This window comes from Pleurodeles waltl, chromosome 6 (genome assembly GCF_031143425.1).
Source record: "Pleurodeles waltl isolate 20211129_DDA chromosome 6, aPleWal1.hap1.20221129, whole genome shotgun sequence".
Lineage (NCBI taxonomy): Eukaryota > Metazoa > Chordata > Amphibia > Caudata > Salamandridae > Pleurodeles > Pleurodeles waltl.
The window spans coordinates 1,432,842,702-1,432,986,880 of NC_090445.1; positions in this window are offsets into that span (position 1 = coordinate 1,432,842,702).

Below are 144,179 nucleotides of genomic sequence, written 5' to 3' on the forward strand. Positions count from 1 at the left end.
TCAAATAAGGAAGACCTCAGATGCGTTAAGCAGGTCTTGTCTTACCTGCCAGGCGAGTGGCAAGACGGGGGTTGGGGAAAATGTAAGGCCCGCCTACAACCCTATCCTGTTGTGAGCATCCCTTTTGAGCGGGTGGACATTAATATTGTGGGGCTTCTGGATCTAAGGACAGCCTTGGCAATAGGTTTGTCCTGGTCTTGGTGGACCATGCCACCTGGAACCTGGAGGCTATCTCTCTGAGAATAGTCACTGCGCCCTCTGTGGCCAGGGCACTGATGTCGATCTTTACATGAGTGGGTTTCCCTAAGTAGGTGTTTTCCGACCGCAGTACCAACTTCATGCTCTTGTACATCAAGGCCATGTGGAATACCTGTGTTAACTTACAAGTTCTCCATGCCTTACCACCCTTGAACCAATTGGCTGGTTGAGAGTTTCAACCATATCCTGAAAGGCATGATGATAAGTCTACCCAAACCCATGAGGCGTAAGTGGGACATCCTTCTAGCATGTCTACTATTTGTCAACCTGCCTGGTCGGAGAACTTCAGTGCCACCTACCTTGACGACACTGCAGTCCTTTTGGGAGGGCCATGTGTACCACTTCCAGGGAGTGTTGAGGTCCTTGCAGAGTGCAGGCTGCACTATCAAGGCCAGTAAGTGCCAGATAGGGCAGGGCTCTGTGGTCTACTTGGGACATAAAGTAGGAGGTGGCAAGGTGCAGCCTTTGCAGCCCAAGATTGACACCATTCTGACTTGGGAACCCCCATAGCGTAGACTGAAGTGAGAGCCTTTTTGGACCTCAATCGCTATTACAGAAGATTTGTCAAGGGATATGCCACCACTGTTGCCCACTTGTCAGAGCTGAATTCCAAGCAGCAGCTGCTGTGACCTGGACAGAGGCATGCCAGACCACATTTGACACCCTGAAGGCCATGTGCATTGCACCCGTGCTGAAGGCCCCTGGCATCTCTCAAGAATTTGTGGTGCAGACTGATGCCTCAGAGCATGTTGGGCAGCCGTGCTTTCACAGTTAAACAAAGAGGATCTGGATCACCCTTTAGCCTTCATTAGAAGGAGGTTCCTTCACAGGGAACAGAGGTGGAGTGTAACAGAAAGGGAGGTTTTTGCTGTTGTCTGGGTGCTGAAGAAGCTAAGACCGTACTTGTTTGGGACTCACTTCTGGGTTCAGAAAAACCACAGCCCCCTTAGACGGCTGATGCAAATGAGGGTTGAGAATCCTAAACTGTTGAGGTGGCCCATCTCCCTACAAGGAATGGGCTTTATGGAGGAACGCCATCCTGGAACAGAACATTCCCTACATCAAAGGCCATTTTAGGTATAAGTACTGGGCCTCTCATACCATATGTCCAGTACACTTCTGGACTAAGGACATTCTACTAGCTATGGGTGGAACGCACAGAGTTTTACTCCTCAGAATTCCATGGAGTTAGATAAAAACCCTGTGTGATTCCACAGATGTTTGCCCATCCATTTTAGATGAGGAAACTTGGTAGCTTGGCACAAGCATGCCATGGCTGCAGCAGCCAAGGAGTTGTGGTTGGGCTGTAGAAGCTGAGCGCAGGACTTGCTGCATTATACTGTGAAATTTGTATGACCAGACCGCCGCAGTGGGCACCGTTACTCATGGCACATGTACTCCAAGAGAGAAAGAGGGATGTTTGTTGCACTGTGCTGTGATAGTGGGATGAGCAGAGCTTATTACCTCAATTCTTAGTGTGCTGCTCTTGTGTTTGCTGGTATGGGCTTCATCTTAATTATCAGCGCATGCATGAAAAAGTGAGATAATCATGCTTTCAGCACACAGCTCGCTGCTTAGTAATATTTTATTGCAGTTAAAAGGGGTGCCAGGCCCATGCGCTCGCAGAAGATTATCGATTACTTTCCACCCAGAGGCATGGTGCTTTTGTCTCAGAATAGCTGATCTTTATTGAGGCAATACTTTACCAAACTGCCAATGCAAGAGTAGCTCTGAACACTGTGAGGTACATGCAAAATGCTCATATGTGCTGACATTGGAACATTTTCCTGTCTATACCAGTCCAGTATCAAGTGACTGACAACAATAACTGCACGACAATAAGCTAATGATTTTGAAATGCTTAGTTGTGGCACATGCCTGTTTTCCATATGGTATTCTACTTTTCTCCCATTGAGGACAGTTTCATAGGCTGCTCAAGTACAGTTAAACAGCCCCATGTGTATAAGACACACAAAAATCTAGCTCACAGTTCCATTCCATGCTTAGACTCATTTTCTGTGCTCAATGTTTGCATGGCTTCACTATCATATTTGTCATTCTTCTGACTATATTCTCACCGCTAGGCCCCAGGCAATCGCAGCTATGGCAGGGAAAGCTATGCCTGAGTCCACAAAAGCATTGTCCCACATGATACAGCCTTGCTAGTTAAACTGAACCCACTGATCTCGTAGCGGGCGCTGGGAGGACTGTGAGGTGCTGATCTGTCAGTCAAAATCCTGTGCACACAGGCAGAGTAGTGCCACAATACCTTGTAAGGAACGGTGTCAGAAAGCAACGTAATGTTGGTGGAAGAACGATTGCTGATAGCAAAAGAGGGCACCACAGAAACTGTTGTGTGGCTGGCCAAAAACCCAGGCTAGAAAGGGTAAATTGCCAAGTTCTGGTGCCGACTCATTGACGGGGATACCACAGAGCCAATGAACTTTTGGCAAATGTTTTCTGAGCCAATCACAATCCATGGCACAGTCTGAGGGGCTCAACAGCGAATGAATACAAGAATTGACTGAGCAAGTTTTGTTGTAAACAATTGGCAAAACCATGTAAAGTGAGTGAGCGCTGGTAAACTCCACTACTCGGCAGCCGGAACAGCTTTTTGCTGAACTCAGAGTGGCAAAGCTCCACAAACTCCCCTGGTATAGACGAGTTTATCACCCACCACTACATTCTACCAGGAAGAAGGAGCACTCTGCTGTCAGTAGGGACTGCTGTGTTGGCCTGCTGCCTTACAACTTCTTGCCTGGGAATAAGACGACTGGGTCTAACTCTACAGCCTGCAATCTAAAGTTTCTCGAAGGACCTGACTGAACTTGCCGCCTGTTTCTGAAGTCCCAGGGATATCAAAGACTTCACCTGTATCTTTTTACCAGCACCTGGCCTCCTCTGCTGTGAGTCCTGCTCTACCAAGAGGTGCCAAATCCAGTCCTGGGCCCTTGGAGGTGAGTGTGATGCTGCAACACAAGAACTGGTGAACGACACCAGCGAGTCACTTGGAACCGACACATTCCTCTACAGAAATGCTGCTTTGTTGCTGCCTGCAATAAATCTGTGACAACCATTCACCGACTGTGCAACACAATGAACCTGACTTACAACACAGCTCCTGCTTGGCCTATGAAGCACCGATACATCTGAACCAGTACGCATCGCATCTGGACATCAAAGCATCAATGATGTTGCTCCATCAGCAAACAAGGCATCACCTACAACCACAACGCATCCCCTCCTCTGGATCAACGCACCATCACCGATCATCGACACAACAAAGGTACTGTCAGTAGGTCTGCGAAACCCCTGTACCTGGCCGGCGCTCCACCACGGTCAGACTGCACTTTTGAATTATGTTGGTCCTGCGCAACCAGATAGCTGCAGTTGGACCTCTTGTCTTCTGAGCACTGCATTTTGATTTAACCTTTCAAAATTCATAACTTGACTCGTATATGTTGGATCATTGTCATTTTGGTCTTGTTTGACTCAGATAAATATTGTCAGTTTTTCTAAACTTGTATTGAGTCCCTTTGTGGTGTTTTCACTCTGTTACTGTATATGTGCACAAATACTTTAGGTTAGCCTGCCTGCTTTGTGCCAGGCTATTGGACGGTGAGCACAGATAGATTTTAGGGTGCATCTTACTTGCCCTGACTAGGGTTGTGGTCCTTACAGAGTGCAAACCTCTGCCAACTAGAAACCCAATTTCTAACACTAGTGAAGGAAATGGTGTGTAAATTATGGAAGGATAGAAAAATGTATCTTCCTTATGTGTGTCCATGTGGTTATACTAGTCATTACATTGAGTTGATGGGATAGTTTTGTGCTGAGTTGGATTTTACTAGTAGACATATGCAATGAACTGTCTATGTTGCTGAAAAAGGACAGTGTTTGATGAGTTGGCCCCCTCAGGAGGGGGCGGGAATTAAATTGGATCCCCCGGGCTAGTCCTCCACCTGTCGCAATAAATAGTCAGGAGTCAGGTGACTTATGTGGCCTGGAGGGAGATGTGGCACAGTGTGAACGTATGGTTTAACAGAAGCTGCAGTCTAAGTATAGTGAGGTCTTCAGTAAGTAGTTGAATAAAGTGATTTAAAAAATATATAAATTTGAAGGTACCTGTACACCACAGAGTTAGAAATGTAGCCCTCTCATATGGAGGAATACTCAGGGAAAAGTTTAAAGTTCTGAGTGAAAAAAAAACATAATTGATCTTGTTGAATCATCAATTTTGGTCTCTCCAGCAGGTTTTTCAGTTAAGGCATCAGGAAACATGAACATTTTCATTGATCTAGGCAGTCTTAATGAAGCCATATATGGGTGGCAGTTATCCGTTGAAAAATCGACATGAAATGGTTTTTACTTTAGCAGGAGTGTCAGTATTTTCCATACTGTACCTAGCACGTGCTTATGACCAAGTCAATCTGGAAGATGATTGAAAAATTCTAACGAAGTTCATGACATCTGAGGGAATATTTAGTTATTGTAGAATACCATGTGGTTTTGCCAGTTCAGTGTTTGTTTTTCAAAGACTGATGAAAAAACACCTGGAATATATTTCAGGTGCAGTGGTATTTCAAGTTGAGATTCCAATGTTTGAAAAGAACACAGAAGAATATGGTAAGAATTTGAATAAAGTGTTGGAGGTATTATCTAAGAAAGGTTTAGCCTGAAAGTTGTCTAAAGGCAAGTTTCGCAAATTGGAGGTGGAATATTTGGTGTATTTAATCAGTGGTTCGGTTACTAGGCCAAAACGCAGTCATGTTAAAACTATTTTAGATGTGCCTATCCCACTGTCTAAGGAGTAAATTGTTGCTTTTCTTCTCTTTGCAGAGCTCTATACTAAATTTGTTCAGAATTCATTTTGCAACTAAGAGTAAACCTTTTAGGAGGACATTAAAAGAATTCTAAATTTGAGTGCAGTAAAAACCAAATGGGAACATTTGATGAACGTCAAAAAGAAATATTTGATACACCTTATTTAAAAATTAGAGAAATTGTGGTTTGAGTGCAATTTTGCTGTAGCAAAATATGGATGAAAAATGAATTATGTTATATGCCTCAAGAAAAATGTTAGAGGTTGAGGGGAATTACTCAGTGATCGAAAGGAAACTCAGCCTTTGCATGAGGGTCAAGTAATTTCAGAATGTTTTTGGGGAAACTAGATGTACACTAAAAACTGATCACAAGCAATCCTGTAAATTTGTTATTTCCAGGAAGGGGCATATTATGTTGGCTAAACTAGGATGGCTTGCTCCTAAATTGCTAGAGGTCCAGTATAAAATCAAAAATGTTCCTGGTGAAGTGAATGTGCACACATGTTGGATGTCAAGGTTACCAATTTCTGGTTATAAAAGTGTATTATCGATAATTAATTTCAGGATTCTGGGGTACCTTTTTCCTATGCTGATGTTATTTGGATGAATGAGAAGTGTAGAGTATTTGAGAATGTTTGCGTTGAGGAAGTGGGAAAAGAAAAGCTTTATTATGAGCAAGATAACAAAGTGCATCAGTGATAGGAGGGGCCTGAAGACCAGTAGGTACCAAGGAACTGAAAGGTCATTTCCTAATACAGGAGGAGCTTGCTATTGAAAATGACACTGTAGTCAGAGGTGATAAAAGTTTTCCTCACTATGGGTTGAGGAATAAAACAATAGGTATTTCTGTGTCAATGAACACTCATGGTGATCTGGAATGGATGTGATGGTTGATAAACAGATGAGATCGTGCAGGAATTGTGCTTCTAGTTATAAGTCTGCCAAATCAATTATTGTAAAGTCATGCCCAATTGAATTACTTAAGGGACCATGGAGGAAGCTGGGGTCATTTTGCTGTGGCTGTGGACTGTTTTCTAAATGGGCTGAAGTAAGAATCATTTTGAGGGTCACATCAGAGGTTATTGTGGAGTTTTTGGATGAGCAGTTTTTTAGACAAGGAATTCCGAAGTAAATTGTTTATGATATTGATCAGCAATCAATAAATGTCTGAGTTAGAGAGAGTTTGTCAGTAGGGTTGACTCCATCACAAACATGACGTATATCCCCTCCACCGTATTACAATTCCATTATATCCTATAGAACTTGTAATATGGAGAATGAAACATTCGTCACGTTTGTGAAGGAGTAACTCATCCATCAAACTTTAAATCAAGCCCTGTGTTCTATTATTGTGAATTTTTTAAGTCTGGTATTAAACAGAAGAATTTTGGTTGTCCATCCAGAGTCAAATGATCTGGAGAGTTACTGGAGTGGTGGGAAGGAGCCGGTTCAATTAGCATTCAAGGGAGGAATTAACTACAGAAAGGTGCTCCAGTCAATATAATTTACACACAGAACTGTGAATAAAGCAGTGACCCTTCTGTCTCTCTTTGAGTTTCTGAGAGGCATCAAGCCCATTACAAAACCTTTACCTTGTTGTTTGAAGAACAAATGTAAAGGGAATTTTGGAATTTACTTCACTGTATTAGAAGTGCAGTGGGAAAATACAAGCAGAAAATGAAGATGAATTTAAAGAAAGTAGTGTGTTGACAACCAGTTGTAAAAGTGGGAGTTTGGTATAAGTAATGTCATGTAGACACTGCGAAGGAGACAGCCTATTGTGCTCATCCTATGCCTGTCACAGAAGTGCTCAAGAATGTGGTGAGAGTAAATGGGGGAGCAGTGTGGAATTTTAACAGAGTTTCTCTGTTTAAAAATTATGTGGATGTGAGTAGGGAAAATTAATATTCGGATGATAATGTGTTTCTTGATTTGCCTGAAACAATGAGGGATGGAGGTGGGGAAACAATGGGGGTAACTTAGCTGTTGAGGGTAATTTAGTGACGGATGGAGTATCAGGTGTGGATCTCGTAAGATTCCTGTTAAACATAATCATCATATTTTGCACAGATGTTGCTGCACTGTTTGTATATAACGAAGTTCAGTTGTGGATCCTGTAGATTTACAGTTTGACTCAAAAACTGTATTTTATACATATGTTTTCTGTTCTTTTATTAGACGAATGTCAGTGTTTTTGTGTGCATTGTATGATTTCTTGTGGTTTGTTGAAAAGGAAAGATGCATAAGTGATAGATTGATCTCAGGCATTGCTCTTTCTTGGAGTGGAATTGTGAACTTTGGGACCCGGGGAGAAGAAAAAAAATGGGAACGGTTGAGAATGTTGGGGGTAGTTAACAATTGTAGGAATAAGACAACACTGATGTGTGTTTTCCTTGAGTATTCGTGGGTAAGTAAAATATGCATTTCATAAACTTGTTTAAGCAGGTCTCTATACTTTCAAAACAAGGACTTCCTGTCATACTCCCCCAGACATGTGATGATTTCTGTATCTTCAGCGGAGTTGTTCTGCTGTCGCTTTGCTGAAGGCACTGAAGCTTTCCATGCACTTTGCTTAATGATCACATTTGTCTTGTTTTTTTTTTCAATAGCAAAGCTTCAAATTAAGAGTTTGTAATTGAAAAACAAAAATATACTGGGCCTCAGTCACTCTGGGTTTTCTCGCAGTGCATGACAGTAATACTCTTGGGCCCATATTTATACTTTTTTAGCACTGCATTTGCTACATTTTTTACGCAAAAGCGGCGCAAACTTACAAAATACAATTGTATTTTGTAAGTTTGCACCAATTTTTGCATCAAAAAGCAGCGTAAATGCGGCACTAAAAAAGTATAAATATGGGCCTTGGTTCCTGTACAGAACTGCCAGGCTTTCCCTGATGTCCCAAGTAACATTGACCAATGACCCTTAGGTGAACAGGCTTTCAGTGAAAGATTTCGGCTGGTGGAACATATGAATCTCTGTCTTCAAGAACATATCGCAAGTTCCTAATAGGCTGGGGGAAATGCCACTTTTGGATAGATGCTCCGATTTTGCCATAGTCTAAAATAGGGGTGGAAGATAAATACTGCTCCGTTGTCAGAGTTTTGGCCACACCGCATTACAAGCATAATGCGTAGTTCCTGCCAAATTTTACCAACCGTCATGTAGTGGAGTTTCTTCTTGCATGCAGCTCGTCAATGCTAAGTTGGGGAGTACAAGTGAGATTTAGAATCCCCAAGCTTGATTTTCAGTCGCTAGGAGGGCTGGCAAGATTTCCCCATGCGGGCGGTCACAACCATTCACAGTCAGAAAACTGCTGCTCAAGTAGAACATCTACTCGAACTGCAGCAAAATCAGCTCAAGAAGTAGTGCCCTCTTGCCTGCTTTGTAGTGTCCATTCGTGCTGATTTTTTAGGTCCTGAACGAGCTCCCAGCAATAAAAATCAGTGTGAGAAACACAACATGCCTAATTCAGCCCATTAGCGGACCTCTGCAGAATCTCAGGGAGTTTTTATATAAATGTGGGGAATTCCAGGGAATAAAACTCTGCGAGTTCCGCCTACAACTACTCGAAATGAGGCCCTTAAGTGTGATCCCTGATGACCCCTAAATGACATCTATATACTTTCGGCTAGATCTACAAGAAAGTGATGCATCAATCCTGATGCACCACTTTTCTTACACCGCCCCTGCCCCACCTGCCACTTTGTAGACATGATGCATGGAAATTACCTCCTGAACACCACATTAACGTAAAACCAAATGATGCTAGGGTGACACAAGGAGGTGCAACGGCCTTGTAAATCTGGCACTTTGTTTTATATACTTTGCACTAAGACTGAAGAGTGACTACTGCTACCCTAGCATTAACAAAGCATGGAGACAAAGCAAACACAGCTTTCTTTCCAGTAAGTTGCACAAGCTCCAGTGGCAACTACATCCAACTAATAGCCAGTCACCAACTTCTATCAAAGCTTCAGAAAGACGTTTAATCATTGCTTTTGCTGTTTTTTCCATATTTACGTATTTGTTCATTTTTAAGATCACATCTTAACCTCCTAGCTGCTGGGCCTTCCCCCCCTACCCCCCACCCCCCGTTGCTGAACCCTTTTTTGGCTATTTGGGGTAGTTCACGCTTAGGCCTTCAGAACTTTTTATCCACATAAGCTATCCACACCAAGTTTGCGTCCTTTTTTTCCAACATCCTAGGGATTCTAAATCCAGAGTTTGTGGGTTCCCCTTGAGGAGACCAAGAAATTAGCCAAACTACAGATAAAATTTCGGATCTTTCAAAAAAATCGGAAGAAAGGGCTGCCGAAGAAGGCTTGTGGTTTTTCCACCGAAAATGGCATCAACAAAGGATTTGCGGTGCTAAAATCACCATCTTCCCAGATTTCAGGAACAGGCAGACTTCAATCAGAAAACCACATTTTTCAACACAATTTTGGCATTTAACAGGGACATACCCCATTTTTACTATTTTTTGTGCTTTCAGCCTCATTCAAGTTAGTAACAGGAATGGGCGTGAAACCAAAGATGGATCCCGGAAAGCTGAACATTTCTAAAAAGTAGACAAAATACTGAATTCAGCAAGGGGTCATTTGCATAGATCCTACAAGGTTTTCCTACAGAAAATAACAGCGAAAAAAAAAAAAAAGGAAATTCAGCTGAAAAAACCCAGACATTTTCCCCCACGTTTTACTCTGTACCCTTTTCCTGCAATGTCAAATTTTTGAACGACAAATATTGTTACATCTGCTGGACTCTTCTGGTTGCAGAGATATATAGGGCTTGTAGGTTTATCAAGATCTGTAGGTGCCCAGAGCCAATAAATGAGCTGCACCTTGCAATGGGTTTACATTCTATACCAGGTATACAGCAATTCATTTACTGAAATATAAAGAGTAAAAATAGGTATCAAGAAAACCTTTGTATTACCAAAATGGGCATAAGATAAGGTGTTGGGAAGCAGTGGTTATTTGCACATGCAAAAAGTGTAGATAAAGGCAACGGGCAATAAAACTTGTTTTGCTATTCTGTGTTCCCCCAACTCTCCCGATAAAAATGGTACCTCACTTGCGTGGGTAGGCCTAATGCTCGTGACAGGAAACGCAACATGGACACATCACATTTTTACATTAAAGTGTGACGTGTTTTTTGCAAAGTGCCTAGCTGTAGATTTTGGCCTCTAGCTCAGCCGGCACCTAGGGAAACCTCCAAAACCTGCACATTTTTTAAAACTAGACACGTAGGGAAATCCAAGATGGAGTGACGTGTGGGGTTCTCACCAGGTTCTGTTACCCAGAATCCTTTGCAAATCTAAAAATTTGGCAAAAAAAACACTTTTTCCTCACATTTCGGTGATAGAAAGTTCTGGAATCAAAGTGAAGCAACAAATTCCCTTCCACCCAGCATTCCCCCAAGTCTCCCAATAAAAATGGTACCTCATTTGTGTGGGTAAGCCTAGTGCCCAGGATAGAAATAGATCACACAACGGTCAATGTTGGTCTTTACATGAGGCAACTGTTGACCCTGGGGTGATCCATTCATGACGCAGGCACTAGGTACAGGCACTCAAATAGGGTAGTGTTTTTATCAGGACAGGTGAGGAATCACTGGGTGGTAGGAAGTGTGTGGATCCCAGCATATTCCTTTAGTTTGTGTGACAGAAATGCAAGAAAAAATAGAGTTTTTATTCAACATTTCAGCTTTGCAGGGTATTCTGGGTAAGAAAACTTTGGGGAATCCACACAAGTCACACCTCTGTGGACTCCCCCTGATGTCTAGTTTCCAGAATTGTCTGGGTTTAATATGTTTCCCAATATGGACGCCAAGCCCAGGATCAAAAACCCAGGTGCCTGCCTTACAAAACCAGTTTGTTTTGTGATATATAATTTTGATGTCTCCACAATATGATTTGGGTGGTGGAATTTGGGGATGAACTAAATTGGGGAGCTCCCAAAAGAGCACCCTCTCTCTGTGCTTGCCGCTGCATTCACCTGCTCTCTGGGTTGGGCTAACCCACTATAATCCCATTGCACAGACTGTGCTTGCGAAGGGACAGCAGGACTGTGCTCATCACCTCCCTCATAATTACTGGAAGAGGAGTTATTGAATGGGACTCCTCCGACTCAAAAATCACTCCCACAGTCTGCGCCATTGTCCTATCCCTCAAATGCTGTCTCAGTATCTGCTGTCTCAGTCTCTGATCCTATGTCAGAGCTGTCCTCTATAACCCGAGTGAGGGTGTGAGCAGCAGTCATCCAACGAAATGCCATCTCTGCTACTGGTTAAACTGTTGCTCTAAAACACTAGCCTACATAGACAGTCACGGAATTGCTGGTGTGTGTGTGATACATGCAACATTAGAGGTCACCTTACCTTCACTTCTTCCCTCAATCAGCACGTTCTTTCAAGACACTCAAAAAACACCTTGTCACAGTCTTTAGGACCTCTAGCGCCCACTCCAACAATCATTTTTGGTGCACCCGCTCCCATGACCTCCTCCTCGGATTCCCTCACTACGACCCGGCAAAAGTGCCCTACATCTCTCCATAGCCACCCCCCACACATACATTTAATTTGTATTATAGCGCAGGTAATAGCTGACTTTACTAATGTACTCAGCTATTTACATAAAATACAGATTTGCCCTTTGCAGTAGGCATATAAACCTGACACCAAAACTGCCACTAGACAAAAGTCTGAATCACAAGACTTACTTGACTTTTTTATTGCTGCCTAAAATCTACAGTTGAAACTCGTCAGTTGAAGTATGTGCATTGCTTTGAAGATGCAAGCTGCAACTGCAAGACAACCTATATATATATATAGATAGATAGATAGATAGATAGATAGATAGATAGATGGATAGATAGATAGATAGATAGATAGATAGATAGATAGATAGATAGATAGATAGATAGATAGATAGATAGATAGATAGATAGATAGATAGATCTCTTTTATATATGGGTTTGGTTTTCCTGGGGGCTGATCACAGCCCCCAGGGAAACCACACATGCATTGACAAAAGTGATCTATATATATATATATATATATATATATATATATATATATATATATATATATATATATATATATAGATAGATAGATATAGCTCTCTATGTAGATAGATATATCTATCTACATAGATAGATATATCTATATATATAGATCTATATATTTTGTGTAGTTGTATGGTTTCCTTGGGGGACATAATGGCCCCCAGGGAAACCCTACAACTACTAAAAAAATTATTGCCCCAACAGGGGGTCACCCTGCCCACAGGCGACCCCTTGTAAATTTCTTTATTTTTTTAAAATGAGCACCTGGGGGGGTGCCTACCTTTATTTTAAAAAATATGCTCCCGGGGGAGGGAGGCAGAGGCTTGATTTCCAAGGGGGCCGACCCCCCAAGTGAAATCCCTGGTGTCTACTGGGGTTTCCTGCTCTGCGATTGAGGACCAGGAAACACGTTCAGGAAAGCCTTGTCTGAAAGGGGAGAGTCTCCCCTTTCAAACAAGGCCTTCCTGAATGTCGGGAAGGCCGTTTGGGCCCTTTTCCCCATTGGCGCAGGAAGCAGCCTTGCGGCGACCTGACCTCACAATGGGGCGGGTTGAGGGGCGTGGGCAGACAGGGAAGATATTCCATGTCTCCCAGGGTTTTTAAACAAAATAAAAAATCCTCGAGGATTTTTTAACCCTCTGCCTGGTGTTGGTCACTGGTCGTGACCCACACCAGGGAGGTAGTGTGGGCGTCAGCCAGTGGCCGACTCCCGCACTGAACGGGTTAAGGAAATTATTTACTGGCAATTCTAATTTAATCTCTATAACTAACTTTTGTAATTCATAACTTGGCCAAGAGAACGGTTGGTTCACCATTCCAAAACTGTCTTCATAAAAAGGCTAAAATGCCCACAACCAATGTTTAGTTTGTGTCTCTGATTGCAGGTTGTGGGCACTGGCCAAGGGCTGCTCCTCTGCTCTGGCGGAGGAGCGTTGCCCCACTTCTGAAAGGCAGAAAAATTAAATGATAATAAAAGTACTTTATGATCATTTTATTTTTCTGCTTACGGAGGGCGGGGTGGGGCCAGCAACCCTCTTGTCACCATGGAGGAGGAGTAGTGGTGGTGCGCTCTGAGGGGCATATTTATACTCTGTTTGTGCCAGATTTTCATCATTTTTTTAATGCAAATCCGATGTAAACTTAACTCCATATTTATATTTTTTGGTGCTAGACATGTCTGGAGTTAAAGTCATTTTTTGCCTGCGGAAAACTACCTTGCGTCAATGCGATGTAAGGTAGGCGTTCCCAGGCAAAAAGTGACTCAAAGGCCCTAGCACCTTATTTATTCTCCCGTGCAAAACTCACGCACGGGAGGAGGAGGGCCTTAAATAATGGCGCTAAGCCTGCTTAGCACCATTATTTAACGTCTGAGTCAGGGCAGGTGTTAGGGGACCTGTGGGCATTTTTCCATGGTCAGAGACTATTTAAACAGCCCATAGGTGCCCTTTCCTGCCCCCCCAGGGACATCCCCACTCACCCGCACCCACACCCGGAGGACACCTAAAGATGGGGGGACCCATCCAAGGTAAATCCAGGTAAGTATTTTTATTGTTTGTGCAAAGTGCCATAGGTGGGCCTAACTTGGGCCCTCCTACATGGCACTGTGCCCAATGGCCATGTCCAGGGGATAGGAGTCCCCTGGGCATGCCCATTGGGCTGGGGGGCATGACTTCTGTCTTTACTTAGACAGGAGTCATGTCCATCGGGGTTGTGCGTGTAAATAATGACTCTAATCAGATTAGAGTCATTTTTTTAAAACTCTAACCTGACTAGCGCCATTCTTTCATGCACAAGCTCAAGTTTCCCCTAGGCCTCTCCCACCGGGTTAGCGTCAGTAATTTTGACATTAACTGGGTCTTACTGATGGCTAGCATCATAGCTTGAATATGACGCCCAGCTGGCATCCAGGAATGGCGCAAGCCGGCGGTGTACTTTCACTGCAAGAATGAGAAAGGCAAGAAGCTGAGAATGAAGAGAATGAGAGGAAAACAGTGACAAACTAAGAAACAAGAGATACAAAAGAACCCACAAGAGTGAGACAGTCACAGGAAGTCTGAGGTGGTGGAAGAAAGAAGTAAGTTCATAAGCTCTTTCCCCAAAACTCAACAAGCTTTTCAGTGTTGAGTAGTTTTAAAAAGTAAACAAAGCAAAGTTATTGAAGGTGGTATTTGCATAAGAAAATTCCTACAAAAATGTAACTTTTACTGACCGAATCAACTGTAAAAACATTTTTACTGTAAAATACTTCCCAAAAAAATTAAATATGTTTGAATACGAGCAAACGTCTGTGACGTTTACCAAACTTTGCAACCCTTGTGAAGTTTGGAATCTGGAAAACATTGCAGGTGAGTTGTGCATTGCACCCATATTATTATAATTATCCTTACTATTGAATTTGACCTTGATTTGAACATCGTTGATGCGGTTTTAATACAATCTGCAGTACGTTTCAGCCTAGGGTTTTTAATATAGAGTGCTCTGCATCTGGTACTGTTTCATATTCATGAATGAAAATTTCAGCACCTACTGTATTCGTGACTGTACTATCCACAAAAACTCATCGAGGCGAGTTGTGAAATATCCTGTCGAAAGCCTTTTATCAGTGCTTCTGTGAAATGTTTGCGCTTCCTCTGATGCTCGAATTGGGCTTTTGCACAATCGTTCTGTACTATTCGCATATGGACGATTGGGAGTCCCTCAGTATCTCTTTATCTTGGCAAGAAGCTGATTGGTTGTGGTTTCTTTCCTTTCAACATTGAGGATAGCAGCCAGTTTCTCTAAAAACCCCGGGGCAGCATTCCTATGATCTTTCTCGCGCAGACAGTTTAGAATTTTCTACTAAGCTTCAAACATCCCCTCCCTCGCTGCTTCTGCAACGAGAAAATCCTTGAGATTTCAGCATGCTCGTGAATGAATGAGTAGCCCCCGCTCTTCACACGATATATGCAATGGCATTCCAAAGCTCCCTAGGGCACTGAAGTGTGGTTGTGTAGCCACAAGGGCGGGTGGGTACTTAAACGAATTAGGGGCTAAAAGAGCTTGGATATTGTGTGCAGTGTCCGTCAGGAACACATTATTTAGCAAAAAATATAAAATATGCAAGCAGGTCCACGGAAACAATTACAGGCACTAAACACAGAAGATATTAAAGGGGTCATTTACTAAATGACGAGAGGGCGCTTATGTAGAGCTGCTAATATTGTCTGGCTTTTATAATGGGAAGTAAGTTGATGTATTACTTTGTGTCGTACTGTGTCGCCTTTTTCACTGAGAGGGCTCGAGAAAATCCTTAGCAAATAATTCTGACTGCCACAGAAGAACATCTACAATGACTTGCCAGGCTTTTTGTAAAATGTCACAAATATAGTTTTGTTTCAGTTACCTTCACGTGATTTTTAGAACTATTGTGGGCCTACCAAACATTTACAGTGGGCTTAAAGCTCATCAATTGCTTACAGCTAGTTGGCTTAATTGAAAGTATAATTTCCTTGCTCTTATTAGATGGTTTGCTTTCCTCTTCTGATGTTTGCCCCTCACATGGACCATGGTCTCTTGGTTGATTTTTATCCTTCCACTACTCACTTTTTTGGAACTACTTTCTTCTTTTTTGTTCCACATTCTATGAGAAAGCATATGTTTTCCAGCTCTCACCCACATGCACTTCTCCCCCAGGGACAAAATTCAGGCCCACTGCCTTTGGAGTGCCACCAGACTTCTTAATCATAAAGAGCCCCCTCACACACATATCCAATGACAGTGCAATCTGGGCAAACAAAATAGTTCAATGTGATACTAAGTCCACACTTTGGCCCATATTTATACTTTTTGACGCAAAACTGCACTAACGCAGTTTTGCGTCAACAAAATTAGCGCCGACTAACGCCATTCTGAAGCGCCATGCGGGCGCCGTATTTATTGAATGACGTTAGCCGGCGTTAGCCGCCGGCGCCGTCTGGTGTGCGTTAAAAAAAACGACGTACACCAGGCAGCGCCGGCGTAGGGGGATATGGGGCTTGGGCGTCAAGAAATGGGGCAAGTCAGGTTGAGGCAATTTTTTCACCTCAACACGATTTGCACCATTTTGTTTCACTCCCAACCCCCATAGAAATGACTCCTGTCTTAGCAAAGACAGGAGTCATGCCCCCTTGCCCAATGGCCATGCCCAGGGGACTTATGTCCCCTGGGCATGGTCATTGGGCATAGTGGCATGTAGGGGGGCACAAATCAGGCCCCCCTATGCCACAAAAAAAAAAAAAAAACACTTACCTGAACTTACCTTAATGTCCCTGGGATGGGTCCCTCCAGCCTTGGGTGTCCTCCTGGGGTGGGCAAGTTTGACAGGGGGGGTCCCTGGGGGCATGGGAGGGCACCTCTGGGCTCCTTCAGAGCCCACAGGTCCCTTAACGCCTGCCTTTTGCAGGCGCTAAAAAACAGAGCAAAAGCGGCCGTACGTCATTTTTTTTGACCCGCCCACTCCCGGGAGTATAAATCCGACGCACATGCCTCGGAGTCGATTTTTTAGACGGGAACGCCTACCTTGCATATAATTAACGCAAAGTAGGTGTCCACGCTAAAAAATGACGCTAACTCCATGGACTTTGGCACTAGACGCGTCTAACGCCAAAGTATAAATATGGAGTTAGTTTTGCGTCGGAATTGCGTAAAAAAAAACGACGCAATTCCGTCTCCACTGTATGAGGTACAGAGGTTCCAGTCTTTTGAACTGTAAAGGGTGTATTTTCCTTTTATTCCTCCAGTGTGTGTCCCACCCAGCTCACGGGAATGCAGCAACACACAAATCTGACTGGGGAGATTCCTTGTCCTCCTCACATCTTCACCAGGCAGACAGGAACCCAGGGTCCACCATGTAATGTTTTATTTCAGACACACTTACTCAGTGTACATTCACAGCATACTTAGGGGCCAATTACAAGTTTGGCAGACGGGAAGACCCGTCCGCCAAACGTCTGACAGGGAAGTTGCTGAATTACTGGTGACCTCCCCTCTGGCCCCATTGTGACTTTCCTGCTTGGCTGACGGTCAGAAACCAAGTTTTCTTGCCGTCAGCCCAGCGGGAAAATGGTGGCAGCATTGTCGCTGGCTAGTAATTGAGCTGGCAGCAATACTGCAGCCCGCAGGGGACACCAGCACCCTCGTAATGCGCACTGTCTGCAGAGCAGGCAGTGCACATTACAATGGTGCTAGGAAGGGGGTCCCCTGAACTGCCCATACCCAAGATTGGGCAGTGCAGGGCCCCCCGTGTCCCCTGCACCTGTTCTCCACCAGCCTTTTAATGGAGGCTTCAACAGGAAAATGGCGCCAGCATTGTCGCCGGCCCGTAATCGAGCTGGCAGCAATGCTGCTGCCCACAGGGGACACCAGCACCCTGTGGCCCTTGCACCTCTTCTCTACCAGCCTTTTCATGATGGTGAAACCTACATGAAAAGGCTGGCAGACAACCAAGTTGTAATCAACAGAGAGGTGCTGAGTTCAGCATCGCCCTGGCTGATTCCGTCCTGCACCTCCGTCAATCCATCAGTAACATTGTTCTCAGTGAAGACGGCAGTCGTTCAGCGGTTCCACCAGCAGAGGCACCCCCATGCAATCCTGGTGCTGCTCTCATACTATCTGTAGTATGAGAGCAGTGTCAGGATTGGTCTGAGCAGCTTGGACTGTCACTCAGACAGCGCATTGGAGTCTCTGCTCCTTTTCCAACCCTGTTGTGCAACACAGCTGGGTTTGAGAAACCTAAGTGTGCATGTCTGTTTGGCAGGCCTAAGATGGCTAGCCAAATTGACAAGCACACTTAAGCGCACTCCACTCCAGTCCCCCCCGCCCCTCCATCCCATGGCCCAGCCCCGCCCCTCCCTGCACATGCTCGCTCAGCCAGCAGCTGAAAAATAAAACAATTATAAAATCTTGTTTTATTTTTCAGTTGCTGGATCTTAGCCAGTGGGGTGACACTCCTCCGCCACTGTGGAGGAGTCACCGCTATTTAGCACTAATACCTCCATCTATTGTACCCTTACATGTACACATGCATTCTGCACACACACCGATTTTGTGTGCACTGTCCATTACTGAAGTGTTTCTATTACCTAAGATGTGCCATTTACTACAACATATTCTACCACACACACTTTCGATGTGAGTGAGGCAAAACACTTCATCCTTCTTGTATTGTACTTCACACAAGCACCTATACTCCCAGCAAATACTCTCATTCCGTATGCTCTGTACAGAACTATGGCCCTCATTACGATCCTGGCGGTCTGTGACCGCCAGGCTCGCGGTTGGCGGGAGCACCGCCGACAGCCCGGCGGTGCCCCGCAGGGCATTCTGACCGCGGCGCTTTGGCCGCGGTCAGTGCAGGAAAACCGGCGGTCTCCCGCCGGTTTTCCGCTGCCCGTTGGAATCCTCCAAGGCGGCGCAGCTTGCTGCGCCGCCTTTGGGATTCTGACACCCCCTACCGCCATCCTGTTCCTGGCGGTTCGCCCGCCAGGAACAGGATGGCGGTAGGGGGTGTCGCGGGGCCCCTGGGGGCCCCTGCAGTGCCCATGCCAATGGCATGGGCACTGCAGGGGCCCCCCTAAGAGGGCCCCGCTAGTATTTCACTGTCTGCATAGCAGACAGTGAAATACACGACGGGTGCAGTAGCACCCGTCGCACCTTCCCACTCCGCCGGCTCGATTACGAGCCGGCTTCATGGTGGGAAGGTCGTTTTCCCCTGGGCTGGCGGGCGGCCTTTCGGCGGCCGCCCGCCAGCCCAGGGGAAAAGTCAAAATACCCGCCGCGGTCTTGCGACCGCGGTACGGTATTTTGATGGCGGGACTTTGGCGGGCGGCCTCCGCCGCCCGCCAAGGTCCGAATGAGGGCCTATGTCTCTCATGTAATGTATTCATCACAGGCATAAATACACCCACTACATTTACTAAGCATATATACACTGCATGGTACTGCTCTATTCATGTGCTGTACCCTTCCCAGGAACACATACAATTGCTCTATGCAGCAGTCCATACCTACCTGATGTAGACCAAAGGTAAATTAAAAACACAGCAGCTGAACTTTTTTTTAAAAAGTGAGCCTGTAGGCCTTACTCCAGTGACACAGGGTAAAAAAGTCCTGTTCACTACTACTGATCACTACACAATATGCTTCAACCACTACGCTCATGCTTCTTAACTCCTGGTGAATGTTTTACCTTCCACCACCATGAAGGTAGCACTTCGAGGAACCCCTCCCAATCCAACTAGACCACAGTCCTTGAGACAGGCACACATGCATGATCTATGTTCATCCAAAACAGAAAATCAACATTAGGGATCGAGAGAACACTACAGTTGGGCACTCTGGGCAATGGTACATGTTTTCAACAATGCGCAGGGCATATCTGTCAAATGGGTATCATATTTTCCAGGGTGAGGTATAATTCTTCTAAGATGTATAAATTGAGAAATAGGTAAATGTTCTTTAAGAGGTGGTAGATGAAACCTTTGAAAATGGAGACTAGTGTTTTTATCTGTTGGTTTCCTAAAGTTAACAGAGCATCAAGGAATGAGATTTCAGTTTTATCAATCTGATGAATTAACTGAACATTTCGATTCCTTATATTCAGCATTATAATATTACTTTCTAACTCCACCTCTGTGCCTCTACAAATATTGAAGATATAATCAATATGATGAAAATATTCTAATAAGTGTTCATTTTGAGAATCATGTAAAAAAATTAACTATGTCTCGAACTTAGCCATAAAAATATTGGCTAGCTTTGTGCTGCTGAGAAGGCCATACAAGTTCAATTCTTCTGTAAAAATAATTTTTCTTTCCATTGGAAGTAACCATGACGTAAGGAATAGTGAAGTACAGCCAACGATAATACTTTATTGGCACCAATTTCACCTTTTTGTTGTAGAGCCCAGCTAACAGATTCCATCTCCACTGTATGAGGTACAGAGGTACATAGGAAGTTAACATCATTCAAACAGAGCCACAATTCTTGTATGCAGTAAAATAATTAGTGTAAGGGCCCTTGTAAGAAGGCCCCTGCAGCTTGCACCACCAATTGCCTCCACTTGCATTGTCAATGACACTAGCATCACAACCAATCTTCACACTCATACAACTGTAACAAGTCAAGCTTCAAATATAAATAAAAATGACTAATGCATGCCGCCTAAGCTGTTTGCATACCTTCAGGAGGCAGGTATTAGTGATTTTAATGCATAATTAATTATTAAACAACTGTTGACGTGCTCCCCTCAAACTTAGACAAACAGTATCACCATGTGCCAGGCGTTGACAATAAACTTTGGGTGCTGAGCATTGGAAACCACTGACTCAAATTAAGCACTGCTTGTGTGGTATCCAAAGGTATGTTTGATAACTTATTCAAAAATGAAGTGGTCTCTTGAAAGTAAGAATTAATTTCCTGTATTATAGGTTGTAAGAAGATAGCTATATAATGGTCCACCGGTTAATTTAGGGACTAATGAGCTGAAACTATTGGTCTGAACGGGGTCAATAAAATTCTTGTGTACTTTAGGGAACATATACATTTTTGGTCTCCAAGGAAATTCATTTCTCAAAAACGATCTGTTTCTTTTTCATTGATATAATCCTTCTAAAAAAATGCGTTTAGAATCGTATCCAGAATCCTTTGGAAAACACGTGTTTGATCAGAATCTAGTGGCATATACACATCTGAATTCTACACATAAGCGTCAATTTAATAATTGTTATAGAAGACTGAGGCCATCACAACCAGGCCACCTCAATTTCTGCCTTCTGGAAGATTATTTCCTCCTTACTGGCCAAAGTCACTGGGAAGAGAAGCAGGACAGGAAAATACAGACACAATAATGCCATGTTTGTAAGAGAAATTTAAGTGAGAGAGCAAGTGGGAGATTCAAGAGCAAAGCGACAGAGGGAGGCAGGAGAAGAGAGAGAGGTTAGAAAGCTATAGGTGGGAAAAAGGCAGAGCGAGAGGAGAAAAATGAAAGACCAGAAGTGAAAGTGGAAGAGACAACCAGTGAAGGATAAAAGATAAGAGGAGAATAAGTGCACATCACGGACAGACCAGTGTGTGAAAGAGAGAAAAGTTAAAAACTGGCATCTGTGTAAGTGAAAGAGAGTGACATACACAATGAGAAATACAGCAGAGGTGATGGTGTGACAGACAAGTGAGAGGGGAACGTCAACCAGTGCAAAAGAGAAAGAGAATATTAAAGGCTGGTGACTGAGAGGTGATAAAAGGAGAGATTGGAAGGAGAATGAGACAGCTGAGAAAGCGAAAGATAGGGAGACAAGGTATATAGAAAAGGAGGGGAAGGAAGACAAACGGAGACAAGAGTCAGAGGGGAGAGAAGAGAAAATTAGGCCTGATTGAAATTTTCGTTACGGCGGCATATATAATGCAATTTTGGTAATTTTGCATTATGCATGTTATTTGTAATTCCCCTAATTACACTCTTATGCCACGATGCATATACATGCTGTTCATGACACAAACTTAGCATGGGGGCACAGCAACAATGTGAACAACCAGAATGTATGTTGTTGCTGTTTGTGGCACTTGTATTTTACGCTATTTTTAACTAAATAAAAAATGCCACAGCACTATTAACTTAATTGTGAATTAAATATTTAATTAGGATGAATATAATACATTAAATTAGAAATATGTTCGTGAAGTTTAAAGTACAATGTAGATTGCTATGTAAAGTACAACTATTTAGTTTCATTACTGTGCATTAACAGTTTTAAAAGTGATGCATAGAATTTATTAAAAGTAGTTTAATTATTGTAATAAGATTTACAGTTCCGTTATCCTTTAAGTGCACAAAAAGGTTATTTAAATATTTTGCAATTTACCTGAAATATGCACTAATTTTATAAATCAAGTTAAACATTTAGTTATATTGGTTTGTATTTGTAAATATTTTCAATAATTTAATTGAACATTATTTTATTTGGGATATTTTTTATGTCCCTAACTCTGTTGTTTATTTGTGAGGGCAATGAAAAATTATTTGTGATTTGCCACTTGTGCTGCCTGACTTACTACAGCTGTGAACTAAGAGTAATTATAGATGTACAGTTTGTGAATAGCCATTGGCTTACTCTTTTGTGGGTGGACTGACACCCCTCTGTAACCCCCTCCCTGATTCTTCCTAACCCACCTAGCCACTCTTACCCCACCCTTAACTCCTCCCCTTTATTCTAAAGTGTTCCCCATTTTACAGCCACTACCCGTGTTCCCTCCCACATTTACTACTAAAATGTATATATTTGTAAGTGTGGAAACTGCGTTTGGGGCGGAGAGCTCCACACATATAGGTATGGGAGCGGTGGAGGCGTAAACTCCGCAGCTAGATTTGTGAATAGCATTTTGTAGCTTTTTTGTAGTACCACAAACTATACTACAAAATGCAGTTCTTGAATAGGCCACATTTAGGGCCTGAATACGACCTTGACAGAGGGGATAACTCCATCACAAACGTGACAGATATCCCGTCCACCGTGTTAGAAGTTCCATAGGATATAATGGAACATGCAATATGGCGAGCGGGATATCCATCATGTTTGTGATGGATTAATCCCCTCCACCAAGGTCGTAACCAGGCCCATAGCCTTGTGTCTTGTGCATGCCCATTCATAGTGTAAGGAGTTTGGAGCTCACTGACTAACTAGTAATCCTGTAATTCTTGCAGGTCTGAGTGTTGCCCAAAAGGCACCATACTCACATAATCAGCAGGTGGTTTGGTGGTTTTAGTCTACCAAGTCGTCTGTCGCCAGTTGGTAAGTTAGCATTTGGCTGAACCTTAGCCAAATGGTTTATGGGTTCAAAGCTGTAAACAAAAATTCCATAAAAAATAAAAAGAATGACTTGAATGATAAATTGGTGCTTATATAGTACGTCATACATATACACTTCCATTGTTTCTGAACATTGCAAATAGGTGTTATAATTGCTCAGTTTAATGATGCTCAATTTAATGATACTCAATTTTCTGACAGTGTGAGTATCCATGGCATGCTAGTGCCTAGCACTGATGGTATGATGGCCTTAACTTAAAGGTGGTAAATCTTGGCATATTCCTATAATCCGTGTCATAATAATGTCCAAACCTGGTGCTTATCATGGTATAATGGTGGCTTTTCTTGGACTATTGTGGCCATCCACAGCATGATGGGTGCCCACCTTTGGAATTATGCTGGGCATAATTGGGCATCCATGCATGATGTTGCTCATTCTTGATTCAGTACTGACCCTGCATAATGGCATGTTGTCATAGCTACAAGATGGTTAATGCTGACCCTGAGATAAAAATGGTACTTCGTGGGATATTGTGTTCACCCGTTGCACTTGATGCCCATCTCTTGTATTGTGCTGATCCCAGCAGAATAGTGTTAATTTCTGTCATATTTTGAGCATCCATGAAATGATGCCAGCTCCTGGAATAATACTTGCTCTGACACAACTGGGGCAATTCATGGCACATTGTGGGAATTCATGACTTGTTTTTGCCCATCCTGAGATACAGTTGGCCATGGCATAATAGTGGTATTTTTGGCATAACATTTGCCCCACTGATGTGATGGTATCATTTCTGGCCTGGCACAATGGTTATAATTTGTGGCATTCTCTGGCATCTATGGCATGTATATGCTCATCTATGAAACTGTGCGGCCATGTCATAATGCTGGCTATGTGTGGCATATTATTTGCATTTATGGCACGAGATGGTGATACATGTGCATGCAAGACAGAATGTATCTCTGTTAGCTGTAGTACATATGGATTCTTGATGAACATGACAAATTGCTTTCTGAGCATCAAGCATGCATGTACTAAACATTGAAAAGGTTTTTTTTCCAGACAAATTATCATCTTTGTTACAAGGAATGTATTTCTGACAACTGAAAATTATGTTGGGGTCAAAAATATTGATTTTACAAATATACAACTTTATAAAGCTGGCACTGGAGTGATAATCACTGTTACTTCATAAGACTCAGACTTTTTATAATCGGTGCAAGCTGTCTACGGCTATAACCTGTAAGTCTCGGTAACCTCAGCATCTACAAAAGTGTTAAATCTGTAGCTCTGGTCTATAGGCCCTAAGACTGTGAAATCTGTGTAATTTATGTTTTCGCCACACCCCTCACAAGTAGCTCCAGAACATATGACTGAAAACTCTGTGATGTGGCAAGACTGAATAAGATAAGTGTAGGTGAATTGGGAGTGAACATAAAAAAAATAAGCAGTTTGAGATTACATTTCCTGAAGTGTCTCATCACCTATAGCTTTTAGACACTTTTAGGAAATCTGTGGTGGTGAACAGTAAAACCTTTTCGGGATGCTCAGTATTGCTTAATAATAGTGCTTTTGTGTGTTCCTTTGTGTGAAATAGTGTTGTTAAATGCCCTAGATGCCCTATTTTGTCTACATTTTCCAGAAGAAAAAGCCTTCCAAATACTGACGGAGGAGGTCAGGCTTGCAGGCTCTGTTTAGTCGTTCATTGAAATTCGGGACCAGTATTGAAACTGTCAGTGAAAGAGAGAGAGGATTATAAAGAGTAAGGAACGTTGGCAGGGTCCCTATTGACAATAATTGGCACATCCTAAGGTGATATGATGTGCCCATATTCTCTGACACCAGTAATCAATCTATCTATCTATCTATCTATCTATCTATCTATCTATCTATCTATCTATCTATCTATCTATCTACCTACACAGGTATATCCATATCTTTACCTATATCTACATCTAGATATAGATATGTACATATGTGTATGTGTGTATATATATATATATATATATATATATATATATATATATATATATATAGGTGACTGCCAGTATATACATATATACTGGCAGTCACCAGTAGATAGTTATAGTTAGGACCCAGTTTCCATTGGAAGAGTGTTTGTTGTTTTGCCAATAACTTTAGTGCCGCTTGACAAATCTTCATGACATTTTCAAAAACTTGTACCTTGGTCAGTTCAGCTGCTGTCTTCAAAGTTTCGGGTGATGCGTCAAGCGGGAGCCAAGGAAAAAGGGGGATTCCAAAACAATTTTTTCCCATTAATTTTTCTATGGGGATTCTGAACAGCGATAATGGCCAAATCACAGGACGGAATTACACTAAATTTGGCAGAAAGCTAGGTCTTGTCCAGAAAGCTGCTTTTTTGTGATTTGGTGTGAATCCGTTCAGTACTTTTTGAGAAATTAAAGAAAGTCCAAACTTGTACATTAAGGGACACAAAGATTCTGTAAACCCTTCCGACCTTGTGCTTAGATCTGATTGGCTGCCAGCACTTCAACAAGGAAGTGTTAGTAGTGATGTTGGGACTTGGCTTCAGCTGAGTCCCAGGAAAAAAGATGCAAAAAAACCAAAAGGGTTCAAGGTAAGGACACCCTGACACGTGTTGCAGCAGATGTGACGAAAAAGTTTTAAAAAACCAAGCACAGGCTGCTGCGTCTACTTTAGTTGCAGCCACGAGGTGAGCCAGGTCCCAGGAACATTTATGTTTTGTGGGATCTTTTCAGCCTCTGTGGAGCTTCAACTAAATGTAATGCCTGACCCTCCCCCCCCCCCCCGCAGCCCCGAGGACCCACACATCCCTGGGGCTTCAACTAAATGTAAAATGTAATTATAACTTATAACTTGCACCCTTGCCATGCACAGTTTTCTAATCAATAACGTGATTGCAAACATTGCAATGATATCAAAGATGTTATACAAGATCTCATCAATTACATATTATGTGGAGTAATTAGCTGTGCATGTAAAAGTGCAAGTTCTAGTTACCTTAGGGCACGAATTATAGTTACTTTAAAGAACTCTAAATATAACGGCTGAATTTCTATGGTTTTGTACTAGTAAATTCAGATCCTAACTATAACGTCCCTGCAACCTATGTTTTTTTTCAGTGAATATATACATATAGATAGATAGATAGATAGATAGATAGATAGATAGATAGATAGATAGATAGATAGATAGATAGATAGATAGATACACACAAAATTATCTGCCCTTAAATATCTCCTAAACCACTCAATGGATTTACACCAAATAAAAAAAAGTACAATCTGCATACCGGAAGCTAGCTTTCTGCCAAATTTGGTGTAATGGCGTCTAGTGGTTCGATCTGTAGACATTTTGACAGGTCCGATGGGAATTAACATGGGAAACGCCATGCTTTGAGCCCCCTTTTTCTCGCCCCCCCCAATTGATGGATCACCCAGTGTGCAACAAGAATCATGGCCACTTTTTTTGGACAATCTCGTGAATATTTGTCAAGCGGTGCCAAAGATATAGGCAAGTCAAAAAACGCTTTTTCTATGGAAACATGTCAATGTCAATAAAAATTTCAATGGAACATTATCAGTCCAATTATTGAAGATAAAACTGTGCATGTTGGGGGGGGTGTGAGTTAATTCAGAACCTAACTACAATGTCCCTGTAACCTTTATATATATATATATATATATATATATATATATATATATATATATTCTGCAGTAATAATTAAAATATAACTCAAGTAACTATAAATTGCGCCCTAAGGTAACTATAACTTGCGCCCTCGCCAAGCGCAGCTAATTACCCTACATATTACATCTTTGATGACACCTTCTATGGCATCATTGATATTATCACTGCAAAATTTGCACAAAAAAAATATTGAGAAAATTGTGCATGGCGGGGGCCCAAGTTATACTTACCTTGGGGCGTCAGTTATAGTTACTTGAAATATCTAACTAAAACTGCTGATTTTCTCTGGCTTTGTGCGTGTAAATTCAGAACCTAGCTATGACGTCCCTGTAACATTTGGTTGGCACTCGAACAAAGTTTGAGTGAGAGTGGTCCCAGTGACCAGTAACAGGCAGGTAGCAGCTGCTCATTGGCGTTGTACAGTTTCAGTAGTTAGTATTCCAATATCTGATACAACTGCTACAAGACATGTACACCTTATAAAATAAGGAAACATTTTTAATTCCTCCCGCAAGCACCAGTCTAGGAATATATGTGCAACTCCAGATCAGAATAACAGTGCTCAAATACAGGATGACACAAAAATACACAAAGCAGTCAGCCAAAGTTGTGAAATAGGCTTGTCTTTACAACGACATTCATCTTACATTTAATAAATAAGCCTTGCATACATCAACGTTTTCACTACAAAAATAACGTTTCTTAAATGATCTGTTTGTAACAACGCCACATGTTGCACCAGCGTTGGGAATTCATTTTCATTGAAGTGCATGCCTTTGGCCCCATAATACAAGAGAGCAGAGGCCCTTAAATGCTACAAGAACCTTGCCAACATCCCTATTTTTCAGGTGTGAGGGTATGTCCGCCCCACATATTATAGACTCATCCTAGAATAAATTATTCAATTATTGAAGTATTCAAATTTATTGAGCATGTATCCTCTTTAGAACCCCACTCAATGGTATCAGATAAAGATTCAGAGGATAGTGACAAGTCGTGCTTCTTACTGCAAGCAGTTTATACATATTACACCTAAAAGTGTAATTTTTAATTTTGCCACTAATGCAACTGAAAGCAGACTCGAGTCAGTCATTCCGTATCTACAACTTTAAAACATTTGTGTTGTTTATAAACACACAACACTAGCTTGTCAACAAAATTCTTTATGAACTAATTATTTAAATAAAAAAAAAGATTTCTGTTTAGAGACTGAATTGATTCATGACATTTTAAATAATTCCACTTGTGCATGATGAGCAAGCAGCATAGCAGTTGTCCGTAGCATACACACAGGGTTTGTTCCGTAGCTGTTTCCTTATCATGTCAGATCCTTACCTTAACCAGAGATAAGGAATGTGCATATGATAGCAGGGATATAAGGCACTGCTGTGCTGTAACACTATTGAGACGACAGAGCTCACAAGAGGCCTCAGAAGAGCCGCAGAGGAGGAAACATGGCTCACATTGATGGGCGGTGTATCTACAGACACTGGGCCCTTGGCATTGTTGAGCTCTCGCGCCACCTGAGCTGCCCTGGATTCCATTGGATAGTTTGACCACTGAGGTGGAGGTGAAGTCACAAACGCTATGCTGGCCAAAGGATGTCTACCTTGTGAGTCTCCTTCTCCTTCACCTACCTGGTGAATGCCAGGGACTCCAGAAAGAGGGTATGGATAAGCTCTGTATACCCCAGGTCAAACTAAGAGTGATGCTTAGCCCACGGAATGTTAACAGAGGTTCCCAATCCAAGATGAGGCAGAGTCCCTGCTATGATATTTGTTCCTGTCATGCCAAAATCATATATAAGGAGCCATTTCCGAGTGCTGGATGTGTCGAAACCATGCAAGCCCTACTTTTCACTGTGCCCTTCACCACCTGATTACATTCTTGTCCCAGATTGTTGCTACTAGCTTTTTTCCCAATGAGAATCTTGTTAACCGTACCTTAGAAACAACTACAACACAAAAAATACAGGGCATCCCCACACTAAAAAAGAATAATACATAACTGACACCATGCCCAAAACGACAAATCACTCTAAAACCACAAGCACCAAAGTGAGCACGCATATGAGAGAAACGATAAGCAAAACAACAAATGCACAACGAGAAACCTTAGTTTTGATTTAAAAATTCAAACCCACTTAGAGGAGAAACATTCCTAATACTCTGTAATAACAGTCTACAACCATCAAAGGCTAGTGCTACTGTTAATAATACAGGAGCAAAAAAAATAGTAACTCATTACAAGAATGAATGCAAGCCACAGGCTATCCAAATAACATGCTTGAGACACTGGAAACATATAGGAAATGGCAAGCAAATGTTAACTTATAACTTTGCAAGAACAATAGGGTTACTTTGAAAGCCCCATTACACGTAGACGGAGGCGATATTTTAAACACCCATTGGCAAAGGCAATTGGTCTCGTTTTGCCAATGTTGTGTGAGTAAAACTGGTGGCATTGGCAATGCCGGATGCTTTTAAAATGTGTAGGCTTTAACAAAGCCAATAGCAGAATCTAGCCACTTTGAAAGTCCAATTTTTTTTATTAATGTATTTTTTTAAACTTTTTTCATCATTTTCAGTGGCACATCTAACATATTTCTGTAGTGTCATATCTTCCAAAACTAAGAAAATTTTACTTTAAAAACATCCAGTCACTCCTTCTGTATCACCCGGATCCCTCCCTCAGATTTTTACAGTTCAATTACGTCTCCAAACCTGTTTCCTCTTTGTGACTTTTCACAGTTCACTTGTCATCTGGCTTTATATAATGTGTTTGTGTACGGGGTAATTTAATCTGCCTCCGTACATGTTTCCATATCCCATCCTCCCCATATTTGTATTTTTTTCATACATTCCCTGCCTTTGTACACTTCTTTTTCAATAATCCTACAGTATTCCCTTCACATTTCCCAACACTGGTGCGTATGGAGCAAACCAGAACACCATCTCTGGGCAATGTCTCTTTTTGCCACCATGCATCCCAGATTGATAACTGTTTTTTGATTGTGTGGTCTGTGTTCTCTCATATGCCCAGTAATGCTAACCTTGGTGTCAGATTTAAGGGTATACCTGTTGCTCTAGTTAATGATTTCTCTACTCTTCCCCAGAGCTTTTGAATATGGGAACAGCTCCCTAATATGTGTATAAAGAAGCCATCTAGCCTGCAGCGTCTCCTACATCCAGCCTCTTTTATCCAGCCTAAATTATATAATAGGGTGCATGCATAGTGTATCCTACATAATATTTTGAGCTGGATCAATCGAAAGCTAGCTTTTATAGCCACTCTCGTGGGGAATTCTAACGCTTCTCTCCAGTCGTCTTCACCCAAGTTTCCTTATCTAATGTCCATCTGTCTTGTAATTTTGGCGATGGGCTTTGTGTATTTCTCATCACAGTGTCATACATCTGGGACACCAGTTTTGTCTCAACTCTCCAGTCAAGGAGTCTGATTTCTAGAGGAGAGTCTTCTTGTGCCTCCTTGTCTGATTAAATACTATTTTTAAGTGTGTGGGAAAGTTGTCCATATTTGAGCCATTGTGTGTTGATATTTGGTATTCTTTCTGTAAGTATGAGAAGGGGACCACCCCATTAGTGTTCCACACATCTGCCAGTATAGATAGACCTATGGCATCCCAATCTTTGAACCCCTGCAATGAGAAGATCTCTTTTAGTCTGGCACCCTCCAACAGTGGGGTTCTGGGAGTCAGTCTGCTGTGCCAGTCCATTTATTTTGTGAGCTTCCACCAGCTTTCCACTACCCTGTGTGCCGCAGGGTATGTGTGAGGAGGGAGATTGCCATTGAACAATGCATGGAGGTAGCTGTGTGTCCCCATCCCTGTTCTGTCCCTCCAGAACGTGGGATTATTGCTCTCTGTGCATGCCCGATCATTTACTATGCTCACTTGTGCCGCGTCATAGTACTTCCTCACATTAGGCAATGCAATGCCCCCATCAAATTTAGACCTTTGTAATGTTTTCAAGGAAATTCTGGGCTGTCATCCTGCCCACAACATGGTACACATCTGGTTATCTACCTTAGTGAAAAAAATATCTGGTCTCCAGTGCAGTGTGTTCTGTAGTATATATAACGGTCTGGGGAACACTGTCATTTTGAACATCGCTGTTTTCCCTAGTAAGGAGAGTATAATGCTAATGCCCCACATCTTTTTCAAGGCGATGCAGAAGAGGTGCCAGATTAGCCTTGTGGTATTAGTCTGGGAAGTGGGTTATCCATATCGCTAAGTATTTAAAGTTGGTATGTTTTATCTGGAGTGGTAGAATGAATTAATTACCTAGTTGTCCATCTTCCAGTGGAAATAATAACGGCTTGTCCTATTTTATAGCAAAGCCTAAATGTGCTCTAAATATGTAAAATATCTGTCAGAGTCTATCTAGTGTTTGTGCCGTTTTGGTTAGGTACAGCAGAATATCATCGGTGTATAGTGAAATGCAGTCCCCATCCCTCTCCCAGCCCTGCAAGTATCATACTTGTGTGTTGACTCTTATCCATACTGCCAGCGCTTTAATTGCCAACGTAAACAGCATCAGAGAAAGTGTGCAGCCCTGTCTGGGGCTTCACTGGATAAGAAAATTTCATGAGGCATGTCCATTTACCCTTTCACTGGGTGTGGGGCATTCGTATAGGAGTCTGGCCCATTGTATATATTTGGGGCGGAAGCCATCCCTTCCAATATGCCAAAGAGTTAGGCCCACTCTACTGAATTGAATGCTTTGTTTGCCTCCAGGTAGACAATTACTTTATGTATTGGTGAGTCAGGGACTAAGGCCAAATTATTATAAAGGCGCCAAGGATTCAGCCTGGTTGAGTGACTCTGCAAGAATCTGTTTTGGTCCTGATGCACTAGATGTGTTCTTACTATTTTTAATCTATTCACCAGTAGCTTTACTAGTATTTTAATTTCAGCGTTTATCAGTGATATGGGCCTATAAGAATCACAGTGGTCCGATCGTTTCCACGCTTTTGGGATCAATATCACCGTTGTGGTTTGCATGTCATCCAACAGTGTGCCTGCCTGGCGTGCTTCCATCATGGCCGCGTGTAGTGGGGTGATTGTGTGATTACATAGCCTTTTGAATAGTTCGATTGGGAATCCATTTGGTTGTGGGCTTTCTCTGATTTCATTTGTCCCAAGGCAGTCGCGACCTCCCCTACAGTGTTGTCTGCATCTAGGGATGTTCTTTGATCCCCACTAAGTCTACCTATTCAACAGTCTTTAATAAAGGCTTGTGTGTGTCTAATTTGGGGGTAGCTATGTGGAGTCATAAAAGTTTTCCAAGTGTGTGGCGAATGTCTCTGCTATGTCCCCGCTTATTCAAGTTGTGCAACCTGAAGGCCACCTGATCTCCAGATCGTCATTGTGTCTATCTCTTTGCTTCCCAACCATGCAACAGTTTACCTGTTTTGTTTCCTCCTTCATATATTCTTTTCTAAGTATTTTTATTCTATTTCCTAACTATATTGTCCCTGGAACCGTTGCTTTTTTCAGTGAAATTCTATGGTTTTTAATCATAAAGTAATTTTCATTACTATACGTTAATCCAACCACTGTCGCACACGTCCTTTGCCCGTGCGTAGCCTGTGGCCAGTCCCTGTGGCCAACCATCCTCACCAAACAACCCCGGGCTGCACACGGCCTGTGGCAGTGGCAGTTGGCCGCAGGGCCTGTCTCTAGGAGGGGTGAGAATAAGTGTGAGAGGGCATCTGTGGGTGTGAGAGTGTCTGGGTGTGAGATTGGGTGTGAGAGCGTCTATATGGATGTGAAAGTGGGTGTGAGAGTAGGTGTAAGAAGGTGTCTCTGGATGAAGAGTGGGTGTGAGAGTGTCTCTGTGAGTCGATGTGTGAGTATCTTTGTGGGTTTGTGAGTGTATGTGTGAGAGTCTGAGTGGGTCTGTGAATGGGCGCGTGAATGTCTGAGTGGGTCTCTGAGAGAATACATGAGTGTATAAGTTATGTGAGTGTGTATTTGAATCTGAATGGGTCTGTGAGTGGGTGCAAGAGTCACTGAGTGGGTCTGTGAGTGGGTGTGTGAGTGGGTGGGTGTGTGAGTCTCTGAGTGGGTCTGTGAGTGGGTGCATGTGTGTGTGAGTGGGTCTGTCAGTGGGAGCGTGAGTCTTTGAATGGGTGTGTGAGTGTCTGAGTGAGTCTGTTAGTGAGTACAAGAGTGTCTGAGTTAGTGTCTGAGAGCGTCTGTGAGTGAGTGAGTGTGTTTCTGTGTGGGTGAGTCAGTAGTTGTGTGAGTGACTGTACCACAAAGGAACCTCACCTGCCCATTTATCCAACAAGAGTCTACAGCTTTGCATGAAATATCTACCCAAAGTAGTGTTCTTCATGCCTCCTTGGGTAGATGTCTAGTAATTATTCTACAGTACAGCTGGGAATTGAGCTCAAGGAAATGTCACCAGTGACCTTATGTGCTTTTGGCAATGTGATTGTTCTTCGTGCATCATTCACCAGAATCCTGTGATATCATGAATCCTCCTATATAGAGGCCAACAAGACTACAAAGACGTAAATCTCCACCAAACCAGGGTCCTTCCTCTTACCTAGATGAAGTAAGTGCTTCTATGTTTTGTGGAGATGTCCTCATATTTTTTGGCATCAAGAATGCGCCATCAAAATCAGTGGGAAATGCACTGGGGCCCCTTTGGGAAGCTGTCCATCATCCTAGTATAAGGGGGAAAGACATATGCATACTACTAAGGTAGATGGTGTGAGGCCAAGCGGGTGCAGCTTCCAGGTGATTTCCACATTTTCATACTCTGAGCAATTTAAAGAAAGAACCATAGGGTGGGGGGCCATGTGGCCCCCTCCCTATATGATTTAGTCCCTGGGGACCCCATCCCCCAAGGCCCACTCCATGCAATGGGGGAATGGGGCCACGTGGCCCCCTCTCCCTGCCTATTTCAGCCCCAGGGTCCTCATCCACCAGGGGCCTAACACTATTAATTGAAGGAGGGAGCCACATGGCCCCCCCGATCCCGTCCCCCAGGGCCTGGCCTTTATCGAATGGAGGAGGAGGGCCGCGCAGCCCCCCTCCCTGAGCTAGTTTTGGGCCCGGGGACCCCATTCTCTAGGACCCGGCCATCTATCCTGGATGCTGCAGGGCATGGAGTGTGCAATGGGACCACAAGGGGAGCTTGAAGGCCCCCGCTGTCCCAGCCAGATCCCTGCTTCCTGCATTAGCCGGCATTGCTGTTGCACACAGGGAGCTGCTAAACACGCAGCTCCCTGACTGCAGAAGCAATTGTTTCCTCTGTTTCCCTGCCTGCATGTCTGTGGGCAGGGAAACAGAGGAAACCTCTGCTACCAGCGAATGAGAGCACTTTGACAGGTTTTGACCACTGGAAGCAGAGTGGTTGCTCTGACTTGGCGGGGGTTATCAAAACTCCCATCAAGTCAGAGCCAACATCTATGTCTCGGGGAAGGCAAAGCAGCAGACGGCCCCGGGGAGTGGAGGTTTCCAGGGCCGTTATTGGATCCATGATGTTAAATAGCCCCAGGGAGGTGATGGTACCCAGGGCTGTGCAGCCCCTCCTTCATTAGTGCAACTTGCCCCGGGGAGGTGGCGGTACCCAGGTCCAGCGCAGCACCCCCTGAATTCACATTGCATGTTGACCCCGGGAGGTGGCAGTCACTGGGGCTCAGGGGGAGGCCATACATGCCTCCCCACTATCAGATTATTGCTATGCGCTGTGGAGGTGGACGTCCCCGGAGGCAGGGGGCCACAGGGTCCCCCGCATAGTTGTCTGTGATTGCACCAGGGAGGTGGCGGTCCTCCGGCTAATACAAGCCTTGGAGGGGGGGCCTTGCACCCCACTGTTTTGAAGCTCCCAATGCCCCCAGGACCTGGCCCATCTGGGGCCAGAAAATAAAAGATAGATTTGTTTTTAAAAACATGCGTTTAAGCCCCATCCCGGTCCGTTTGGTACCCGTAGACCAAGTCTAGAGACTCAGGATGACCCTACCCTGGCCCTTTTTCTTCTTTTTTATCTTTTTTGTGGGACGCAGCTGAAGCCAAGTCCCAAGATGGCTTCCAACACTTCCTTGTTGAAGTGTTAGCAGCCAATTAGATATCAGCACGGGACAGTTGGATCCATGGATTATCTGCGTGCCTAGATATCTATTTTTTTAAAACTTTAATATGGCAAAAACTGCTCAACAGATTTACACCAAATAACAAAAAGCACTCTTTCAGGACCAAGAGTTAGCTTTCTGCCAAATTTGGTGTAATTCCGTCCAGTGGTTCAGTCTGTAGTCATGTTCAAAATCCCTAGGGGAAATTGCATGGGGAAAACTTGTTTTGGGACACCCCATTTTTTCATGGCCCTCTCTTGTTGGATCCCACCAAAACTTTCAAAACAACAGCTAAACCAACTAAAGTTTAAGTTTTGAAAATTTCGTGAAGATTCGTCAAGCAGCGCCAAAGGTATTGGCAAAACAAAAAATGCTCTTCTTATGGAAACTAGGTCCTACCTATAACTACATGCTTGCGACCACCAGTGGATAAAATTACTGGTTGATTTTCTATGATATTAGGAATGACAAATTCTTTTCAATTTTCACAGCTATCTCTGGGTCTTAAGGTTCACTTTAAATTTTTTTTAAAGTGTAGTATAAAAAACAGTTCAGTTTTGTTGGAGGCATTTGGGAATGCATAAGGGAATGCAGTAATCTCAGAAGAGGTAATTGTCATCTAAAAAAACACTGGAAGAGTGAAATGAAAACTTTGGTGTGAACAAATGTATCAGTGGAAATAAGAGTGAAAATAAACATAAGACAGATATAGACATGAGAAAAACACTATCTGCAGATCAGGGCAATACACCTCGCAACAAAAAATGTGGTTATTTACACAATGTACTTCTACAATTGTATTTTGTCAAAACGCCCTTATAAATCCAGGCATCTTTGATGGTAAATAGAATCGAGTAACCTAAAAGAATTCTGAAATGTATGAAAAATTGTTGCAATCATCACATGAAGAGAGCTACCGTCCTGGTTGGTGATTAGCCTGTTGCGGGACCAGCATGGACCAAGTCTCCCTCACACCCACGCTGTCGCCACCAGAAATTCATCACAGTGGGATCAGTGGGATCTCAAAGGGAAGAGGTCTGGAACAAATAATAAACTAAAACAACAAATTAAAACAAGCAACCAAAACAATGACGCTGTCATTGTGCTAAGCTGATTCAGAAACCCTGTTGGATTGCAAGCCAATTCAACTCATTAACAATGCTTATGTAAAATGTGTTCCAAGTAACAATCAGTCTCATGAGACATGACAGCAACATTTAGGGGAATGCCAAATCCTCTTTCAGAAAAGAATGACACGCTCAAGGATCATTAAACAAAAGGCACATTACAAATATTTATTTTGAAACGAAAACCCTACGCTAGTGCACGCAATGTGAGCTGTAACCACAATGGAGACAAACATTAAGGTAGCAAGGATGTGTAGGAGTAATATAAGCAGTAAAAATATTCAAGCATTATAGCTATGTATTTTACTACTGCTATGTGCTATACTAGATCTAGCACATTAGCAAGTAAAGTCTATTCTGAGTTTCAAAGAAGGTTTGCACCACTATGCCTGATTTCAGATCATAAAGGCAGCTCAGTGTGTGTGAGTGCATGTGTTTGTGTGTGTGTGTGTTTGGCGCCAGTGATATGCACAGTCAGCAGTGCAGCTGCTCTAAGCTTCAGTTAAAGTAGATGCACAATTATGTCTGACCTCCTTCTCTTGGAATGACAATCCTCTCTAACCCTTACCTTTCTGTGCACAGTTTTAAAAAAAATGTTCATAAATTCTTTGAAAACTTTCAGAATAAACATTCAACAATTAACAGTCATGCCTTTTCAGCCATTTTCACTCGATGAGGTAGCATTTTTTTTAAAAGACAACAAAATGTAACACATAAAAATCAACCTTCTAGAGACTATATAATTTTTTATAATTATTACAAATAACATTATAAACTGCAGTGATTAAATACAATAAATATATTCATGCAAGCTTGAGTATCAGATTTTTGCAGGAGTTCAACAATATCTAAATAATATGCATTTGATTTACCAACACATATTCACTTTTGATTGATTAGCTAGCAAGTCCTTCGCAGAAGGGCAATTCAGCCCCTAAAAAGGAAAAGAAAAAATGATACTTACAACATGCTCAGAATGAGAAGAAAGATGTACAATGGGTATATGTGTAAATATGATATAAGATGATAAGAGTCATACAAAAAAGCAAAAAAATAGATAATGTCGTTCTCTAATTATTGTGGCTGGGTACAAAATATATGTTGTTAAAACAAAAACAAAAGGTACAACTGCCCCCTTTAAAAAAAAAAAAAAAAGCTTTTTCTTTACAGGATTTCCAAAAAAGCAAGAACAGTTCTTTGTATGCTTAAGACCAAAAACAAAGGTAGTGGTGGTGAATTTAACTTGCCCTTGCATGAATCAATATAATTACCATTGAGGTGACTACCCTACCAGGGTCTGACTACCTAACAACCCTAATTATCATATGTAGAAAACAAAAAAATGTGGAGGAACCACACTAATATGTATAAATGATAGTACATCTCTTGTTATGTGCATACTACAGTATCATTGGTTAAACATATTTTTAAGGCTGAAGAAACACACTACATTGTCTTCTGTCGGTTAAAATTCTTTATTTAAAAAAACAACATATTAAAAACATCGTCAGGTCAACGAAGACATATCCAATCTTTCATGGAACTTCCTCAGGGCTGCAATTTATAAATATAATACATCAGACGCAATCATAATACAAACAATTGCAATAAAATATAGTCCAACTACAATGTATGCATAAAAGTACCAAATTGTTGCAATCATAGTTTCGTTTTTTCATAGTGGAGGTACAAAAAAATATTTAAATAATTATTTTCATGTATGTTTGAAACACATACTCAAATTCCATTTTCAAAGTCGGTAACTTTCCGACAAAGGACACGTTGTTTCCAAGAAGCATGCCACTATTATTCCACTTTTAAAATATTTGTTCATAAATTATAGTTAAACTATTTATTTGAATTTCGAATAATTATCTTCTATTTCTTAGTTAGGTTAGATAACCCATGAATTTAGTCCTTCTTTAATTTACATTTTAAACTACAAGGTTTCCAAGAATGTGTGAAGGAAAATATTGCTCACGAACATTTTTATTGTCAAGAGGGTAGCCAAAAGTATAGGATTAAATTTGTCATTCACTATCCATTAAGAGTTTTGTATTTTCAATACAGTCCATGTATTGGCAACTCATAGCTTCACAAACTCCCTATTTATAAATTTACGAATAGCAGAAATAGAAATGTGGTACAAAAGTGCCCTATTCTCCTTAGTAATAGTTCACCACTATGCCAAATATATACACATATATACAAGATAATGTTCTCTTACAGATGAGAGTTTTTGCAATAAATCCTAAGAAACTTTAATTAAAGAGAATAGATAAACATAGGATAGTATTTATACAAAGGGCATTATAAAGGGCTATGTCTAGGTATCCAAAAGTCTATATGGTTAGTGCTCCGTCTGATGAAAGATATTAAGGAACTAATTGAGAGAAAGTCTGTTTTTGAATTTAAAAAATCAAATGTTTTCATTTGTTTGCAATCCAAGTGTCAAAACAAAGTATCCATCCTTACGCACCTTGAAATAATCAATTCAGTCAGTCAGTCAGTCAGTTTTATTGTACTGTTATTTAAAACCTTTACAAAAGCAACAGAGCTTGGAATGTACAACATACAAGATTATAAAACACCACATTTTTAAAAATGTCAATTCTAAATTCAGGCAGGAAATGATTCAAGTAAGCCATTTATAAAAGATAAAAGGAACATAGTGCATTTTTTGGTCAAGACACCTAAAACAAAACAGACCTTTGTCTCAAATGAATAGCGCAATGTGCAAAACAAACAGGCCAGACCCCATTATGGGGCAGGCAGATCCGCAGTTGGCAGATAAAAATACATATTATATTATTGTCTTGCTCCCGAACTAACCCACTGCAGGACAAGTCAGTGCAATTAAAAAGTGACAGTGCAAAAAGTAATTTTAAAGAGAAACATGTTGTAGAAACACTAAGCAGCACCTGGAGGCAAATATGGAACAGAGGAATTCGATCATTAAAAATAGAGTGCAATATGCAATTATGACCACATGGAACTGAACGATAGGCTACATTTTTAGTCACTAAGGGCCAGATGTAGCAAAAATCCAATTTGCGAGTTGCAAATTGCGAGTCCTTCCGACTCGCAATTTGCAACTCGCAAATTGGTATGCAGAACGGTGTCTCAGACACCGTCTGCGAGTCGGTATGGGGTCGCTGTGCTGCTTTACCCTTCAGAATATCAAAACTATGCACTTCAGGATATTTTAAGGCACAATGTAAAGCAATCACTCTCAAACACCTTCGTAAGTAGAATAATCTAGTTTATTTAAGGGGCAAGTTCTCAGCTAGCAAAACTAAACCACACTAATATATATATATATATACATCAGGAGAATAACATGAGAATAATGATAAAGATATAAGCACTCTGTGAATAATTGCAAGAGTAAGTGCATATAATACAAGCACACACAATATACCTCAATGCTCAATAGCATGAAAATGACTGCAAGAATAAGTGCATATTACGCGCGCACACACAATATACTTCAATGCTCAATAGCATGAAAATGACTGCAAGAATAAGTGCATATTACGCGCGCACACACAATATACTTCAATGCTCAATAGCATGAAAATGACTGCAAGAATAAGTACACATTACGCGCGCACACACAATACACTTAATAAATTGAAAAGCTTCACCGAAAAGAGCGTCTGCATCCCTCCGCCGTACACAAAGCTGGGGAACCCAAATCAGCTGACACAGGGAGCCTCTGTTCGGGACAATCAGTCCTCCTGGCGTTGCGTCCAACCCAGAAGAGAGTTCCTAAACCAGCCCATCCAGGCCCCCAACTTTTATAGTATTTACTAACGCCCAGGAGTCTTTTCTAGAAAAAGACCCCCTCCTTTACAAATTGTGCAATCGGCGGTACTTTGTTCACCCTTCGAGACGTCTCCTCAGAACGGGCCAAGTTCCCAGGAGAGGACTCCAAGGTGAAGCTTGCATTCCTTCTTGTGTACAGGCGCATCCCCCTGTTGTTCTAACTGATAGCTCGTGGAATGTAAATAGCGCCCTTCGTACCAGGCAGATGGAGCGAAGTTGAGCAGAAAAACACCCCACCCTTCAGCTTGCCGAAGCTTGTGGAAAAACACAGAACAGTGCCTTACGCACCGAACCAGACTCGACAAAATGGAGTCGTGAACCAAAATGGAGGCGAAGGCCAATGAAAGCAGAGGCCAATGGTCCACACTCTGCACCACTGTTTACCTTGCACGTAGTGCTGCCGCATGCACGTAGTGTATGTAGCAATACATTTACGTAGTGTATGTAGCAATACATTTCCACCCTTGGACCATTTGGCCAACTTACAACTAAGTATATCCTATAAGCTGAAATGGCAATGCTCTTGGGCGAAACTGAGATAGAAGGTTAGGCACACACTGAATACAACAACATAATGAAATTAAAATAACGGTTATGATAATGATTACACCAAAGATATAACGCAGTTGGCCTAAATTAGGCAGCCATCCAAAAGCCCAATCCCACCACCCCCTGTCAACATCCTGCCGACTACGCCAATTTGTGCTGCTTTACCCTTCAGGATATCAAAACTATGCACTTCAGGATATTTTAAGGCACAATGTAAAGCAATCACTCTCAAACACCTTCGTAAGTAGAATAATCAAGTTTATTTAAGGGGCAAGTTCTCAGCTAGCAAAACTAAACCACACTAATATATATATATATGCCACTACCTGCCCTGAAAAAATAGTTTTGGGTCCCTTCCAATTTGCGAGTGGGTTACCATCCACTTCAAGTGGATGGTAACTGCGACACCATTTGCGACCGCATATGCAGTTGCGAATGGTATTGCATACCACTCCGACTCGCAAATAGGAAGGGAACACCCCTTCCTATTTGAGATTCTGAAATGCATTTTGCGAGTCGGTCCCGACTCGCAATATGCATTTCTGAATAGGAAAATGCAATTTGTGAGTCGCAAACGGCAATTTTTGCCGTTTGCGACTCGCAAATGCTTTCCTACATCTGGCCCTAAAGTGCTAAATGCTAAATGTGGCGAAGGCATAAATAGACCCATGAGGTTTACAGCAAATTTATGCAGGCTGGACATTTAAGAGCAGTGTTCAGTAAGCAACCTCTCTGGTCACTAAGGCACAAAGTGTGAAATGAGCTGGAGGCATAGATAGTCCCCTTCCGTTCGCAGCATACTAAACAAAGTGGTCATTTAAATACAATAAGCAACTACCAGTTGGGACCATTGTAGGTCAAACAAAAGGCAACAAGTATGTTCACTAAAGTGCAATGTGCAAAATATGCCAAAGTCATAAATAGACGTAACCTGTTTGCAGCATCATAGGCATGCAATCATGGAACAAAGTGTGTAAGACATGGCGTAGAAATAAAAAGTGCACGGAGCAAAACAGGTGCAGTAAAAATAGAGTTCAACATTTTAATAGCTTGCTGTCGAGGCACTGGAAGAATTGACTTTGTCCAATTCAATTGTGCCCATCCAGGGAAACTTGACAATTTTAACAATTAGAAAAGTGTTAATAGGATACAGGCTAGCAATTACTGCCTGCCAGCAGGTGCGGACTCCAGGACAGATGAATTTGGGATGAAGGAGCATTCTCCTTTGCTGCAGCACTGCAGGTCAAATACATAAGATGTGGATTAGAGTTTATTTTTCTGGCCCAATGTGGCATCGCATTTCATAGAATTCGGAACACCGCCATGCTGAAATTATGAGCACACAGATTCCACTTTCTCAGCCTTAAAGCCAGAAGCATAGCCTTAATTCACACAGGATAAGTGCAGGTGATGTAGTTCTGCTGCTTACTGGAGATATAGGAGTTCAATCAATCAATCAATCAATCAATCAATTAAAGCATTTGTAAAGCGCACTACTCACCTGCGAGGGTCCCAAGGCACTGAGGGGGGGGGTCTGCTACTGCTCGAACAGCCAAGTCTTGAGGTGTCTTCTGAAGGTAAGTAGATCCTATGTCTGTCGCAGGTGGAAGGGAAGAGTGTTCCACATCTTGGCAGCGAGGTGGGAGAACGATTTGCCACTGGCATTCGTTCTGTGGATGCGTGGGACGGTGGCGAGGGCAAGGTCAGCAGAGCGAAGCTGTTGAAGCTTGCTTAATACTGCCAGATGCTCCAATTTTGACAGTCATTTTGCTGTTAAAGTTGCTAGTTTCATGAAACCTGTTAAGGAAGATATTTACTCCAAACCTCTGTCAATGAAAATTGAGTCAGTTGTTCATATAGATGACGTCTGTACAACAAATTTAGACCAGTGCCCTCTAATTTGCACCAGATTAGGCCATGCATGGACTCTTGCGGTGAAGAACAGAGCCTATGGCAGAAATTGAGGAAACAGCTACCTCTTGCCCATGACTGTTTTGTAATGCTGTGTTCAAGTCTCAGTTGTGCTGGTGACTCTCTCTTTGGCAGCCGGAGAGTGGCTTTGTAAATTCCAATGATCAGTTTGTCTGGTGTCCTTGCGTCCCTGCCCAAGGTTATTTCGTTATCATAAGCCTGTGTGGGAATGACCTTTGCTTTCATCACCTGGACAAGAGGGTCCAGGCTTGGATCTTGTAGCTTCACTGCAGGGGCTGAAAGAGCGATCTTTAAGCTAAAGTTTTTGTTGTTCATAGAACGCAAATGGGATGCAAATGATCCTTTGCTATCCAAGAGAACACCCAGATATTTTGTCATAGCTGTGGCTGAGCCATGCACCATTGAGCTGCCACCTGTTGTAACGGGATGTTTTTTAACAGAATGTAACTGTCATAGTTTTTGCTTGGTTGATTTTCACACATTCCTGACAGTATAGGCATATAGAGTCGAGAGCTACCGCTACAGGCCAATCTTTGTCTGACTGAGGAGCACAGGGTCATCGGCATATAGCATACAATGATCTCCCAACTTAGGCGGGTGATAATTTACTTCATCAAGGAGCTTTGACATATCGGGTATGTATAAATTGAAAAGCAAGGGAGCAAGAACGTAGCCTTGCTTCTGTCCAGATGTTCTAGTGATTGTTCTTGACATACATGAACCATCTCAATTTTAACCCACACCCAGGTGTTAGTATGTAGCTGTTCAATTGCTTTCAGCAAAGCTCATGGCAAACCCCAGCCCGAAGTTTACGCCATAGAGGGCCTCTTGGTATACTGTCAAAATGGGCATTAAAGGTCACAAAGCAAGAGTGAAGCACCCATTTATTCCTAATTGCTTTGTCACAGATGAGGGCCAGTGCTATCAGATTTGAGGTGGTATCACATTTGCATCTGAAGTCGCACTGATTCCTTGGAATGATCTGGCGCTCCTCTGCCCAGGCTCTAAGGTTCTCAAGTAACAAATCTTTGTGTCATTGTCAATTAGGGCAATGAGACAGTAATGACAGCGGTCAGATTTCTAACCCTCTTTGGAGATTGCCTGAATGATTGACCCTCTCCACAAATCTGGGATATTGTTGGTTTACAAGCTGTAGTTAAGCAAGGGAGTTAGCACATTGGTCCAAAATACCTTGTCAGATGTAAAGAGAGCAGTAGGGAGCCCATTAGGGCATAGTGCCCCATCTTTCTGTAGCTTTATCAGTTTTAAACAAAGCACAGCGTTCATCTATTTGACTAAATGTATGCGGACAAGTTGATGAGACGTCTTTCGGCGAGTCCCTTACTGGCATTTTTTAGGCCTCTTGAATAACAGAAGAATTGCTTTTTTTTATATATATTTATACATTTTTCATATAGCATCCAACTTGACATATGTCACAATAACCTCATGATGTTCCAGTAGAGAAGTACATCTAGCATGCCATTTTCTAATCATATGTGCTTAAAATAATATCTCAACTAATGGGTTAGGCACACACATATCAACTAGTCATAGAGAGAAGAGTGAATAAGAAAGACAAAAGAAAGACACCCGTATACTTAAATGTACCATACATCATAACATTATCTTTGATGTTATCATTGCTGGCTGTCGGAAACATGTTTGACATCAGAGCAAGGATCTCAGTTTTAAAAGTCTGGTTGTGAATGCAGATCAGTGGTCAATGCCTATTTCCATTGCATATAATCTGTCTTTTATAAGCACATCAAATACCTCAAGTCACTCCCGAGTCTTGCTGTAGATGGATATCCGGCATTGAGACATTGAACTACTTCTCCCCTAGGGCTTGTTTCAGGGGGGATGCTCACCACTCTTGGCTTCTACTTTCAACACAAAAGCATCCGAGCAGTCCCTACCCTTGACTGGTACCCCTTGCAATTTCATAGTTGAATGGTAAGCAGCTTCAGCTCGGGTCCATACCAAGAGTGTTCTGAGCCACTCCCTCACCTCCGGAACAGCTGGTGCTTTCCAATGCATAGCTGCTTCAAGTTTAAATAAAATTAGAGCCAAGTCAATGAATTTATGTGTGTGTTTGGCCTTCGGATTGCGTATTTGGATTCTGGGGTAACAAGGTGTGTTCTGTAATTTCACTAGTAATTTTTACTATTGTGTCCCAAGCATGCTGAAGATTCAGACAGGCCCATGTCATATGGTAAAAATTCTACCCCACAGATGTGCAGTGGGGACATGCCGAGATCGCCCCTGGAAACTTTAGGGCTATTTTATGTGGAGATAAGTATGTCTGATGCAGGTTGTTGAACTGCCTATACTGAAAGCATGCATTATGAGAAAAGTATTGTATCTGTTGCAACAGTTGTGTTCATTGGCTATCAGTTAACTGAGCAGACAGAAATACATCCTATCTTGCCCGCGCCTGTGCGATCTCCTTGGCAGCTGTGCCCTTTAGTGCCAAATAAATTATGGCGATTACGTGTCGGGTACCCTCATTTATGAGCAAAGTGTGCAATGTCTGGGAGCAAAGAGGCTCCCTACCGTCCTCCCCCCATGTGGTTAGGAACCATTGCTGCAGCACAAAATATGTTAGGAAATGACCAACAGGAATATTAAATCCATCTCTGAGTTCTTGAAATGATAAAAGGGTGCCTTTCTTTAATAAATCACCCAACGTCAGGAGGCTGCTGTTTTCCACATTTCCACCACAGTTCGATTGGGCATAGTAGTCAGGCCCAGCATCTGCCATAGTGGGATCAGAGGGGAATATGGCAGAGCATCCCCATGGCCCACAACCTATCTCACCCAGCACAGGCGAGCCACCTTAATCTGCCTACATTACACAATCTGGTGTGGTCTCGGAGACATTAACCAGGAATACAGCGGAGTGCCATTGAGCGCTCTCTGGATCCGAGTTCTCTCTGAACAATCATCAGATCCCAGCCACCACATTAGCCACTGAAGTTGGGCCGCTGCATAGCACCATTAATATTTGGGTTCCCCAGTCCCCCTTCTAGCTGTGATTTCTGTAGCACAGACAAAGTCACTTGTCGCATGCCTCCACCCCAAATAAATTTTGTTAGTATACTATGCACTTCCCTGAAGAAAGTAACAGAGGAATCACTTGACTGGCTGCGTGCAGGTTCAGTGAATGAACAATTAGCATGCGATGCAAAGTGAGCCATTAAAAATGAAACCCAAGCAGATTCAGTGCATTAGAGCCTCTATTGCATCCAAATGTAACTTGATTAATTAACAACCAGAATCTTTTTGTGTTCTTTTTCTTGCTTGTGACCAACAATTGGGTCTAAAAGACCTAATTTCTTTCCTTTTCACTATGCCAAATTGCTCTCCTATAGAGGGACCTTGATGTAGTTAGATTGGATTTCGCAATGAGCGAAGAAGGCTGCTTAACAAGGATTCACATTTTGCGTCTGGCTTCGCATTTCAAGGTCTTCAAGGATTCCGCCACTTTGAGTTTGGATGAAGTACTGTTGCACAGCTTGAAGCGTGGTGGGAACTTAGCTTAACATTTCTGAAGAATCGGGTTGGAGAAGAGCATCCACTGTCTGATGGAAGAGTTACTTTGGGCTGTGGATGCAATAAATTGAGCTTTTATCCATGTCAGAGCGCTCCTGCTGATTTTCATTGTCCCATTTTAGTTGTCTATTGTTTTTCAGTCCCCTACCAAGTGCTGGTGGACGGAGCAGCTTTCAATTTTAATGGACAGATAGAGAGCCTGAGATTGTGTGGTTGATGATCGTTGTCAAAACCAGACCCTAGGGAGAAATGATCAATATAATTAAAAAGTCCAACTATCCAAAGTGTAAAGTCAATATAGGAAGTAGACTTTCCTGCAGCCCTCGCCCACCCAGGGGGTATGTCACCACTGAGGTGCCCATTAAGGAGCCTGAGACTTAAGAAATCACACTCTGTTTAGAAGAACTCTGCTAATTTACTCCAACAATTTGCTACTGGTACATTTTGAACTAGGAGATCATACTCTATGTCCAGGTTATTAGTTTTATGACCTATTAATCCCCCAAACAGATTGGTATTAAAGTCGCCGGATAGCAAAACATTTGCTGATGGTAGTTTTAGCTTAAGTACAATAAGGATTGATCCTAGAGTCCCGAACTTCTCATTCTTTCTAGACTTGGAGGGATTGATGTAGACATTGATAATCACAAGCAAATTATATCCTTTGACGTGCTGTATGCTAAGATGGATTGCTTGTGCCCAAGTCACTTTCAAGGCGATCTCTTTTGCCCAGTGATGCAATGATGACGAGATATAGACTGTTAGGCCTCCTTCTGGGCGAAAGTGTCTATGAGTTTTAATGGTTGGTTTCTGAAGCTCGACATAGCCCATCAAAGGAACAGTTGTTAGAGCCCAAGTTTCTTGTAGCATAAAGAGATCAAAGTCCCTCCACTGTATTGCTGCTTTGCCGTTTTCCAACTTTTGCATGAGGCCATGTATGTTTAACTAGCATAGGCAGAGTCTGGTCCTACCTGAGTGCTCTGTGGTACAACTTGGCTTACCTTGTCACAGAGAGTTCCTTTTCTGGAGGGAAGAGGACAACCAGATCCAATCAGATTGGTCACTGCCTGCCTTCCTAAAGCCGTATTTCCCTATTGTTTCTTTGCTCCCGGGAACCTAATCTGAGTAGTCATATCAGTAGACATATACGGGTACAAGTAGAAATTCTAGGACCTCTACTTCCTTGTACATTTTTCAAAATGGAATATGTTGAAGGGTTATGCTAATGCAAGAGCACTTTTGGGTAAGCTTTAACCCTTACTTTCTCAATTGATATGCCCCACCCTTCAAAAACTGCAGATTTCTTCAGAATCAATTCCTCCTATGTTGGAGAGACAAATGTAACTTGAGTGGGCTCTGAATAGTACTTTCTTCGTGGCTCTGAGAACTCAATAGTGACAATGTGAGCAGATTTTATATGTTGTAGGTCAGGGTTTGATTGTAGCAGAAGAATAATGTTGCCCCTATTTAAGATGTTGTGGGCCTCCCTTATTTTGAACTAATTTATAAAGACCATTTGGTTTAAGGCCTGCGGGGTCGGTGGGCAGTTGGTAAGGTTCTGGACATTCTGCATCAGAGAAGGAAGATGGGGAGGTGAATTGTAAGTCTGCCTACATTCCCTTTGGAGTGCTCTGTTGGACATAATAGAACAGGGACCCTGAAAGGAATCTGACATTGCAATTCTCACTTAATTCATGACTCTTGTTTAACGCAGTCACTAGGATTGTTTGGGCTGATTGAATACATTATTACTTTTAAAGGGGCCTGAGATGGCTCTTCTTGCTGGGTTAGAAGCTTTCTCTTGGGTACCTTCTCTTGGGTAACCTGCATGGCTGGTAGTGACATCAGCTGAATGGTCTGCTCCCATCTCTGCACCTGCGCATTAGTTTGAGGTGCCCTGGGTGATGTATCAGTTGGCGTGTGAAGCAGTACAGTAATTGCTGCAATGACTGTCCTGTGTGAGATAACTTCATCAGGATTACCGCTGGTACCAGTACCAGCCACAGTTACTATGTTGGCCGACCTCCGGAAGAAGTCGGTAATCAGGTTCCTGGAAGCAGATGGGGGTCATCTGCTGATTTGACTGTAGGGGCTGCTGCAGACCCCAGATCCTTTGAAGGGCATAGGCCCATGGATGGATCAGTGAGTGATTCCGAAGGCAGGTCTGAGTCATAGTCACTCTGGATTTTCCCACTCTTAGGGCCTGATTCTAACTTTGGAGGACGGTGTTAAACCGTCCCAAAAGTGGCGGATATACCACCTACCGTATTACGAGTTCCATAGGATATAATGGACTCGTAATACGGTAGGTGGTATATCCGCCACTTTTGGGACGGTTTAACACCGTCCTCCAAAGTTAGAATCAGGCCCTTAATGTCTAAGGCATCCATTGTGTAGGCTCTAGGCCTTCTGGGCCTCAGACTTATATTTGCCACCATTCCATCCTGGTGAAGAGGAGGTGCAGATTGGTAGGAAGTTATAAAGGCACAAGGGAAGAATCAGGGTGCTGAAGAGAGGAGGTCTAAAAGGGGTGTGGGAATGAGGCCACACCACGTTGTGGTTTCTTGGCTCAGCTGCCTCTATATGCTCCCACCACCCTCCTTGGGCCACACCTTCCAGGGAACACTAACCATATACTGGCACCATGTGCTAGCCAGTCAGGCTAAGTCAGCAGTACTCACCTCTCTGCTTCCGGTCTTCTCCCTTATACTGATTCCTTGCACTTCTTGTGCTTCTCTGTGCCTGCCTTTGGAAAAAAAGTACTGGGAAGCTGTAGACTGTAGGCTATTGGCTATAAGATACAGTCCGTAGGATCCATTTGGTGTGGTACAGCAGGTAAGTGAGCGGCAGCACTGACGGAGCACAACACAGCTATTCCCCCAATTGAATGGTGAGCTTGTTAGGAGCTTGTTAGTAGGCTGTTAGGAAGATGCTGAGGAGTGCAGTGGGGCACACCAGGTTCACCACAAGACACACTCAGACTAACCAGGTTGCCTCTGCAGGACCCTGGGGCATGCACTTCGTGGCAGCTAACTACGGCCACCACACTCACAGTCCCTCAAGGAAGAGCAGCCCTCTGACTCTGAGCATTTGAGCTGATGGGCTTGAGCTGGGTGCTGTCCTCCCATAAACTGCATGAGAACGGTCTTAGGTGAAAATTCTAGTAAGGTGTGTGACGGATTATTGGACAGAGATAACGATGCACCAAATATTGCCCAATGGAAAATGATGGACTTGTCCGACAACTTTGATATAACAACGTGACACAGGGAGAAAGCAGCCATTACTTTGCCGTTCTTAGCCATTATCCTGCCATTATCGAGACATTCTTCATCACCCTTTGTCTTTCTGAGAGACTTTGGCCTTCATTACAACATTGGCGGTAAAAGCCGCTTACCGCCGTGCAGAAGACTGCCAACACACTGCCGCGGCCACGGAAATCCGCCACAACTATTATGACCCACAGCACGGAATCCGTCAAACTTCAGACACCCACACAAGTCCGCCACACCAAAGGTCAGTGATAAACTGGCAAAAACAAATCCTCCACCGTCACGCCAACAGAAATACGCCCACACTATCACAACACACGAATCCACACGGCGGTCTTTCTACCGCGGTAATCCATTGGCGGTACACACCGCCACGCTCAAAATACACACACATATACAAAACACAGCCACATTGGACAATTCAAAATACACACACCTGATACACATACACACACCACTCCCACACACCCAATACAATATAAAACACACACCCAAATCACCCACAAACCCCTACGACAAAAACACCAAAAGAAGGCCAGAGAGAGACACTACAAACTACTACCAAGCATCCACAGGCACACCAGACCATCACCCACATAACTTTCACGCACCTCACACAACACACCACTATATAGCAGCATGCTTATCACCACACACACCACCCCACACATCACCCACACCACCCCATGGCACGGCAAAGACACCCCAGGTTCTCTGAGGAGGAGCTCAGGGTCATGATGGAGGAAATCGTCCGGGTAGAGCCACAGCTATTCGGACCACAGGTGGAGCACAGGTGCAGCACACCTCCATAGCTAGGAAGATGGAGCTATGGCGAAGAATAGTGGACAGGGTCAACGCAGTGGGACACCACCCAAGAAATCTGGATGACATCAGGAAGAGGTGGAACGACCTACGAGGGAAGGTGCATTCCGTGGTTTCAAGACACCACCTTGCGGTTCAGCGGACTGGTGGCGGGCCCCCACCACCTCCCCCACAACTAACAACATGGGATGAGCAGGTCTTGGTGACTCTGCATCCTGAGGGCTTCGCAGGAGTAGATGGAGGAATGGACTCTGGTAAGTCAAATCTTAACTATCACATCCCCACCCTACCTGCATGCCATCACATACCCCCACCCTCACCCTCACCCTCATCACTCCAACTCCTCACAAATGTCCCAATTTCACAAACCACCCCAACACCAAGCCCTGCATGCAACACCAAAGCATGGACACCCATCACCAAAGCATGGCCACTGCACATACCCATACACCCCCTGTAAAGAAATGGCTCCCTGTTGCAGTTACCCCCCACTTTTTGCCTGATACTGATGCTGACTTGAATGAGAAGTGTGCTGGGACCCTGCTAACCAGGCCCCAGCACCAGTGTTCTTTCACCTAAAATGTACCATTGTCACAACCCTGGCATCCAGGTAAGTCCCTTGTAACTGGTAGCCCTTGTACCAAGGGCCCTGATGCCAGGGAAGGTCTCTAAGGGCTGCAGCATGTCTTATGCCACCCTAGGAACCCCTCACTCAGCACAGACACACTGCTTACCAGCTTGAGTGTGCTGGTGGGGAGAAAATGACTAAGTCGACATGGCACTCCCCTCAGGGTGCCATGCCAACCTCACACTGCCTGTGGCATAGGTAAGTCACCCCTCTAGCAGGCCTTACAGCCCTAAGGCAGGGTGCACTATACCACAGGTGAGGGCATATGTGCATGAGCACTATGCCCCTACAGTGTCTAAGCAAAACCTTAGACATTGTAAGTGCAGGGTAGCCATAAGAGTATATGGTCTGGGAGTCTGTCAAAAACGAACTCCACAGCTCCATAATGGCTACACTGAATACTGGGAAGTTTGGTATCAAACTTCTCAGAATAATAAACCCACACTGATGCCAGTGTTGGATTTATTAAACATGCACACAGAGTGCATCTTAGAGATGCCCCCTGTATTTTACCCAATTGTTCAGTGCAGGACTGACTGGTCTGTGCCAGCCTGCTGCTGAGAGACGAGTTTCTGACCCCATGTGGTGAGAGCCTTTGTGCTCTCTGGTGACAGAAAACACCTCCCCCTTGCAGGAACTGTATCACCTAGCAGTGAGCCTCAATGGCTCAGGCTTCGTGTTACATTGCCCCAGGGCACTCCAGCTAGTGGAGATGCCCGCCCCCTGGACACAGCCCCCACTTCTGGCGGCAAGTCCAGGAGAGATAATGAGAAAAACAAGGAGGAGTCACTGGCCAGTCAGGACAGCCCCTAAGGTGTCCTGAGCTGAGGTGACTCTGACTTATAGAAATCCTCCATCTTGCAGATGGAGGATTCTCCCAATAGGATTAGGGATGTGCCCCCCTCCTCTCAGGGAGGAGGCACAAAGAGGGTGTAACCACCCTCAGGGCTAGTAGCCATTGGCTACTAATCCCCCAGACCTAAACACACCCTTAAATTCAGTATTTAGGGGCTCCCCAGAACCTAGGAAACTAGATTCCTGCAACCTAAGAAGAAGAGGACTGCTAAGCTGAAAAACTCTGCAGAGAAGACGGAGACATCAACTGCTTTGGCCCCAGCTCTACCAGCCTGTCTCCCCCCTTCTGAAGACACTGCTCCAGCGACGCTTTCCCCAGGGACCAGCAACCTCTGAATCCTCAGAGGACTGCCCTGCTATAGAAGGACCAAGAACTCCTGAGGACAGCGGCTCTGTTCACCCAAGACTGCAACTTTGTTACAAAGGAGCAACTTTAAAACAACTTGCGTTTCCCGCCGGAAGCGTGAGACTTGCTACTCTGCACCCGACGCCCCCGGCTCGACTTGTGGAGAACAATCACTTCAGGGAGGACTCCCCGGCAACTGCGAGACCGTGAGTAGCCAGAGTTGCCCCCCCTGAACCCCCACAGCGACGCCTGCAGAGGGAATCCCGAGGCTCCCCCTGACCGCGACTGCCTGTTCCTCAGATCCGATGCCTGGAAAAGACTCTGCACCCGCAGCCCCCAGGACCTGAAGGATCCGAACTCCAGTGCAGGAGTGACCCCCAGGGGGCCCTCTCCCTTGCCCAGGTGGTGGCTACCCCGAGGAGCCCCCCCTTGCCTGCCTGCATCGCTGAAGAGACCCTTTGGTCTCCCATTGATTTTTATTGCTGACCCGACGCGTGTTTGCACACTGCACCCGGTCGCCCCTGTGCTGCTGAGGGTGTACTTTCTGTGTGGACTTGTGTCCCCCCCGGTGCCCTACAAAACCCCCCTGGTCTGCACTTCGAAGACGTGGGTACTTACCTGCTGGCAGACTGGAACCGGGGCACCCCCTTCTCCATTGAAGCCTATGCGTTTTGGGCACCACTTTGACCTCTGCACCTGACCGCCCCTGAGCTGCTGGTGTGGTAACTTTGGGGTTGCTCTGAACCCCCAACGGTGGGCTACCTTGGACCCAAACTTGAACCCCGTAGGTGGTTTACTTACCTGCAAAAACTAACAAACCCTTACTCCCCCCAGGAACTGTTGAAAATTGCAGTGTCTAGTTTTAAAATAGCTATATGTGATTTATGTGAAAAGTATATATGCTATTTTGATTATTCAAAGTTCCAAAAGTACCTACTTGCAATACCTTTCATTTGAATTATTACATGTAAAATTTGAACCTGTGGTTCTTAAAATAAACTAAGAAAATATATTTTTCTATACAAAAACCTATTGGCCTGGAATTGTCTTTGAGTGTGTGTTCCTCATTTATTGTTTGAGTATGTACAACAAATGCTTAACACTACTCCTTTGATAAGCCTACTGCTCAACCACACTACCACAAAATAGAGCATTAGTATTATCTCTTTTTGCCACTATCTTACCTCTAAGGGGAACCCTTGGACTCTGTGCATACTATTCCTTACTTTGAAATAGTGCATACAGAGCCAGCTTCCTACACCCCCCTAAACCTTCATCACACAAGGTCCCACACAGGAATGCAAGCACTGAGGTACACAGTCACCCACCCATTGCACACCATGGCACACACATATGTAATAAACATCCTTTTATACCCCTGCAGGACCCCTACCCAACGTCACCGGACAGGAGGGTCCACACATGTCCACACCACCAACAGAAGAGGCCCACAGTGATGACAGCAGCTCTGTCCAACTGGATCTAGATGACCAGCCCGGCCCATTGGGGACCTCAGGACAGTCGGTTCCCATCACACAGTCACAGGCCACTACAGAGCTTCCATCCTCTGGAAACACCAGCACAGCGCCCACCCAGCGGGCCATACCTCTGTCCCCAGGACACCTCAAGCAGCAGTGTGTCCACCACTACAGGGAACCTAGGCTAACCTACCACCCCAACAACAACAGGGACCTGGGGGCAGTGGTAGTGGGCACACGGTCCAGGGGACGGAGGCACAGGAACACAGGGGAACTGGGAGGGCTGCTGTGCGACAGGGGGAGTACAGGCCAAGGGAACCCACTCTCCACGAGGCCCTCTCCTCTATCATGGGAGCCTACCACCACTCCCAGGAGACGATGGCAACGGTACTGGCAAAGTTTAAGGAGACCCAGCGCCTGCAGGAGGAACAGTATTTGGGCTTCACTGAGGAACTCAGAACCATCAATTCCACCCTGGGCCCCATCGTAGGGGTGCTGAAGGAAGTACTCAACACCAGGAGGGACACTGTGGCACAACAAGGGGCCCCTGACACTATCATGGACGATGAACTTCCCACCACCTTCGCCGGCGCTAGTGGACAGGATGCCCTGCCACAGGACCACCCCACCCCTTGCAGAGGGAAAACCACCCAGTAAACGGTCCCTGAGATCCAGGACAAAGACAGAGAACGATGCCAAGACCCCCGCCAAGAAATGAGACCACCCTGAATGTCATCTTTCTGTCCCACTTTGTCACCCTGTCCATCTTCAAACTGCCCCAGCTCCACTTCCTATGCCCATTTGGGCAATCCACCTGTGAGACTAATAGACTGGACTCTGCCATGGACATTCCTCCACCATCACCCCTCACCATTTTACAATCCCCCTCCAATATTGAGCACTTAAATAAACACCCTTGAAGCACAAAACAATCTGGAGTCAGTCTGTGATTTCAAAATAGTGTATTAGCAATTACAGTGACAAAATGCTCTTACAATTGTAATGTCAACATACCTATGTCACACAGCTCTAGTCCATGAGGAAACAAAGCAGATGTCACACAGTGGGACCCACATCTGTGAAATCGTAAGGGAAAGTGACAACTCAGTGACCATACACTGGGTGAAAACGACAGACAGTAGAGAGGTAGTAGTGTTAAAGTACATGTAGTAGGCAGGTCTGTACCCTTACCTGTGTCTCACTGGAAATATTTCAGGATCACCGAGTTCCTGTTGTCCATGTCCTCTTCTTCTGCTTCCTTGTCTTCACTGTCCACAGGATCCACAGTTGCAACAACACCGCCATCTGGACCATCCTCCTGCAGAAAAGGCACCTGTTGTTGCAAAGCTAAGTTGTGAAGCATACAGCAGGCCACGATGATCTGCCACACCTTCTTTGGTGAGTAGAATAGGGATCCACCTGTCATATGGAGGCACCTGAACCTGGCCTTCAGGAGGCCGAAGGTCCGTTCAATAATTCAGCTGAGTTCGCCCATGGGCCTCATTGTAGCGTTCCTCTGCCCTTGTCCTGGGATTCCTCACTGGGGTCAGTAGCCATGACAGGTTGGGGTAACCAGAGTCACCTGCAAATGGCGAGGGACAACTGTTAGACACACACTAACCTGTAGGGATATCCCCAGACCCGGACAACCATTCCCACTGTCTTGCTTCCAGGTGCTCACCTAATAGCCACACACAGTGCCTCTGGAGTTGCCCATCACATAAGGGATGCTGCCATTCCGCAGGATGTAGGCGTCATGCACTGAACCAGGGCAATTGTCATTCACATGGGAGATGTGCTGGTCTGCCAAACACACCATCTGCACATTCATGGAATGATAACTCTTCCGGTTTCTGTACACCTGTTCACTCCTGCGAGGGGGGGACCAAAGCCACATGTGTCCCATCAATGGCACCTATGATGTTGGGGATATGTCCCAGGGCATAGAAATCACCTTTCACTGTAGGCAAATCCTCCACCTGAGGGAAAACGATGTAGCTCCGCATGTGTAGAAACAACACTCTGGACAACATGTTGGAAAACATAGGCTGGGACATCCCTGATGCTATGGCCACTGTTGTTTGAAATGACCCACTTGTAAGGAAATGGAGCATTGACAGCACCTGCACTTGAGGGGGGATTCCTGTGGGATGGCGAATAGCTGACATCGGGTCTGGCTCCAGCTACAGTTCATGGATTGTGGCACGGTCAAGCCTGTAGGTGATGATCACATGTCTTTCCTCCATTGTTGACAGGTCCACCAGCGGTCTATACACCGGAGGATGCCACCATCTCCTCACATGTCCCAGCGGACGGTGCCTATGAAGGACAAAAGCGAGCACAGAGTCAACCAACTCAGAGGTACGTACCCACAGCTTCCACAGAACACAGATCCTAATCCGAAAAGTGGCCTGGATGTGTGTTGAGTCTAGGCCTAGGTATGTGTGACGCAGTTAAAAATTAAGCCATGTGGGCCCCTGAAATGGCGGCTACCTGACCTCTAAAGTGGGACAATGGGATGTGAGGTAACTGCGCTGGCGTTGTACACCGTCGCGCTAGGCAGTCGAAGATCGCGGCACAATGCTGCATTGGTTAACATTGGACCCTATGGGTCCCAGGAGCCAATGACGATGTACACCGGCGATGACGGTACGCACCGCCGCAGACGTGACTGCCATTTTCTATCTGTTCAATCACTCGATACCTGATCTTCAACAGGAGAGGACCTACACTGCAAGTGCTGCTGTGACCTCGGTCTGGAAGAGACAATGGCTCAAGTGTCTGGGGAAAGGGCCCCTGCCTTCACATCGGAGGAGTTGGAGAAACTTGTGGATGGGGTCCTCCCCAGTACACGCTACTCTACGGTCCTTCAGACAAACAGGTAAGTACACTGGGAACATGCTGTATGGGCTATGCCTGAGTGGAGTGGGGTGGATGAAAGATGGGGGGGGATTGAGGCGCGCATTAAATGACGATGAATGCATGTGCCACATGGCAAGGGTAGGGATGGGGGCCAATGACTGTGATGGTGCAGTTGGTAATAAAGTTTCTCTTCCCCCTGTACAATACATGTAGGTCAGGGCCCACAAGAAAAAAGATATTTGGCCTACCATCGCCAAGGACGTCTGGACCCTGGGGGTCTACCACAGACGGAGCACTCACTGCTGGAAAAGATGGGAGGACAATCGCCGCTGGAGCAAGAAGACGGCAGAGGCTGAGCTGGGGATGGCCTCCAAACGTGGGAAGGGCGGCCGTCGCACCATGACCCCCCTGATGTTCAGGATCCTGGCGCTGGCGTACCCGGAGTTGGATGGGCGCTTGAGGGTATCACAGCAGCCACAAGGGGGTGAGTACACTCTCATCCTGCTGATTTTGCGTGCAGTGGAGGGGTTTGGATGGGGGACGTGGGCTGTGGGTTTCCCTAGGCCAGGGCGAGTTTAGTAGGCAAGGCCCCTCCATAAGGCAGGCCATGTGGCACCCCACCCCACCTCTGTAGAGTACCAAGTACACCTAGTCATGCCCCTGTGTCATCCATGTGTGCTGATGTCGTCCATAGCCTTGTAGGCCATTTCCCAGGGATTGAACAGTGGATCCCAAGAGCGCGGCGTAGTGCAGGGGGCTTCTGTGTCTGTCGTGTCCGCCAATGATAACAGTAATGCATGCACTCAACATGTCTTTCTTCTGTCGTCCACCACCTTTTTGTTTTCTCTCTGTTCTAGTGTGCATTAGCATCATCAGGCAGAGGAGCAGTGGCACCGGAGCATGAGTGAGCTGCAAACCACATGGCCCTGAAGGGCGAGACTATGGACTCAGAATTCACCAGTGGGACGGAGGGTGAGTGGAGCTCCACGGCGGGGACAGGAGCTGACACCAGCGACACGGACTCGTCCTCTGATGGGAACTCCCTTGTGGTGGTGGCAACATCTGTGCCCCCGCATTTACAGGTACAGCCGCCACCCCCCTACCAGCACTGCCCTCCCAGCAGCCCCTCAGCCTTTGCTCCGTGCCCGCTCACCCAGGAGGGTGGGCATCACCTTCACCCCAGGCACCTCAGGCCCTGCCCCAGTCACCCCTGCTGCCCTCAGTGAGGAGGCCATTGACCTCCTCAGGTCCCTCACTGTTGGGCAGTCTACCATTTTGAATGCCATCCGGGGTGTAGAAAGGCAGTTGCCACAAACAAATGCATTCCTGGAGGGCATTCATTCTGGTCAGGTGGCCCTTCAGCGAACTTTTCAGACTCTGGCCTCAGCACTGATGGCAGCCACTGTCCCCGTTTCTAGCCTCCCCCTCCAACTTCCTCCACCCAGGCCCAATCCCTTGCCCCAGCCTATCCCAAGCACACCTTCAGACCAGCATGCACACACATCAACACACAAGGTAAGCTCAGGCAAACATAAGCACCACACATCCCACAGGCACTCACGCAAACATAACACATATGCAGACACACCAACATCCACTGCCTCCACTGTGTCCCCCTCCTCCTCGTCTCCCTCCTCCCTCCCAGTCTCGTCTACACTCACACCTGCATGCACTACATCTACAGCCACTACTGCCATCACCAGCACACACACCACCACACCCCGCTCACGTGCAGTCACCACCCCCACTACCATTCACACGTCCCCTGTGCCCTCTCCCAGTGTGCCTGTGACGCTACCTCCCAAGATACACAAACGCAGGCACACAGCCATCCACCTCACGACAGCCTCCAGCGCATGCACCTTCACCCAAGGTCACCAAACGAACACCTCCTACAGCCACAACCTCTTCCTCCACTCCCAAACCCCCTCCAGCTACCCGTCCCTGTGTCTCCAAAAAACTTTTCCTGTCCAACCTTGACCTCTTTCCCACACCTCCCCCACCCCATCCGTCTCCTAGGGCCTGACTCTCCAGGTCCCAACCTAGCACCTCAGCCGCAACATCTCCGGGACCAGTGGTGCCTGTAGTCACCGGAATCTGGAGTGCACCGGCCACCAGGGCAGCCAGTGTGGCACGGAGCCATAGCACGGACAGTCCCCCACCTGTCAAGCATCAAAAGTTGGCCAGTGCCCGGCGGGAGAGGGGGAAGACTCCAGCCACCAAAGCCGCTCCCAGGGGTCCCAGTGGGAGTGTGGAGTCAGCTGCGACACTTTCCAAGGTGGGGAAGGGCCACAAGAAACCTGGCAAGTCTTGGAAGAGCAGCACGGCGGAGAAGACCGCCATCATCCCCGCTGCCCAGGAAGCCACCGCCAGCACCTGCCCTGCTGCCCAAGAGGCCACCACCAGCACCTGCCCAGCTGCCCAAGAGGCCACCAACAGCACCTGCCCTGCTTCCCAGGAGGCCACTGCCATCATCCCCGCTGCCCAGGAGGCCACCGCCATCATCCCCGCTGCCCAGGAGGCCACCGCCAGCACAAGCCCTGCTGGGCTAGAGAGGACCGCCAGCACAAGCCTCGCTGGGCTAGAGAGGACTGCCAGCACAAGCCCCACTGGGCTAGAGAGGACCGCCAGCACAAGCCCAGCTGGGCTAGAGAGGACTGCCAGCACAAGCCCCGCTGTGCTAGAGAGGAGCGCCAGCAGCTGAGTCACTGCAAAGGAGCCTGCCGCCTCAAGCACCACTGAACAGGGCACCGCCACCTCAAGCACTGCTGAACAGGGCACCGCCGCTACAAGCACTGCTGAACAGGGCACCGCCGCTACAAGCACCGCTGAACAGGGCACCGCCGCATCAAGCACAGCTGAACAGGGCCCTGCCGCTACAAGCACCGCTGAACAGGGCACCGCTGAACAGGGCACCGCCGCCTCAAGCACTGCTGAACAGGGCACAGCCGCTACAAGCACCGCTGAACAGGGCACCGCCGCTACAAGCACCGCTGAACAGGGCACCGCCACCTCAAGCACCGCTGAACAGGGCACCGCCGCTACAAGCACTGCTAAACAGGGCACCGCCGCATCAGACACCGCTGAACAGGGCACCGCCACCTCAAGCACCACTGAACAGGGCACCACCGCTTCAAGCACCGCTGAACAGGGCACCGCCGCCTCAAGCACCGCTGAACAGGGCACCGCCGCTACAAGCACCGCTGAACAGGGCACCGCTGCCTCAAGCACCGCTGATCAGGGCACCGCCACCTCAAGCACCGCTGAACAGGACACTGCCGCTACAAGCAACGCTGGCCCATGAGCGGCAAAGGCACTGACACTACTGAGTCCGTCACAAGCAGGATGAAGCACTCTGGGCACAGAGCCCCCTCCAGAACCAGTGCTACCTCTGTCCTTAGCAGGATGAAGCACTCTGGGCACCATGCCCCCTCCAGAACCAGTGGAGACTGTCATCCACTACCTCTGTCCTTAGCAGGATGAAGTACTCTGGGCACCATGCCCCCTCCAGAACCAGTGGAGACTGTTATCCACTTGTGTGGCTTTGCACTCACTAGGATTGAACAGTGGGCAAACCCCCCACTGTATAGACTTGAGAGACTGTGGCTTTGCACTCCCCAGTATGGAACAGTGGGCAATCCACCCACTGTATAGACTTGAGAGACTGTGGCTTTGCACTCCCCAGGACTGAACAGTGGGCATGTGGCCCTCTCGTGGAGTTGGCGTTGTGCACTCAACCGGCTGAGGTGCCCCCCCTTTCCCTCCCCCTGAGGTGCCTGTTTTCTTGCTTTCTGATGCCCCTGCAGTGTTCTCTCTGTCATGGTCGGGGATCTTGTGTGGGCCTCGCCCATACCATGTGGGCCCAGTGTTCCACGGACTTCATTGGAGCACTACCTGGGCTACTAAGCTTGGTGTATATTTTGTTTATGGTGTATATATATTTTTTTTTGCGTACTTGATTTTAATATAATACAATGGTTACACTCATTTCCTTTTGTCTTTGCATTCTTCTGGGGGTTTGGCTGGTGTAACTGTAATGTATCATGCTGTATTTGTGTGTGTGTTGTCATGGGTGAGGGTGGGGGTGTTGCGTGTTGCGTGTGTGTGTCCCTGTTTTTTCCCTCCCCCCTCCCCTGTGCCGTAGGTGCAGTACTCACCGTTGTCTTTGCCACCGGCGTTCGTGCTCCTGGTAGAGGAGCAAAAAGATAAGGGCTGGCAGGATGTGCAGCTCTGGTCCATGGCGTCCGGATTCCTCGTGGGGTGTGTACAGGTGACCGTTTTCCTTGATCCTGTTTCCGCCGTGTTTTTGTCCACGGTGAATCCGCCCCGGAAAAGGTGGCGGATTGGTAGGTTGTGAGACTGTGAGCGGTACTTTGTCTTCCACCTGTCTGTTGGCGGTGACCGCCAAGCTGTTTGTCTGTACCACCGTGGCAGTCGGAGTGTTAAAGTGGCTGACTTTGTTGGTGGTTTCTGCCTCGGTCGTAATTCCAGTTTTTTTACCGCCGGCCTGTTGGCGGTCTTACCGCCGCTTTAACACCATCCGCCAGGGTTGTAATGACCACCTTTGTCTTTTACTCTTAAATCATCCTCGTTTTACCCCTTGCCTGATATGCACTTCCCCTCCTTATGAGGAAAGAGCCTTTTGCTATACCCTGGTGAAACTTACCTGCTTATCCTGGCTGATGGCGAATCGACTGATGTCCTGAGGACAAATACTGACATTGTATGCCGCCCCATTTAGATGGGTAACTATCTGATGATAAATTGTAATTGTCTGTTTGCCTTTTCTTTCTAGATACCAACTGCTCTTTTGATAGAGGCCATAGTTAGATGTTTTCTAAATTCATGTTGCTAAATTGTTTTGCATGCAGCCCAACTTGCTGATGCTAATTAGAGGTTAGTTAAGGATTTCTCTAATATCGGGTGCAAATAGACAAATGACTAAATCGTTGCTTTGTTGAATAATGTACTAATGATACTCTGCTAAATTTGATTCATGTTGATGTCGTGCTTTGTCCTAACGTTCATGATCTTTGCTTTGATAAAGTCTTATTCGAGTTGCCATATCGTAGTTTTGTTGATGTGCTTATTGATATTGAGACTAATGAATTTGCTAGTAGATTGTAACTAATAGGGAATAAATATCCAAAATCTTACTAGATTTGTGTGGTTATTCATGGCTGAAAGGTCGTGGTGTGTTTCATTCTCATTAAATGTTATTGATTAGTTTGATTGATTAGTTATTGTGAATATTGATTTGATTATTGATCTATCAATTGAGATGTTAAATAGATATCTCGTCCAGAGGAGTCTCCAATCAGGGTCAAAAGTTTCATTGGCCTAAAACGAGTCCCCTGGTAAGTAAATTATCAAAGTTGGGGCGTGTTATCACGTGTTACTTTAAGTTCACCAGCATGGGGCATGGAAAGGTGTGAAGTCTTGATGCTGTGTGCAGGCAGGCCGGGACAGACATGGTCCAGCTCAGTCCTTATTGCAGCCCTTTTACGAGCTCGGCCGGCACTGGAACTCTGCCCTGATGAGCACTCAAAGGAGCCCAGGTCTTGAGGTACTGCCTCAGAATTCCTGCCTGGGCTCCCCGCTGAAAAACCTACCGCAGGACCTTCACTGCCCATTGTCAGCTGCCGGGAAGCCTCTGCTCCACTCCACTAGCTTTGCTGGCTTCACCGACTCGCAGCGGCATGAGACATCAGTTCTGCTTATTCTTCGAAATAGAGATGCAATTCTATTACCATACTAAGACACCATGGGGGTCATTACGACCTTGGCGGGCGGCATCAACCGCCCGCCAAGATCTGACATCCATGCGACCGCCAATGCGGCTGCACCCCCGCCGTGGCCATTTGGAGATCCCCGCTGTGCCGGCGGGCGGAAACCTGGTTTCCGCCCGCTGGCCCAGAGGGGATCATGGCCGCAACATAGGAGCCGGCTCCAAATGGAGCCGGTGGTGTTGCGGCCGTGCAACGGGTGCAGTTGCACCCATTGCGCTTTTCACTGTCTGCATAGCAGACAGTGAAAAGCTGCATGGGGCCCTGTCAGGGGGCCCCACAACTGCCCATGCCAGTGGCATGGGCAGTGCAGGGGCCCCCAGGCGCCCCACAACTGCCCATTTCGCCAGCCTTTTCCTGGCGGTGCAAACCGCTAGAAAAAGGCTGGCGGTCGGGGACTCGTAATCCCCTGGGCAGCGCTGCAAGCAGCGCTGCACAGGCGGATTAACACCACTGGGGCAAAAGTGGCGTAATACCGCCGGCCCCGGCGGTGTGACCGCGGTGCTTCCGCCGCGGTCGTAATACGCCTGGAAGCAACGCCAGCATGTTGACGGTGCTTCCGTCGTTTTAGCCCTGACGGTCCCATACCACCAGGGTCAAAATGACCCCCTATGTTTTTTATGTGTCATCAAATTAGATTTTTTTGAAGAAAATGTCTTTGACTCAGATACCCCTGTTAAGGCCTACAAATTCAAATTCACAAAGTACTATGTCAGTGTGTCATCTCACACTTATACCTATCTCAGTTTATAACACATTTACAAATGTATCTAAAACTTTATTTGCATCCTAAATTAAAGGCCCTTCCTAAAAAATTATTGAACTTAGAATGATTTTGTAGTGGGTACCGAAGAGACCAATCTATAGATTTCAGATTATTATCAATTATTTTTAGGAGTGGGAGATAAGTTCCACTGTTCCTATGGAGCTGGTCGAATTTCCGTCTCTACGTGTTATACATGTAACATGGAGATCTGGCCAAATCCTGCCATCCGCCGCATGGTGGAGTTGTTTCCCACATATGGATTCCCAAAGGTAAATTGGTGAGCACAATCGAGAATTGGCATCTGCTAGTTTGATATTGGGCGATAGGAGGGCACCATGTAAGATTTTCCTAATGCAAATGGTTGCAGACGGTTGCAACCATTCGTGGTAAGAAAGCTGCTGCTCAAGTAGAAAATCTACTTGAGCAACAGCTAGACTAACTCTAGCAACAGCGCCCTCTGGCATGCCCTGTGGTGACGTTCCACCTGATTTTCCAGTGAAGAACCAGCTCCCAGTGCTAAAAATCAGCTTGAGAAGCGAGAAGTGCTAATTTCCACCCAATTTCTACCTATTTGCAGAACTCTGCGGAATCTTGCAGAGTTTTCATTTAATTCTGAGAAATTCCACAGAGTGAAACTCTGCAAATTTCACCCACCCCTGAGCCTTTGCTTGGCTCTCGGTCATCTTCAAATAGATGGTTGTGGAGTGCACATCATACATTTCACAAGATTACATGCATTTTGACAGTAGTGCTAAAGGCCACCTTGAACCTAAACATCCTGCACCAGCTTTATGCAGTGTTGTAACTCTTAGTGATCGATCTGACTAAAAATGTGCCTTCTTAACGTAAACAATTGCTAGACTATGTGTATCAACAGTACCAGAAAAGGCAATATGTCTTCAATGTTATTGTGCCCAACTTGTAAAGCAACGGCCAATATCATCTTATACTTTTTGCCACAATACAATATGCTGTAATCCAGACAGGCGAAATTAGCCCAAAGGTCACTGTGTGTATTATGCAATATATTTATTAGCAACATATATGAAAATAATATAAATATTGTATAGAGTCAAAGCTCATTGCACTTGTGCAAGATAAGGTCATCTCTTGCTAGCAATACTTGAAAACAAGCAGGATTTTGTCCAAGGCTTGTTTTTGATTCAAGTAACTGGTAGTGTCTACACCATGTTAGTCAAACATTGCTATTTGAATACCCTTTGAACTATCACCTATAATCCCACCAGTTATAAGCATTTTCACTCAGTTCTTTGCACGCTGTGATACAGATTCAATCACTGTTATATCTTCTCAGCTGGAAATGTTGATATGAGGCTATCAAAAAACGTTAAAGTAGAACGAATAGAATACACATGAGCAGAAGATGTTCAGAAAAAGTTGGCAAACTCAATAGATATGGCTTTGGCAAGCTGGCTCAATAGTTATTTTTTATTTTTCTTGCAGGCATATGACTATATGTGGTGGCTGTATACTTGCAATTTTTGATGCAAAGTAAAGGTACAATTGGCTTTTAAATTACTGTAGTCAGAATACACAGTTTAAACACACAACGGTGACTAAAAACTGAAAAAACGAAAGAGTCTAAATATAAAAAAACTATCGGCCAAGTAAGGTCAGGCCTAAAAAAATCATAAAAATGTTACTAGACCTGCAAGTCGAGCAACTTGAATAATCTACTCGACCATAACTGTAACGTAGTTGACCCGTAAACGGGTCTCAAATTGTGTGATCCTAGTCAAATATTTTAGTTTACGGAGTCACCTTTTTCTTCATTGTCACATATGAGTGTACCTGACATAAGGAAGATTTGAAGGCATCTTTATAGCTCCTCCGCTTTCTGACTGAACAGAACACCTGTTCTTGTTAACTCACTAGAAGGGCCGAGTAGGTCCTAAAAATAATTTGACCTGATGAAATATGATTCACCATAGTAAATGGTTGAGTAGATTTTTTGAAGCCTGAAGTATTGGCCCAGTGCACTGACACTGAAATGCACCTCATTTTGGGTGAATGTGCATGTGATCAGATTACATGCTGTCACTCACAGCTCTAGAGTTAGGGCCTCGTTTATAAAGTTTGGGTGCAGGGTAGCCTTTTTGCTGCACTTCCCTGCCCTGCCTCAAAGCAAAATGGCAGGAATGCACCGAATCTTCAGGATACAGCACATTCCTGTCCTTGTCCTCTGCGCAGGCCGGCAAATTACTGGTATGCTCCAATGCCGGCACCCTTGCACCATGGTGCAAGGATGCCTGCATTGTGGGGGTGATTGTTTCTCTGCAGAAAGAGACACCTTCTGCACAAAAACAATCAGTAGAGATGTTTTCCTCCTTTTATGTGTGCTGCAGACTGCAGCACACATTGAAAGAGGAAAAGGTTGGGCCACCCTTACACCACCGTGGGGTGGGGTAGGAAACTGATGCATTCCCAGGTTCACAAAACCTCGTAAATCTGTGAATGCATCAGATTCCATGGGTGTTGATGGGAACACACACAGCACACCTCTGGAATGCCTCTCTCATGCACAGTAATGCGTAAAAGGTGGTCATATCTTCAAGGCCATGTAAAGCCATGCAACGTGCATTTGCATTTCCTTGCAGATATGGGCCTGCAGCCTGCCCTGAATACGCATCACAAAAAGTGACGCACCTGTGGCCCATGCCTTTTGTACTTTTGTTTTTAGGGGTGGGGAGGAAGGACTGGGGTAGTTTGGTTTTTGGTGGTGGGGGATTGGGTAGTTTGGTTTTTGGGGTGGGGTGGGGGGATCGAGGTAGTTAGGTTTTTAGGGCCAGGACGGGGGGCTCGGGCAGTTTTTTATTAGTGGAGGAGTCGTTGTTTTTAGAGTGGGTGGGAGAGGTCGGGGAAAGGTTTAGGGCTCAGGGAGGGTAGGAGGTATCCGAGGTAGTTTTGTTTTAGGAGTGAGGGGGTCGGGCCGTTTTAGTATTAGCGGTGGGGTACTCCTGGGCCTTAGGGCAGGTGGGGGAGTGGTATGCTAGAACCACCCATACCGTTCCCACACATGCCTTTACTAGGCATGCTTTTACATGAAAAATCATTGGAAAGGCATGCGTGGTAAAGGCATTTGTGGTAACAATGCGGTCATTGTTCCAACTGCATTGTTCAGGCATGCGTGATTCCAGCATTCATTGTTCCATCATACATTCAGAACTCCTTCCAGTAGCGGAGAGGGCATCCATCAGCACAAGCCAGCTACCAGGGTGAAAAGACGTCACAAGAGACAGCTCTCCGGGTGGACCAACTGTAATCCGCCAGCACGCGCTAGTCGTGTCCAGGCCCCATGCTTCTCAGTGTGACCATCCAGCCCCCTGTCACCGGCTGCTTGACATCTATGACATCCCTCCTGCCAACTGCACATGCCATGCAAGAACCGCATGTGACTACGAAGTCCCTCAAGTCATCCCTTCTCAAAAAAAGAAAGACATTGCCACCCATTGTTCAAAGTATCGAATAGTAAGATCGTTATCTTCATTAGGTGCATCTTCTGAACCACCTAAGGAGCATGGCACCACCTTGTGGAGCAAATGTCAGCAGAAAGACCAGCAGTTGACAAGGCATCCCTGGCACCGTGGGAGACAGACCACTGAGAAACCTGCTGTAAGCCCCCAAGAACCTGAGACCTGCCAAAGAGAGCATACTCAACCATTTGGACCAACTACCCTTGGGGTTGCAGGAGGCTTGGATATGGCCTTGCTGGAAGTTCCACTGCGACCTCTTTGGTGCGGCCTACAGGAGACCCACACAGCCCATGCACGCCGGTGGCAATTCAGCGGCAATGGCTTAGAGGGAATTCCAGTGACAGGGGAATCCCTACAAGAGAAATGTGTCAGAGGCAGCTCCATGACAGGCACTGGGAAGCACTGAGGGTCACGGACAGAGACTGGTCATCCACAGACTAGTGCACAAAAGCCAGTGCACCCTATCGGGACAGCCAGAGCACACAGACCCTGATACAACCACCCTTCATGGCTGCACTGGCGACTTGAATGTGGTCCTTTTGGCTGATCCTCAGTGACGCCTTCGATTGGCCTGCGGTAGGCCGAGCACAGTCCACACGGTCCTGTGACAGCCCACACAAGGTCCTTGAGGAGACTCCTGTGCAATGGAGTCCAGGCACGAGAGGGAAGCCTGAAGCTGCTCTACCAGCGGACGTTGGACGGCACCAAGGCCTTCGAGGAAGACACCCCTTCATCCAGTTCATCCTCAGTCTTTGGAGGTTTGCTACCCCTGGAAACTTCATGCCTTCCAAGAGATCCTCGAAGTGGACCCTCCACTGCTCCTGATGCACCCACATCGAACTTTGTAAATAGACTTCACCACTGCTCAGGATGCAATATCCCAGTGGACTTTGTAAATAGACTCCAACACTGTGAGCCCAGGTGGAACAGGACCTACAGTGCCTTCCAAGAGATCCTCGAAGAGGACCCTCCACTGCTCCTGATGCACCCACATCGAACTTTGTAAATAGACTTCACCACAGCTCAGGATGCAATATCCCAGTGGACTTTGTAAATAGACTCCAACACTGTGAGCCCAGGTGGGACAGGACCTACAGTGCCTGAGTGCATTGTGAAGTCATGGACAGGGGATAAAGGGATTTGTACTTCTCCACCACTGCCATTAGTGAGCTGAGTAGTCATGTTAAAATACTGAGGCATGCCATTATTCTGAGTGCCCTGTACCTGTCCACGCAGCATGTCTGGCGAACTGCCTGAAGAGACTCAGTGGTGTTTATTTTAGTGTTTATGTTTCTCTTCAACAGGTTAGACTTTTTTGTTTCTTCGAAATAAAGTTTGGGTGGACTCATTCTAGTGTTTCCACCAGACACTGTTGAGGGCTGGTTTTCACACTCACCCCCACCCATCCATCATAGGAGTCATGCACAATAAAAGAGGCCGGGCGCACGTGCCCTGGGCCAGTTCATATGACCACAACTATGTGCATGTGTCATCATTCTAAGGACTACACTCTGGAGCAAGCAGGAAGAATGTTCCCGTCCACTGGTTGGATCATAAAATGCACCCATAGTTGAAGTTCTATTGAGCCCTAACACCACAAGGCCCAGGTACCAACTGTACTATTAATAGCTAGGCCCCATGTAAGTCTACATTACACACGCAAAAGGCTCCTTTCAGAATGGGTGAGTGGCACTGTACTCAGGATGTTATCTTTAGACTCATTGGCGAACACAGCACATATATCACGTGTTTGGTCTGCTGTAAACTTTATAAAACCTGCCAACTTTATTGTTAATGAAGGCGAAGACTATCTATAATTTCAGTTTTCCTTTATATAACGTTTTCGCATTTTTTACTCGTGGAATATGTTTCAAAAAATGCAAGTTGCTAACTTTTAGGCTTTTTGTAAAACTTTCTAACACCGTTGGAACAGCATCGTCTGCCAGCCCCTTGGCTTTCAGTGACATCTGGAATAGGATGAGCCCTGCCTCTCTCCTCTGAGCCTGCCCTTGATATTTACCCAGATGTTGGCCAAATCCGAGGCTACGCTCCTCTCCTTCCATGACATCCCGATCTATGCCTTTGGATGTTGACTTTGGAGGCCGATTATGGCTCGAAGCCCCTCGCTCCCGAGGGCTCGGTGTGCAGGGCACTTGCTGCATGTTTATTTTTCGTTCATTTTCCCCTCTGCCTTTTTAATTAAAAAGCAATGAGCGTTCTCGTTTTTCAGCGCGAATGAGAGGCTGCGATCGGACACTGCCATAAAGCTTTCAGTGCTTCCATGTTTATTCCTGGCAGAGCGTCTGGCGAGGAATGCGCGCCTTAGAAGCGCGACCCCTGAGAAGCACTGGGCCGAAACGTGCTCTCCATCACCTGTACAACCACCAGCTGGCCTCTAGCGAGTCTTCGCCGTCACATTAGCGCCTGAAATGCAGAAAAAAAATTAAAGGGGCATATATTGTTTTACTCTTTAGGGCTACAAAAGGGGCCGTGAAACAGAGCTGGGGCAAGAACCCCAGCGCCTTATGGCCCTCGCGGGTGAATAGCCGCGCTCTACAAATCCCTGATTGATTGATTGATTGATTCTTACTGATTCCAATTCCCCAAGGCCATGTGTGGATCAGCTTGACTAGTTCCATCTGTTGTACAGTAACCACATCCAACCATGACCAAGAAGACCAGTACCCTTCTCTGGGAAACCTTTGCTGAAAGAGTGTGAAATATGTTTACAGGAGAGGAGGCGATACCTAGAGCCGGTATCTGGTCCATAAGGACCTTGACCAGAATGAAAATTGGTGCCCCCTTTGAACTGAATCCATGCCCTCCTAAGATTCACTTCTCCCAAGCCTCTTCACGCTGTTTGACAAATAACTCTTTATGCCACTCATAGCAGCTTACAATTCACCAGGTTAATAGCTATGCAGATCTCCTAAAATATGACTCTGGTAGTCATGTTTTTTCCAATACACTTTTTAAAGAAAATTTTTATGGTTTTAGTTGAACCAATACACGGATAAAAGTATTTTGGTATACAAGACGATTTTTTAACCAGCATTGGGAAAGCTAGTAGACCTTGCCTTTTTTATGACGGCACCCTTTTGTGAGACGAGCAACACAGGCGCAGTGTCAAGATGGTACTTTAAATTATGTAGTCTCAATAGAAAGGGCAGGAGATAAAACAGAATGGGGTCTGAGCTCCATGTTACCTTCCTGCACGGCTCTAGTGCAGGTCAGTAGGAAATGCATAAAGATTAGGGGTGGCAGGGTCTCGCAGAGTTTCGCTCCATGGAATTCCGTGGAGTTAAATAAAAATTCTGCTCGATTCTGTGGAGTTTTGCACATCTTGAGTAAATAGTACTCAAATAGTGACAAATAGTATAAATAGTTAATACTGTTTGGTACAATGCTCCTGTAGTCCAACCACCCCCTCACCTGCTACCCCCGGGCTCAACACTGATCTCCTCAGCTGTTACCCATTTCCTGCAGGTGCTGCTGGTGGTAGTAGCCAGTGGGGGCCAGCTGCCCCCACTGCTCACTGCTGAAGGTGCCTCTTCCTCTTGCTGGCCTGTGCTCGGCTGCCTAATGCTCTACTCCGTATCGGACCCCAGCCTCTGTGTCACCAGCTCCAAGTCCAGGCCTTCTCAGAGAAGACATAAAGGACTTTGTGGCACCCAGCTAAGTGCACTTGCAGCATCCCCCTCCTCAGGCTTCGTACTCTAACAGCCAACACCAAGAACACTCATGCACAACCTTTCTGTCCACGTCTCTGCACATTTCAGCCAATTGGCACTCATACCATCCTTGTGCATGCTTTGCATTCCAAGCCTCAAGAAGTAAAGTAAATTAACCTGGAAGCAGTAACTCACCCTAAAGTGATCGTCTGTACTGATCGGTCAGATTTGCATTTAGGTCAGGTTCACTGTCACAGCTTTGTTTTGCATCAGGTGAATCACTTGAAAAGTAAAGTAACTGAAATGGATGTGCTGTAAACTCTGCAATGCCACACAGCTGAGTTTTTGCCAAACTCCGTACTCCAAGCAGAGCACAGAGTGGCAAACCTTTCCTCACTCTGAGGCCAGAATGGAGTTTACTGCTCACCCCTAACAAAGATCTCTGCTTTGCAGAACAACTCTTACATTTGTAATAGGAATTTATAAATTATAATACGACTAGAGTGGTTACCTCACTACATATTATCACAGACATTATTTACAGTCCTGGTCTTAAAACCCACAAATCATTGGAATCAGCTATGCTAGTCTATTTTTTAAACAGAAGCAAACTAGGACCTTTATTTAGAGCTTTGTGGATGGGTTACTCCTTTACCATTGTGACACATATGTCGTCCACCTCATAACAAATGCCTTTGGGTAGGATGCACTAGTAGTAAGGTGGAGGGATATCCCTCACATTTGTGACAGAGTACCCCATCCGCAAAACTCTAAACAGGCCGTATGTTTACAACCTTCAGAATGCTTTTACTTGCAACATTATAGCCCATGACTAGAAGAGTTCCTCTCCAATGGAGTCAGATGGCTACACTAAATACTGCTCAGAAACATTGCCTTCATTTTCATTGATCAGTGCCATGACTTCCCTGGATTGTTGCTACACAAGTAAGCTGACTGGACCTACACCTCCTATCAGGACTGCTGGAGTTTTAATGGCGCTCTAGTGGCCCTTTTAAGCTGGGCTGCAATAATCTGAATCAGCTAGACTTCCACGTCTCTGGAGACCCGTAAGAGTGTAATGAAACATGTCACACTTCTTAGCAATACTATTGTACGTGAATTGGGGCAATTCTAAGCAGTACTGCTATATTATCAAAAAGACTGCCAGGCATGTTAAGGGGCAGAACCTCCACTACACAGCAGCAATGCTATACCTCCAATGGGCCAGTCCCAACTACCCCAAGCAGGAATCTCAGGTTTTAACAGTACAGTTTAAAAGCATCTACAAAGGACTGATATACCCTTAGTAGGACACTACCAGCACCTTTTCGACTGTACTGCTATAAGTGGATGGGACCATGATGACACTTTTCAAAAGGGAAGAATTATAAGTAATGGCACAGTACAACAAATTCTCAAAATACCAGCTATGCTTCTAAACTGCCTGGACGTCCTAACAGACATTATTTATTATTAATGGAACAGTGCCAATAATTATCAGCAAGGCTGTCATTCTTTTAATTTAGCAGTGGCAGAACATCTGAGCAAAGCTTGCCATATTTTAATAGTGCACTGCTGGTAGATGTTTCTACATAGCCAGTATTTGAATGGGCACGAGCGGGTACGCTTGCACGCTCTTGCACTCCTGAGCAGATTTGAGAAATAATGTTGCACAAAAAGAGGAATCAGTGCGAGCGTCTGTCGTTCACAGAGCAGTTCATGCAGAGGCGGTTAAGCCAGCTTCTTCTCTCAAACGCATAACAGATGCATTGTAAACGTCTCCGCGCGCGCGCGCTCACGCACACGCACGGACACAATGCGGGCCTCTCAGCGTGGGTTATATATACCCCCCCCAACCAACACACACAGACACACGCCATATTGCATTCATTCAAACAGAATGTAGAACACAGATAGCCACGGGGTATGCATGAATCTGACAGGCATGAGTAGTTCATTCTGTCATGTTCAATGTTGTCCTCACGTATTGACTTACAGTCTACATTTAACTTATAGTGTAGGCGATCTCCAGATGCCAGGGTGAGTTACTTGCCTGGCATTAGTTGCCTTGAGATTTTTGCCAAATTTGCAGAACATGTTGCAAACACTCACTGAACAAACACAGTGGAGCTTGTTATTGTGTGATATAGCCAAATATCTATTTCCCAAGCCTACATGTTACCCTTATTATTTCATTGAGATCTGGCCTTAAAACAATATTGTTCCCTTACAAATGTACAAGCTGCACACCCACACGGCCATTTCATATATTTGTATCTAACTAGTGTTCGCATCTTTGCAACCTTCAAAAAGGCAAAAAATAAGCATCACTTCGAGGGCTATATTAGTTTTTGTCTTTCGAACGGCTGGCACCAGTTGATCAGCTAACTTCAGGTGGTGAAAGTGGGGGTTTTGACATCCATATGCTGTTTGCACGCTCTCAGTGTTAATGATGTAAACATTAACTTAAATAACTGTTAATAGCTTCTCTAGCCGTCCACTTCTAAACATCGCTCACATGCATTACTCAACTCAAAACAAACAGCACAATCAAAAATGTAACAAACCAATGTATTTCAACTGCTAAACCTTCTGACAGCCTTATAAGAGTATTATGGATGCAATGGGGAAATAAAGCAAGTGCAAGGAGGGAAAACAGAATGACGGACGTTATTGACCATAGAGAAGTAAAAGGTAAACAAAAGCAGTTCTCTCTGGTGGATCCTCTCTGTTACCTATTGTTAAATTTGCAACTCAGGGAGGCCATCTGTGCCTGGATCCTGGGAGCTACCATCCAGCTTTGTCATACCTAGAATCGACAAGGTAGAAACCTCTAGAATTTGAAAGCAGAGATACTACTGCACAGAACTGCCTTTGAGCAATATGTTATTCAACATCAGAACTAAGTACTATGAGCTTCATTTCATAATTGGAACCACGAACCTATATTTGAGGTTCCTATGAAGAGCTGACCAGGCACATATTGCAGACTTCCAATAAGAAGGTGGTTGCTACTAGTAGCTGTTCATTAAGATTAGAGGTGTGCAACGTCGTGAGGTTTGTAGACTCTCAACTTTGTCATTTGTTTATGAAAATTTGAGTGTATTGCCTCTCCGCAGTGGTCCCTCTGTTGAGTATGCCCTCCCTAGCCACCACTCTTAATGCTAGAGCTTCAACTCATTCATGTCGCAGGCCCCACCCTGCTTAGTCCTATGACCTGATCACTTCCCCTGCCATAATGACAAAGGCTCCCCTAACTTGAGGCTGTGGCGGAGTGCGCCGCAATCTTCTGGTGCAGGATTGGCTGGCTAAGCATTGCTTTGGAGGTACTAGAATGCTTCAAGGGCTGTGGCAACAGCTCCGTCCATAAAAGGCACCACAAGTCGGTGTGCAGGTTTTCACCTGCAATGCCACCCACCTTCTAGCAGGGCGCTACCCTCCCCTACTCCCACAGGAGCAAAGCACAGCCCCAGGCATCACCCACATATTTTTGTATCTATTTTGTTGCCGCGTCTACATTGTGGGGATCGGTGCTGCTCACTGTCAGGGGCAGTTTCCCTGCCTTTTTGGCCCTCCACCTGTTGGCCTGATGGAAGAGTGGCACCAAGGAATCCAGTGGTAGCCTCAGAGAATTCGGGAGCCCTGTCCCCTTGGTCTATTAATGGTTCAGTGGTCTCGCTGGTTGCCGTCATCTGGTGCCTTGTCTAGGTGTGACCGAGGAGGGAGAGGAAGTAAGGTAAGGTGGGGGTGCCTGGGGTGGGGGGTGAAGAGAGGGGCAGAGCATGTGGCTATGTCGTTTTTTTGCCTGTGAAAGAGAGTGCAGGGCAGGATAATGGCACACTGACGGCATGGGGTTCTTGTTTGTGTTGTGTTGTTTGGTCTTGTGCGCCTTTAAACTGTTCCTCTCATGTACTTAGCTGTGGCAGCACATTCATTGCAGAGTGTACGGTGGCCACCAAGCCATTACCATTGCCAGATCCTGAGGGCTCCTCTCAGCAAACTCACTGTTTCCTGGTATTTTGGGTAGAGGGGAAGATAGGCGTTTGTTATATGCAATTGTATTGCCAGCAGCTACCTGATTACTAAGGTTCAAAGAGGTCATACATGCATGCATACTTCACTTAATATGGACTTGCTCGGAGGGAAATGTCCTCTGCATGGGTCAGGAGATGACCTGCGTTAGGGGTGTGGGCAAAAGCTTTCTTGGGAGTGTGGTGACTTTATGGTTGCCACCACCATCTGCAGTGATGTGGAGTTCATGTGTTCATGTCCCTAGCCTGGCAGAGGGAGACTCTTATCTTGTGTCCACCCTACACGGTTTAGACTGCAAAGCGTGGCTCAGCAGTAGGTGCCCAGGTAGTGGTTTTAATGTGTTATTGCCCCAGATGAAAGTCTTCATGATAGCGCTGTGGGGTTACGCATGCCGCCAGCTGCTGCAGTGATATAAAGTTCATGTTTTCGAGTCCCTGACCAAGCAGATTACGACATCCAAATTTTGCCAACTTTCCCTACACAGATTAAGGGGGTCATTACGAGTCTGTCAGTCACTAGACACACAGACTCATGGATGGCAGTCGGACTGCCACCAATGCGTCGGTCCGACTACCACATTACAACCCTGTCGGTTGCACCGCCAGGGAACTGCCAGCTCCACCAGGATTGGAGATCCCACTGGTCTGGAGGTAGTGGTGGTCCTATTCCAAGCAGCAAGCAGTGCTGCCCTGGGGATTACGACCTCCTTCTCTGCCAGCAGTTTCATGGTGGTACCACCGCTATGAAAGCTCTGGTGGTGAACCGATGCAGAGGGTCCCCTGGCCAACACCCTTGCAATGTTGAACACTGCGAGGGTGCTGGTGCACCCTGCAGGCTACAGCACTGCCACCAACTTGAATACGAGCTGGAGACAATGCTGCAGCCTGTTTCCAGTTAGGCCCCGGGTGGAAACTCAGGTTTCCACCCCCTGACCTAGTGGGACACTCTTAAAGGGGCCGGCGGGGATGTATCCTGTGTGGCAGCAACCTCCCCGTCAGAAGTTCGGCAGATGGTAAAAACCATCGGTCAAACTCATAATGACCCCTTAAGACCGCAGAGCATGGCTCAGCAGCAAGGTGTGTGGTTAATGATTGTCCTGTGGGAGGCTAATCTGGGTTCATGAAGAGCTCCCAGTGCACACCTAAGACCCCAATTGGAATCTCCGGGGCAAATAACTACAACTGACAAAAAATAGGTGTTTGTCTACCTGTGAAATAGTGGAGTCATGGCAAAATGATGCATGCTTTGGCCTCTGGGCTAATGCATCCCTGGGGGACAAGGGTTTGAGCCCCACCAGGTGGGGTGAGGAGAAGTTTGGCTGATACTAAATCTGTTCAGTTATCCACTCCTTGAGTGTAAATTAATAACTATGTGGGCCACAGCTACAACTGCACAATTTTCGATGACTTTAATGAATAGTACTAGGCTCGTCATTTTTCATGAGCAATGATTTCTTTTTTTGGAGGTTGTGTCCCATGTAGGTGCCTGTTGCACACTCCCACAAAAAAGGTGGGTAATAGATTGTTTCTTCAGGGGGGACTCATGTCTTAGAGGCTGTGCAAATGTCTTACCCTTAGAACTCTTTTGAAGCCCAACAACCGGGGCACTGCAAGAGAATTCAGCACTGCTACCATCTGTACAGCAGTAAATGTGTACATAAAGGGGGAAAGAGGGAGATAAGAATTATCTGGTACTTATGGATGTTAGCCATTGGGGAGCACTGGGTCTACACACAGCAACGGTTGAAGGCTTAGAGCATTATACGAGGGTGAGTATACCCACCTTTCTGCGCAGCAGGAGTGTCCACGCTGCGGGAACAGGTAATGAATCCCGAGGTTGACTCTCGTTCCCACGTCCATACACCACGCTTTGCATGTATGTTGCGCTTGCATATCGGCTTGGTCACACAGGCTACGGACTAGCATGCCACAACTGGGTGGGCAGTATTTTCAAGATGCCTCTGTGCAGTCACCTGTTTTTCTGGCCCTGCAAACCAGAAAGACCGGGTGTGATAGTGTGCTGTATCAGGGAGGGGGCTGTATTTATTTGCCCCCACACACAAGGAAAGGCATTTTAGCAGGCATGTAGTGGTCAAAACCCTTACCACATCACAGTTTTTATCCTCACCATGGGGGTCATTTTGACCTCAGCTGTCTTTTGTGAAGACCGCCGAGGGACCGCCGTGCGGAAGCCCGCCAGTGGTGGCGGTTTGCCGCTCGGCGTATTATGACTGTTGACAGCTCTCCGTCCTTTTTCGGAGGGAAAGCCGCCAACAGCCATACTGGCGGGAGGCGGGGTAGTGGGGGTTGCTCCACCTCCACCGCCACATCAACAGAACACCGCCCACCGAATCACGTCCTGTGATTCGGCGTGGCGGTGTTCTGTTGACGATGGGGTGTTGGCGGAGCAGCCCCCTTGGCTCCCGTCTCCTCCCGGAGGATCGTCAGACCAGGTAAGTCGATCGTCCGTAAGGGGAGGGGGTGAGGGGTGTTGTGTGTTGTGTGCGTGCATGGGGGTGTGCGTGTGTGTATGTAGTGGGGATGTCTGAGTGCCTGTATGCTTGCGGGGGTGTCGTGAGTATGGGAATGAGTGCATGTATATCTGTGGGTATGTCTGTATGGATGTGTGCGTGTATGTTTGAATGTGGGTGTGCGTGTCTGACTGTGTGTGTGGATGGTGGCATGTATGTCGGTGTGTGTGAGTGTATGTGTGTTGATGGTGCCTGCGTGTGTGTCGTGTGTGAGTGAGTGATGTGATGTTGGGGTTCGGGGTGGGGAGGGGGGCCCTGCCACCTTTGGCGGGTGGCAGGAGTGGTGGGGGGTGTAGGGGAGGGAGTCGGGTGGTTGAGACCCCTATCAGTGCCAGGGAAGGAATTCCCTGGCACTGATAGTGCTTACCGCCATGGATTTCATGGCGGTTTCAAACTGCATGAATTCTATGGCGGTCAGCCGGGTCCAAATACCGCTGGCGGTATAGTGACGGCCGCCGGGCTGGAGACCCAGGTCTCCAGCCTGGGGTTGTCTCCGCCCTGGCGGGCAGAACAGAGAACCAGCGGATGACCATGGCGGTAACAGCCATGGTCATAATAAAAAAAAAATACTGCCAGCCTGTTGGAGGTCTTACCGCCACTTCTCTGCCTTCCGCCAGGGTCATAATGACCCCCCATATCTCTATTTGATTTCAGTTCCTGCATCTGGGTCAATGGGTACTTGTTTCAAGTAATGTGCATTTTTATATAGAATGCAGTTCTAGTGAGCTAATCAAATGGGTGCATTGAAATTTGTTTGCTGAAGCGGCGCTTAATGTGTCCTAGCAGTGTTGGATGATGAGCACACCTAGAGAAATTTGCGAGCAATAGGAAGAGACCAAAGAAAAGCGAAGAAGATAGGTGTCTAAGGCGAAATGCAAGAGTAAGACAGATGGAATGTGTACAAATACAGGGTCACATGCTAGTCTGCAGCATAGAACGAAATGTAGTCTCTGTGCCTGGGAATCTTTCTAGGGCAGTATACCAGGCACCCCAATCTCATGAGGAAAGGGAGTGGCGTAAAGGCCGGACGGGTCTGCCAACTTTTCAGCAGCGGTCTCAGCTCTCAGCTAAATATCATGTGATGCAGGGCAAACAACTTAACCCCCCTGTGCCGACCAGAAAATGAATGTGTCCTTGTGTAATATTGCTTGTACTCATGTAAAAGGGCTCCAAAACCTGTGAGTCAGGTTCGTGCTATATAAATAGTTAAACTAAAATATACAAGGATTCTTATGCAGGGATGTGGGGAAGTGGTGGTGTCAGACAGGACTTGTAACAATCAATAATGGGAGTTGACTCAGTGTACTGTTTTTACGCAAGGCTCTCAGGCCTAAAATTCCAGTCTGGTTTAGGTTTGAAATTGATGAAGTACTAATTTGTTTCACTTTATCCGGGGACTTGATCATAGGAGATAGTACAAGCAGTTTAACACCGTGAGGCAAAAAATGGTGCAGAATAAATAAATGGCATCTGCCATCCATAGCGACAAAGTGGTACAATAGCGGAGAAAGCAATGATCAGAAATCAATTGGTATCACAATTTGAGTTGTGTACTGTTGTACAATCACAGTCTAGGATAGCTTACTTTTAAAGCCTGGCCTTGCGTCAGGGGCTGTCTTCTGTGGTGTGGGATTCAGTTTGGGCCGCTCACCATTGGGGCCAACAGGTAGAGTGCACCAGCTAAGGCCATGGACCTCATTTATAGGTCACCAGGGGTTACAGCTGTGACCCCTGGCTTGGCCATTGCGACCCCGGATACTATCTTTGAGACCCATACCCTCAGAGGTGGCAAATTCAGTACTAGAAAAACAGTGGCAGCTCATTCTTATGGACGTCAGTTGGGCCTCTACTTTCCGTGCTTTCTGTAATTTTGTTATTACATTAATAGTGAATATTAATGTATTTATTACTAATTGTGTAATAAAATGGAGTGCTAAATATGCTCTTCCATGGCAGCCAAGGTAAATTAAAAAAATAATTTTTAATATATGTTGTTTACGTGCTTGAGGGTGAGAGCGTGCCTAAGTGAGAGAAAGTGTATGTGTGACTTTGTGAGTATGTCTATGTGTGTGTGAGCGAAAGTAGAAGTCAAGGGGATTGTGATGTCACTTCCACTACAGCTGGCATTTCAGTAAATTGACGTTCATGGCTAAGGTGTGCCTTAGGTGAGGAGGATCTCTAAGCTAGTGCTCATAGGAACCCTTCCCTGGTGCATGATGACAGAGCTAGATTTAGAGGCAAGAGGAGGGAGCATCTGCCTGGTAGTGCCTTATTTGGGGGAACGGATCTGGGTGCCCTCCCCCTTGGTGCAGAAGAGTGCGCCAGCCATGGGCAACCCTCCTGGGCCCAGCCCTTCCCTGGTGCGGGGTGCCAAAGCTTAAACCCTGAGATAGAACATTGTATTAGCTTGAGGGGACCCTCTTTGGGGGTTGGGGGCAGCCCCAGCCTGGCGCTTCCGGGAGCACCTGCCTGACTCAGGGTTTCAGGGGTGGGTTCCCAGTTGGCTAGACAAAGACTGTGCAGAGGATGGGGTGACTCTGCTGCACATGTACAGAAGAGTGTAGCCTTCACTGCACATACTACAAGTTTATGGGGTGCACAGGGGTGATGTGCTGGTTCACGCCAGAGTCAGTTATGGCATTGATGGGTCCCTACGCAGTGGTGGGGCAAGACAGTTGCATACATCAGGCACTGCATTGCTGCTAAATCACTGTCTGAATGTGGCGCATTGATAGGATAAAAATGTTTCTGGCCCAAAGCATGTTGCAGGGTTGACAGTGTTGGGAGGGGGGCAAGTATGGCTCTAGGCTCCCCATCAGCACGGTTAGCTACCGGCTATCATATCCACCTTGGAACATTTGCAGACCATGGGGTGAGGCCCATCTCTGTAAGAGGTTGATCCCCTTGCATTTTAGGGGACGCCGAGGTTAGGAAACCAGGGTCCAAGAAAATCAAGTGAGATATGAATGGGGGTTGGCAGTGGCAAGCTGACTCCCAGGGAATTGCTACCACATGTTTTTCACAGACTGACCAGTTTGGCATGGGTGAGGGCATCCTTTGCATGTGGTTACAGGAAAGGAATGCTGCCTTCTGAGGAATTTGAAGGCGTTTGGCCCACCGATCTTGTGGGTATGTTGATCCCCTGTTGGGGCATGGAGATGGGACACCCCCTCTAGGTTTCAGTTTTTGAGAGTGCTTGCCAGTCCCCTGAGGGGGTAGGTTTAGGCTCTAATGAGGATTGGCTTGCATGACTTTGAATGATTGAATGGGGGCCACCACTGCTGCAGCAAGGATGGAGATGGAGTGGCCAGAGAAAAAAAAGGATCGGCAAGTGGAGATCGGAATGCTGCAAGCACTATGTGAGATGGAACTTGTTTTTAGATGTCTGTCTCTAAATCCTCCCCCCCTTCATTGAATTCTTCTGTTCATGCAGGTGGGTGGCAGGAGCATGTGAGACAGCCATTTGATACCTCAGGCTTCCTGCTAATGCAGAAGTGAAAGAGGTTACAGAAGTTCTGGTGTTGGACCACTTGTGCTTAAGGTATGTAGAAGGTATGTTCTATCCCACAGATGGCCAGCCAGCTGCCTTTTCTGTTGGATAAGGAAGACTGAGATAATTTGTGAGCTGGGTAGACAACCTCTTTCTCCGGCGGTAGACGTACCCACGGAGTATTATTATGCTTCTTTGTGTTAATGTTGTTCGCAAGGAGAGACTTTTTTGTGCCAGTTACTATGAAGGTTGGTTGGATCGCGGAGAAGTCACCTTAGACTGAGCTTATGTAGCCAAACATGGTCCCCATGTGGGATTGGAGCGGTTGTAGGCAGAGCTTTTAACAGCTTGTTTGAAGAGAGTGAACTGTAAGATTGGTAGGTTGTTTTAGGTCAGCTCAGTTGTCATCTATACATCAAGGTGCATTTAGAGTGAGCGGATCTTTCTTGCAGACTCAGGTAATGGGGTAGCGAAATCTTTTCTTTGGATGTTGTTGGCAGGGTGAGTCCATTGCCCATGCTATTGTTTGAGGGGGGACAGATAGTATGTGAACTATCTGGCCTTTGGCGAGTGAGGTTATGGGTGGGGGGGGCAGTTTGTGTCCATATAAGGCATCCTTTTCCTTTTACACCAAAATAACAATGGTATCACTGGACCCTCCAAGGGGTGCTGGCAGCAAGTTGAAAGATGGCTGCAGGGGCACAGGGGTTTCAGGGGCAAGACGTTGGCCCTTACCCGCCAACCACCCAAACAGGTGCTCTGTTTGCAAGCTAACACAACCCCTAGAAGTGGGGGCCACATGTTGGGTGTAGGGGTGCCTGAGTTAGGTATCCTGCGGGGCAGACAGGCCCACTGCACAAGAGTATCCCTGTAGGGGAGGTCGGTAGGTGGGGTCCTCTCATAAGATGGGACCTATCCTTGCCCAGTTTTTTGATTGGACACAGGGTGTTAAGAGGATAGGACAATGGGATTAGTTATGACCTCACTCAAAAATGTATTTAGAGGATGCACAGGAACTGAACTTATTTAATGTTAGGAAATACTTGTATTAGTTTGTCTGTTAAGGATAGACAATCATTCCTGTAAACCATCAGTACAAATGTAGGATACTTTGCATAAAAATAAATCTGTTTTTTGTATATATATGGGAATAAATATGACCGGGGGTTATTTCGACCACTTACCCAAAAGAAAAGAACTTGTTTGTGTCTGGTCAGTGGCAGGGATTTGCTGGGGTGGGGTTCTTGTGTGGGGGGTCAGTTAACCTGGGGGCATTGGTGATACCTGACCATATATCTTTCGGTTCACAGCTGTTTTCAGTTGTAGGATGTCCTGTCCTTCATAGACAGTTCTACATACAGCTTGAAAACAGCCTAGTTGTGTTCGCTATGACCTGTGTGAGGAAACAAAGCATCAGTGAAGCCATAAAGCCTTGCTCAGTCTCACCGAAGGGAACTTTCCCAATCAGCCAAACTTCAGAGGCAAACGTTTTTCCCTTGCTTGACCCTAAGTAGGTTGGCTGGTGAAGTTAAATTCCAATAGATCAAGGATGATCCTGGGTCTGGACCTGTTTTAGTTGCTTTCCACAAATGCATGGTGATCAATTACAAGTGAGCCAGAATTTTTTTGTTATCAGACCTTTCTTCAAATGCATCTTGTTAGGCTCTGCTCTCTACCTATCCATATGCTGAAATTCAGGCATGTTGCACTGCTCGCAATGATTTTTAGGACTGGGAGCTTGATTTGCACTGTAAGCTCAGAGCAACTGCACCACATGGCTTGCCAGAAGACCACTGCCACTGGAGTAGATTTTCTACTTGAGTGGCAGCTTTCTTAATGCAAACGGTCACGACATGCCCTGACCACCTGCATTGAGAAATATCACTGGGAGGTGTTCTAGCACCCAGAAATCACACTAGGGGATGCCAGTTCTTACTCTGCGAACTCCACCCTGGAGTAGAATGTCTTACCCGCCCCTAGTCCTGCGTCCTGCTTTCATTTTTGAGTCATTTGAACCAATACTGAATAGTAACGTGGGCTGTTTCCTAAGGTAAATTGTTGTGAGCATGTAGAGCGGTGGTAGTTGTCGTAAATACCATGCCCTCTTCCTCCAACGGGTTTTGTGAGTGAATGGACAACAGTGCAAAAAATCACTCCTGGGCTTTGAAATGACTGCATGGAGTGCATTAAAGGAATTAAAAGCCATCTGTTGCCACATGTGCACCCTGGACTCTCACAAACTGTCACCCTTCCTTATTGAAAACGACTTCTAGTTGTAATAAAAAAAAGCCCACATATACTTAGCAGGTGATGAAATATATGTAAATGGAACAATCACCTTTATAGGTTTTGTTTTTCAGATATGTTTATAAATCTGCATCTGCATCCCTTGTCCAAACCCTTAGGGCACAGAACTTTAGACTCCAATTCACAATTTCTAAAGCTGCACCATGGGGGAAAGGGTAGGGCACGTCTTTGGTTGGTTGGTCTGACACTGCAGAGATTGTTTCATTCTCATACCATACCGAATTAATGAATGAATGACCGAATGCAATCTATTCATAAAGCACAAACTGAAACCTCAAGGCGCATCCTGTGGTTGGCTGTCAATAGTAGAAACACAGGAAAAAGGAAAAATACTAAAAAATGGTTTTAATGTTTTTCTGATAAGCTGTGGATGGGGTTGGGGAGTTTACAGAAAAAGAAGGGGAGGGGAGTTCCAGTGATGTACTATGGGGAAAAAGAAAATGCCTCCCTTACAGAGTACACCTAGGGCTGTAAAGCAAAATTCGGTTTCTCAACTAAAGAGGACCTGTTTGAAGAATGGCCGATGGACTGGACAGACTGATTTAAAAGCTGAACGTCTGGGAGCTGGTAGTCCATAGAAGGCTTTAAGTTGGGTACTGATGGAGGATCTTGTGGGGAATCCCAGAATAAACTGCAGGGCTGTGTTTTGAATAATTTAAGGCATTGAAAAATGTAGTTCAGGAGCCCGGGGGAAACTGAATTGCCGAAGTCGAGCTGAGAGATCAAAACGGTCTGTATGATTGTTTACCTAGTGGAAACTGACAGAAGAGGAACTATTTTGAAGGGCATCCACAAAAAGAAGAAGCAAGAAGAGGCCACGCGGCCTAATTTGCCTCAGAAAGAAAGAGAGGCACATCTACTGTAGAGATTGAAGGATGTTTTTCATTTCATCTTAGAAAAACTAGCCGGTTTCCTGTGCAGCAGATTGAAAGATCTGGGGGGTGTATGCAACAAAGATGCCAGTCAACACACATGCGCTAGGCTCAGACCCACATGAGAACTAGGCTTCGGTGACATTTAATTTACGATGCTGTAATTTGTGTAATTTCGGGAATTATGCTTGCTAAACAAAATTCCGCCATAATACCACTTGGTGTAATTACACATTATTCTCAGTACAACTTTACAGCAAACATGCAAACATTTATTGCAAATATGCTATTTATGGTAAAAAAAAATATTGCCGACACGCAGGAGCAGCACATCAACAGATGCTATTTGTGGTGGTTTTGTTTTTGCCCTTTGTTTGATGCAAAGTGCATCCACGTGTAAAAAATAACTATATGAACAAATTTTGAGAAAAAATGTAGCTCTAAATGAAGGATTTGTATTTTGCAAATGTACACATAATTTTTTATCATTGTGCTGAAACTTGGGGAATTACAAAAATGTGCAGACCCCGTAATGATGACAAAATCCAGTATCGATTAATGTTAAGACACGTCTCATATAAAATGTGCAAATAATTTAGGAAATGCAGGCCAGAGTTAATACCAGTAGCTCACTGAATTCAAGCATTTCACCCTTCACTTTTATTTTCTCATAAATGTGGTCAGCACCGGCTTAAAGGGAATACGAACGGGGTATATGTGTAAGGCTGCCATAACAAGTCAGAGCATATATAATGGCGGAGGCATTTTCAGCATTCAACAACCATGTTACGTGAATTGGACTTCATGCCACTTAGTTATACACTGCACTTTGCACCAGTGTGCCAAATGCTTAAAAGCCTATTTCAAAGCTCTCCATGCATAGTGCAGCCTGCAAATGGAAAGCTTGTTTTTTTATGTGCCTTTAGTATTGTTTATAGCACAAACATAAAGCATATCTAGTTAAGTATCATAGTTATGCAATTACTCTTCTTGTATAATTAGAAGTCATTTGGAGGAAAAATCCTACCACCAGAGCACATTCAGCGAGCCTCAGTGGCTTCTTACTATTCAGGTTCTGTTGTATTTACTGATATTTCTTAGTGCAAAATGCATCCTTGCGTCCATTTTGGATGTGGGAGAGCAGCACTAAGAAATAGAGGTAAACACAGAATAGCTCTTCTCATATAATTCAAGTGTAATCTTGTGGAATTCTCAGGTAATTCCATGTGATTACGCTACATGGCATTACACGAGTTATGCCCATCCCCAGACATTACCCTTGAAAAACAGAATCTCCTGAGTTAGATAGGACTGATCAAAAACAGCACAAATAACCTAAAATATATGATACATGCCAAAACTCAACATAATTCCTATTTTTCATATAAAGTATTTTTTCATTCTTGACTTGCAAGTAATGTCTCCTATAATCATATAAATGAACGAGAAGCATTTTCCATGAGTTTCTGTGAACTTTGATCTTGCTTTCACACTGTTCACTGACAGTTGCATATCGCTTCCTCGGGCTGTGGCTCAACGTTCCCTCAATATGACTCCTACATTTATTTATCTAGCTTTATTTTGATGGGCACGTCTTTTTTCCACTGAAGCCACGATATTATACTTAGCCCCAGCCACATGACTGTTTAGATGGATCGTTGGGCGGTCTGAATGACTTATTGTCCAGGGGGTAATTGGATGAGTATAATATCACTAATGAGGGGCAATCTGCACCTGCGGCTTGTAAAACTCTCTCTTTTGCTTGGGTGGTAATCAAACAGTTTGTCTTTGGCCTTGTGTTTGCACCAGTGTGTCGGGATACTTCCTCCCATCAATATGAAAAAACATTCTAAGGGAGAGGACACATGGAGGCCGTCTTCATTGTGTTCCACTTTATTGCACTTCAATTGCCTCTACTCATTGCACTTTACCTTGGATGTGAGTGTGTCTAACCCTGTTAGGGTAACTCTCACTTCCAGGTCTTCTAGTTCAATCAGTAACCTGATTGTTGCAGACTCTGGTGGTTCAGCTGGGCTGGTGTTGTTTTACTTCATTTGCCTATCCTGGCCATTCCTTTTATTTCTTGGCTATGTCCTCGACACAGTGTTTCTCATATCTATGTCACCCATACATTTTGTCTGTAGATTTTGTCATCCACGCATTTTATTTCTTGATGGTTGGATTGAAACCAGCCCGGACACAGACCAATGAAATCGTTCCCCTTAATGAAGCTTTATAAAATGCTCACTTCAAATCCTCTCATGTCAACTTCATGCTAGGTTTTAAATAGTGAATATATACTGTATGCATCTGAGCGACTCCAAATTCACCCCATTATTACTTTAGTATAATCTCATTATGCATAACATAAAACATTCTTTCACTATAGACCATAAATAAAATGCACTCTTTCAAACAGACACAGCAATGGGAATAGCCCCTTAATTCACTTTTAGAGAGCCCTTTGGCCTTCACATGGTTCAAGAATTTTAAAAAGCGCTCTATAATTGTCAAAACAGGAAGGGTGACAACTAAGCCTTCAGCTACTACCATTCTCAGAAGGGGTAGGGCTAACTACATTTCCATTTCAAATGTCTAATTGATAAACACCAATTATTTGAGAGGCTGGGTTGTGACCCGTGCTTCATTTTACAACGTTACTAATGAAGTAGTCATTAACGTTGCAAAATGCGCATTTGCAAGAGGTCATAAAACCCATTCTTCATGAATTATTAATAAAGGAGTAGGCATTGTTTGACCCCATGCAGATGCTTAAAAACACTGAGATTGAGGCCTGCGAATAACAGCAGATCTCCAGCACTACATTCGCTTTCCCTGTGGACAGACATTCTTAAAAGCAGCCTCCTTACTTTACAGGGACAGGGGCTGCTTTTATAAAGTTGGCATTCAGTGAAAGACATTTCCAACGTGAAAACTTAAATTTTGCAAATAGATATTACCTGCGTTTACAGGTTGGTATTTGATCCAGGAGCATAATGGAGGCCGTCACAGTCGCGGCAATGCAGAGGACAACAGGGTCTTGTTTTGAAGGGGGCCCTTCACCTTCCAAAGCCATGCCTTTGCATGCCTTGTCGGATGCATGCAATTGGATGAACTGAGAAATAGGTAAACATTCTGCTTTTCCAAGCAGCCCACCTGCAGTATAGGGGGGCCCCAACCATTCAGAGGCAGCCCATTGAGCCCAAGACCAAGACCAAGATCTGTGTGATCTGGGAGACAACGGGCCCCTCATTACTTTTTGTCAGGGCGTCCCATCATTTTGTGTTGCGCCACTGCCTCTGGTGCAAGGGGGAGCTCCGCCTTCAAGGGTCATGCCAACCCTTCAGAGGGGCCCATTTCACGCCAGGCTCAATGAATATCTGTGAGATATGGGAGACTTCGGGGTCCCTCTTTATATTCTGTATGTGCACCATCCTTTTGTTTTAAGTCACTGATCTGATCAATGGTTTGCATCCGCAACTGCACTCACAGACTAGGCCCTTTTCATGTTCTTCTGCAGTCTGTCATAGGTTGGAAGGGAACATTTGAAGTCAGAAAGACTTTTCTGTCTCATAATGTCACTTTTTCTTCATTTTGACAGACTATTTTGCAATTTCAAAGATTGGGATTTTGCAAATTGGAATTAGTAGAGGTTATTCCTTTCTCCCTGAAAATGGCAAATTGTCAAAGTTTTGCCCGCGCAGAAGCAGGTGATCTTTGGGGCGGCCCCTCCGCTATGGCAGTTGAGCGTCGCACCACTGCTGAAAGGCAGAAAAATAAATGATAATAAAAGTACTTTATTATCATTTTATTTTTCAACCTGTGGAGGGCGGGACAGGGACACCAACCCCAATGTCACCAGGGAGGAGAAGTAGTGTTGGTGCGCTATAAGTGCACATGTGAGTTTGGCTGGCTGTCTGAGTCTGGCCAAACTGACATGGGCAGTTAGAACTCTCCACTGAGCTGTATTTTACAGCCAGGTGAAGATCACATGCAGGCTCCCACTCCCTCCCTGAGTGGCATTTCAGCCTGCACAGGCCAATCCCTGTATTGCTCTGATGCTGCGTAATACCACAGAGACGGCAGGAGCACTGAGGTGGCGACTGGCAGTGCAGGTAAGTGTTTTTTTGTAATTTATTATTCCCCTCACCACCCACCGCTCCGCACGCTTCCCCTCCGGCAGTCCCTGGCAGCGGCCACCACTGGAGATCTCATCAAACAATCGGCTGCACCTGCTACCAGTTCAAGTTGCTGGCCAGGTGGGTAGTTCTTTCAATGACCTAAAACATATTTTTAACATTCGTGTTTTTTACAATCGACATCCAACAAAATATATGCAATATTTTGATAATCTGAAATTTTACATCACATTACTACCAAATGCAACAAGACTGGCTGAAATGCACTGTATAGAAATGTTTATTTATGTGTCATATTGTTCAAGCAAAGCAATGTATGTTATTCATCAGGTGGCATTTTTCTTTAACTCATCAGATTTTAATCATGTCATATTTTCCTTTACCTAGAGCCTCATGATGAGTGTGGTGGTCTGAAGAACACCACACTTGTGGTGTCAGTCGGACCACCACACTCCAGGGAGTCTGATTGCTACATTTCAACCTTGGTGGGCAGGCCCACCAGGAGAGCTCTGTTGCCACCAGGAACATCATTCCAGACGGGCTGAAGGTAGTCTGAGTTGTACTCAGCCAGGACAGCGCTGAACTCAGCACTGGCGCGCTGATTACAACTCAGCTTTCTGCCAGTATTTCCATGGCAGTCTCCCCGCCATGGAAAGGCTGTCGGAAAGCCAGTGCCTGGGGCCACCGGGGTGCCCTGCACTGCCCATGGCTTGGGCAGTGCAGGGGCCCTCCTGACCAGCACCATTGGCATATGCATTGTCTGGATAAAGATATATAAACAAGATGCTGGGATTACTATTTTCTTAAATTCATTCTTCTTGTTGCCAATAATCAGTGTGATGCTTCACTTACTATGAAAGGCAATGAACTGTGTGTTTGTACACAGCTGAATAAAATGGATTCCAAGCATAAACAACAATAATACTTTAAAGACAGGTTAAGGTTAAAGAATGCTACTGATTAATAAGAATGGCATTTTTTAAACTATCCCCCTTCGCTTAAAGGGACAAGGGTTGCTATTATAAATAAAAGTTGGCACTCAGTGAATGACATTGCAGAAACATGCAGTGGTCCCATCTACCACAGTCTGCTCCCCAATTCAATCATGAAACATATCAATGTGCATTCGGACTTACATCAGGCAAATGTGTGTTACAAAGGGTTCATATTAAAGCATTGGTATTAAGGTAAGGAATACAGGAGTCTGCTTTATCAGTCCCATCAAAAATGTTTTTATGTATTAAAGAGTGCTAGGACAAAATATTGTTTTAAAAATATCAGGAAACGGAAACATTGGGAAATAAATATTGTGACACACAACTATCATGATGCAGAAAAATTGTTGACAAAAAATATAATTTTTTGATGTAAGTAATATCGTTGTAAATAATATAAATGTTTTTAATATTGTTTCCACTTATATGATGGTTAAAAATATTGCTTTTTAATTATTTTAATGTGTTCTAGTTGATATAAAAATGTTATATGTTACTATCGTTTATATAAATGTTATTAATTGTTTTTAAAATATAGCTTGTAATTTTCAGTGATTTAGATTTTTTTAAATTATTTTTTGATACTAATTTATAGTGTTGTAGCAGGTTGTTGGGTTTGTCAGGAAATAGGGTGGGAAGTTGATTCGATACTAAATAATTAAGAATGATTTACTACATTATATGTGATTATATGATTGTCATGTATTACGTGATGCATGTAATACTGATTTATTTTCATCATATGTTATTTGTGGACTGTTAGGCTTGTGGGGTATAGGGTATGATGCTAAGTAATAATTAATTTAATTGATTTTTAATTATGTAATTTATGGAATACTGATTTTTTTGTATTTGTATTTTAGCTACAGTGTGCTAAGTTTGTAGGGGTATAGAGTGGGAAATTAATTAGGTAATTAACTATTATTTATTATTTGTAAATTAATTATTTAATTTTATTTTAAATATGTAAATTGTGGAATAATCATTGAATTCCATTGTATTTTAGTGCCACTCTGCTAGGTTTGTAAGAGTCAAGGAAGGGAAGTTAATTAACTAATAATTAATTAACAGTTACATTTTAATTATTATTTGATTTATTATAAATGTGTAAGTTAAGGAATAGTTATTTTTGTAATTATATTTTAGGTGCAGACTGCAAGGTTTGTTGGGGCATAGGGTGGAAGTTAGGTAATTAATAACTGGATGACTATTATTTATTAATTGATTATTCTTTTTGATTGAATAGTAATTATGTAAATTGATTAATTGTTTTAGTTTTTTTAAATATACATATTATGCTATTTATTTTGTATATTAACTGTTTATTGTTTTTTCTACATTCATGGGGTTACTCGTGTATGTAATAATGTATTTGAAATGAAGTATTTGCCCTACCCTTGCTTAAACAACAGTAAGAATAGTGACATTAACCTCATTTCAAGGCAACTCTTTCCCTATTGTTGAGTTGTTTGGAGAGGGAAAAATACATTTGTACCCTCTGAAATCTAATGCTTTCCCTACTGTTGCAGAGACTGAATTGGGAATAGTGAATTTTACCCCTCCAAAGTCCAACATCCCCTATTTTTGCACAAACTGGAGTGGGAATAGTACACTTTACCCCTCCAAAGTCCAACTCTTTCTCTACTATTGCACAGACTGGAGTGGAAATTGTAGATTTTACCCCTCCCACCAAACTCTAATGTTTTCCCTACTGTTGCACAGATTGGAGCGGGAATAGTAAATTGTATCCCTCATAAGTCCAACACCTTCCCTACTGTTGTTTGGAGTGGGACTAGTAGATTTTACCCTTCTGAAATCCAATGGTTACCCTACTGTTTCATTGTTTGGAGTGAGATTAGTAAATTTAACTTCTCCAAACTCAAACACTTTCCCTACTGTTGTGTAGCTGGGAGGGGGAATAGTAAATTTCACCCCTCCAAAGTCCAACACTTTCCCTATTATTGTGGTGACTGGAGTAGGAATTGTGAATCTAACCCCTCCTAAGTCCAACACTAACTTTTCCTTTGCACAAACTACAGTGGGAATAGTGTATTTAATATTCTTAAGCTCCAATAGTTTTCATAACATTGGTTAAATAGATTTTATAGCCTTAATTGTTTTGTTTTATACTTTATATTATTTGTTTTTATGTTTACATTTATTTTAATGTTTATAGTATAGTATTTTGGTAAAAATGTTTTTTGATTTTTCAGTTTTTAATATTTTATTTATTGTCTATATTAATAAATCTACTTTTTATCCTATTCATATGTTGATTTTTATGGTTTGTGTGTGTATCCTATATATAAATATATGTTATAAAACTATATCTATGTACTGGTAGTCCCCATGTTAAGAAACTATGGCCATATTTATGAAAAATTGTACAACGCCGACTAACACCATTCCCTAACACCATCCATGTGCCATATATTTATAAAATGATGCATGATGGTGCTAAGGAATGGCTAACGTCTCAAAAAAAGACACTATCTGGTGAGTTATAGTGTTAGAGGAAAGGACACTAGAGGGTTTGAAATGACGTTAGGCTGCTTAGCGGCAAAATATCTGCTGCTAGTCAGCCTAGCATCATTTTTTGACACACAAGCAGCCAAAAAATGACTTCTGTCTGAGTATAGAAGGGAGTCATTACCCCTAGCCCAATGCCCACCACAGGGGACCAGTGTCCCCTGGGCAAGCCCTATATACCCAGTGCTAGGCAGAGGGCCCCATGTAAGGGGCTCCCAATGGCACATCACACACATACACAAACACTTACCTGCAACTTATATGGGATGGGCTCCCTACTCCTGTAGTGTCCCTGTGGTGTGGGTGGCGGTGTTATTGGGGGTTGGGGTGGTCATCTTTGTGCCCATTCCATGGTGTTTCCCCATGGAAATGGGCCTACCTGCACTCTAAAGCCCGGTCTGACCAGGCGTTGAATAATGGCGCTAAACGGCCTTAGCACCATTATTTAGGCCCACCTCCCAGTTGCACATTGTTTCTGCGTCAGGAGTTAGATGTGGCGCTGGGGGGTTAGCAGCATTTTTAGGAAGGGAACGCCTACCTTGCATATCATTAGCGCAAGGTTGGTTGACAGCTCCCAAAAATGGTGCTAACTTCAAAACTTTGATGCTAGACGGGTCTAGAGTCAAAGTATAAATATGGAGTTAGGTCAGCGTCACTTTAGCATCAAAATAAGTGGCACTAAGGCAAAGCAAACCTTCCATAAATATGGGCCTATAACTCATAGCCTAAAGTTACTTTTCAGCACAAATTATAGTTTCTTCAAATAAGTATAACTATAACTGCTGAATTTCTATGGTTTTGTGTGGGTAAAATGTGAACCTAACTATAACGTACCTGTAACCTCTGGTTTTGTCAGTGAATTTCTATGTCTTTTTAATGTAAAGTAATACACAAATACCATACATTAATACAATTACTGTTGTGCACGGCCAAAGCCCGTGTGTGGCAAGGGCTAGCTGCAGGGCCTGTCCTGTGGCCAACACCCCCCCCCAACTTGCACCCAACCCCACACTGTGCACAGCCTTTGGCCATTCGCAGTAGGGGTAATGTGTCTAAAGGTTTTTTCCCCATTGGAATTAGATCCACAAATGAACCGCGTCCCTCAATATTTATATGTTTTCCTTTAACAAGTCTGAAACTACTAAATGGATTCCAACCAAATAACAAAATGAGATCTTTCTGGAACAAGATCCAGCTTTCTGCCAAATTTGGTGTAAATCTGTTTGGCGGTTCGGGCTGTAGTCATGTTCAAAAATTGCAAACTCCCCATTGACATTGCATGGGGAAAAAGTGTTTTTGGGCCCACCCTTTTCCTCAGCCTCTGCTTGACAAATCACCTTGGAACTTTCCAGACAGCAGCTGAATGAATTAGTGTATGAGTTTTGAAAATTTCATAAAGATTTGTGATACACAGCTGAAGTTATTAACAAAACAAAAAATACTTTGCCCGTGGGAAACGTTGGTCCATACCATAACTATAACTGCCTACTAGCTAGTTTAGTGAATAGAAATTCACTGAAAAAACAAAGGTTACAGTGACATTATAGTTAGGTTCCGATATTACGCACACAAATACATAGAAATTCAGCTTTTATAATTAGAGTTATTTTAAGTAACTATAACTTGTGCCCTAAGGTAACTATAACTCGCGCCCTCGTTATGCACAGTTTTCTCATCAATAATTGTACTGCAAATGTTAAAGGGATATTATCAATGATGTCATGGAAGATGTCATAGATAATGTAATAACTGGGGCAATTAGAAGCGCAAGGGATGGCGCGAGTTATAGTTAATTTAGGGTATGAGTTATAGTTACTTGAAATAACTCTAAAACCTGAACTTCTATGGTTTTGTGTGTGTAAAAGCTGAACCTAACTATAACGTCCCTATAACCTTTAGGTTTTTGTGAATATCTAAGGTTTGCTTAATTCTATTGCTGAACTGTAATGTCCCTGTGACATATGTTTTTTCCAGTGAATTTTTTAAATGTTATGTAAGATGCCCATCTCAATGCACAGTGGGGGGAGGTTCGATGAAGGCCCTTGCCTGGCATTGTGCTGCCCCTACCCAAGCTTGCTGCTCCTGCTCCCCCTCCTCCTTGCCTTTCATTGTCCAAGCCCATGTCCCTGCTCTGTCATTGCAGCCCTGTGTGGCCATTTGTCTGCCACTGCCCTTCCTGCCTGCCCTGAACCGTTAACTTGCTGCCCTATCCATTTCCCCCATACCCTCTGTTGTCATAGTCTAAGCACCAGCCCCCTCCCTCCTACCCTGAATGGTCTGATGAGTCCGATGTGCTGCCACTGCCTGCCATTTAGCTTGATGTCATTGCCCACTCCTCTTGCCACTTTGCCCAGTTCTATGTGCCATCATTGACCTCCTGCCTAGCCCCCGTGCTTAGCTTGCTAACCCTACCCACCTTTCCCCTGCCTTCTGATGTCTGTGTGCATGCCCCTGCTCCCTCCTTTCTGCCCACTATGTTCCATTGACCTGCCAATGTCCATCTTATCTACTCTGAGTGTTCTGTTGAACTGCCACTGCCCCCCCCCCCCACCTGCCTAGGATGGTCATATGGCTGCCGCCTGCCCCTGCCACGTCCACCTTCATGTCTGAATTCCATGCCCCTATCCCCTCCTTCCTGTCCTCCATGGTCAATTTTGCTGCCACTCCCTTCTGCCCTCCATGCTCTGTTGTGCTGCAGCTGTTCCTCCTGCCTCTCCTGCATAGTTTGTTGTGAAGCCCTCTTGCCCACCATGGCCACTGTGCTGCCACTAACCCTCCAGCTTGCCATGAATGGTCTTCTGTGCTGCCACAGCCCCTCCGACCTGCCCAGTGTGGTCAGCATACTGCCTCTCAGACCTTCCCTCTGTTTTCCGTGTGTACGCCATTATAGTCTCACTGTAGCCCTCCATGGTGTGTTATGCTTCCAGTGCCCATCCCACCTGTTGTTTATGGTCAGCTTGCTGCTCCTGCCCTGCCCCCTTGCTCCTGCCCTCCATCTCCCATGTGCGGGCCCCCATCCCCTCCATCTTGCCTTGTCTGGTCTATTGTTGTAACCCTAACCCCTCCCTCCTGCCCTTCATGTTCTGTTATGCTGCAACTGTATCTCCTGTCTGTCTTGTATGGTCTGCTTACTGCCCTTGCCTCTTTCCCCTCTGCTCTCTGTTGTCCATGTGCATGGCCCTGTCCCCTCTATATTGCCTTACGTTGAAAAAGAGAAGATTTTAGGCAGGAGACAGGTAAAATAAAGCCCTTTGGGGCTTAAAAACATTAGGAGTCCCCTACCAGAATTGGGTCTGTTGGCATCTATGGTTGTACTGACATTGCCTCTTCCTTCTGCCCTCACAGCCTCTCTTCCCTGTCCTGCATGGTTGGTTTGTTGCCCCAGCCCCACTTTCCCCTGCCCTCCATGCTCTGTTGGGCTGCCACTGCCCCTCCCGCCTGCCCAGCTTTGTCAACTTGCACCCTCCTCCCTAAAAAAACTAAAATGAGGGCATATTTTCTGAGTTCTCAAATAGCGAGTAAGCACTTTCAAATTATTTGCTATCTTTATGTTTTTATCCAGTTGATCACTTCATTATATATTACACTTAGGGGATAGGATGTAGTGTTATGGCCAGAGCTGTAGACTTTGAAACTTAGGAACCAGGTTTGTGTTTCAGTGTCAGCTCGATATCCTGTGACTCTGGGCGAATCACTTAGGCTCTCATTACCTCATTATGACATTGGCGGTAAATCCCACTTACCGCCATGCTGACGGCCGCCAGCTTTCTGCCACGGCTGCAGATATCCGTTCACCATATTATGACACACACACCAATCCGACAGAATTCGGCCACAGACACAAATCCACCAGACCAAAGGTCAGTGGTAAAGTGGCGGTATCAAAACACACACCGTTACGCCAACAGAACAACACCCACCACATTATGACCCACGAATCACCATGGCGGATATTCAGCGGCGGTAAACCATTGGCAGTGCACACTGCCACGCTCACAATGTACACCCACAGACAAAACAACACCACAATGGACAGTTCAAACAACACACACCTGACACCCATACACACACCACACCCACACCAGTATAAAACACACACCCACATTACCCACAACCGTTTACAATTACAATTCATTGGCACGAGACTGACACCAAGAACACTGCCACAACTACATACACACACCACATGCGCCTATACATCCCTCACACCCCCCCACTTCACACCTCCAACACATTACCCAACACACTCTCACCAACACACATCACATAACACCAATGGCACCACAAAGGCATCCCCGTTTCACAGAGGAGGAGGTAAAGGTCATGGTGGAGGAAATTGTCAGGGTAGAGCCACAGCTATTTGGAGCACAGGTGCAGGAAATATCAACAGCCAGGAAGATGGATCTATGGCGGAGAATTGTAGACAGGGTCAATGCCGTGGGACAGCACCCCAGAACAAGGGACGACATCAGGAAGAGGTGGAATGACCTACGGGGGAAAGGTACGTTCCATAGCAGCAAGACACCAGCTCACTAGCCAGAGCACTGTCGGTGGACACCCACCTCCTCCCCCACAACTCACAGCATGGGAGGAGCAAGTCTTGGCAATACTGCATCCTGAGAGCCTGGCTGGAGTCGGAGGAGGACTGGACTCTGGTAAGTTAACTTCCAACAATTATCACCCACCATACCTGCATGCCATCACGTACCCTCACTCCCATCACTCCACTGCATCCCATACACCCCACCATCACATCTCTCTAATCCCAATGCCAAGCTATGCATGCTGTACCAAGGCATGGGCACCCTCACAGCCCTGCATGGACCCTCATCACTAAAGCATGCATAGCATAGAGAACTAACAATCCCACCATACACCAACATACACAAGTAAAAGCTGGCAGGCCAACACCAACCATAGAAGGGAAGCCAGGGATATACAATATGTCATGCACATTAACCATAACACATCATTTACATCCCCAAAGGTACCCCAGCCAATGTCACCAGAGAGGAGGTGCCAGCACTATCCAGTCTCCCAACAGAAGAGTTCCACAGTGACAACTGTAACTCTGGACTTCAGGATCTTGACGATCTACCTGGCCCATCAGGGACCACTGGACAACTGGTTACACAAGCCCAGTCACAGACCACCACATAGCCTCCCCCATCAGTATACAACACCACAGCTCCCACCCAGCGTCCCCAAACCTCTGTCCCCAGGACACGTCAATCAGCAGTCTGCCCACCTATACAGGGACCCCAGGCTACACCTCACACCCTAGACAATAAGGGACCTGGGGTCAGTGGCAGTTGGCACATGGTTCAGGGGACAGAGACACAGGCCACCAGGGACACTGGGAGGACTGCTGTGCGCCAGGAGGAGGACAGGCCCAGGGAACCGACTCTCCAGGAGGCACTCTCCGAGATCCTGGGAGCCTATCAACATTGCCAGGACACGATGGGCCAGATCCTGGACAACGTGCAGGAGAACAGGAGGCTGCAGGAGGAACAGTACCAGGGGATCAGGGAGGACTTGCAGGCCATCAACAAAACCCTGATCTCCATAGCAGGGGTGCTGGCAGACATGGTCAACATTATGAGGGAAGCAGTCTCACACCAGGGGGCCCCTGCCACCAGCCAGTCATATGAACAGCGTTCCACTTCTGCTGCGCTAGTGGCCAGGAGAACCCGCCACAGGACTCACAGGCCACCAGCACCCCTCCCCCTGCAGAAGGTGAACCACCCGGCAAACGTTCCCTGCGATCCAGACAGACGCCAGAGACACTTGCCAAGACCCTCGCCAGCAAATGAGACTCTCCCGATTGTCCCCCTTATGTCCCACTCAGTCACCCTGTCCACCTTGAAATGCCATTGCTCCCTTCCCATGTCCCCTTGGACAATGCACCTCTGCTACGTACAGACTGGAACAATACCCTGGACTTTCCTCCATCATCACCCCATCCCATTGCACTTTCCCCTCTATATATTAGCACTTCAATAAAAATATATATTAGCACTTCAATAAAAATCAATTTCGAGTATGTCATGTATTTCAAATATGTATTGATTGAAACAGGTACAACCAGTGCAAAAGAACTGTACATATAATGAACATAGAATTAATGACCTGTAGCTGGCTGTTGTGATCACACCAGAAGTATTTGGCAAATCACCAACATCTGCAAAATGAATAGCCAGAGACAACAGTCAGAGGGCATAGAAGTGGGAAATACCAGCATGCCAATGCCAAACAGAATACAACCAAAGTCATTTAAATGTAAAGTTACACTGTCTCACCTGTGTGTCATTGGAAGAACTGACAGTTTACAGTTGTTCTGTTGTCCTCATCCTCATCTTCAGCCTCCTCATCCTCACTGTCCACAGGTTCAACTGCTGCCACCGGAGCATCTCCATCCTCCTCCTCCTGCAGAAAAGGGACACGGCATCAGAGGGCCAGGTTGTGCAACATGCAGCATGCCACTACTATCTGGCAGACCTTCTTGGGTGAGTAGCACAGGGATCCACCTGTTAGATGGAGGCACCGGAACCTGGCCTTCAGGAAGCCAAAGGTTCACTCAATTATCCTTCTAGTTCGCCCATGTGCTTCATTATAATGTTCTTCTGCCCTTCTCCTGGTATTCCTCACAGGGGTCAGCAGCCATGATAGGTTTGGGTAACCAGAGTCACCTGCAGATATTGAGGGACAACATTTAGGGCCAGATGTAGGAAGTTCAGATTTTGCGAATCAGAAATTGCGAGTCGGTGTGACTCGCAATTTCCGATTCGCAAAATCGGATCCAGAACGGTGTCTCAGACACCGTCTGCAATTCGCTATGGGGTCGCAATGACCCACCTAATTAATATTAATGAGGTGGTTCGCATTTTGCGACCCCATAGCGAGTCCCTGCACTCACAGGGATGGTGGCCTGCTGAAGACAGCAGACCTCCATGTCTGTGACTGCTTTTTAAATAAATCAGTTTTTTATTTTTATTTTGCAGCCCGTTTTCCTTAAAGGAAAACGAGTTGCAAAATAAAAAAAATAACGAATCCATTTGGTTTCGTTTTTTCAGAGTAGGCAGTGGTCCATTGGACCACTGCCTGCTCTGAAAAAACATTTTGGGCAACATTCACAAAGGGGAAGGGGTCCCATGGGGACTCATTCCCTTTTGCGAATGGGTTACCACCAGTGTGACACTGGTGGTAACTGCGAATTGCTTTGCGACTGCATTCACGGTCACAAAGCAATTTAGCATTGCGATGCGAGTCGCAAATAGGAAGGGGACATCCCTTCCTATTTGCGAGTCGCATTCACAATTTGCGAGTCGGTACCGACTCGCAAATTGTGAATGTGCATAGCGATGAGCATTTTGCATGGCGCAAGCTGCGATTTTCACAGTTTGCACCATGCAAAATGCTTGCTACATCTGGCCCTTAGCCCCACACTATCCTATATGGCCAACACCATACCCATACACCAACATATATTGGGTGGTAAACAGGGCTCACCTATTAGCCACACCCTGTGCCTCTGTAGTCGGCCTACCACATTTGGGATGCTGCTATTCCTCAGGACAAAGGCATCATGCACTGACCCAGGATACTTAGCATTGACGTGGGAGATATACTGGTCCGCCAAGCACACCATCTGCACATTCATAGAGTGGAAACTCTTACGATTCCTTAACACCTGTTCATTCCGGTGGGGCGCACAAATGCAATATGTGTTAAATCAATCGCCCCAATTATATTGGGGATATGTCCCATTGCATAAAACTCAGCCTTCACAGTGGCCAAATCCTCACCCTGGGGGAATGCAATGTAGCTGCACACGTGTTTTATCAGGGCAGACAATACTCTTATCAGCACTATTGTGAACATTGGCTGTGCCATTCATGCTGCCAAGCCCACTGTCACCTGGAAAAAAACAGTTGCCAGGAAAAGGAGCACTGATAGAACTTGCACAAGAGGGTGATCCCAGTGGGATGATAGAAGGCATATATCAGGTCAGGCTCCAATTGGGCACACAGCTCTGTGATTGTGGCCCTGTCCAGTCTATAGGTGAGTATTATGTGTCTGTCCTCCAGTGTAGCCAAGTCCACCAGGGGTCTGTACAAGGGGGTGTGTCTCCATCTCCTATTCATCCTCAGCGGTAGGAATCTAAGGGACAAAAGAGTGAGGAGGCTGTCCCAAACTGAACAATGGAGCCACAACAGTAGTTTGCAATCTGTAAGCATGTAATGGGTCAGAGTGATTTGTCCAGAATGTGCCGATTTCTCCTGTGACGCAGCATTATTCCATAGGCCTGCCCCGCTGAAATGGTGTCCACCTGAGGGACAGGTAGAAGTGAGGTAATGCCCCTGATGTTGTGCGCCCTCGCAGGAGGCGGTCAGGAACTGCTGTGCAATTCCTCATTGGTTAATATTGGGCCCTATGGGGTACAGTGGCCAATGGTGATTTACGCCAGCGGTGACGGTATGCACTGCCACGACCACCATTTTCTATCTGATTCCTTAATTGTCTCCTGACCTTCCATAGGAGTTGACCTACACTGCATGTGCTGCTGTGACCTATGTCTGGAACCTACCATGGCCTGTGTGACCCGGGAAAGGGCCCCAGCCTTCACTTCTGAGGAGTTGTAAAGACTGGTGGATGGGGTCCTTCCCCGGTACGGACTGCTGTATGGCCCTCCAAACCAACAGGTGAGTACACTGTGGGCATGATGCATGTGGTATGCATGTATGGAGGTGTGTGTGAAGGCATTGTGTAAGGGGGAGAGATGTCCTCCTGGCTGGGTACACATTGAGTGCTGGGCTATGTGTGTGCCAATGGTGATGGAAACGGGTATGGTGGGTCATTTGTGTAACTGCCTGGACTGTTTGTCTAATGGTGTTCTCCTGTCTGTATTGCCTCTGCAGGTCAGCGCCCATCAAAAGAAGGGTATATGGTGTACCATCACCAAGGAGGTGCGGACCCTGGGTGTCTATGGCAGGCAGAGCACCAACTGTCGCAAACGGTGGGAGGACCTGAGATGCTGGGCACGGAAGACCACAGAGGCCCAGCTTGGGATGGCCTCAAAATGAGGAAGGGGTGCCCGTCGAACCCTGACCCCCCTGATGGCCCTCATACTGGTGGTGGCCTATCCAGAGATGGATGGGCGCTTGAGGGCAACACAGCAGCCACCAGGGGGTGAGTACAGTGGCCATCATTGAAGGAAACGGCAGGAGGGGTGGTATCTGGGTGGTGGGTGGGTGTCAGTGGGTGGCCCTAGGCCAGGCCAGACATAGCAGCATAGGTCTGCTGGTGGCTAAGGGTCTGAAAGGGAAATACTGCCTACCTAGCTTGTTAGCATCCATCTCTGGTCAGGGCTTCGTGGGTCACTGGTGTGCTACAGTTGGCGGTGTGTGCTCCTTCTCATGCCTTGGTGGCTAGCAATATCACTGGTAGTGCAATGTATAGCACGTAGGCCTGTACCCTGTGTGTGAGGGTGCTGTGTACTCCAACGGTGGTGTTGGTGCAGTCATTGACCCAGTGCATCCTTTGTCTCTCTCCCCCCCTTTCTTATTTTGTCATCCTGTCCTTATGTGCATTAGCATCATCTGACAGAGAAGCAGAGGCACCGACGATTGAGGGAGCTGCATCCCACACCCTAGAGGCAGAGTCCACCGACGCTGAGGGCACCAGTGGGACGGAGGGTGAGGGGAGCACCATGGAAGAGACTGGAGGGGACAATACAGACACAAATACCCCCTCCGATGGGAGCTCCCTGGTGGTGGTGGACATCTCTGTGACCACCCTAGCTACAGGTACAGCCACCACCCCCCTACCAGCACTGACCTCCCAGCAGCCCCTCAGCGAGTTGCCCGTGCCCGCTCACCCAGGAGGGTGGACATCTCCTTTGCCCCAGGCACCTCAGGCCCTGCCCCAGTCAGCCCTGCTGCCCTGAGTGAGGAGGCTATTGACCTCCTGAGATCCATCTTTGTAGGGCAATCAACCATTGTGAATGCCATCCAGGGGCTGGCAGCCCCGATGCAGCAATCTAATGCATTCCTAGGGCATTCACAGTTGATTGGCCACCCAACAGAGATCGATCCTGGCTCTGACCTCCTCTCTGATGGCAGCCATTGTCCCTGTTTGAACCATCAACCCTCCAACTACCACTTCCCAGTCCCATTCTCAGCAACCCCAATCCGTCCCAAGCACACAGCCAGACGAGCATGCACACAGGATAACACCCAAAAGTGTCACAGGGAAACTCAAGCACCACCGTTCATCCCACAGGCACTCACACAAACACCATTCAGTTGCAGACACAACAACATCCATTATTTCCACTGTCTCCCCCTCCGCCTCCTCCTCCACCTCCCACCCAGTTACGTCCAGATTCACACCTGCATACACTACATCATCATCCACTACCTGCATCATCACCACACCAAACAGAACACACCTCACTGGCAGACACCTCCACAACATCCATGCACACGTCCTCCGTCTCCTCTCCCACTGTGTCTGTACCCCCTCCAAAAGTGCACAAACGCAAGCACTCAGACACCCAGCAGCCATCCACCTCACAACAGCATGCAACCCATGCACCTGCTCCCAAATCCAGCAGAAAAACACTTCCAACAACCACTCCCTCATCCCCCACTCCCATTTCTTCTCCCTCTTCTCGCCCCAATGTCCCTAAAAAACTTTTCCTTTCCGCCATTGACCTCTTCCATACCTCTCCCCCCCCGGCCTGCATATATGGCCAGGGTATCAAGAACCCAGCCAAGCACCTCAGCCATACAAATCACAGGCCCAGTTTCATCAGCACCTACTTGTGGTGGAAAGGATTCCAGGCCACAAATACTGAAGGGGAAGGAGCCTGCACCAGCCGGCAGAAAGGGGAAGGAGCCTGCACCAGCCATCAGAAAGGGAAAGGAGCCTGCACCAGCCACCAGAAAGAGGAAGGAGCCTGCACCAGCCACAAACAAGGGCAAGGTGCCTGCACCAGCAGCTGTCACAGAGCCCCCAACGCCAGCCGTGCTTCTGCAGCCATCAGTGAGTGCAGGGGCTGAGCAGGAGCCTCCCACTACCACCACAGAGCAGCCATCGGAGGGTGCAGGGGCTGAGCAGGAGCCTCCCACTTCCACTACCACCACAGTGCAGCCATCGGAGGGCTCAGGGACTGAGCAGGAGCCTCCCACTACCACTACCACCACAGTGCAGCCATCGGAAGGTGCAGGGGCTGAGCAGGAGCCTCGCACTACCACCACCACAGTGCAGCCATCGGAGGGGGGAGGGGCTGAGCAGGAGCCTCGCACTACCACCACCACCACAGTGCAGCCTTCGGAGGGTGCAGAGTCTGAGCAGGTGCCTCCCACTACCACCGCTACCACAGTGCAGCTGTCACCGCCGTCAGATGCCATTTAATCCAGCCTCCATGGGTTGCTGTGTGGCCTATCCCCTCCAGAACCAGTTGGCAAGTCACCCACTTGAGAGACTGTGGCCTTGCACTCCCCAGGACCAAGCACAGGGCATGTTGCCCCCTCCAGAACCAGTGGACAAGTCACCCACTTGAGAGACTGTGGCCTTGCACTCCCCAGGACCAAGCAAAGGGCATGTTGCCCCCTCCAGAACCAGTGGTCTTGTTTCCGCATCCAACTGAGGTTCCCCGCCCTCCCCCCGAAGTGCCTGACTATTTGCCAACTGATGCCCCTGCAGTGTTCTCTCCGTATTGGTGCAGGGAACGAGTGGGGCCTTGGACTTTGTCCTGTGGCCATGTTGCCCCTCTGAACTGAGGCCTGGGTAGTGTTCCTTTTTTGTGCATTTGTACATATCTATTGCCAAATCGAATTATTAATTTTGTGTTGATTTTATTACAATCACTTTAGTCAATTCCTGTTGTCCATGCATTATTCAGCTGATATGCGGGGAGAAAATTGTTTTTATAGTGCAGCTGGTTGTGTGTATGGTGTGTGTATGGGGTGTGTGTTGTGCGTGTGTGTGTCACTCTCGCTTTTCTTCCCCTCAATTGTGTGCCTGACGGCTGTACTCACTGTCATCGTCTTCGTCGACGTTGGTATTCGTGGTGGAGCAAAACGTTGAAAATCATTGGAAAACTTGCCCTTCTGGTTACATGGCGGCGTTTTTCTTCCCTTTGTCTCCAATGGTGAGTCTGTTCACTTCTGTGATGTGCTTCCGCCAGCATTTTGATGCCGTTGGTACCGCCCCAGAAAAGGTGGCAGATTGGCATGTCATTATATGGTGGGCAGAACTTTGTCTTCCGTCTGGCTGTAGGCGGCTACGGCCGTGGTGACTGCTGTTTCTGCCCTGGCAGTTGGTGTGATACATTGGCTGTCTTTCGGAGATCTAACTGCCATGGTCATAATTTGGCGGTACTTACCGCCAGCCTGTTGGCGGTATTGCGGCCACTTTATCACTGACCACCAGGTTGTAATGAGGGCCTTAATCTCCCCATGCCCCAGAACCAAAATGAATGTGTCCTTGGGTAATGTAACTGATGCTCATGTAGAGCACTCCAAAACCTTCAGGTCAAGTCTGCGCTATATAAAACTGCAAAAAAACAAAACAGTGTTTTGCACACTTATGTTATTGGGCTATACTTGGACTATATTTGAGTGATATTTGTGCTACATTCGGGCTCTTTTTTCTCTGGTGGGCATCTTGGGAGTATTATTTGCTATAAAGCTCCTTAATTTCCTCATTTACTGCAGGATCCTCCGTAGAAAATGGTTTCAGTTTTCCACTTTGATTCCATCAAAATGGCGTTCAGATGTCCCACACTTTTGGCATAAATTCGGAATGTTAGCACTCTGGTTTCTCATTAGAACATTGTAGTAAAGCTGCAGATTGCCAGGAAGTTAACTGACAGTCTGATGCTCGAGTTGAAAGTGCATGTTTCAGTGTGTCAGAATGTTTTGATGAAATAGAAGAGAAGGATGTTTCAGAACTTAAAACGTGTCCTAATTGTTCTTTCTACAGCACTAACCATAATTTCTGTGACAAGATGAACCCCATAATTTTATTCCTTTCTAAATTAAATGTTTCAGCTTTTATCAGTTTGATTCAATCAAAATGGCTTGCGGTGTGCCCACTTTTTTTGTAAGGCTGCTCTTTTAGCGCTCTATTTGTTCTATAGAACACTCTGGGAGGCTGCAGTAGAACACATGGGAATCAACTGACATGTTGCTCCTGTTGGAAGTACTTGTTTTACAGAGGAGGTCAGACTTCATGTCATATGGCTGAGGAAGATAGTGTGAATTTACTGAAAATATGCTCTCATTTTAACTTTTGGAGCACCTTCCATACCATCTATGGAAAATCATGAGAAAACAGTTTACTCTTGATCATGATTTGTGAAAGTCTGGCTGAAGGCTTTTTCACAGGGTATTATTGCTTTAGAACACACCCCCATTGCTAAAATTAGTATGGTGCCATAAACAAGTGATTTATTTGTAACTAAAATCTGTTATCTTCCCTTATATGTTCTCCTTTTGTGATCCTCAGAACCTGCCATTCACTACAATGCATTTTATTGGGGACCATGCCTCAGAGTCCTGTAAGTGCTGCCACAGCATGTTGCACATGCTGTCACCAGACAATAAAGGGAGGGGTCAGTATGGGACACCCATATATGCCCTTTGGGGTCTAGATGTGCTCACCATTCCCACCTACATATTTGTTAATTTATTTTCAGGACGCAGGAACCAAGCCCTGAGTCTTGTAATGCCTGCCAAAGCATATTGTTCAGGTTGTCACCAGCCAAACAGGATTGACTAGACTCCTTTAAATTGGGCAAATCAAAGCACTTCTGAACACTAACTGTCCAGATATCTGTACTTCGTTTTCCTCTAATTTTTCAAAAACTAATGAATGGGTTTACACCTAATAACAAAAAGCACAATCTGTGCAACAAGATCTAGTTTCCTGCTAATTTGGAATAATCCCATTCAGCAGTTCAGCTGTAGTTGTGTCTAAAGTCCCAATGGGAAATTGAATGAGGAAAATGCATTTTGGGCCTCACCTTTCTCTCAGCCACCGCTTAATGGATCACCCCAAAACTTTCAAGGCAACAGCTGAAATGAGTGGTAAACTAGTTTTGAAACTTTTGCAACAATTTATCAAATGGCACCAAATTAACTGGCAAAACAAAAAACACATTTCCTATTGAAACTAGGTCCTAACTATAACTACTTACTGATGACCACCATTACGTTATATATATATTCATTGAAGTAGTGACCATCGGGGTCAACGATCTGGCCCATGTGCTGAAATAGGACTTAAGCCCTAACCCATATCAAGGCACCGCGTGCAAAAGCCAGGTAAGTCATATAATAGAGCCACCCCCTTCACCTGTGCTGTATGGCCAACCCTCCTGCTGCAGTTAAGTGCATTTCTTGAAGGAGGGCAATCTGCTTTCCTCTGCATTGCAAATACGAGTGGTGTTTGTACCTCTTGGCCATGGAGCACATCCCTCAGATATTCCAAGTGATAATTTTATAGGTTATAGGAGTCACCATGAGAGTTAGTGGGAAAGTGTCCTATGTGCTTATGCAGCGGATGTTAAGCCCCCACCCGGTATCTCTCTCTGTCACTCTCTTCATAAGAAGCAGATCCCTTTTTGATGCATCGCAAAATATTATTCTCAACAACACATTACAAGAACCCCTTAAATTCCTCCTCCTCCTCAGGACAAGTGGGAAATGAAAAAGCTCCTGCCCTTATGTCTCTCATCCAGCACTCACAAAAATTGTGTTTCCCCAAATGCCATGGGGGCCACTACTGACACTCATTTCAGTCATCCCCAGATCTTCGGTCCATAGGGAGTCAGTTCCACATGCTTCTCTGTGGTCTTTGCTGGTCACCCACTAATCATACAATGTAATCGGATGTAGCAGGTATAACATGCGGTAATTGCAGACTGGAGGTATCAAAGTCACTGGCAATGCTGTCCAATTCAGAGTAATCTACTGGCCCATCGAGCACCGGTGATAACAGGGCCATGCCAAAGCCGCTGAGAGAGGCTATCTCCTCCATCGCCCATTGCCTTTCCAGCTGTGCTTCTTCTTGGGTTGGGGTGATCGTGTTGTGGATCCTCTTCCTGCGGCCTCTCTTGGGTCTGTGGTGCCTTTGTGAGTGAGGTTCACCACTCGGACCCTACTGCAGTAGGTGGTCGAACCATTCCCAAACCTCTTGTGGGAAATTGAAGAAGTGGGTGCCTTCTCCTGTACCCGCTCTCAGCCTTGCCAGAAAGAGCATTCCGTATTGCAGTCCCAATCGCTGCAGCTGCTGTTTATCACCCTGAAATGGGGCACATCATCACTTGACTTCACAGGAGAAGTCTGGATAGATGTGCACCAGTATAATAGTCTTAGTCCTTTTAAAATAATATCCTGGCTACTACTGGTCGGGGGAGTGCTCTGGGTCAGGCCCCTGTGCAGGTACCCTGTGGGGTCTCTCAAGGACAAAGAATGGTGACAGGCCGTTGACAAGACCATGTCTACTCAACTGATTTCCAGGTTCCGCGGGAGCAAAGAAAATAAAACCCTCACCCCTAAACACTATTCTCTAATATATGAAATGAACAGGGATTGAGTGAATAGCCCCTGGGGGAAAGGGATAGGGAACAGGGATTTGGGAAGGGAAGAGAAACAAAACACTGGTTCACAAAGGAGCGTCACTGTTGTTCTAAGAAAGTTGCCTCAGGGCTTGGTACAGGAATTCTCAGACCAAAAACAAATCAAAAGCAAAAGAACTACAAATATCACAGAGTTTTTTGGCAAAATAAAAATATTTTTTTATCTTTCGATTGGACAATCACTGAGCCTTTCAGCAAAGTCACAATAATTATTAGTGCTAGATTGCTCAACTATTAAGCACGCTTTTGTAACTCACAACAAAATCGTTATAAAATCACACTGATGAATTATTCATTTTCACACAATAGACTCGCTCCAAAACAATCAGAATAAACGTTTAGGTTCACATTGATATCGAGTGATGCTTTCAGGAGTTCACAACACTTAACTTCAATACTGCTTTTAAAAATACTTCTCAAGCTGTCTTTGGAAAATAGTCTTGTATCAAGGGTTTCTCAGCATTGACGAATGTCTTTCATAATGCACCAAAATGTCATTAACCTCAAGAAGGCTGAAAACAGGGAGACAAGAGGGGAATTACTCACAAACCGACTTCTCCTGGAATGTTTCCATTATTTGAGGAAGATGGAATACTGCTTGTAAATTCTCCAGCCGTTGCAAAAGTAATCCGCTCCAGAGAGGGAAGCTCTGATGAAGCCTCACACTGAAAAGACAACTCCTGAAAGAATCATGGAACTCCAGCTGAACCGGGAACACCTGCGAGCCAAGGAAGACTCGAAGCTAAGCACAGGAAACACCTTGGCAGTTCTATTTATAGACTGGTGATGAGTCAAAAGACACATGCTGGTGATGAGTCATCTATCACTTCTGATGATTCACATAATGGAATTATGGTGCTGAGTCATCAAACACTTTTGAGGATTCATATGAAGAAATTCAATGTCTCCATAAACCACTTGGCACACAGTTCACAAATGGGACAACACTTGCTTTTATCAATATAAACAAACTTTAATGTAATTTTCCTCACAAGTTACAGGGAAGTACTGTGCTGTAAACACATTTGTGACATGTTTCACCATTCTTCATACATGCTGATTTATTTTGTGAGGGTGCAGCAAAAAACATGCATGTGTAGGGTGCAAGTCCTAACAGCCGTCCTCCATCAGGTCTGTTTTAAGCCAGGTCTCTATATAGTTAATCATGCTAGTTTCTTCAATCCGGTCAGATAGTCTCGCCACACAAATATTGTTCTGGTGGGATGGTTTTCCACATCTTCAGCTTGGAGTTCTAATGTTCGGATTTTGGATTCTAATGTAGTGAGTTTTTCATTCATTGCATTTATGGCAGGGGGAATATCCGTTAGTTCTCTCTCTGTTGTGGCAACTCTTTCGGTCAGCCAGTGACGATCATCTCTAAGTAGGCTCAAGTCTGTGTGGAGTGCATGGGTTACATCTAGACTTGTGCCTAAAGTCTAGATGTAACCCATGGTCATATCTACCTCTAACCCCATATCACAAAGTTACTCCCTTTCAGTTTCCCAATATCTCCCCCTGTTTCCAGTTATCTTTAATGGCCAGGCCTTCAATGTCACCAGTGCATATTTGTCTACAAACATCCATGGGACTCAAATGTACATCTAGATTGTATTGACATTGCTTAGGCTTGGTCTTCTCTTGGGGAAATATTTTTTTTGCAATTCCAGTTTCTTAATGAAAAGAAAGGGATCAATACGAGTTTTGGTATAGTCAAAAATGGCTGTAGGACAAAAAGATAGCCAAAGTTCTAACAAGGAGCATTTATCTGGAGTTAAAATATGGGTGGAAATGTTTACAACAGTTGCTTTGTTTTTCACCCATTATTTGTTCCTTTTGCTCTACCAACTGCCCTGCCCATGTGGCATGTTGTTTCCTCTTGGATGTGCCTCTTCAACTGTTTTTTCTACATTGCTACCTCCTCGTCCTTTCCCGTTAGGCACAAGAACACATGGCTTTGAGGGCAGCAAGGCTTTTACAGATGTACTAAATACAAGGCCTGTGCACATAGCACTACTTGTAAGACTTTCAGATTGCCCACAGGCAGGGAGGCGAAGATCAAGAAGTTCATCAATTGCAATTCTGCCTTTGTGGTTTACATTATAACTTGACATGTGGACTTTAATATGTGGGCAGTACTACCTTTCCTGTGGTGTCTTCTCTCCATGTTTTCTTCCTTTTGGGGAGTTTACATTTTTTTATGTGTAATGTTTTGCCTTTTTCCTGTTTTTTGTATCATATGTTGTTGGAAATACATATTGAGGGTCAGGGAATTGTTCAATTTGAACATTTGGAGAAGTAGGTGACACATATATCATTCTTTTGCCGCTTGACATGGGAAACAGGGGGAATCTATTTATTTTTTCCATATGTTTTACCTATAGGAAAACCCATTGGACATGAAGTACGTGGGCTTACATTGGTGTTTTGATGATTTATTATTTAAATTGAAAATAAAGGTTAATCATTGGCAGTCCTGTATGTAGAAACAATATGCAGGCAAATGCTGGACCATTGGGCAGTTCAAAAGAAAATTTATGGGTTTTGCTGCGATTAATTATCCATAAGGTTAATGAATTTGGGGGCATATTTATACTCTGTTTGCACAGAATTAGAGTAATTTCTTTTTACTCTCATTCGATGCAAAACTAACCCCATATTTATACTTTGACGCTAGACCTGTCTAGTGCCAAATTTATGGGATGTGGAAACCTACCTTGCCTTAATGAGATGAAATATAGGCGTTCCAGTGCAAAAAATGACTCTATGGCCTTAACGCCATATTTATACTCCTGTGCAAAAATGGTGAACAGGAGGGAGGAGGGGTCAAAAAATGGTGCAAAGCTTGCTTTGTCCCATTTTTGAATGCCTGGGTCAAGGCAGGCGTCAGGGGACCAGTGGGCCTATTTCCATGATGGTGGGACACCATGGAATAAGCCCACAGGTGCCCTCCCTAGGCCCCAGGGACACCCCCACCCACACCAGAGGGACAGCAGAGGATGGGGGACCCCATCCCAGGAAAGTACAGATAAGTATTTTATTTTATTTTTCAAAGTGTCATTGAGGGCTCTGACATTGACCCCCATACATGGCACGGGGTGCAATGGCCATGTCCAGAGGACCCTGGTCCCCTGTGCCGGCCATTGGGGTGGGGGGCATGACTCCTGTCTTTTCTAAGACAGGAGTGATGTGGTATGGATGGTTTTGCATCAGAAAATGACTCTAGGCAGGTTAGAGTCTTTTTTTTTTACTCTAACCTGCCTAACATCATTTTTTGGTGCAAAACTCAGTTACCCCAGGAGCAAGAGCAGGTACATTCGTCAATACCACCACATAGGGGGCACAAGCTGGGGGGAGATCCAAACAGGCCAATGAAGGTCTAGCGGTCGGCGGATTCAAATTATTGTTCCCAACCAGCTGTTGGCCAGCCCCCCCCAGCTACCACAGAATCAGGATCAGGCTGCCTACTACAGCTAAGCCTATTGACAGTCCTATCCACCCTTAATATAGAAGTCTGTGCAGCCGGAGCAATCTCAACACGGGCGCCCTGACCCCCAGAATTTTCAGAATTAACCAATAGCTGAGACGATTTTCCCAGAGGCCCCAAAGACCCCACAGCTTCCTCCGGCAGGAGCAACTTCTCACTGGATGGGATCGCCTGGTTGGGGCCACACATCCACCTACCTACACAGTGCCTCCCCTGACTTCCTTGCACAGGTATCAGAGAAACTGCCTTTTCTATGGCCGTTAATTTCGCCACAACGGGGGATAAAATCTCCTGAATCATTTTGCGAAGTTTTGACAATAAAATAGTAACATCACAGCCCAGATGCTGGCAAGGTGCAGTGTCACTGCTCGTACCCTTAGGGAGTTCCAAGAGAGATGTTTTTGACTTGGGCATCGATTTCTTTAAAACCTTTTTTTTTGTCTCGGGGGAGGGTTACATTTATCCATGGAGCAGGCCGGGGAAGAAGATAATAAAATTCTTTTGCTTCTTCTGGAGGGGCCTTGGCCACCAGAACCCTCTATTGTCTCTGTTAGTTCAATTTGAGCAGGCTCAACAGCAACCATTAACGTACCTTGGTCTCCCCCGGGATAAGCCACCTCCAAATCCACAACCTCACGAGGACCACAATCTATTGGGGCCTGACGCCAGTCCTCCAGTTCCATGGATAACCTCCTCTCTGCCAGATCAATCTCCTTCGTTACAACCCAGACAGCTCTTGCGAGGAAGGAATCCAATGTGGTGGTGCCACTTCCCTGCCTACTACCGCCACCACCACCCCCTAATGGACCAGTTAACGGACCTCTTTTCCTGCCCATTTTTACAGTAAAGTTTCAGCCGCAAAACAACAAGCAAAACAGCCTGATAAGTAAGAGTTAAAAAAACTATTAAAAACCCACTGTAAAGCTCCAAGATATACTGCCAAGTATTAGCAAATAAATATAGTTACCCTCCACTGAAAACGAAAGAGGGGTGGCCCAGCCCAGCCTCTTGTGGGCGATGACGGGCGCAAGACGGGCCCGCCCTTGGCCCAGGCTTCGCCCGTGCGCCGCCTGCGCGCGTCCCGTGGTAGCGGGAGCGCGAAATTGCTTTTAAAGGGCTCCTGTCCTGATACAAACAGGCGCCGCCTCCTCCGGGTCCCGAGCGCGCTTCCCGCGGTAGCGGGAGCGCGAAATTGCTTTTAAAGGGCTCCTGCACTGATACAAACAGGCGCCGCCTCCTCCGGGTCTCGAACGCGCTTCCCGCGGTGGCGGGAGCGCGAAATTGCTTTTAAAGGGCTCCTGCCCTGATACAAACAGGCGCTGCTTCCTCCGGGTCTCGAACGCGCTTGTTGACCACGATATTGTGTCAGTGATCCCTATCAAAGCACACAAAAACATATCTTTAATATTGTCCTTAGAACCCATTCTGCCTTTCTGAGTAAAGGTTTGCACGGTGCCCTTACTGCAGTCATAAACGTAGACACGTGTGTTTCTTGAAATTAAGGGGCATATTTGTACTCCGTTTGCGCCGAATTTGCATGGTTTTTTCGACACAAAACTAACTCCATATTTATACTTTGGCGTTAGACGCGTCTAGCGCCAAAGTCCATGGAATCAGCGTCATTTTTTTGCGTGAACACCTTCCTTGCGTTAATGATATGCAAGGTAGGCGTTCCCGTCTTAAAAAATGACTGCGATGCTATTGCGTCGTATTTATACTCCCGGGCAAAAATGACACCCGGGAGTGGGCGGGTCTAAAAAACCCGCATTTGCGCCGGATTTTAAGCGCCTGGGTCAGGGCAGGCGTTAAGGGACCTGTGGGCTCAGAATGAGCCCAGAGGTGCCCTCCCCTGCCCCCAGGGACACCCCCTGCCACCCTTGCCCACCCCAGGAGGACACCCAAGGCTGGAGGGACCCACCCCAGGGACATTAAGGTAAGTCCAGGTAAGTACTTTTTTAAAATTTTTTTGTGGCATAGGGGGGCCTGATTTGTGCCCCCCTACATGCCACTATGCCCAATGACCATGCCCAGGGGACAGAAGTCCCCTGGGCACGGCCATTGGGCAAGGGGGCATGACTCCTGTCTTTGCTAAGACAGGAGTCATTTCAATGGGGGATGGGCGTCGTAAAAAAATGGCGCAAATCGGGTTAAGACGATTTTTTTGCCTCAGCCTGACTTGCCCCATTTGTGGACGCCCAAACGCCATTTTTCCCTACGCCGGCGCTGCCTGGTGTACGTGTTTTTTTTTCACGCACACCAGGCAGCGCCGGTCGGCTAACGCCGGCTAACGCCATTCAATAAATACGGCGCCCGCATGGTGCTTCAGAATGGCGTTAGCCGGCGCTAATTTTTTTGGCGCAAAACTGCGTTAGTGCAGTTTTGCGTCAAAAAGTATAAATATGGGCCTAAAAGTGTACGTTTTTATTATTTTTAATACTTAACTTTATTGTGAACGTCAGTGTGGACTTTAATGTAATATCGCATGGTTGGTTGTGGGAAAGATCACTTTCCAAGTTACTTACAAAAAATATAGCCTTCTGCACAGTTGGCCCAGATACAAACGTCATTATGCATTTCACTTGAAAGCCATTTAGGTTCCTCAGAAAGCTAATAATCTCACGAGGTGTCCGGCGCGCACTTAACAAGAAATGAGCAGAAGTGCATACACTACAGCCTTGCAATAATTGCATTGCCAAGGACCATGATTACACTTAAAAAAAGTTATCACACAGTTCAGATATTTGCGCACATGCTAATTCCATGCAGTTGTACCACTAGCGGAAAAAGCGCACGTTAAAATATACAGAATGAATGCGTGTGACACAACCAGAAACTGTGATTTACCGGACCTACCTCTGAATAAAATGATTCAGCAGCAGACAGGAAACCTTTTGGTCATCTTTACACACTGTGGCACTTTTACCAATTTACGAACAGTGGTTACTGCTTAAAGTCAGTGAAATTCAGAGTACAAGGGCATTTTGTTACTGCAGCATACACAAACATTTGGAATAACACCCAACACTACCATTGGAAACGGGCCCCAGCATCAGGTAACCATCCCAACTTGCCACCATCACAAAACGGCAGCCATATGTGTAAACAGGGTACAAAAATTCACGTTTTCCAACAAGGATTTTATTGAGCTGGCAGAGGAGGCTATAAGGAAGTTAAGGCTCTTTTGGGCACCTGTGGACCAAGACCTCCCCCAGGCCAAGCCGAAAATCTTAAGCAATATTGCAGAAAAGGAAAATGCTGTGTCCACCTAGTGTCCAGAAATAGATGACTTAAAAATAATGTGCTAATACAAATTTTTAGGTTGAGCGCCTTAGCGCTTTGACCTGTGTAAGTATTGTGGCCTTTTAACCACCCCCATGCCAAGCTCATCACTTTCATTTGTTTGTGGGCTTGCCTTTCAAAAATCACAAATTGTAATTGATAAATTATTTACGTTTGTCCCGCCAACAGCGTGAACTCGATCTGTGGTATTAGAGCGCTGGTCACATTGCTCACAGTTACCTAATCAGAGTAATTTCTTGTGGCTCTCCCATTAAAACACTTGAAATTGGTGAATGCTTTAAAACAGAAATACTCAAAGCAAAAAGTACATCTGGAGAGCCTATACTACAATATTCACTGCACTCAGGAAAAATCGACCCATAATGCTTTCAGGGCATTACTTTTACAATCATTTTTGCTCGTAACTCAGCCTGTGGTGGTCCTAGGACAATGGGACCATCACCAAAACATTCACGGCAACATGCTCTTTCTGTCTACATCTCCTTTGGGCCCCTACACTAGGTTAGTGGGGACCCTAAAATAGTAACCGCTCCCACCATTAGTGTCAGTTTAGGCTTTCTCATGGCTGGACCTTTTGTTTTACAGCTGGAAATAGCTTGTGTTTTAAGGTCTTTGTTTGTAGTATCATTGTAATAGGACTGCTACTCCTGAATATTTATAATGCATGGTGTCCTCTAGGAGCTAAATATACGGTTACACTGCATTATTTATTGCCATTTTCTTTTTGTGTGGTTATGTCCTCTAGAGCTATATAGTCACATGACCATGTTTCTTACTAATGCTATTTTCATTGTGGTGTCCTCCAGGGGCTGTTCTAAGCATTACAGTCAGATCAACATATTAAAATATTTGTGGCATGGAAATGTTTTTCATAATGCTTTGCAGGGCATTACTTTTACAAAACATTCTTCCTCATAACTCATTCTGTGGTTGTCCTGGGACAATGGAACCACCTATAAAACTTTCACCACAATGTGCTCTTTCTGTCTACATCATATCTGGGTCCCAAAACTAAGTTAGTGGGGACCCCAAAATAATAACCCTTACACTATTCATCATTCTTTAAAGCTATCTCACGGCTGGAACTTTTGTCTTACAGCTGGTAGAAGTTATGTTTTATTGACCTTGTTTGTAATGCCATTTCAATAGTCCTGCTACCCTTGAAATGTGTATTGCACTATGGGTCTGATTACAACCTTAACAGATGGGATACTTCATCACAATTGTGATGGATAGCCGCCCGTCGTTTTACAAGGTCATAATCAGTCCCTATGTCCTCTGGGTGCTAAATACATAGTTATGCTTCAATGCTTTCTCCCATTCTTTTTTCATGTGGTTATGCACTCTAATGGCTGACTGTATGGTTGCAGGACCATGTTTCTTCCAAATGCTATTTTAATTTTTGTGTTCTCTAGGGGCTGTACTGTCAACATACTATAATATTCACGGCACAAAAACCCACTGCATAATGCTTTGCAGGGCATTACTTTTACAAAACATTTTTGCTCATAACTCACCCTGTGTTAGTCCTAGGACATTGGGGCCACTTTCAAAACACTTTTTCTGTCTACTTCATCTCTGGCTCCCCACACTAGGTTAGTGGAGATCCCAAAATAATAACCCCTCCCATAATACAGTGTCTCTTAAGCTTTCTCATGGCTACAACATTTGTTTTACATCTGTTTTACAGCCGAGAGAAGTTGTGTTTTAAAGGCTTTGTTTGTAATATCATTGCAGTATGTCTGCTAGCCCTAAAAATGTCCTCTAGGGGCAAAGTATTTGGTTGCACGCATTCTTTTCTACTGTTTTTTTCTTGACCATGTCTCTTACAAATTATATTTTTTACAGTGCCCTCCAGTGGTTATTTTGAGCATTACAGTCTAAGCCAAAAGTTTATTTCTGGTAATGGTGTATATGATCATTGTATATGTTTTATTAATCTCTCATTGTTACAATTATGACTATAATTCAGGCCGGCTTAACATCCTTATTACACTAAGGCCTTCATTTCAACATTGGTGGTAAATCCCGCTTACTGCCGTGCAGAAGACTGGCAACACACCGCTGCGGCGGCAGAATTCCGCTACAGCTATTACGACCCACAGCTTGGAATCCACCAAAATCTAGACACCCACACAAGTCCGCCACACCAAAGGTCAGTGATAAACTGGCGATAACAAAACCTCCACCATCACGCCAATAGGAATACGCCCACACTATCACGACCCACGAATCCACATGGCGGTCTTTCAACCGCAGTATTCCATTGCCGGTACACACCGCCGCGCTCAAAATACACACACATTTACAAAACACAACCACATTGGACAAATCGGAATACACACACCTGATACACATACGCACACCACTCCCACACACCCAATACAATATAAAACACACACCCACATCACCCACAAACCCCTACAACAAAAATTGAGAACAAAGCACAGAGAGAGACACCACCATCAACAAACTAACCTCCACAGGCACACAACACCATCACTCACACAACATCCACGCACCTCACACAAAACACACAAACACATCCCCTCACACATCACAACACACACCACCTCACACATCATCCACAACACACCATGGCACCGCAAAGACACCCCAGGTTCTCTGAGGAGGAGCTCAGGGTCATGGTGGAGGAAATCATCCGGGTAGAGCCACAGCTATTCGGATCACAGGCGCAGCACACCTCCATTGCTAGGAAGATGGAGCTATGGCGCAGAATCGTGGACAGGGTCAACGCAGTGGTGCAGCATCAAAGAACTAGGGATGACATCAGAAAGAGGTGGAACGACCTACAGGGGAAGGTGCATTCCGTGGTCTCAAGACACCAGATTGCAGTTCAGAGGACTGGCGGTGGACTCCCACCTCCTCCCCCAAAACTAACAACATGGGAGGAGCAGGTCTTGGCTATACTGCATCCTGAGGGCCTCGCAGGAGTAGCTGGAGGAATGGACTCTGGTAAGTCAAATCTTAACTATTACATCCCCCACCCTACCTGCATGCTATCACATACCCCCACCCTCACCCCCATCACTCCAACATCTCACATATATCCCACTATCACAAACCACCCATCCCAACACCAAGCCCTGCATGCAACACCTAGGTATGGACACCCATCACCAAAGCATGTCCACTACAGATACCCACACAGATCCCTAAACCAAATATCACACAAGGTCCTAGACAAGAATGTAAGCACTGGGGTACAGGGTCACCCACCCATTGCACACAATGGCACACACAGATGCAATAATCATGCCTTTACACCCCTGCAGGATCCCTACCCAACATCACCGGACAGGAGGTTCCAGACATGTCCACCCCCCCACAGAAGAGGACCACAGTGATGACAGCAGCTCTGTCCAACTGGATCTAGATGACCAGCCCGGCCCATCTGGGACCTTGAGACAGTCGGTTCCCCACACACTGGCACATGCCACCACAGAGGCTCCCCCCTCAGGGAACACCAGCACAGCACCCACTCAGCGGGCCCATCCCTTTGTCCCCAGGACACGTCAAGAAGCAGTGTGTCCACCACTACAGGGAACCCAGGCAAACCCACAAACCCAAGAACATCATGGACCTGGAGGCAGTGGCAGTGGCAGTGGGCACACGGTTCAGGGGACAGGGGGACAGGAAAACAGTGGAACTGGGAGGACTGCTGTGCGACAGGGGGGGGACAGGCCCAGGGAACCCCCTCTCCACGAGGCCCTCTCCAACATCATGGAAGCATACCATCATTCCCAGGAGACAAAGGCAACGGTACTGGCCAAGTTTCAGGAGACCCAGCGGCTGCAGGAGGAACAGTATTTGGGGATCAGGGAGGAACTGAAGTCCATCAACACCACCCTGGTCACCATTGTAGGGGTGCTGAAGGACCTTGTGAACACCAATAGGGACACTGTGGCACAACAAGGCGCCCCTGACACTAGCCTCGATGATGAACTGCCCACCACCTCCGCCGACGCTAGTGGACAGGAGGCACCGCCACAGGACCACGACTCCAGCACCCCACCCCATGCAGATGGAGAACCACCCCGCAAACGGTCCCTGAGATCCAGGCACAAGACAGAGAACAATGCCAAGACCCCCGCCAAGAAATGAGACCACCCTGAATGTCATCCTTCTGTCCCACTTCGTCACCCTGTCCATCCTTAAACTGCCCTAGCTCCACTTCCTATTCCCCTTTGGACAATGCACCTGTGAGACAAATAACTTGACTCTGCCATGGACATTCCTCCACCATCACCCCTGACCATTTTACAACCCCTTCCACTAATTTGCACTTGAATAAACACCCTTGAATCACAAAACAATCTGGAGTCAGTCTGTGCTTTCACAAATGTGTATTTGCAATAACTGAGGAAAATAGCAATGTCCATTGTATTGTCAATATACCTATATCACACAGCTCTAGTCCACGAGGTAACATAGCAGAGGTCACACAGTGGGACCCACATCTGTGAAATGGAAAGGCAAAGTAATAGGTCAGGGTCCATACACTGGGTGAAAGTGACAGACATATGATAGGTCTAATAATTGTATGAGATGTAGGAGGCAGTGATGTCTTCTTACCTGTGTCTCACTGGAAGTATTGCTGGATCACGTTTCTGTTGTCAATAGCCTCTTCTTCTGCCTCCTCTTCTTCACTGTCCACAGGCTCCACAGCTGCCACAAGACCTCCTTCTGGACCATCTCATGTGCCTCATTGTAGCGTTCATCTGCCCTTGTCCTGGGATTTCTCACTGTGGTCAGTAGCCATGACAGGTTGGGGTACCCAGGATCACCTGCAAATGTCGAGGGACAACTGTTAGACATACACTAACCCGTAGGGACAAGCCCAGACCCAAACAACTATTCACAGGGTATAGGGTGCTTGTCCTCATCTATTAGCCTCACACAGTGCCTCTGGAGTTGCCCCATCACATAAGGGATGCTGCTATTCCTCAGAATGTAAGCGTCAGCAACTGAGCCAGGAAACTTGGCGTTCATATGGGAGATGTACTGGTCGGCCAAACACACCATCTGCACATTCATTGAATGGTAGCTCTTCCAGTTTCTATACACCTGTTCAATCCTGCGGGGGGGTACCAAGGCCACATGTGTCCCATCAATGGCACCTATGATGTTGGGGATATGTCCCAGGGCATAGAAGTCACATTTCACTGTGGGCAAATCCTCCACCTGAGGGAAAACGATGTACCTGCGCATGTGTTTCGGCAGGGCAGACAACACTCTGGACAACACGTTTGAGAACATAGGCTGGGACATCCCTGATGCAATGGCCACTGTTGTTTGAAAAGACCCACTTGCCAGGAAATGGAGTACTGACAGGACCTGCACTAGAGGGGGGATTCCTGTGGGATGGCGGATAGCTGAAATCAGGTCTGGCTCCAACTGAGCACACAGTTCCTGGATTGTGGCTTGATCAAATCTGTAGGTGACTATTACATGTCTCTTTTCCATTGTCGACAGGTCCACCAGCGGTCTGTACACCGGAGGATGCCGCCATCTCCTCACCTGCCCCAGCGGACGTGCCCTATGGACGAGAACAGCGAGCACAGAGTCAGCCAAGACTGAGGTAGTAAAAAAAGAATTCATTGCACACATTTGTCAAACCGCTATGTGCCTGTCTCTGTGTGTATGCAAGGCCTAGATATGTGTGATGCATTTAAAAATAATGCCATGTGGCCCCCTGAAATGGCGGCTGCCTGACCTGTAATGTGGGACAAGGGGATATGAGGTAACTGCGCTGGCGTTGTACAGCGTTGCGGTCGGCGGTCGAAGACCGCGGCACAATCCTGCATTGGTTAACATTGGGCCCTATTGGTCCCAGGAGCCAATGACGATTTACGCCGGTGGTGACGGTACGCACCGCCGCGGACATGACCGCCATTTTATGTCTGTTCACTCACCTGATACCTGACCTTCGACAGGAGAGGACCTATACTGCAAGTGCTGCTGTGACCTGTGTCTGGAAGAGACGATGGCTTATGTGTCTGGGGAAAGGGCCCCTGCCTTCAGTTCGGAGGAGTTGGAGAAGTTAGTGGATGAGGTCCTCCCCCAGTACACGCAACTCTACGGTCCTCCAGACAAACAGGTGAGTACACTGTGAGCATGCTGTATGGGCAATGCCTGTTTGGAGTGGTGTGGATGGAAGATACGGGGGGACTGAGGCCTGCATGAGCGGACGGTGAGTGTGTGTGCATCAGGGCAAGGGTGGGAATGTGGGACAATGACTGTGATGGTCCAGACGGTTAAAGTTTTTCCTTTCCCCTATACTATTCCTCTAGGTCAGAGCCCACCAAAAGAAGGATATTTGGCGTGCCATCGCCAAGGATGTCCGGACCCTGGGGGTCCACCAAAGACAGAGCATCCTCTGCCGTAAAAGATGGGAGGAAATTCACCGCTGGAGCAAGAAGATGGCGGAGGCTCAGCTGGGGATGACCTCCCAAAGTGGGAGGGGTGCCCGTCCCATCATGACCCCCTGATGTTCCGGATCCTGGCGGTGGCATATCTGGAGTTGGATGGGCGCTTGAGGGCATCACAGCAGCCACAAGGGGGTGAGTACCGTCACATCCATCTGACTCTGCGCGCATTACGAGGTGTCTGGTTGGGGGCGGTGGGCAGTGGGTTACCCTAGGCCATGGCAAGTTTTGTAGGCAAGGACCCTTTGTGAGGCAGGCTATATGGTACCCCCAACACCACCAGTGGTAAGAGCCATCTACACCTAGTCAGGCTCCTGTGACTTCCATGTGTGCAGCAATCGGGCATAGGCCTTGTACCCCATGTCCCTGTGATTAACTAGGGAACTCTAAGTGCATGGCGTAGTGCAGAGGGCAGCTGTGTCTGTATTGTCCGCCAACGGTAGCAGTATTGCATGCACTGAACATGTCTTCCTTCTTTCTCCCCCCACCTTTTTGTGGTCTCCCTGTTCTTGTGTGCATTAACATCATCAGGCGGAGGAGCAGTGCCACCAGAGCAGGAGGGAGCTGCATCCCACATGGCCCTGGAGGGCGAGAAAACGGAGTCTGAAGTCACCAGTGGGACGGAGGGACAGGGGAGCTCCACGGCGGGGACAGAAGCAGAGACCTGCAACACCGACTCCTCCTCTGATGGGACCTCCCTTGCGGTGGCGGGCCCCTCTGTGCACACCGCATCTACAGGTACAGCCGCCACCCCCCCTACCAGCACCGCCCACCCAGCAGCCCCTCAGCGTGTGTCCCGTGGCCACTCACCTAGGAGGGTGGGCATCTCCTTCGCACCAGGCACCTCAGGCCCTGCCCTAGTCAGCCCTGCTGCCCTCAGTGAGGAGGCCATTGACCTCCTGAGATCCCTCACTGTTGGGCAGTCTACCATTCTGAATGCCATCCAGGGTGTAGAGAGGCAGTTGCAACAAACTAATGCATACCTGGAGGGCATTCATTCTGGCCAGGCAGCCCAACACTGAGCATCTCAGGCTCTAGCCTCTGCACTGATGGCAGCCATTGACCCTGTGTCCAGCCTCCCCCTCCAACTTCCTTCATCCAGACCCAATCCCCTGTACCACAGCCTATCCCAAGCACACCATCAGACCAGCATGGACACACATCAACACACAAGGGTGGCTCAGGCAAACATAAGCACCACACATCCCACAGGCACTCACACAAGCATCATACCCATGCACACATACCAACATTCACTGCCTCCACTGTGTCCCCCTCCTCCACGTCTCCCTCCTCCCTCCCTGTCTCGTCTCCACTCACACCTGCATGCACTACATCTTCAGCCACTACCTCAATCACCACCACGCCCGTCACCACACACCTCTCACGTGCACTCACCAACCCCACTACCATTCACACATCCCCTGTGTCCTCTACCAGTGTGTCTGTGAGCCCTCCTCCCAAAGTACACAAACGCAGTCACACACCCACCCAACAGCCATCCACCTCACAACAGCCTACAGCCCATGCACCTTCACCCAAAGTCACCAAACGAACACCTCCTACAACCACTACCTCTTCCTCCACTCCCAAACCCCCTCCATCTGCCCGTCCCAGTGTGTCTAAAAAGCTTTTCCTTTCAAATGTTGACCTCTTCCCTACACCTCCCCCAGGGCCTGCCTTTCCAGGTTCCAACCCAGCACCTCAGCCACCACATCACCGGGCACAGTGGTGCCAGCAATAGCGGGATTTTGGAGTGCACCAAGCAACAGGGCTGCCAGTGTCCCAAGGAGCGAGGGCAAGGACATTCCGCCACCTCCAAAACTGAAAATGTTGCCCACATCCCGGAGGGAGAAGGCGAAAACACCTGCCACCAAGGGCTCAGGCAAGACAAAAGTTGAAAGTGGCGAGACAGCTGCGCCACCATCCAAGATGGGGAAGGGCCTGAAAATCAAAGGCAGGTCCACGTCGATGCCAACCTGCGCGGTGGACAAGACCGACACCAGCATTGCCACCTGCACCGCCGCCACAGACACCGCCGCCAGCACCAAGGTCAGTGATCCCCCCACCAGCACCTCCGCTCATGACACAGTCACCAGCACCGAGGTCAGTGAGCCCCCCACCAGCACCGCTGCCCAATGAGCTCCGCAAGCAAAGCTGTTACTGAGCCTTCGCCAGCACCGCCAGCGGCCACGCCACATCCTGAGCCAGTGGCACCACCGCAGACATGGCTGCCATCCCCAGTGGTCAGTCGTACAAGGCTGGTGGTCAGTTCCAGGAGCTTGGGCAGCTTGCATGTTGCACCACCGTCAGTGGAGTGTCACATCCACTACCTCAGTCCTTGGCAGGATGAAGCACTCTGGGCACAAAGCCCCCTCCAGAACCAGTGGAGTATTACATCTACTACCTCAGTGGTTGGCAGGATGAAGCACTCTGGGCATAATGCCCCCTCCAGAACCAATGGAGAAATACATCCACTACCTCAGTCCTTGGCAGGATGAAGCACTCTGGGCACAAAGCCCCCTCCGGAACAAGTGGAGTATCACACCCACTACCTCAGACCTTGGCAGGATGAAGCACTCTGGGCACAATGCCCCCTCCAGAACCAGTGGAGAGATACATCCACTACCTCAGTTCTTGGCAGGATGAAGCACTCTGGGTACAAAGCCCCCTCCAGAACCAGTGGAGTATCACATCCACTACCTCAGTCCTTGCCAGGATGAAGCACTCTGGGCACAAAGCCCCCTCCAGAACCAGTGCAGTATCACATCCACTACCCCAGTCCTTGGCAGGATGAAGCACTCTGGGCACAAAGGCCCCTCCAGAACCATTGGAGACTGTGATCCACTTGAGAGACTGTGGCTTTGCACTCCCCAGGATAAAGCAGTGGGCAACCCAGCCACTGAAAAGACTTGAGAGACTGTGGCTTTGCACTCCTCAGGATAAAGCAGTGGGCAACCCACCCACTGAAAAGACTTGAGGGACTGTGGCTTTGCACTCCCCAGAATAAAGCAGTGGGCAACCCACCCACTGAAAAGACTTGAGAGACTGTGGCTTTGCATTCCCTAGGATAAAGCAGTGGGCAACCCACCCACTGAAAAGACTTGAGAGACTGTGGCTTTGCACTCCCCAGGGTAAATCAATGGGCATGGAGCCCCCTTGTGGAGCTGGCATCGTGCACTCATCCGGCTGAGGTGCCCCCTCTTTCCTTCCCCCTGAGGTGCCTGTTTCACTTCGATCTGATGCCCCAGCAGTGTTCTCTCCGTTTCGAGTCTGGTATAGAGTGTGGGCCTTGCCCATGCATTTTGGGCCCAGTGGTCCACGGACTATGAATGGTGCACTACCCGGACTTGAATAGTTGATGTACATAATTGTTTATACTGTATTTAAAGTTTTGACTAATGGATTTTTATTGATTACAATCGTTACAATCATTTACTTTTGTTATTGCGTTCTTCCACGGGGGTTTGTGGGGTGTAAATGTAATGTTGCAGCATGTATTTGTGTGTATGTTGTTCTGGGTGAGGGTGGGGGTGTTGTTTGTTGCGTGTGTGTGTCACTCTCTTTTCCCTCCACCCTCCCCTGTGTTGTAGATGCAGTACTCACAATGGTCGTCACCTGGTAGAGGAGCAGGAATACTATCGCAGGGAGTATTTGGTGTTCTGGCTCCATGGCGTCCTGGTTCCTCGTGGGTTGTGTAGAGGTGAGTGTTTCCCCTTCCAAGTCCTGTTTCCACCGTGTTTTAGTTCGCGTTGAATCCGCCCCGGAAAAGGTGGCAGATTGGCCTCTCATAATAGTGTGGGCGGTACATTGTCTTCCGCCTTTCTGTTGGCGGTGACCGCCGATGTGTTTGTTTCTACCACCGTGGCGGTCGGAGTGTTAAAGTGGCTGTCTATGTTGGCGTTTTCCGCCATGGTCGTGATTCCATTTCTTTTTACCGCCGGCCTGTTGGCGCTTTTACCGCCGCTTTAACACCGACCGCCAGGGTTGTAATGAGGGCCCATGACTGTTTGAACACTCTTGATATGTTTGGGTGACCCTTCTAGTTTATTTCTCTTCTGTGGCTGTCTTGTGTCTTTTTTTGTGGAAATGTGTTAGCTAGCCAGAAACTCTGATGGTGGGGTGGTAAAAGTGGCATTCTATTGGAATTAGCATGGCAAATTTAAATTAGGATGCTAAATGGAAACATTTTCACTTTTTGCTGCAGATAGGAGGAAGAAGGAAAATGGAAGTGTTTTAGTTAAATGCAGGGCCACTGGAATTATTTGGCAGGCAAATGCGAAATTATGAGGCAGGATTGACCCATTTATGTGGCAAGAAAAGTCCAGTTCTGAATTTACAATGCTAACAGCTCTAACTCAAGCAAACATGAGACCTATTGCATTACAAATGCTGGTTTACTTATCTGGTCAGTGTGATTTCTATCACTGGCAGCAATAATCAGGGCCACTGGAATTATACAACTATGCAGCAACAACGTTTTTCATAATTGTAGAATTCCCGCATTTGTCATGTAATCCATCATCTGCCGCAAAATCTGCAGATGTTAAAAAAATTGTTTCTTGCTGAAATGGTTCAAAAGTTACTAATCATACAGTGTCACATGCTGCTGTTCTGTGGACGGTCCTTTGCAAAGCTGGACTGGTCACTTTTCTGTTGCTTAGTGCTATATCTGGATGTTAAACTGGTACTAATGTGGTGCAACCAGCGCCCATACAGTGTTACCAAGTGTAAAAATTGTGAATTACTGAATTAATAGTATTACAAAATGGGTTGCATTATGCCACATAATTTGCCTTTTCTTACCACATAATTTACTCAACCCTGCTGCATAATTCCAGTGCCCCTGGCAATAATAGATACATTTATGTATAAGGGGCGCATCACAGAAATGCAGCAGTCAGGGTATTTTGAAAAACAGTATCCAATGGCCGTCAGAGCTGCAGCAATCCACGCAGTCAAATGACACGATTTATGGGCGAAGAGCTCTTGAGGATGTTGGGTCCCAGATCTGCATCAGGGTGAATGTCCCATAACAAAACAAAAACACGTTAACTGTTATGTACAACAAAATCAAACATACAGCACAACTCATGTGTTTGCCAGAAGTCACATTGAGTCTAATACGGCTTAAAGAAGGATCTTGTTAGTGTTCTGCCAAATTAGGCCCTGTGCTCATGGACGTCATTTAGGAGTCATCAGGGGTTACAGATGCGACCCCTGGCTTGCCCTTTGCTACACTTGGTGCTGGCTTTGCAACCCCTGGACTCAGAGGTGGTACATTCAGTGCCAGGAATAGAATGGCAACTCGCCCTTATGGATGTCATTTGGGGCTCCTCTCTCTTTGTTTTCTGTCATTTTTTATCACAATAATAGTGAATAATAAATTATTCACTATTAGGGTAATAAAAATGAAGTACAGTTAGCTGGAATATGTCCTTCCATGGCAGCTGACATAAATAAAAAATGTGTTTAAATGTCTGTTGTGCATGTGCTTGTGGGTCAGAGTGTGTTTATGTGATAGAAAGTGTATGTAATTGTGAAAATAGAGGTCAAAGGGAGTGTGATGTCACTATCACTACCTGTGACATTTTGGTGATTTTACATCTATGCCTGTGTGTGCTGGCTCTAAACTAAAACTAGTTACTAGGGTCTTACAAAAGCCAAAATTTCAACTAATCAATTTCTCTTACACTGAGCACCTGCACAATAGTAACAATGTTTCTTAATGTAAAGCATATTGTGTCTGAGTATCTTCCCCTCATTCTCAACCATTATCCTGTGCATATCCCTTACCAGCCACAACCCCCAACTCCTCCAACTCTGTGCAGAAAGAGCTGGGGAAGTCATGTGCCAATTTAAGATTAGAATGCATTCACTCCCCACCTTACCCACACTCCTGCTATTGGTATTTCCATGCCTATCAGAGTGCTTGTAATTTTCACCTGCATGTGAACGGTATGATGAAATTTACTTTGAGTAGGAAATTTCTTTTGAGTGAACAGAAAAGTTATCACTTGCAACATATGAAATGAGCCAACAAAATGAGATACTTCCTTCTTAAAACAAAAATAAACATGCATGCTTTTAACTAAATCATACCATGTTCCCAATGTGGTACTCAGGAGCAGAGTTCCTTTAAAATCCAAGGGCCTCATTACGATTTTGGAAATCAGACCACCAGAGCGTCATGTTGGCGGTCCTGAAAAGACCACCATGCTGGTGATCTTTCATTTCCCCTAATACGAGTTATACAGGTAGGACCGCTGACTGCTAAGCAAAAAAAAGGCAGACTGCCAGTGGTGTGGCGGTCTGAAAATAGGAGGTTCAACTTCCAACACTGACAGCACCGTGGCCAACCACCAAGCATATTACAAGCACACAGTTGCCATAGTGGACCCTTCATGGCGGTCAGTCAATAGAGGTCCAAGTCACAGCGGTGGGCAGTCAGCAAAGTAATACACAACTGCACATTGGATGAATTTAAAAACAACACTGTTGACACACATTGCCACAGTTGACACACCTGCAAAGGACACTACATAACACACCCTTTCACAGACTACAATCCTTTGCATTTTCAACACCAAACATAGAAGCCAGACCACCTTATTTCCCATACACTACATAGATTAGGCACCCTTTTGTTCACCACCACATAGAACACCCTCTACACACTTTTGTCCATTCACATCCTTTTCCACTTCCCTTGTTTAGTAAGCCACTGTCAACCTTTTGTTATTTATTTCACCATGTCACGTGCTAAAAAAAAAACAGTTTTTCAAAAGATAAGTTAAGAGTCATGGTGGATGAAAAGAGTAGAGTCACAATTGTTTGAAGCACAAGTCCAGCATACTACTCTCAGTATGAAAATTGAAATGTGGTACAGGATCCTAGACAGATCAATGCTGTAGGCACTACCCTGCACACAAAGGAGGACATCAGGAAGAGGTGGAATCAGGGCCAAAGTTTGTTCCCTGGTCTCCGGGTACCTGCTGCAAGCCAAGAAGACTGGTGGTGGCCCTCTCAGTGCTCCATCACATCTCTTTCCCTGGGAGGAGAAGGTCTTGGCCATCCTGCATCCTGAGGGCTTTTCAGGAATACCTGGGAGAGTGGAGTCTGGTAAGTTACAACACCAAACATTTCACAAAAATGCAATGTAATGCATGCTCACAGTTCAGCTTTGCCCAGTGTCTTGTGCATGTTCCCCACCAACATTCTATAACCAGAGTATCTGAGTCTAAACACCATCAGTCTGAATTGTTGGACCCAACAGCACAGCTATCAAGCCCATCACATGCAGTAAGTCGAAATGGGGCCTATCAAAAAATGACAACAGGACTCATGGTATGTCTCAATACGAAAATGCATGCCCAAATCCAAATGCAGTCTGCATACAGATATATAACACACAACATTTATATAGTGTCTGTAGTATAGAGAGCTACCTGACTGCAACTCCCATGAGGCACTGTTTCAGCAACTCCAAACACTAGACTAATTTTCACTTGTCCAAATACCACTGTGTCTTAACTCTCAATTGAAGTGTACCCACCTGGGTGAATACCATTTTTATAGTGTGTGTAGTAGAGAGAGTGACCTTACTGCAACTCACAGCAGGCATTGTTTCACTAATTCCAAACACCAGCCCAGTGGTCACTTACCCCAATGCTTATGTTAGTGAACACTCAAATTAAGTTTACCCACCTGGGGGGAAAGGATTTGTCCAGTGTGTGTACTGCAGAGAGTTTCCCGGGTGCAGCTCCCAGAAGGTACTGTTGCACTAACTCAAACACTAGACCAGTGTGCACTTGTCAAACATCACCCTGTTTGGTAACTCTCAATTGAAGTGTTCTCATGTGGGAGGAAACCATAGTCCAAGTGTGGGAAGTAGAGGGAGTCACATGACTGCTAAAGCCAGAAAGGCCCTGTGTCTGTAAATCCAACAACCAGCCCAGTGTTCACTTGTCCAAATGCCATGAAGTAGGGGGAATAACCTATCTGCAAATCCCAGGAGGCACTGTTTCTCTGAGTCTAAACACCAGACCAGTGTTCACTTGTCTGTAGACCCCTGTTTGGCACCTCTCAATTGACGTTAACTCACCTGTGAGGTTACTATTTGCTAAGTGTTGGGAAGTGGAGCGAGTGACATGACTGCAAACTCCAAACACCAGCCCAGTGTTCACTAGCCCAAATACCTTCTTTGTCAACTATCAAATGAATTATACTCACCTGGGACTGATCAAGCACAGCTCATGCCCAAATCACAGACGTATCTGTCATCATAGCTCCATCTTGACTTGCTAACCCAAGATGACTTATTGGAGGCAGGAATGACATCTTAACTACTGTGTATAGTAAGTATTCATGAGGTCTCAAAATGCATCACCAGATTGGTTTTGGTAGTAGGCACATTCATACTGGACTAGGCACATGATGACTCCAGTCACATATACAATAAAGCCCTGGGTTTGCCTGCATCACACTCAACTAGGCCTCCAAATGGGCAGAGCCATATCTTGCCTAGCCACTGTTTTGCCTGCACTGTTGGCAAGGTGGCATTTTCAGGCTATCCTCCCTAGTGCTAATGATCAGCACATTTCAGCAGCAGCTTGAGTCAAAATGAATTGGCATGCTTCACACATGGCATGTCAATACACCCAATACCATGGTTACTTGACACAATAGGATTAACTGCAACTGAACGTTGTACAAGGTCTCTGCTTACTTTAACTCTAAACCAGGTAGATGTCATAATACAACCAGTCATATTGTACCTTTTACATCAACAGGTCAAGCTTCCACTGGTCATACAGAGGCCACAAAACAGACTGCCACTACCCCACTGGATGAAGCCCTCAGTGAAGAAAATACTCCTGGACGTCTGGACGTGGAGGACGCTTCTGGTTCATCTGGGCAACCTGGTCAGACAGCAACGGTGAGTCTCACAGTGGCCACATTAACACATCCCAGCCCGGTTTCCTTAACTTCACAGGCAGCCATTTGCCAAAATACTCAAATTCACACTGTATCACAACTGTAGTTCATCGTTCAGACACAGTCATTACATCACATGACATACTTACAATCATAAAAAGTAGCTGTTGATGAGATCTTCCCGCAAGTCAGCTGATTCATCTTCACCGTCATCCTTACTTAGCGTTTCAGAATGCTCATCTGGTGGCACTGCAGGGTCCCGCTCCAGGGATGTACGGGATATTCCTCCGCAGAGTGATGTTGTGGAGCATGCAGCATGCCTCTGTTATCTGCGAAGCTTTCCCAGGTGAGTTGAGGAGGGCTCCACCAGTCCAGCCCAGACAGCAGAAACTGTCCTTCAGGAGCCCAAAAGCCTGCTCCACTGGCTGCCGTGTTCTTCCCTGGACTTCACTGAAATGAACTTCCCTTGGAGTAGTTGGATTCCTCAGTGGCAAAACTTTGGATATGCTGAGTCTCTTGTCAAGCAATGAGAAAATAGGTGAAAAATTTAGTCCCTCGGTTAATGATTGTAGCACCTGACAATGCACACACACAATCAGGACGTACATGACTTACTGTCACAGTTTTCCCTCTCATTGCCAACCAGCTAGGCCTTCTATGGGTGCAGTTATCACATCAGCTGCGGATATGGTGCTGTTCGTGTGATGAAGGAATCATGGGCTTAACCCAGGATAATGGGCACAGACATGTGAGATGTAGAGATCCGCCAAAAAGACAACTTGCACGTTGACAGAATGGAAGTTTTTTCTGTTATGATAGACTTGTTCAGTATCCTGCGGTGAACCTTGATATATCTGGCAATGTGTTTCATCATTGCTGAGAGGAAATCCTTCAACACCAGACTGAACATAGGTTGGGACATATCAGCACGTAAGGTCATTGTATGTTGGAAGGACCCTGTGGCTAGGAAGTGCAATCCTGACATGACTTGTACAATGGGTGGTTTGCTAGTTGGATACCTAAAGCTTGCATCAGATCTGGCTCCAACTGATGACATAAGTCCACTATCATTTGCCTATTTAGATGGTAGAGCAGGATGACGTGGGGTTCTTCCATGGTCTGTCAGTGAACCGTAAACAGGAGGCTGTCGCATCCTCTCTCTCCCAGGGTTTAATAGTCGTGTGACCCAAGCAACATATTTGATGCATGCCAACAATATCACATGACAAAGCATTTCTGACTGGATAGAAATGGCACCCAGTACACATCACAGCTGGTAACTACACAAGGGTCACATGTGACCCACATGGTTTTCAAGACATGTGTCCACAACATGGATTTTGACTGAACTCAAGGATGTGCTACACAATTACCCCTCAAAATGTGACTGTATATTTCAACCGCCAAAAAGACCGTCAGTGGTGCTGGCCTGTGTACTGCTGTTAAATGCCATCTGGGCCCTTCAACAAACTACAATGATGGCTGAGTAGATGAACCTACATGGCAAGAGAGAATAAGGATGTTTGTGATGCAACTAAACATATAACGTAGGTGTGTCATAGTTTATAAAGCCAAATACAGAATGCCTGACCTACTCCACTGGACATTAGGAACTGCCCGCGACCGCTGGCAAAAGTTGTCAGGGCGGTAGGCAGTTGAAACCACGGAGGGCACAGCCACAGGCTAATGTTGTTCCCTGAGGGGGTCGCAGACCAATGGCTGTGCCCACCGATGGTGACGCCTGCATACTTGATGGACTTGACTGCCATGTGGTGCAGATTCACTCACTTGACTCCTGACACTGCTGCCACCCATTGACTTCTGACACTGCTGCCACCAACACCTCCATGACCTGAGCTGCAGTGTGCCACCTCAGGAGCAATAATGCAATTTCCATCAGGTAATAGGGTTCCTGCCTTCTCTCCAGAGGAGCTGGAGAGTCTACTTGAGGAGGTCCTACCCCTGTATGGACATCTCTATGGCTCACTAGAGGCACAGGTAGGACTCTCACAGGCACAACTGATATTGTTCAACATCATCTTTTACCTCCTCATAGGCTACAATGTGCACCTGTGTGCAAGTTAGACTTCTTGTGTGCCTGTTGTTGCAGTCTGTGCAGCATAAACGGAATGTAGATGGTGCAAGTATTGGTGGCTGGTAATATATGTTAAGTTCAGTCACATTGTGTTGTGTGAGATGTTTTGGGGTCCTAGATCCTTCTTGTGTTGGATGCAGAAAACTAGGTGAGGAGACTTTCTTGCCATCCACTGACATTTCTTTTTTACATTGGTTGTAAATGGTAGACAACATGTATGTGCATGACAACATGAGCTGTGTATGCATTTTGTATGAGTCGTTTGAGATCTTGTCTCCAATGTGTATAGTGCCATAGATCTTTCATCCCACATCTGGATTTGACAAACTGTAGTCTGGAAGGCATATCGTAACTCACTCTGCCCTTCAGGTTGCCACACACAATACATGGCAAATTGAAGTTGGCCACATGATGTACTGTCATGCATGGAAATGCAGTGTCATGTAGGCTGTGTATGCTCAGCCAGCAGAGACAAGGGCCTGTCAAATGTATCTCCCAGAATGGAACATAATCCAGGCTATGGTAGAATGGCTGTAGCTATGCACCCGTGGTACTGTGCCCATTCCCTGTATGCCAGCATATCCTGTCATGTGGCCAATATGAGGCTCTAGTGGCAAAACTTGCTCTGAATGCCTCAGTACATTGACTAGTTTAGGCATGGGTACTGAGGTTAATCCCTGAACTAGTCCATATTTGCATTTAACATCATTGACAATGTGTGTCTTTGACTCATAACAGATCCCTTGCTCCCACAACTCTGTTCTCACCTTCACAGAAGTCATATTTGTCCTGAACAGGCTAATTGCACTGATGACAGTCCCACAGTGCAGACTGTGTTGATTCCTGGGAGGCCTGAATCTGCATTTGGTAGGCCACATGTCCTCACATGCACAAGGAATACACTTTCTGTACTTACCATGCCAACTCCTTAATTCTCACTCAAGTGTAATGGTTAAGTCTGTACAGTGGTAGATGCCTGTAGGGACTATATGCAGTGAGGCAATTGCACAGAGTGTGAATGTATTGGTCCAGTCATGACTCAGGAGTTTACCCTTCAGAAACCACATATGTAAGTAGTGTTGCATTGTGGCTCACATCACAGTACATGTTGCTTTAGGCTAGTCTACCTGATGTGAGTAGGCTTGCTTTGTCATTATAGGCAATGAGCAGGGTAGTGGGTTAGTCTGCAGATTAGTACAAAAGTGTGTAGTCATGTCCCTGTACTTATTGGTCTGTGTGCTTTACACTTGTGGTATGTTGACAAATTGAAATTTTCCAGCTTGTGTTTTTTCTAACATGTGTGTGACTCAACCATTTGTGTGAAAACTTGTGATTGTCTTCTCTTGAGTTGTCATTTGCATCCATGCAGGTCAACGCCAATCAGAAGCAGGTGATATGGAGCCATCGTCCAGAATGTGCAGACCCTCGGGGTCCACAGCTGGCGGAGCGCCCACAGTCGCGAGAGGTGGGAGGACCTGAGATGCTGGGCCCAGAAGATCACAGAGGTCCAGCTGGTGCTACCCCCCCACCCAATGTTGGTGGGGTGCACTTCAGACCATGAACCCCCTAATCTCATGCATCCTGGTGGTGGCATACCCAGACCTTGATGGGTGTTTGAGAGGAGCACAGCAGCCACAAGGGTGTGAGTACAGGGCATATTCCTGTGTGTCACATTATCATGTTAATGTTTTAGGTTCTGACATTTCCCCCTGATGATTAGGGATGTGCCATGTGTGACACAATAGACAGTGACTGTTTGTGTAGTTATGTAATGTGTTGCATACTGATGTGCCTTGCTTATTGGCCCAGGGGCCTAGGAAACAACTGTGTACAATCCACAAACAATTTGCTGTCCAGGGGCAACATATGGCTATGTACATTGATCAATCAAATACTGTTTGTAGTTGTAATGGTTGTAAATCCTATGCAACAAACCACTACAGGCCAAAGTAAAGGTAGTCATGGATCACTGTCCCTAGCCATTGTCTGGTTAAATGAGTATGTTGGCATCTGTCACCCAGAGGCTACTTGTCTTCAGCATGTGACTGGTGCTGGTTCCTCACTACTGTCTGTAATGTGAAGATGATCATCATACATGTGACAGTGTATACATTTAACTTTAGGTGCAGCTACAGATCAATACTTTCCGTTGGCAAGTGAGGAACATCCATGGACATGATTTGTGTGCCATCACTGTTGCGAACATTCCTGGAACCTACATGTTAGCATGTATCCATTTCTCTTTGGACAAAATGTGTACACTGCTGTTTCATGCAGGTTTACCTATGTTCATGGAATGATCCCTGTATTCCTTCACAAATATGTGCGTGCCAACCTGTGGGTGGAGTAGGACATTTCCAATGGTAGTTCATTTAATGTGGTGACACAGACAGGTGCGTGTCACCATTGATTGTTAGCTGACACACACCGTCAACCGTAATTTGCATGTCATTTGGCATGTACAACTGCAGTAGCAATGAAGGACAAGATGAGTATGACTCGATTTTTTGCCACATTGTGCAATTCCAGACCAATGTTGTGGCATCATGTAGTGAAGTGCACTGCACATGTGTAATGGGTAAGGTTTTTCACCTGACTGTTAGCATGCATCATGGAAAGGCTTGTAGTTATGTTGAAATCACATGTGTTTGGGTACAACCATTCATCCGCAGACATCTGGGTTTGCAGGACCAAAATGGACACAGTGATGTAGCTTTCCATTGGGCAACATGTTCAGGGCCTTCTACAGGTCCTTGCTAATCTTTATGTCTCTCCAACATACAAAGGACTAATGGCTTCTACTGATGCAATCAGAGTTTGTAATTGTAAGGGGTTCTAGACATTAGTGGTGATTTCCCTGAGGCTTGCTGATTCATTGTGTTGTGGATTTTAGGGACATATCTCCCTGTCAATTTGCACATGATATCTACAGTGTACATTTCCAGCCTAAATGTGTGACCTATCAAAGCAACATTGGTACTACCTACATGACTCCACTGGGACCAATTTAACTTGGTGAAGTGTGCATTGTGGATCTGTTTCCAGTGTGACATGAGTGTTTCCGTGTCACCTTCTCCAGGCTATTGTACTGTTGTCAGCATCATGGCATGTTCTGGGAGCATCGTTTATTTTTGTTGTGTTGTTGTGTATGTGACAAATGTATGTCTGCATACCTTGTCTGGGGTGTGTGGGAATGCAGTTGGCATTGGCCTACTGATATATGACAGGTAAGTGATGTATGCTCCATGAGGCAAATCATTGAAGGTGATGTGGACTCCTACTTGTTAAATGATTACTATGATTACACAGCCAGGCATGTGTTTGTAATTGTCTGAGATCCTGATTTTAATCTGGGCAACTGTTGACAATTCATATGGCATGCATGCATATGGTATGGTACACGTAAGGGCCGCTTAGGTGGAATTTATTTCTGGGGCCTACTTGACATCATGGTAATGTTAGCTAATCACAGCTGTTGTTCAAGTGTGAACATGTACTTGTGATGACCCTATTTCTCTTTGTATTTGCCTCATCAGGCCAGGCAAGCAAAGGAGACTGGGTACAGCCGAGTGGGGAAGCATCTGGCCATGAGACCTCGGGTCAAGACACCACCAACACAGAGGGAGACAGTGGCCCGGAGGGTGAGTGGATTTCCACGTAGATTCGATCTAAATCATCATCATCATCAGATTCTTCCTCCAGTGGCCAATGCCAAACACACACACATCCACACTCCCACATCACCCCCACCTCCTAGCCCCAAGACACACAAGCACCCACACTCACACACAACAGACACCACCCAAAGATAAACCTACCTCACACATGCAACACCCAAAACATCAGCACCGACACATCAGACAACCACTCCCTCAACCTCAAATCCCCACCCCCTTCTGATGACCGATTTCTGATGACCATGTTCCCAAGGGAATTCTTTTTAACTTGCCCTTTTCTGTTCCCTCCACCCCCCCCCCAAACCCAAGAGCCCCTGACCCACACCCCAACCCATCCCTTTCACATCAAAGTCCTCCCCTGTCACACCTGCCCCCTGGAAGCACCCATTCCCCTCCCCCCAAAAAGAAGCCAACCCCTCCAAAGAAACAGTCTACCCCTCCCAAAGCCAAACCCAAACGTACCTCTCCCAAAGCCCCCCACCTCCATAAATGATCCCTGAGGATGCCCACTGGATGCCCCTTCCTGTGAAGGTTCCTTGACAGTAATAGGAGACAAGGGTGGGCTCAGTACTGTGCACTGAAAGACTGATGGACTGGCAAATGGCCTTGGACAATTTGCATTTCCTTTAAAATATACCAAAACAGTTGGATTTTGAGGAACACATTTGCCCTGCAATTCATTTTCTACCTTTATGTTCTTCCTGACTAACTTGTGTTGTCTGCCTAGAGTTTTGTGGGTTTCAGCCTGCTTGCTGGTCCATTTGCTGTTGTTTGCCACATCTGTCTTTGTGGGCAGTGCTGGTGTCACCCAAGACAAAGGTATATGTTGACTGTATGCATATGTGTTTGTTAATGCAATTGTGGTGCCAATTCATTGTGTTCTGTTTGGTATGGTAAGTATTTCAGCTTGTGTTGTCCAGTGACAGAATAAATGGTGTTACACTTGTCCCACTGATATGGATTGTAGATTTGTCTCATATGTGGCAGCTTGAGGTTTGTTTGTGCAGAAGTGGAGGGTGCTCATTTGTGCCAGATTGCCTTGCATTTGACTATGCATGTGTCCATTTTGCTGTGTGTGCCTTGCAGCTACTTCATCTAGGTGTATGTTCCATGCTGCTACTTCATCTAGGTGTATGTTCCATGCAGTTGCAGTTGTATGTTCTTTCTTGACTTGCACTTCCACATTGTGCAGATAGGCATGTCACTTGGCTTTACTATTGTTTGTCCCTGAAATAAATGCAGGGTCAGTTACTGTGCAAATGTTGTCTTGGGCATGTGCAAAGTGTGATGTGTCCCAGGGTGGTATCCTTTCCTGAGTGCTCATTATACCCCCATTCCTATTGTGCAGGTTTTGTTTGCATAGTGAGCATTGAATATTTGTCTCTCTGTCTTTTGTGCATCCCATTGTCCTTCAATTGGGTTGCAATGTGGGTGATGTGCGGGTCCATTGCAGGACTGGTTCATGGTAGAGGTGTTTCTGTATCATGACACATCCATACATATGTGTGTTGTAGCTGACAACAGTCCATGACGTGTGCAATGTGATGGTGTCAGTTGTATTTGTAGATATGATTTTTCTGTGTTGTTGGTGTTGTGTGACACAATGTTGTGTACACTTCCTGTCCCTGTGCAGACGTGTTTTTATGCAGGATTGTGGTGCGGTGTGAGTGACCTGCCCAAAAGGGGCGTTTTGTGACTGTGAATCTATACTTCTCCGACTGTGTACACAATGATAAGTGTACTTGGCCCACGTAGCCTGAGCCCCATATCATGTGGATGATGGTGTGACGATCCGTTGTTGAGCTTAATGACACAGATAAGTGTGTGTGCTTACCATCTTTTGCAGCCACCCTGGCGTGTATTTTGGGCTCCATCGAAGAGCATCGGTAGGACATATGTGATGTGTTCCATGGTGGCACAGGACTTAAAAGGCTGCCGGCAAGTGAGTTGGTCCCTTTATACCCTCTGTTTTCGCCTGCTGAGATGTGGTGGTTGGACCGCCAAGGTACATTGAGGGTGTGCAACCACATAATATGTTTGGCGGAAACACAGGCTCCGCTGGCCTGTTTATACTGCCTCATGACCGCGGAGGTCTGCTCTGTCTGGCGGTGCTGGAGGGATCGCGGCTGTCTTTGCTCCATAGGCCAGCATGACTCATAATACAGTGGTCTGACCGCCAGGCGGATGGCGATCAGACCGCCACCACCGCCATGGCGGTGCACGGACCACCAAACTCGTAATGAGGCCCTAAGTATTGATAACTATTATATGCTTTGCCAGCTTTTAACAAGATGCCCTCCCACTTACACTCTACTTCCTGAACAACTTCTTCACATTCTATGCTGCTGTATTGAACTTGCTCAAAATAACATGGAAAAAACGTCCAAAAACCAGGCATGAAACTGTGATACTCCCAACCGCAAAGGTTTTGTACCATTGTGATAGAAAGTCTACTAACGGTACCAGTCCAATCCATTTACCTTTCTTAGCATGTATAAGCAGGATAAGGAATGTTTTATTGTAACTTATAAGGATATTACATAGCACAAGGGGTTCCTTTTGTAACATAATAGAACTCCAAGGTGACTTATAACACCCTTCTAACTATGGCTTTGTGTAATCTAAGAAGTTACATGTACATTAATTTTTAAAAGCTGCAGGGCAGCGTATGCAGTGACAAACAGAGAGATTCCTAATTTCATGTAAAGCACCTTAGCATTACTAATAATAAACACTTTGATGTGAATATCTCCTTTCTGCTGATGACTATTCATTTCAAGGAAACGGGTCAGAAGAGCTGAAAAGGTAATTCTCGTGTACACAGGACTTGTAATTCTGCTCCACGACCCAACAAATGCGTAAATGTGGCAGTATTCAGTAATTTCATGGATAGATTATGTAAACAGCATTGAAGTAAGTCCATGCCAAATAGATGGTAAGATCTAATACACTGTGACACAAACGATTCTGAGGTTGTCACCCCACCTCACTCGGGTACTGGTATTTCGCGCTTGACACAGAGGGTCTCGATCCCTCTCTCAGGCTATTTCACTTATTTTCCCCCTCAATACATGCCTATCTGGCCTTATAACGAAGGCCTTCCTGCCCAGTGTCTTAACCAAGCTAACTCATCTCCTTTCCATATGCTGTGGAACCTGGTAGAATATTCGGGCTACAGAGTAACAAACACTATGGCACAGATTTAAGAGGGCCTAGCACCTCCTTTCACCACATTACGTTTTTTTTTTTTTTAAGCTAATGTGGCCAACGAGGCCAAAATCGCCACGCCAAATTTACAAAGTAATGCAATGCATGCATTGCGCCACCTTGGAACCCCTTGCACCATATTATGCCTTTGCAGGCATAATGTATGCAACGGGGGCAATCCCTCGTTTGGGGGGCCGAAAAATGTTTTGCTGCATTTTTAACACCTGCACAAAGGAGGCATTAAAAGGAGGCACACCATTATTTATAAAGGGCCTTAATGTGCTTTGCAGCATTAGCGTCAAAATTGTTGACGCTAATCCTGCAAAGCACCAAATAAACGTCAAACATTTTAGTGCTAGTTCCCTAACTACCACCATGGTGCACCGTATCTTAAATATGGCTCACACATGATGGATTTAGGGGCGCTAAGGGCCTCAGGAATTGGATACAGCACCACTTTTCTTTAATCTGCCCCATGTGTTGTGTAACATGCTGAAAATCTTCTGTTTGTCAGTGTAACTCATGTTAGTGCATCTGACCTTAACAGGTAAACTTACAAGGGGACGCAAATAGATCGATAAACTTATTGAGTATACTTAAGATGTTCCCACCATAAGAACCCCGTACCAATACCAATCAAAAACAGACATTCAGGGCCTGATTACAACTTTGGCGGAGGGTGTTAATCCGTCCCAAATGTGACGGATATCCTACCCACCGTATTATGAGTTCCATAGGATATAATGGACTCGTAATACGGCGGGTGGTATATCTGTCACATTTGGGACAGATTAACACCCTCCGCCAAATTTGTAATCAGGCCCTCAATCATTAGCATCAATAATCAACAGCAATTAACATCATTAGTAATCAATAAGAGTCAGTAAATGTCACATACCATGACCTTGCAGTCATGAATAACCACACCTTTATGTAAAAGTTAGAATATTTATTTCCCTATATTAACAACGCTAATGTAAATTAGGTTAATCTTGAAATCAATTGATAAACATACAGACACAACACTGGCTGTCCGAAGTAGCAAAAGAAACGCAACCTAATCAAGGCTTGAGCTACTATACATTCCAAAGTTACAGTGCAAAATAATAGCACGAATAACTGGGCAAACAATATTACATACATTTACATTCAGCAAAGAAAATACATCAGATGTTATCAAATGTAGGAGAATCATAAGTGAGAACCCTAGCTATCACCAGATTAAAATTAGTATGTTTGGGCTTCGTGCAAAACAATTTAGTCAACACAAATTTGGTAAAAACATCTAACTGTGGCTCTATCAAAATGGTGGTAGGTACCTAGGAACAAAAGCAAATAGACATTGCAAACATCATCATAGTCAATATACCTATCCTCAGAATGGATCAGCAAGCTGTGACAGTCTTCATCCTCAGGACATTAGTCTGGTCAGCAATGCACCAGCATTCGACATCAAAAGTTCAGAAAAGGCAAAGGGGCATATTTATACTCTGTTTGCGCCGGATTTGCGTTGGTTTTTTTTACGCAAATCCGACGCAAAGCTAACTCCATATTTATACTTTGGCATTAGACCCGTCTAGTGCCAAAGAGCTTGGAGTTTGCGTCATTTTTTAGCGTGGACACCTACCTTGCGTTAATTATATGCAAGGTAGGCGTTCCCTTCTAAAAAATGACTCTAAGGCATGTGCGCCTTATTTAAACTCCCGTGCAAAAATGACGCACGGGAGTGGGCGGGCCTTAAAAAATGACGTCCAGCCGCTTTTGCGTCATTTTTTAACGCCTGGTCAGGGCAGGCGTGAAGGGACCTGTGGGCTCGGAAGGAGCCCAGAGGTGCCCTCCCATGCCCCCAGGGACACCCCCTGCCACTCTTGCCCACCCCAGGAGGACGCCCAAGGATGGAGGGACCCATCCCAGGGAAGTAGAGGTAAGTTGGGGTAAGTATTTTTTTCGTAATTTTTTTGTGGCATAGGGGGGCTTGATTTGTGCCCCCCTACATGCCACTATGCCCAATGACCATGCCCAGGGGACATAAGTTCCCTGGGCATGGCCATTGGGCAAGGGGGCATGACTCCTGTCTTTGCTAAGACAGGAGTCATTTCAATGGGGGTTGGGCGTAAAAAAAAATTGCGCAAATCGGGTTGAGGCCAAAATTTTGCCTCAGCCTGACTTGCCCCATTTTTTGACGCCCAAGCTCCATTTTCCCCTATGCCGGCGCTGCCTGGTGTGAGTCATTTTTTTCTACGCACACCAGTCAGCTGCGCCGGCTAACGTCATTCAATAAATAAGGCGCCCGCATGGTGCTTTGGAATGGCGTTAGCCGGCGTTAAATTTTTTTACGCCCAACTGCGTTGGCGCAGTTGTGCGTCAAAAAGTATAAATATGGGCCAAAGTATTTTAGTAGTAAAATTAAGCATGTCACTTCTCAAGACGGTCAAGAAAATAATGGCCTTAAGACAAGATAGAAAATGGGCAAGTGGGCTGTCCTCCCTCAGTGCAGTCTGGATAAATTAGATTTCCTAAAACTACTTCCCAAGTCCCTATTGGTCAAGGGATCACATATTCACACTTTGTCCAATTCAGCATTTTTACTAGTACATGGTTCACATGTCGATGATTGGCTCCTTTCGTACTGTTCTCATCATCCGGCTTGTCAGGTAACAATATTGTTGCAGCGTATACTTCAGTCAAAGTCTCCATTGTATTCTCCTGGGAAAGTCAGTACATTAACAATGTTGCATTAGCAAGTAAAGCATCTTCTTGCAAGCAGTTTCTCATGAGAAAGACTTTTAGCTATGAGCACATGGACAGTACAATTGAAAATCACAATTTAATTCTCTAACCAGACATTTTAATAAAAGCCTAAGAATTAGAGCTTGACATGAGGCCGTGCAACTAGGCCAAGACCTCACTAAGTTAAGGCCTCCAATTAATAAAGCTAATACATAATACATAACCCTTAATATGACATATTTCCATGTTAATCAAACATAAGCTCAACATTTAATATTAATAAGCCATTAATAATTATACTTTGTGAACATTGATGGCCACTCACGTGGCCACACTTTCAAATTTGTGCATTAGTTCCTCTAAGTTAATACAATTCTATGGAAATTCATCACTCGAAATACATGAATATTCATTAATAAAATCAGCGCTAACATTCACATCCAGATAAATTAACTAGTGAATATCTACTGTGTTTTATTAGATAATGCCTGTGGGAAGAAGCCTCACTGCATAAGAACTGATTAAGAAACAAAGAACTCAGAAGAGGAAATCTGAATCTATTTAATTATTTGGTTATTTATTTAACAGCTTTGTATAGCACTCCTGGACCACAAACAAAATTAAGGTGCTTTATCGCGAATTCACTTAGAGACATTACAGTTAAACAGGACACCCTTTAGTGTATGGGAGAATTAACTTATTCTCCCTTTACTACATTCAGCCCACCGCTGCTCCTAGCAGACAGCTTGTACCTATCAACAAGCGGAAGAGGCTATCATTACCCAGCACTGCAGCCACAAGAAGGGGCTTTTATGCCACTTCCGCGCCCTGTGATGGAGGTCTTCCTGCCCATGGTGATCATCCCTCGGTGCAGTGGGTTTAGGCATGCGAGTGACGATTCACAAGACACTATAGTATGGTCCTTTCACCGGGGCGAGTGTATTTGCAGATGTGCCGAGTTGTGAGAGTGAATAACTCCTGTGTTAACAAGAAGTCCCTTCTCTGCAGGCCTGTTATCATGAGTCCTTTGAGGGCCTGCCCAGGAAGAGGCGCATAAATCTAGCACAGTGCCTGACTGCTCCACTGCTGCCCGTGTAAAGGCTCCCAGTGCAAGGGCCAGCCAGGAGTGTGGGGTGGGGGAGATATAAACGTCCAAGGGCGCTTGCAAAAGGCTGAGGGAAAAGGCAAAGGGAGAAAATGGAAGAAAATGAGGAGCCTATGGGAGAGCAGGGTTCAAGTGTGAAAGAGGAGTGGATAAACAATTTAGATAGGAATAGAGGAAAATAGAAGTGAGAGGTAGGAACTGGTGGCACGTTTGAAGAACTGAAATGAAGAGGTTGGAGGTATTGAAAGTAAAGGTGGCAACTGATCGAACGTTACATATGATGAAAGACAGAAAGAGATAAAGTCGAAGGGTGAGAGAGGTGTAAGAGGAGAAGAGGACAAGAGAAAACAGGGTGGGATGAAAAGGAAAGTTGAGAAGAAAGAGTAAAGGAGAAAAGATGCTATTCAGTGGAGAGGGGAAGTAGGAATCGGAGAGACGGAAATTTAGCTAAAATGGACAGAACAGGAGACATAGATTACACTTGTTGTGAGGCAGGTACGGCTGGGGGAGAGAGAGGCAGAAAAGAAAAGAGGCAAAGAATGCCGTGGTACGACAGAAGAAATTAAAATCAGAGTTGGTGTAAAATAGAAAGAGGAGCAGAATGTGGATGGGAAGTGGAGGAGGGAGGAGTAAATGTAAAGTCAAGGAACGATAGGAAGAGGGTGGGGGGGAGGCGATGAAAACCACATAATAAATGGGCGAATAATTGCATTTTTATTGGCTCCAGTGGGATGAAATTATGGTTTACCTCTCAAGGGCTAAAATATGGTTCTTATTCCAAGAAATGTGATCAGGAGGAAAGTTCCAACCTGTTTCCCATTCTGGAAACTGCTCTTGGTTTGAGCAATTTATAAATGTATATATCACGTTTAATGAGCCTGTCCTATTGCTCCCTAAACGTTATCACCAAACCCGCCGGTGACTGGAGTCTTTCTGACTGCTGTCTTTACAGGTGCCAGTCTGTGAACCTGGAAATCGAGGGGCATCTCTGCTTTCCTATGCCTGTAAGCGCTGCGTAAACGACAAGATAGGAACCTGAGGGGCAGCTCTGAGAAGACCTGTGTCTACCTTATACCTTCATAAATTGGCCACAAGACATCTACAATAGGAATAAACTTGAAATACTCGGGAAATATTTATGTGCAATTAGTACAAATGGAAAGGACTTTGCCCTCTTTGCACTTTTTCTTATAGGAGGTTGGACATTTCTGGACCAATCCACTAAGCCATTTAAGATTACCTAAAAAACAGCCCTCTTCTACTACTACTCCCTCTACTCATAAATGCTTCTGTGAATCTGTCCATTTGTTCCCAGAAGGCTAATCTTAAAGCCTTATTCATTGTTCCCTGCCTCTGGGTCAGTTTGCAAACAAACATGCATGCTCTAAGGAAAACACCGCAGTCCATGTACTCAGTGTAAGAGACGTGGATCCGAGGGATATCTTGTTAAAAAGCTTGGCTTGTAAGATGAATAGGACATGAGCAACAGTTTCAAGCCCCCTAACGTCCACAGCTTCAAGTGACAACATCTGCAGTTGCACGATCTCAAAATCTGAGAGAAATCTAAAGGTTGTTGTAGCACAGTATACTGATTTCATTCCCATCAGAGTTGGAAGAGATGTTTCAGTGACTGAAAATCATTGGGCCAGTAAGAAACATGTTTTGTTACACCCAGACCGCCCCTCACGACTTTGATCACTTCAATTAATCCGAGACCCTGTAATTGAGCAAGGTTTGATTTAGGGAGAATGGGTCTCTTTCCTCAAAGCTCCCCACTCAAGTTACAATGTCTTTTTGAGAGTGGTTCAAACTTTTATGAATTTATCTTGCGTTCGTATCTTGTATAGCGCTAAAGGTGCAGCAAAGGATCAAGAGGAGATGCAAAGAGAGTGCAGGAGAGAGGAAAAAGGTGAAAACAGGAGGGCAGTGAGGAAACATGATGGTAGGTTATGTCACTTGTTATGTACAACGTAGGTACAGAATCGTCCCTAGGCAACATCCTCCATAGCTTTTGTAATAGCTTGTGGCTCCTGGAATGCTTTGGGAATCATTTAGATCCCTAATGTTCTGCAAAAATAATTATTTTTCCAGCTTTTTTTTTTAATTAACGCCGGTCACAATTTTAAGACTATATGGGGTCAGGGAAGTTTCTAGTAGGGCTCGGCGAAACTGTGGTTACGCCAGAATAATCTTGTATATTTTCAAACATTTCACGTTACACTTGCTACTTGCAATTCCTCATACTTACGCTTTTAAGATACAAGGCGTATGTAAGCTGCCTTCATGGTAAAACTTTATTGCAGGAGTATGAAACAACACAAGCAACCCCAATGGAAGCTGCTGTTGTTTCCACGCACTTGAGTTTTTTGCACTGGTGTGTTAGAGCATTTGTCACGTGAATTTCACACACCCCTAGTTTCTAGAAGGTCTGGGTGAAATGTTACTTATTCTTGAGTAATTGCAGTCATTTCTGTATTTTTGCATTGGTTTTTTGAAGCCAAATTACCAAAAAGTATGTGATCAAACCTCCAAAAGCAATAATGAGTAATCTTGCACAAATCCTACTGCAGGAGTACAGGAACAATGAATTTAGTTAATGTCATCTGCTTTCAGTTACTGTTCGTGTTGTTTTGCATTTAGGGCCAGATGTATCAAATGATTTTGCACTCGCAAACGGCGAAATCGGCCGTTTGCGAGTGCAAAATCGTGGTCTGCAATGCATCAAAGGCATTCGCAGACCACAAAATGAAAATCGCAAAAATTGCGATTTTCTGCATTGCGACCTGGATTTTGCAAATCGCAAATTGTGATTCGCAAAATCCAGGTCGCAAGGCTATTCTGCAAAAAATCGCAAATTGCGATTTTTCGCAGAATGGTATTTTGCACATGCAAAATACCATTGTCTGCAACCAGGTG